General features: G+C 43.3%; 1 protein-coding gene across 1 annotated transcript; it reads left to right on the top strand.

Annotated features, from left to right (window-relative positions):
- The first annotated feature begins 11,750 nt into the window (after window positions 1-11,750).
- Window positions 11,751-117,733, top strand: LOC126203131 (UDP-glucosyltransferase 2-like). The gene is made up of 6 exons (XM_049937378.1): window positions 11,751-11,874; window positions 83,675-83,912; window positions 95,535-96,118; window positions 105,681-105,903; window positions 111,400-111,619; window positions 117,283-117,733. Exons 1-6 carry the CDS (start codon window positions 11,869-11,871, stop codon window positions 117,581-117,583), a joined length of 1,572 nt encoding a protein of 523 aa, XP_049793335.1. The 5' UTR covers window positions 11,751-11,868; the 3' UTR covers window positions 117,584-117,733.
- The last annotated feature ends 26,446 nt before the right edge of the window (window positions 117,734-144,179 follow it).

Consider the following 144,179-nt stretch of genomic DNA (forward strand, 5'->3'; position numbering starts at 1 on the left):
GTGCAATGGCGTGACGGCTACTCATTGACATTTAGATGGGTTTTGATACTCCTATGTTCAATATAAGTAACATAACCCTCTTCTTTGCTGGAGGTAGGGTTTGGACTCTTCGCTTTATGACATCGTAAACTTCAAGGAAGGTTTTTTATACATCTGTGCATGTTCCCCTTTGCCATCAGTACGTGAAAAGAAAACACTTGCCTTCTGAGCTAGTCCACACCACACATGAACCCCTGATGGATTGACCGCTTCATCCACATAAAAATGCGGATTTTCCGGTGCCCAGTACACACTGTTATGTCGATTCACGGTTCCATTAAGTTTAAATTGTGCATCGTCATTCCACGCTACCTTCGTCACAAATTGTTCGTCACCAGCTACCATTTGCTGATATTATTCGAAAATTTACATTCGGCGGTCAGTATCGTCATCATTAATCAGTGTAATGTAAACTTTCCACTTTGCAGCTTTCAGAATTCTTCGTACACTTGTACTGCTAACCCACACTTCATGTGCACAATGCGTAGCAGACTTCTGTGGAGAATTAACGAACGTTTCCAACACGAGAGCTGACGAAGCAGGACTTGTAGCTGTACGCTGTCTTCCTTATCTTCCTTTGTGAATATCACAAATCGTTCCATACAATTCAAACTTGTCAATGATGCGTTAAATTGTTAGGCGGGTTGGCGGTTCTGTTTCAAACTCCCGCCTCCACTATCGTTGCACTTCAAAGGTATTATCAAACGTGAAAAACCACTTCACAATACATTTTCGTTGATCGAATGTTAAGCTTGCTCCAGCCATCGTGTTTTCTCAACACCGAGATGAAAATACTAACATCTGTTGAGGCAAAGAACATACTACAACACACTCGTACCTCAAATCGAAAAACAATATCGATATCTCGATACAGCCTGGCTAAGTGTGCATACATTTTTCTGGCGCAATTTGTATATAAATGATTTAGGAGACAATCTGAGTGGCCATCTTAGATTGTTTGCAGATGATGCTGCCATCTATCGTGTAGTAAGGTTATCAGAAGATCGAAACCAGTTTCAAAATGATTTACACAAGATATCTGTATGGTGCGAAAAGTGGCAGTTGACCCTAAATAATGAAAAGTGTGAGGTCATCCATATGAGTACTGAAAGGAATCCGTTTAATTTCGGTTACACTATAATTCACACAAATATAAAGGCTGTCAGTTCTATTAAATACCTACGAATTACAGTAGATAAAGTTGTGGCGAAGGCAAACCGAAGACTTTGTTTTGTTGGCAGAACACTTAGAAGACGCTTGTCCGCCCTCTGCTGGAGTATTGCTGTGCGGTATGGGATTCTTACCAGATCGGATTGAGACGAAGTACACCGAAAAAGTTCAGAGAAGGGCAACTCGTTTTTTATCATCGCGAAATGCGGGATAGAGTACCACGGATATGATACGCGAATTGGAGTGGCAATCATTCAAACAAAGGCGTTTTTCGTTGCGGCGAGATCTTTTCACGAAGTTTCAATTTCCAGCGTTCTCCTCCGAATGGGAAAATATTTTGTTGACACCCACATAAATGGGGAGAAGTGATCGCTGCAATAAACTATGAGGAATCATAGCTGCCACGGAAAGATTTAAGTGTTCGTTTTTCCCGCGCGCTGTTCGAGAGTGGGATGGTAGAGAAATAGTGTATAAGTGGTTCGATGAACTCCCTACCTGGCAGTTAACTGTGAACTGCAGAGTAGCTTTGCAGATGTAGACAACATCAGAACCGGCAGGGTATACAACCTAAAAGTAAACCAACGAGACATTGAGGCATTACTATTAGTTGCAATAACTACCTTCTTTGCTGTTACTCTGTGCATTAAACAACAAAGAAAAACTACAGTTTTATGCCTATTCGTACTGTCTTGGAATAGAGATAGCCTATGAGGCTGACATTATCGTTTTAGGCCCTCTTCTTTGGATGGGGCTTCTTGTGGAGGAACAGTTTGTGATTTCCATCATAAATCTTCCTCTCCGACCTCCGCTTCTTCTAAAAAAAGGAAATGCTTCCATCTACCTTTTACGGCGTGTAGACCGATTTTGATACACAGCAGATGGCATTTAGACCCAGGCGCAATCTTGCGGCTAGAATTTGAACTATTTTCGGACTGAATAACACAACTTTATCTATTATTTAACGTAATGTCCATATTCTAGCAACGAAATGAAAAACGATTGTTGTGGGACTTAACCGGGTTTTCATTTTCAGTCGTCAATTGCATAGACTGTAGCTGATCGTAGACCGAGTACTTCGAGATCAGCTAATGAATATTCCAGGCTGTATGAGCGTTGAATAAGCAGCGCATGTGAGGTGCCTCGTGCATGTAATCTGTCCGCGTTTTTAAATACACCGGCCTTGGTGGCGTCACCTTGGGAAGCGACACTTCTAAGCCGTCTGCGATGTGTTCACGATGGTGATTCCCCTCTGAGACCGCAGTGGCTGGTGTGTGAAACCACTGCCAAAACAGAAGATGGGTCCGTTTGTAAGGCCATGGCCACCTGTCTCTTCCACAGCAGACAGCAGGGGCATTTGAAAGTGCCGTATGGCAAAAGTTTGTGCACCGTTGTAACCAGTGGATACAGATTGGTGGTCGACACTTTTAACAGCACCTACGCGTTAAGTTTTGCTATGAAGCAGGCCTGGGCAAGCATTAAAGACTTTTTTTCCTTTATTTCGTTTTTTCGTTTCCGCTCGCACCATTTGGGAGTGGTGCGGGTCTGTCAACGGTACAGTTCTCTGCTCTTCAGCCAGGCCAATCAAAAAATGTACAACAAGATACAGAAACAAAAACTGGCGCTGTTCCTCTGATTCACAAACTCGCGGGGCGCCTCGTCATGTAAAGCGACAGCGGCGCTCCTAGCGCATAATCTCAAAACTATTACGTCAGTGACGACAACGTTTTTGTGGTAGTGTGCCGATACCAATGGCACCTCCCTCCCGACATGCCACGCCAACAAATTACGTCTCAAAACATGTACAATGATCTTATGTTCACCCAATCTTCAGATGTTTACATTTATTTACACGTCATGAACACTATTTCTTCAAACGTTTTACAATAGCTGCCTTAAAATCTTTCGTTGCCAAGTTCTGCAACGCCGTTAGTAAAGAAACAATGTACCTTTTAATGACTGTAATGGTAATAATTCACCCGTTATGCAGAAGTTCACATCTAACTGGGCTGCGTGTGACAAATCAGTGCCTTTGTGAAAAGCGTTCACAAATACTTCGATTGTGGCTGCACGAGCACACAAACTATCTTATTTTAAATTTCATCAGCCATCATACCAGATCGGCAAACACCTTTCGTCTCCATAAACTCATTTATTCGATTTTTTTTTCTTTGGGACGTAGTACAATACATCTGCAATCTCCAAGAAGCACGCCTTTACAAATTCTCCTTTAGCAAAATGCTTTCACGATTTCACAATCTTTCTACTCACTGTGAAACCAGCGTTAACTGTACTTTTGCACTATGTCCTCGGTTTGGCAAACATATGCTACTACTTGTCGAAATTTTACATTAATTTTCAATTTTGTCTTTCCGCAGTTGCCCTGTGAGCTGTTGTTGGCGAGTGTCCCGTAGAAAAGTGCCTCTTCATACTGTATTTCTTCACAACGGAAAATGAGTCACCACACAACAAGCAAACAGGTTTAACTTTGTACATGACAAGGAAATAATCCTCCGTCCATTTCTCCTACAACTGACTGCATTCAGCATTTACTCTTATCTTCTTAATTCCACACTTTTTTGCGAATAAACTCAGCAAACATTCTTGGAAAGAGCTGCAAGAAATTAACAGACGACTAGCACAGAAGCTTATGTGCGAACCGACCATAGGTAACTAGGTGTCTAGGGCCCCTGCTGTCGTTGTTCAAATCGGCACGTTTCGCGACAAGTTGGTAATTTTCGTGTCGTTATCGCTCTCTACCAACGTCTGCGAATCAGTCAGTGCCTAACACTGACGTAGGCAGAAAACAGTAAATAACGTGTGTGTGTTGTCAGTACCGATACACAGGCGAAACTACTTAGAAACGTGTTTCTCTTTTTATTCAAATGCTGTGGAATGGCACTGCGCACGCTCAGGTTAAGGAAAACTTTCAGCGGTCTACGGAATGAGTTGCAAACTCCAGGCGAGCATCGGTCGAAATGTCCGACATTAGCATAGTGGGTGCGTTCTCGTTCTCTCCGGCCCGTAGGCCGTTTGCTGCCGACCAGTGCTATAAAGAGATAGTTGTTTACGTCAACAAAAATCCAAATAGGGGGCGAAGCAAGTAAGAGAGCCTACCCAATACCCAATAAAGGAAATATGTGGAGATGTGTCTTTGGCTAGGTAATAGTGGAAAACGTGATGAATTTTCAGAGGTACCAATCAAATATTTAGCTGTCGAAATACGATACCGACTTCTTTTCAGTGGAACTGTATACGTTTTTCTGTACCGCGGGAACGAGTATTCTAAGAAGACCCCAGAGGCATAGCTTGTGTGGAACTTGAACAGTGACCAGATAAAAGCACCGCAGACCACCATCCCGCCTTCAGGAAAAGGCATCCCACAGACGTCTACCGAACTGTAAGCAAATACTTAACACGGATATGGTTTGTGCGGTTATTACGGTACTGCGACTGCTATATCAATAGCCTTAAGTTTGTTTACCTGTGCTCTGTTGTTGAAGCGGTCAAACAATTTGATCGTGAAGCAATTGAAACTTTCGTAATGTACATCACATTCGAGAAAGTGGATACCGTTTACGTTCGTGTGAAATGGGGCAAACAGAGCAGCAATGCGGTTGCATGCTGGAAGGTATACTGAGTGTGACAAGTTCGACGTGTGCGTAGACAGCATCTTATTTCTTTCTTTCCCTATTTTGTTACACGTACAGTAATTTAGGAGTGCTGTAGTGGTAGTAGGGCTGAGCTGATACAACTGCAGTCTCCGTTGTTGCCAGATTTCTTCCCTCCCCCTATGATGTTATTAATAATGGCAGGCATTGTTGCCAGATTTTTCAAAATAGCCCTATTGTCCCACAAGGTTTCGCCCCCCACCCCTCCCTTCGCTGTGGAAGTAGAGCGCTTGGCATAAGTGTAAAATGACAGGAAATTTTTAAAAAGCCAGTACTGGCAATGGTCCCATTGGGGTGAAGTTCAAAAGTCCAAGATGGTGGATCTGGAAATACAGGTGCAGCTTTATGAAGTCAGAACCAGAAGTGGTGGATCCAACGAATATAGTTATCACATTTCGTTTAGAATCCTTTGCTAAGGTTAAATGGTGACGAATTCAGTCTAAGTCCACTTGTGTTGCGCTTAAACAGTTTCCCCCTCACTAGTTGCCAGCTCACTTCTGTTGTGTATTAGGGATAGGCTATGAATGTTTATGTCTTTATTTAAACTAATATCACACAGGAATCCCCCCTCCCCCACCCCCAATGTGCTGCCACTGTGGGTCAATACGCTGCCCGTCACCCGCGTGTATCATACCCCCCCAGGCATCAGCTGAGTTGAGCAGTCACCAAGTCCCTGCAATGATGGGTGAGCGCTTGCTACTGACTCGATTACATGATACCAAGTGCAGGGCAGTAGTTCCGATCTCCACCACTGGTATGGTGCACGCAGCTATCAACCCCACAACTCCTCTGGCATTGCAGCCCACAGGACATAAGTTAAAATGCCGCAGACATCTTGTATGCTTCGCCTAGCCCTGTTTTAAATTCTGAGGTGGCACACCGTTGTGGTTAATCCATACAGCTTCTGATTGCTTATCTCAGGGCTATAGAGTGCATAATGAAACTCAGATCATACAGTAATAGCTTCTCTCTTAGAGACCTGCCCTTCTGTGGAGAGAAAATGCCACGAATTCCTCTCTTGTGTCAATTTCTTCATCTCAGTGTAGCATTTGCAACCTGCATTATCAATTATTTGCAATATATATTCCAGTGTCTGTCTTACTGTAGAGTTTTTACCCTCTACAGTTCCCTCTAGTACAATAGAAGTTAATCCCAGATGTCTTAACAGATGTCCTCCTTCTTGTCAGTGTTTTTTATATACTCCTTTCCTCGCCGATTCTGTCGAGAACCTCCTCATTGCATACCTTATCAATCCACGTAATTTTCAATTCTCCTGTAGCTCCACATCTAACCTGCCTCTATTCTCTTCCGTTCCGGTTTCCTCTCATTCCATGTTTCGCTACCATACAATGCTCTGCTCCAAACGTACATTCTCAGAAATTTCTCCCTCACCTTAAGGTCTGTATCTGACACTAGTGCCCTTTTTACCAGTGCTAGTCTGCTTTTTATGTCCTTGTTACTTCCATTCTGGGTTATTTTGCTGCCTAGGTAGCAGAATTCCATCACTTCATCTACATCGTGATCACCAATCCTGATTTTAATTTTCTCACTGTTCTCATTTCTGCTACTTCTCATTACTTTCGTCTTTGTTCGATTTACTCTCAATCTACACTCTGTACTCATTAGACTATTCATTCCATTCAACAGGTCCTGTAATTCTTCACATTCACTGAGGACAGGAATGTCATCTGTGAATCTTATCACTGATATCCTTTCACCTTGAACTTTAAGTCCACTCTTGGGTCTTTCTTTTATTTCCCTCATTGTTTCTTAGATGCATAATTGTGAATAGTAGGGGCAAAAATCCCTGTCTTACATCCTTCTCAATCTGAGAACTTCGTTCTTGGTCTTCCCCGTATTGTTTCCTGTCGGCCGTTGTACATATTGTACATTATCTGTCTTTCCATAGATTACCGCTATTCTCCTCAGAATTTCGAACATATCCTATGAACGTGCCTTGGTTTCTCTTTAGTCTTGCTCCCATTATCAACTGCAACGTCAGAACTGCCTGTCTGGTGTCTTTACCTTTCCTAAAGCCAAACTGATCGTCTCTAAAAGATCCTCAGTTTTCTTTTCCATTCTTCTCTATGTTATTGTTATCAGCGACTTGGATGCGTGAGTTGTTAAGCCGTTTCTGCGATAACTCTCGCTCTTGTCAGCTCTCGCAATCTTCGGAATTGTGTGGATCATGCTTTTCCGAAAGTCAGATGCTATATGAGACACACACATTCTACACACTAGCGTGAATAGTCGTTTTGTTGCCACCTCTCCCGATTATTTTAGAAACGCTAGCGGAACGTTATGTATCCCTTCTATCTTATTTGATCCTAGGGCTTCCAAAACTCTTTTAAATTCTGACACTGGATCTCCTGTCTCTTCTGTATTGACTCCTGTTTCGTGTTCTGTGACGTCATCAGACGAGTCCTCTCCCTCATAGAGGCCTTCGAGGTCCTCTTTCCACCATCCACTCTCTCCTCCACGTCTGACGTAGCGAGGACTGGCGACCAAGCCGCCGACGAAGACGGTTGGAAACAATCACCTATCGGAATTCAGACCACAAGAGCAGCCAAGGCAGTTCTTATTCCAGAGAGAAAGAGGGATTCCAGTCCTCGAATGCGCCGCCCTGTTTTAATTTATTTGTCTTAAGATCATTGAGCCTTTGTTCTGCGACAGACTCATCCAAGAATTGCGCCCGGCTGGCGCGCCCGCGCCTCGCGGGCGCAATGCAGTGTAGTTCAGCTCCCCGTCCGCGACCGTGTGTCGCTAGTGTCGCCATAGGGGCGAGAGAGAAAGAGGAGAGAGAGAGAGAGAGAGAGAGAGAGAGAGAGAGAGTGAGACTGCACAGCACTGCTCTGCGCTGGACTGTCCCGCGGTCAGATCTAACGTAAACAAATTATTCTATTTTGGAATTAATTTTATGTAACGGATATAGAGTCTCATTCTTACTGTTAGTAGTTACAAGTAAGTATTTTTTGTTATACTTCGTGCTACAATTTTTTGTATCCCTTTTCTGAGTTTATAAATCGGATCCTTAGTTTGCTGTTTTGTACGTAATAATTTTAACTGACCAAGTTTGAGTACTTATTAAAATAAAATTAAGGTTATAAAGCTCTTTAATTCTTACGGTCAACATTGTTAAAGAACAAGAGAGAGAAAGCGCTCATAAATATACGAGGAACCAAACATTGAGAGAACTTCGGCCGCGTGCTTGTGTAAAAGAGGATATTTCTCTCGTGCAAGACAGCTGTAAAGGTCATCCAAAGTTTTACACATAAGAAAGCGGTCTTTCAGGCGGATATGGCAGTGTAGATCAATCCTCTGCCCGGAGGAAAAACGGGCGAACAAATATATGTATCGGCTGACGTTCGGGCGGTCCGCACGGCCAGCTGAGCGGCACGACTCGGTCACTGCAGCAACATTTGAATTCGCCCGGGGCGCTGGCCGCGGGCGATCGCGGGCGCTAGCGCCCCAAGGGCACAGTTTGGACGAGCCTGTTCTACGAGATCCCGCTTGGTTTTACACAGCCTTAAGGAGCTGGGTGCCGATGATTTTAGTCTCTCTAAGAGCTGATGAAACACGCATTTCGGAGCTGCTGGATATCTCCAAACCAAACTTAACGAAAAAGAATACAGTCATGAGAGTGGTTGTAAGCTGTGACGGGAGGCTGTTAGCTGACTTACGGTTTATAGTTGCTGACAGCAGCTGCGAAGACATCAAATTCAGTGCAGTAGCCACAATTATTATCTGAAATGACTCCTAAAATCCACAACGTGATTTATAGTTGCCCGAGGAAATACGAGGTGGTAAAGAAAAACAAAAAAAGTTATTAATTTATTTATGTATGTAGTATAAAAGGTGTCCCCTGTAAATTTAAGAAACTCGTTTCAAATTAGAAGAAGTTAGACTACAAATGGAGATGGCGCACATCAGCTTATAAATACAACAGATACACACGAAGTCAAGCATTTAGCAACTTTTAAAACGGTAAAAATATATATATATATATACTACACTTTGCTCTTCATAGTAGAAGGCGTGACGATAGGCTTAATACTTTTTAACACTTCAAACAATGAAGCAAGTGTGTTTTACAAGTAAAAGTCCATCGGCAGTCTATATTTCGATTTTTAGATGGTATTTCCGATACATATCGGAAATGGAATGCAAAATCTAATCTGTCTGTTTTTTTCCGTTTTCAGATTTCATTTCCGGTAACTCTAAAATCTAACCTATAATAGACACAGACAGTCGACGGACTTTTTTATTCATAAAAATATTTTACTGTATATGCACGACATGAAACCGTAATTGATTCGTTATAAAATTAAACAAATGCTTCAGTTCTTGCATGTCTATTCCTATACACGACATCTCTAGTCATTAATTTCTCCAGAAACCATGTCATCAAAGTTTCGTCTGCGTCACACTCTGTCATGTTATCCTTATTCAAACAGTGAAGGACAGTGGCAGAAGACTAACTTTTGTCGGGCATTTGGATGACGACTCCACGCACGGTACAGTTTGTTGGCTAAACTCTTTTTCTTTGTGAGGGGAGGGGGGGGGCGGGAGGAGGGGATTTGGGAGGGATTTCGGCTGTCGGTTGGTCGAACCCCCGACCGCCCGACAAGAAAAGTCTGTCAGTCAGTGAGCCAAAGCTCAACTACAGAAGTACAATTTGTCCGTCGGTCGGTTGGTGCTTGTGCGGTGCCCTGTAAGGTCACTACACACGCACCAATTTATCGGCCGACCGACAGTCCAATTTCGTGGCAGCCTACAAGCTTGCCGACCGACTGCACTCGATTACAGCGCCACTGTGATGCTCTGATTCGTTTACCTTAAGTTGATTGCGTTTGCGTCATTCAAGATCTCGCTTGCTTTTACACAGATACGAAAACGTGGGTTCGTCTTGGCTGTTTTATAAGGGGCGTTCGGAAAGAAACGAGCCGGAGGCATAATTACAGAAACCAGTTCCTGTATGTTAGAAGTATTGACCCTCACTGTTCAGACACTTGTCCCTCTGTGACACAAGGAGGTGAATGGCTGCCTCATGAAATTCTCAGGGCTCCGATGTTAACCAGTTCCGCACGCACAGCTGGACGTCGTCGTTTGAGGTGAATCGTTTGCCCCTCAGAGCATTTTTGAGGGACAAGAAATGGCGTAATCATATGGAGAGAGGTCCGAACTGTGTGGAGGATGGCCGAGAACCTTCCATTTCGATTTCTGCGGGAGTGCGGCGACTGTGTTGGCTGTATGAGGCTTAGCATTGTCGTGGAGCAGAAAGACCCCAAGGGTGAGATTGCCTGGTCGTTTTGATTTCATAGTTTGGCGAAGGGTGGTCAAGGTTTGCGAGTAGCGCTGGGCATTCGCTATTGTCCCGTGCTGCAGGAAGTGAATCAGAGGGGGCCATCTTGGTGAAAGAAGAACATCAGCATAACCTTTCTTGCACTCGTGTAAACGATGACGTCCAGCTATACGTGGTTACTGGTATACTGGTTAACATCGCAGCCCTGGGAATTTTGTGAGACAGCCATTCACCGCCTTGTGTCACAGTGGGACAAGTGTCTCAACAGCCAGGGTCAATAATACCAACATACAGGTACCGCTTTCTGCAATTATGCCTCCAGATCGTTTCTTTTTGAACGCCCCTTATACAGATGACATGGCCAAAAAAAGCCGAGCGAAAGCTGTGGGCAAAGAAGTGGCTAATGCAAGGAAAGAAATTCACACACGTTATGTTACTTAACAGCTGGAATCTGATGATTTTCGTAATTATCTAAGAATGGATGAATCACTAATTTCTGAGTTGTTGAACGCCATCAAATCATTCTTAATGTCATTATAGAGACTGTTAGCTACTTCACGATTTCTAGCGACTGGCAGAAATTAGGACGGCATGAAGTTCAGTACTGTATAATTATTAACTACATGATTCCTGAAACCTGCAACGTGTTGTATAATTGATAGGAAATACAGCATGCTAAAGCAAAATAAATAAAAGACTTTCACGTAAACGTCATTAATTTATTTGTGTGTGTTGCATAAAAGATGACCTACAAGATTAAGAAATTCATTTCAGATTCGGAGAAGAAAAACTAGACTTGGTGGTGGCGCACATCTAATAAATATAACATATACATAACAAATGAAACATATCGCTACTGTTACAACTGTGAAAAAGATCCCAGACTCTGCTCTCCATAGCAGAAGGCTTGGATATAGGCTGGACTTCTTTAATACTTAGAACAACGAAGCAAGTATATTTTGTAAATTAACGTCAGTTGAATGTCGATTATCGGATTTTAGATTTCATTTCCGATAATTATCTCTGTACGTGCAGCATGAAACAATTACGGATTCGCTAAAAAATAGAAAAGTGTTCCATTTCTTGCATCTACGAGATAATCCTATACTCCTCGGCTACGAATCCCGCAAACTTCTGCAGTCTTCAAATTTCTTTCTCTAGAAACAATGTCCTTGAAATTTCGTCCGTCTCGCACCCTGTAAAGTTTGTTAGAAGAGCATTTAAGTCTGGGCGCCGTGACAAAACACGAACTTTTGTTGGGTAGCGCTACACAGGAGACAATATACCAGGTGAAGTGGTGGGTAGGTTCGGCTGTCGGGTGATCCTGCCCGCCCGACATCCCGATGAGGACTATTCGTCGGTAGGTCGGTTAAAACACAGACACACGCTCAGTTTGTCGGTCGGTTGGCGCGTGTGTATGGCCCTAAACTCATCCGCCGCCGCACAGCCAGCAACGTGGGAAACCAGTTGGGAGCGGAGAGCACACACGTTGACCGTGAGGCGCGCTGGCGAAACGGCGCCGGTGACTGGACACCGAGGTGCCGGCCGTATCCGCCGCAGCGCTGCAGTCTGCCGTGTTTGTGGCCGGCGACACGGAACCGCACGGTGTCGTAGATAGCGCGAGTGCGCGTGGAAGTGGTGTGGTCGCGACTGTCTTGTGCACTACACGCAGCGCGGCGTGCTGGCGAAATGAAGGTGAGTCTCGTACAGGACATCGATAACTCTGGTTGGTAGCACTGGCTGCCAGATTCACTTTTGTTTTTCTGTTACTGCGACGAAAATAATGGCTGTATGTTCCTGGCCACACCGCAACTAGTCAACCAACGTTATTAATCCGTACGGTTTAGCTGCGCAGGATTGTATTACACTAAACAATTTCATTGACAAACTCGCTTCTTCAAATATTTATTTCGCGTAGTGCAACATGAAACTTTTATCACATATTGCCGTTCATTAGATTTACTTGATGAAATCTAGCGCCTCGCCTTGGAGTTGATCAAAGGACGCGATGAAAGATCTTCGTCTGTTTGCTGCCAGGAGAGATCTAACCTCCTTGGTTTAATCAGAGACAATCACTACGTTTACGTGCGACCCTTCTTCCGAAAGACGGAAACCGGATATCGGAAACTGTTTTCCGCTGTCAAGTTTGCATGTTAAGGTCTGAAGCCGATCTGTTAGCCCAGTTAAATACGGCATCTGTAAAACAGCTATTCCAGTTTTTGATTTAGTTAGGACAATCGCCATTTCTCTCACTTAAGTATTAGAGGTAGATTAGACAGTTTCGTACTCAAATATTTCTGATTCTCCTTCACTGGACAATCAGTCATCTCGTCCATATTAGTCGAATATTTTGAAGACAAGGCGTAAACTGACAATCCAAGTAAGTTCAAAAAAGATTGTGCGTTTACACGGGAGCGAAAATAAATTGTGGAAGCGGAGAACCGGCAGCTGGGATAAATAAGGCTTAAGATCAGGGAGATGGGGGGGGGGGGAGGAGGAGGAGGAGGAGGAGGAGGAGGAGATTGACATAAATCCAATTCCCATGCATATTTAGCTATTCCGAAGCATTGTCGGGTATGCTAGTATACTGTAAAATGAAATAAATCCTATGCTTACTTGACGTGTTACAGCAGTCTGTCTGCTGTTGCTGATGTGTGATGTTTGGCTCGTAGATCTAAGTACTTCCCCTCTTGTTTTCCGTCTCCATGATTTTCGTTCTTGCTTTGATTGATGTTTCTGAGGAATACAAGGCCTCTGATAAGTCTACTGTACTATAGTGTCTTAATTTGGCATTGATGGAAATGCTCTTTTGTTGTAATGGATATGTTTAAGTTTGTATGCATTTTGTAAATTTGTGATCCTTTATTCACAGAATGTCACCTTCCTGTTTTCTGTATAATTTCGCCCACGTATTTCAAATTTCCTAGTTGTTATCTTTCCATACTTCGTTAACAGTGGGTGTCTGTGGATTTTGTATCCATGTATTGCGTTTTTTCATATGACATTTGTAGTCCTGTTTTGGCTGCGATTTCGTGTAGTGTATTTAGAGCTTCCTTGGCCTCTGTTCTGTTCTTTGTTATGGTGGCTGTGTCATCAGCAAAGGCTAGGTGTTTTATGTTGACAGTTCTATCCTTGTCTCTCCCCATCTTTACCCCATTGACTCCTTTGTCCCGCCCTGATGGTTTCCTCCAAAACAGAATGAAACATAATGGGCGACAGACCATTTCCATGGCTCACACCTGTCTTAATTTCGAATGCTTGAGCTCTCTCCCATAAACTTTAATTTTGATTTTTCTATTCGTTAATGTGGGTCAACAGAAACATCCGATCTCACGCGTCGGCTTTGACCCGTGACGTAAGGGTGTTGTGGTGTGTGACGTCATTACGGCGCGGAGTTTGGTTTGTGAGTGTGGCGTGTTTGTAGATGTTGCCTCGTTGACGTTACCTTAGTAGGAGTTTTAGGGCCTGTAATATATAGTTTACCTTTTTACTGTACTTTTTGTTTTAACGTCGTCTATGAGGCTTTTATCAGTTTGCCATTAGATTGTTCAATCTTTATGGTCTATATGTTTTGTCGCTACTCGTTATGTCTAATGAATCAATAATTTTTATTTTTTTTTATTTGCTTCTTTTTTTTATCTTTTGATTGACCTACACATTGATCTGTAGCGTAGCCCTGAATACGAGGTTAGGTTGGGAGTTTTTTTTTGGCGGCGGGGGGGGGGGGGGCGCAGCCCCCCCTTGCCTGGCCTTGAGTACCACTTGTTTATTATTATCTTTGTTTGCTATCAATGTTAGCAGATTGTTCTTGTGAAACCTTTGTGTGTGTTGTTTTTCTATGTGTTTGCGTCTTTGTGATACGTATGCAACGTTTCTATATCCGCCATATTGGAATTGTCGTTTCCGCTATATTTGTGACGTCATGGGTCAAAGCCGACGGGTTAGATCGGACGCTTCCGTATTTCCGTTAATGTTTACTGGATTAGCTTTCTGGTTTTGTTGTCCACCTTCAATTCTTACAATGTGTTGAAGAGTCTATGTAGTCATAGCTTGTTGAAGTCGACGAATGTTTTAGTGGGTGTGCTTGGACTTTCCTGTTAATATTATTCTCAGGCACCAGATCTGTTCACTGCATTATCTTCCCTTTCTGAACCCTCTGTGGTCCTATCTGTGGATCTATCTGAAGCTCTACCCAATTTAACTGGGCTTTTAATAGAATTTTGTCTCTCACAGGCAGTAGTGAAATTCGTCTGTAGTAATTAGGATCTGTTTTGTCTCTTGTCTTGTGTAGAGGGTGTATTATCCCTGACTTCTATTCTTCTGGTACATTTGTTTCCCTGATGTTTTCGATGGTTCTGTGTATTTTAGGTTTGTTGTGTTCCTGGTTTGATTTCCAGATTTCCGCAATCAGTCCATCTTTTAAAAGTGCTGTTATTTTTCAGTGATTCTTTATTTTCATAATCTCGTCTGTTCGCCGTTTGGAATCGAGGTTGAGTTCTGGCTTCTCGAACTGTACGATCAGCATTGGTTTATCACATTTTAGTTGTGTGTCGAAGTATTGTGCTAATATTCCACATTTTTTCGGGTTTGTTTTTTGAAGCATAAGCTCGGTGATTGGTATCCTGTAATATTTTCTCTGAATGTTCTGTGAAAATTTCGTATATTTTTGTTGAAGTCTTCTTCTCTCTTTCAATTTGTTGTTTTCATGACATCTTCGAAGTGGTCTTCTGTATCCTGTTGAACTCTTCGCATTTCTCGGTTGTTCTATGACTTAAATTTTCTCGAAGTTTATATTCTGTCTTCCGTTGCTCTGTCGCACGTCACATTCCACCATTTGTTTCCCTTTTTTTCAGCGGCTGCCTCACTTTTATCAGTTCCTTAATTTTCTGACAGTTCTGTCCAGTCATTACTGTCGATTTCCTCAATTTTTCTATTATTCCTTTCTTGTTTCGTTGCAAGTACTCCATCTCTATTCGGAAAAATCTTTTCTCTTGATTTGCCTACTGGGTATAAGTTTCGATTTAATTTGGAGTAGGTGGTGGTCGAATTCGAAAAGTCCTTTCCTTGTTCTTTCATTCATAATTTCTCTAGTGTTTCTCATGGACATTGCAATGTGGTCCGTCTGAAATTCTCCAAGAACGTAGCAGGGGGATTTGAAAGTTCGTATTTTGTGTAGTTTCTGTAATTACGTAGACATGATTTTCGGGTCGAAATTCCTCCAAAAGTTTACCAGGTTCTCCCCATTCTTGTTTGTCCACTTGTCAGCCGTGTGTTGTCTTTGGTTTTTCTTTCCCTGCATAATTGGGAATTAAAATCCCCTAGTAAAACTTCCCTGTGCTTCGTGTGAATTGTTGGTTTCTTCCACATCTTCCCAGAAATTTTCTATCGCATGTGGCTTTTTGTTATTGTAGTTTGTGGGGCATGTGCTTTGATTAGTATATATGCTTTGTTTCCTCATCGTATCGTGAGTGTTGATTTTTTTTTTTTTTTACTAGTTTGAAGTGTATTACTGAGTCCAGTATCGATCTGTGTGCTACAAATTCTGTTCTAGATTTCTTCCCGGGGTAGTTATGACTGGCTTCCACTTGTATATAAGTATTCTGCAGTTTTCAAGGATCAAAGTGGTTCTCGTCTGAGAATCGTGTTACCTGTGTTGCCACAATTTTGATACAGAATTTATCCATGGTGTTTATCAGCTGTTTCAGTTTACCTGGTTTCAGTAGTGTGTTCGTGTTGAGTGTTCCAATGTAAAATATTCTCAGTTTTGTGGGTTTTTAAGTAGCTCCAATTCTCCTGTTCATGACATACCTGATCCCCTGGAATCCAACGAGTGAGGTGGCGCAGTGGTTAGCACACTGGACTCGCATTCGGGAGGACGACGGTTGAAACCCGCGTCCGGCCATCCTGATTTGGGTTTCCTGTGATTTCCCTAAGTCGCTTCAGCAAATGCCGGGGTGGTTCCTCTGAAAGGCCACAGCTCACTTTCTTCCCCATCCTGCCTTAACACGGTGGGACCAGTGACTTAGCTGTTTGGTCCCATCCCCCAAATCAACCAACCCTGGAATCAGGTGATCAGGCCTATTACCCAGTCTTACTGACTGGGACCCAGGGTAGCGGATTCTTCCGCATTGTACTCTCATGATTATTCGCATGTGTTGAAGTTTTGGTGGTGAAATTCCAAAGGATCTCACGTAATTTTGACTGGAGTTCTGAGATCCAGAAGATTTTATTTTCAATTGGAAATACCCAGTTTTATTACGTGTTCGGCTTCTACAGCTAAAATAAGCTAGTGTTTACCTGAAACACTTTTTCCATTCGTGGTGGGTGGCGCTGTATTCGACAAAACTGAATTCTTCCCAGCTTTTACAATTACGAATAGAATCATTTAACTCCACATTGCACTTGCGATAAAAATGTAAACTTTTTGTTCTAATGATTTAATATTCGGTTTGCGCAAGCTTGTTGCATTGATGACAGACGTCTCTCCCAATGACTCACTGTGCTTCTCTTCACTGCCTGGTCTCTGTAGACATACTCCAAGCATCTGTGAATATCTGCGATGCACTGGTTTTCCGCCGAAGGAAACTCAATGGCAGCTCTCTGCTTCGAAAGCGTCTTCGTTACAGACACCATCTTGAAGGCCATGTATAGCCCCGCCACCTATTAGAACTTCATCAAACTGTAGATATTCCACGATGTCCCACAAGAAATTCTACATTTTTTAACTGAAACTGGGTGAGAAAGAAATGTTTAGCATTAATTATCGAACACCCATCGCATTTCATATCACATATAAAATATATTTCTGATGAACAAATATTACTTAGGTCAGATACCCATTCCCATGAACCAATTAAGGAAGCTCCCCCATCGTTCACCCCAGAGGTCTCTCACTTCCGTGCTGCAGGCTTATACATCCACTACCCCTCTTTTCCTCTGCCTTTCCAGTGGATGGTGTTTCTGGTGTAGATCACATGTGGGCCTGGTACATGGTTTAGGACCCTAGTTTTCAGTTTCACTTCTGGCGCTCTATATGGATTTTCATTAATGGATGTATCTTTCCCATTGTTGAGTTTGACCTGCCACCACTTTTCCCAATTTTTCAGAAGTATGGATCGTACAGGAAAGGCTGCCCAATGTGTGTCTGTTCAATCTTTGTGCCTTCCATCTGAGCACCCTTCCTTTCCAGTAAGTTAGTACATCCAAAACCCAGCGTGGTAGTCATACTGTTGTGGGGGGGGGGGGGGGGTGGTAAAGTACCTGCACAGTTGTAGCACACAGAGATCGCTTTATTTGTGGCTGATCTGAAACTTTCCCATGTATGCCAAGGAGTATGTGCCCCAAGTGATGGGGCATGGGGTCTCCAGGCACTGGAATGCTGGCCAGGCAGGGCAGAGTCCATGGGGACAGCCCCAGTCTGGAATGGGTGGCACCATGGTGAACAACTCGCACATGAAGTGGATGAAGCTTTCTCCAGCTCATGGTCATATGGACCCAGCAGTCTCTTCACAAGGAAATAACTTGTTCAATGCAGAGAGATACCACCCCAAAAGGATTCCTGTCCTGGCTATGCTATGGGAAGAATGTCAGGCAAAGCGGCAAGCAGCGAAATATTAACCACAATGCTTGGTTTGCACGAGGACAAATGGGAATTCTTTTTTGGCCACAGTGCCTTTGTTCTTTGTAGAGACTATAGGGGACAAGTTCGGGGAAGTTGAAACCATCTCCAAAATGAAGAGTGGGACAATTTTGATTGAAGCAGCATCCCCTGCCCAGACACACAGTGCTTGCATGTGACAAGCAGGATAACAATCTGGTGATTATCACTCCCTATAATTGTCTAAACATGGTTCAAGACATAATTTTCCATGGTGGCCAAATCTTAGTCTGATAACGAGCTACATGCCAATTTCGAATGATGGGGTGTACACTTTGTTCATGATGTTGGTAAGGGGCCACAGGACAACAGGGTTGCTGCTGCTGGGGCCTTTGTCTTGGCCTTTAAGGGTGACTTGTTGCCTGAAAAGGTCAAGGTGGTGGTACCCGATATGACATGAAACCATGTGTCCGCTCCCACCTCCCCCCCCCCCCCCTCTAAAATGGTGCTTCAAATGCATGAAATTTGGGCACATGCCTCCACCAGCTCTGTCTGTAGGGATTGTGGATGAACCGTTGCAAACGGAGTTTCCTCTTGCCCCCCCCCCCCAGCCCCCCCAGCCCCCCTCGCACCTGTGTCAACTGTGGAGAGCACCATTCAGACTGCTCACTAAACTGCACTGTCTTTCAAGAGAGAGAAAATACAAGACTATGACTCTGAACATACTTACATACTAAGAGGTCAAGAAAAAGAATGAGCATCTACATCCTGCATGCATAAGTGTCATATGCTACAACTATGACAATGTCACTTTTTGCAGACAGTAGCCTGCTATGGTCCCTACAGTGAATCTCCAGGGCCACACAACTCTCCTTATGCTGCTTCCCTCACACCCACTTTGGGAGCAATGGCTCCCCCCTCCACCCCCCAGAGACACTGTTACCCATCTCCCAGCTGGAGGTGTGTCACCATCGCTTGGCTTCTCACGCCAGGAAGGCATCCATCGGTACACTCCCCCCAGTGTGTTTGCTGGTCTGCAAATGGATACCGACCACAGATAGGAGCTCCAGACTACTGGTCAAAGGGCTACAAACTCTTCATCAGTTCCTGAAACTAATCAGAGAAGCCCTCCCAGTCATCCAAACCCCCTAAAACAGAAAGAAAGAAGCCTCCCAAGATGAAGGAAATTCCAGTGGCCCCCACGCCACTAGATCCCACTTATTCCGCTTCTATGGATGTGGCAGCGATCTCAGCGGGCCCTGAAGCTCCAGATCGCACCACACAATTTGTTTCAGAGTCTGAGTGTGTGCATAGTGTATCCTTTCAACCAGCGATGGCAGATGACCATGGGACATAAACTGCCTCCGTCGCTCCATGCCCACACAGTATACTGACAGAATGATTCTCCAGTGGAATTGTATTTTTTTTACACCACTGGCTGAGCTATGACATTGCTTGAGCTGCTCCTCTTCTTTCTGCATTTCTCTTCTGAAAACTTGGTTTCCAGCAACATGGGCACCTGCCCTTCATGACGACTGGGGATATTTTAAGAATCATGCCATTTATGATACGGTATCAGGTGGAGTTTGCACATATGTTTTCAACTGTATATAGTGAACTTTAGCTTCTTGATACAACTTTGGAGGCTGTGGCTGTTGAGGTAAGGACATTTCAGGACTGTACCATCTGTACTTGAGGACAATATTATGGAAATGGAAGAGGATGTAGATGAAGATGAAATGGGAGATAAGATACTGCGTGGACAGTTTGACAGAGCACTGAAAGACCTGAGTCGAAACAAGGCCCCCGGAGTAGACAACATTCCATTGGAACTACTCACGGCCTTGGGAGAGCCAGTCCTGACAAAACTCTACCATCTGGTGAGCAAGATGTATGAAACAGGCGAAATACCCTCAGACTTCAAGAAGAATATAATAATTCCAATCCCAAAGAAAGCAGGTGTTGACAGGTGTGAAAATTACCGAACTATCAGTTTAATAAGTCACAGCTGCAAAATACTAACGCGAATTCTTTACAGACGAATGGAAAAACTAGAAGAAGCCGACCTCGGGGAAGATCAGTTTGAATTCCATAGAAATGTTGGAACACGTGAGGCAATACTGATCCTACGGCGTATCTTAGAAGCTAGATTAAGGAAGGGCAAACCTACGTTTCTAGCATTTGTAGACTTAGAGAAAGCTTTTGACAATGTTGACTGGAATACTCTCTTTCAAATTCTGAAGGTGGCTGGGGTAAAATACAGGGAGCGAAAGGCTATTTACAATTTGTACAGAAACCAGATGGCAGTTATAAGTATCAAGGGGCATGAAAGGGAAGCAGTGGTTGGGAAGAGAGTGAGACAGGGTTGTAGCCTCTCCCCAATGTTATTCAATCTGTATATTGAACAAGCAGTAAAGGAAACAAAAGAAAAATTCGGAGTAGGTATTAAAATGCACGGAGAAGAAATAAAAACTTTGGTTCGCCGATGACATTGTAATTCTGTCAGAGGCAGCAAAGGACTTGGAAGAGCAGTTGAACGGAATGGATAGTGTCTTGAAAGGAGGATATAAGATGAACATCAACAAAAGCAAAACGAGGATAATGGAATGTAGTCGAATTAAGTCGGGTGATGTTGAGGGTATTAGATTAGGAAATGAGACACTTAAAGTAGTAAAGGAGTTTTGCTATTTAGGGAGCAAAATAACTGATGATGGACGAAGTAGAGAGGATATAAAATGTAGACTGGCAATGGCAAGGAAAGCGTTTCTGAAGAAGAGAAATTTGTTAACATCGAGTATAGATTTAAGTGTCAGGAAGTCGTTTCTGAAAGTATTTGTATGGAGTGTAGCCATGTATGGAAGTGAAACATGGACGATAAATAGTTTGGACAAGAAGTGAATAGAAGCGTTCGATATGTGGTGCTACAGAAGAATGCTGAAGATTAGATGGGTAGATCACATAACTAATCAGGAAGTATTGAGTATGATTGGCGAGAAGAGAAGTTTGTGGCACAACTTGACCAGAAGAAGGGATCGGTTGGTAGGACATGTTCTGAGGCATCAAGGGATCACCAATTTAGTATTGGAGGGCATCGTAGAGGGTAAAAATCGTAGAGGGAGACCAAGAGATCAATACACTAAGCAGATTCAGAAGGATGTAGGTTGCAGTAGGTACTGGGAGATGAAGAAGCTTGCACAGGATAGAGTAGCATGGAGAGCTGCCTCAAACCAGTCTCAGGATTGAAGACCACAACAACAACACCACCATCTGTAATGTTTATCTTCCTCCCAGCGGTGGAATGCCTCAGAACCAATTTTCTGCATTGGTTTCTTAACTATTACTTTTTAACTCCTAGGCGACTTCAATGTCCATAATCATTTGTGAGTTAAAATCACGATCACTGGCTGCAGTAAACGCATTGAAAACTTACTTGCACCTCTCGACCTCTATCTTTTGAATATTGGTACCCCCACTCAATTCAGCTGGCACATGAAACTTATTGAGACATTGATCTCCCTATCTGCCGCCCTGGTCTTCTCCCAGACATCCACTGGAGAGTCAATTTTGACCTGTGTGGTAGCGACAATTTCCCCAATATTCCTGCTCCTCCTTCTGCATCACTCCCCTGGGCGCCCACCTATATGCGCTCTCCAACACACAGCCTGGGATACTTTTGCTCCATTGTCATTCTGAGCTCCCCAGTAAATGGAAGCAGTGATGAGTCTGTCCAGAATGCAACAGCAGTCATTGTATTAGCAGCCGACTTAGCGATCCGCCATTCTTTGGGACTCCCCCAGTCAGGAGGTGGTGCTGTCGTGGACCTAGGAAATGGCAGAGGTCATTAAAGACCACAAGCAGGTTCTCAAATGCCATAAGCTCCGTCCATCGATCGAACACCGCACTGCAATAAAAAGCTCCTTGCCTGGGTCTGCCACTTCATAAAACGACAGAAGCAGGAATGCAGGGATTTTTACATTTCAACCATTGGACAACCTACACGACTTTCACAGGTCTGGGCAAAAATCAGACGCCTCTATGGACGCCAGCCCTCTACAGATGTACTTGGTATTTTGTTGAATGGTAGTGTTTTCACTGACCCAAATACGGTAGCCGAACATTTTGTTCTGCATTATGCTCATAACCTGCCTTTGTCCTTAAAGAGCAGAGGGAACGATTGCACTTATCTTTCTCTACATACCACGTGGAGCCTTATAATGCTCCATTCAGTGAGCGGGAATTCTTCAGTGCCCTAGCCCTTTGCCGTGATACAGCCCCAGGAAAGACTGCATCCGCAAGCAAATGCTCAAACACCTATCAATGAACTGTCCATCCCATAGAGATGGACAGCTACCACTCAATTAGTCTCACCAATTTTCTCTGTAAGTTGCTCGAATGCATGGTGAGCTGGCAGCTGTGTTCAGTCCTTGAGTCTCGGGGCTTTCTGGCCTCATCCCAAGGCGATTTTCGCCAAGGTCATTCCATTGCTGACAATTTGGTTTACCTGGAGTCTGCCATCCCAACACCTTTTGACCGACAGCAACGCCCTATTGCTGTCTTCTCCGACCAGCAAAAAGGATTATGCGAGTGGAGTCTCTGGGACCTGCTACAGATTTTTGTCCAAAACTTCTTGTCTCACTATACTTCCTGGGCCCGAGTTGATGGCTACCACAGGACCACTCATATCTAAGAGAATGGGGTCCTGCAGGGCTCTGTGTTCTCTCTTTTTAGTGGCCATCAACGGTCTAGCAGTAGCTGTTGTATCTTCAGTGTCACCCTCCTTCTATGCCGACGATTTTTGCTTTTACTGTTGCTCCGCTAGTGTGGGTGTCGCTGAACGCCGATTGCAGGGCGTCATTTGAAAGATGCAGTTATGGGTGAGGGCCCATGGGTTTGTTTTCTGCTGCAAAGACTACCAACATGCACTTCTGTCAGTCGTAGTGTTCACCCACTACCAGAACTATACCGCGACGACCAATTGCTCTATGTGATGGAGACTTGCCACATTTCAGACTGGTCTTCGATGCCTGGCTAATGTTGCTTCCCCATATCTGCCAGCTTGAGCAAAGGTGCTGGCTTCACCTTCGTACATTTCGCTGCCTCAGTAAAACGATCTGGGGTGCAGACTGCACTACCCCTCTGCAGCTTTACAAAGCCCTCTTCCTGTCCCGTCTCGATTATGGGAGTTCATCATATGGTTCGGCTTAGCCCTCAGCGTTGTGGTCACTGGACCCGGTACACAACTGTGGGGTCCGACTTGCAACGGGAGTCTTTCGAACTAGCCCTGTGAACAACCTACCCACAGGGCTGCAGTCCCTCCATTATGGATCAGGTGCCAACAACAGCTACTCAGTTACGCTATATGCATTCACAGCACCCCTAAGCACCCAAACTTGTTGTTGTTGTTGTTGTCTTCAGTCCTGAGACTGGTTTGATGCAGCTCTTCATGCTACTCTATCCCGTGCAAGCTTCTTCATCTCCCAGTACTTACTGCAACCTACATCTTTCTGAATCTGCTTAGTGTATTCATGACTTGGTCTCCCTCTACGATTTTTACCCTCCACGCTGCCCTCCAATGCTAAATTTGTGATTCCTTGATGCCTCAGAACATGTCCTACCAACCGGTCCCGTCTTCTTGTCAAGTTGTGCCACAAACTCCTCTTCTCCGCAATTGTATTCAATACCTCTTCATTAGTTATGTGATCTACCCATCTAATCTTCAGCATTCTTCTGTAGCACCACATTTCGAAAGCTTCTATTCTCTTCTTGTCCAAATTATTTATCGCCCATGTTTCACTTCCATACATGGCTACACTCCATACAAATACTTTCAGGAACGGCTTCCTGACACTTAAATCTATACTCGATGTTAACAAATTTCTCTTCAGAAACGCTTTCCTTGCCAGTTTACATTTTATATCCTCTCTACTTCGACCATCATCAGTTATTTCGGTCCTCAAATAGCAAAACTCCTTTACTACGTTAAGTGTCTCATTTCCTAATCTAATTCCCTCAGCATCACCCGACTTAATTCGACTACATTCCATGATCCTCGTGTTGCTTTTGTTGATGTTCATCTTATATCCTCCTTCCAAGACACTGTCCATTCCATTCAACTGCGCTTCCAAGTCCTTTGCTGTCTCTGAGACAGAATTACAATGTCATCGGCGAACCTCAAAGTTTTTATTTCTTCTCCATGGATTTTAATACCTACTCCGAATTTTTCTTTTGTTTCCTTTACTGCTTGCTCAATATACAGATTGAATAGCATCGGGGAGAGGCTACAACCCTGTCACACTCCCTTCCCAACAACTGCTTCCTTTACATGCCCCTCGACTCTTATAACTGCCATTTGGTTTCTGTACAAAATGTAAATAGCACCCAAATTATCATGTCCTTTTTCGTAGTAGGTAGGTCCACCTCCCACACCAGAGACCCCAGAACTGGGGTCACAATTGCAGTTCGACTACAGTGTCTCTGCTATGAACTCCAATGATGTCAATGCGAGAAAAATTTCCATTTAGGCGGTGGCTTCTGGTCACTTCGGGTAGGAGGAAAACGTAACAGCGGCGACCGAAACGCCTCTGCGGCGATACAGTAAGTCCTTATAACACTGACCTACTAGGGCAAATAAAGAAAGAGAAGAAAAAGAAAGTAAAAATAAGCAAAAAGGAAAGCAACCGAAGAGAAGAAAGACAGTAAAAGAGTGGGAAAACAGGAAATCCAGTCCTAGACGAGCTTTCTTTGACAACGATGAAGACAGAAAGTGCATGTTAGAGATGTATCAAAAAGTAACCGGATTTTTTTAAGTTTCGGTGACTTTATACATCGGTTTTGCAAATTTGTTGTTGGTTCACGTGTTCCTGATATGCCTTTGCATTTTCAGCTGTTTCGAATATTTAATTTATTGCTGACTATGGAATTGTTATACGTCTTTTCGAGTGCTTGGCGAATATTTAGTTTAGAGAAAGACGGATCAAAGAATTTTCATTAAATTTTTCTTGAAATATGTAATAAGCGCATTCGAAATGTTGACTGGTTTTTGGCTGATCTGTTCTGAGTAAGCCAAGAGTTTACTGGTGGTGTAAACTTTTCAGAGAGTTGCGAATACGTTGAAGACGGCAACCGCCCTGGACGCCACAGCACGTCTATTACTGACGACAATTTGAAAGAAGTATGGAAAATCGCCGAGGTTGCTGAAGATGTCGACATATCGTTTTGCTCATGCCAAGCAATTTTTTCCGAAGTTTGTTCAGAAGCTGTTGAATTTCCGCTAAAAACGACGTCGCGTAATCTCTCACGAATTGCTGAATGAAGTCTACAACGATCCAAAACTTCTTAACTAAGTTATAACAGGTGAGGAAACATGAGTATACGGCCATGACGTCGAAACCAAAGCCCAATCGTCCCAATGGAAACAGCCTGTAGAGCCAAGACCGAAAAAAAATTCAGTTGTGCACTAAACTCTCACTAATACGGCCCTCAATATTCCGGCCTCTCAGTAATCTGGCACACTTCCAGCCTCTAGTCGTTCAACCTGAAATGACGCCTACAATAATTAAATTTCGTCTGCAACAATGTTGTTATGTAGTGTTCAACATTCCCGTACATTTTGAAATTGTGGCTTTCCTTACAGATCGTCATAAAGGTTTCTAAAAGGAAACTCATTATGCTGGACCTCAAGCAGAAACTCGAAGTTAGGTATAAACTGAACTGAGGTTCTTCGCAGAAAACCATTGTTGCTGATAACAGTGTTGGACGAGCAACTATTTATGACCAAACTTCAGCAGAAAAGAGGTAATCGTAAGCTCGCAGGATAGTTACGATGAAACTCAGAAAGAGAACATAGGAGGAGAGGACATGAGGACATCTCAAACTGCACATTATGCTACAATCAGAAACATGGCAGGACGTATGAAATGCTTGTAAAGCCGTTGTGTGATAAAGCATACCACCGTCGCGTAACGTCATGGAGACAACTTAAACTTTGGGACATGTTTCATAGTGAATGTCGAGTGATAGTAATATGCGTGTACACACTCAAGGACTAAGTTTTTTGTACAAATGAATGTATCTTTTGATTTGATAGTTTATACTAAATTTTAGACACTCTCAACAATCCGGCACTTCTGCTAATCCGGCAGCGATATGTGCGAGGAATGGCCGGTTTAGCAAGAGTAGTGTATTTGAGGTTCTTCTCATTGTTTTCTTAGATTACAATGGGATAATCTATGTAAGTTGCTGCCTTTACAGTCAATAATATTGCCTGGAAGTTATGCGCCGCTTGCGTGAAGCAGTCCGAAGAAAACAATGAGAATTGTGGCAAAACTATTCGTGGAAATTGCCTCATGATTACGCTCCCGCTAACACTGGGTGCATGTTCGTGATTTTTTTGGCAAAAAAAAAAGAAAAGAAGCCCTTTAGAGTGCCTCAGAGACCGTTTTCGCTGGAAGTAACCCCCCTGCGACGTCTTTCTATTGCTGCGGCTAAAGAGAAACACGAAAGGATGTCGTTTTGCCACCACTGATGGGATAAATAGAATCGCTCAAGGAGCTGAACATCATAACGAAGAGTGGGTTCCAGAAGTGCTTCCAAGATTGGAAAAAGCGCTGGCACAAGTGTGTGATATCTGAGGGGATTACTTTCAACGGGACAGACATGATGTTGATAAAGTTTCTGTAATAAAAACAAATTTCAGTCACTTTTCGATCGAGCCTCGTACTGCGAAGAAAAATATTCAGACTCCGGGCCAGAAGAGCAGGGGATTTAGTGGCCGTTTGGCTCCCTCTGGGCCCATGAACTTGTGTTGACGAGCACAGTTTGACTTTTGCTTGTCAAATTCGAATCACGTTTTACAATAAACAAGCCCATGTCGAGAAAAGTGGCCATTTTGTCACTTTGTGAAAACTGAATTGTTTAAAGTGGCCTACTTAATTTGATCCTAAGGTAATTGAACTATTGTGTATTACACTTCAATTGTTACGGACTATAATCACTCATTTCTATGCATTTCCATGTATTGCCACATAGCTTAAAATATGGGAGTACCTTAACTTGACTACTTTGCCCGGTAATATGTTATAGAAGTAGCAAGCCGTGGTTGATTCTGCCTGTTGACTCCATTCATTCTACATTCCGGAATGCTCTCCTTATCGACGGAACTGAATGAATGAATGAATGAATGAATGAATGAATGAATGAATGAATGAATGAATGAATGAATGAATGAATGAATGAAAATTGCCTTCCACTACGCTTTGGGAACTGGTGTCTGTACAGTGAATACGATGATGCTTACTTGTGCACTGCACACGGGTTACCGAAGCACCGATCGCGTGACAGCTTTTTTACCTCTTATACGAGATAGTCTGAAACGAGCAAAGCAAGGTTTCGTGCCGCCCTTCTTGACTAACGGAAAGCCTTCAGTACAGCTGTATACTAGCCGCCTAGTAAGCAACCTACGTGTTTTTGGAATCTTAGGGAAGGAACGTGAAGGCTCTCGAACTAGCAAAACTTCGTCCGTCTGATTAGAGATAACTGCGTATGGGCTACCTGAAAGTGTGACTGTGCTACTCCCATTTACAACGAATGTAAATGACTTGGCGAACAATGTATTGGCTACTGTAGTCTATTGGCACGCGGTGAGATTAGGTCGTTAGAAAATTTGAACAAAATTGCGAGAAAGACTTGTAGGTGAATAAGTGGCAACTGAACTCTCAGCATCAATAGTGTAATGGTGTGTGGTGGGCGTAAATTGGCGAATCGACCCGAAATCGTCGACTGGATGTGTCTTCGCCGGAACCACCATCTGCCGCCACGTATCTAGGAGTATCAGCACATAGCGGTGTAATATGGAACGACAGCGTAAATCGAGCCACGGGGAGAAATTCGAAGGGACTATAACACCACCAACGAAAGAACGTGCCTACAAAACTCTTTCCAGACTAGTTCTTTGGTGTAGTACGGAAATATGATGTCCTCTCGATGTCCTGTTAATCCGACATTTCAGAGGAGATCTTCGTCGTAGCTGTGTTTATTCGACGCGACGTCATCTACATCTACATCCATACTCCGCAAGCCACCTGACGGTGTGTTGCGGAGGGTACCTTGAGTACCTCTATTAGTTCTCTCTTCTATTCCAGTCTCGTATTGTTCGTGGAAGGAAAGATTGTCGGTATGCCTCTGTGTGGGCTCTAATCTCTCTGATTTTATCCTCATGGTCTCTTCGCGAAATATACGTAGCAGGGAGCAATATACTGCTTGACTCCTCTGTGAAGGTATGTTCTCGAAACTTCTACAAAAGGCCGTACCGAGCTATTGAGCGTCTCTCTTGCAGAGTCTTCCACTTGAGTTTATCTGTCATCTCCGTAACGATTTCGCGATTACTAAATGATCCTGTAACGAAGCGCGCTGCTCTCCATTGGATCTTCTCTATCTCTTCTATCAATCCTATCTGGTACGGATCTCCCACTGCTGAGCAGTATTCAAGCAGTGGTCGAACAAGCGTACTGTAACCTACGTCCTTTGCTTTCGGACTGCATTTCTTTAAGATTCTTCCAATGCATCTGTCTGGCATCTGCTTTACCGACGATCAACTTTATATGATCATTCCATTTTAAATCACTCCTGATGCCTACTCCCAGATAATTTACGGAATTAACTGCTTCCAGTTGCTAACCTGCTATATTGTAGTTAATGGTAAAGGATCTTTCTTTGTATTCGCAGCACATTACACTTGTCTACATTGAGATTCAATTGCCATTCCCTGCACCATGCGTCAATTCGTTGCAGATCCTACTGAATTTCAGTACAATTTTCCATTGTTATAACCTCTCGATATACTACAGCATCATCCGTAAAAAGCCTCGGTGAACTTCCGAAATTATCCACAAGGTCGTTTATACATATTGTGAATAGCAACGGTCCTACGACACTCCCTTGCGGCACACCTGAAATCACTCTTACTTCGGAAGACTTCTCTCCATTGAGAGTGACATGCTGCGTTCTGTTATCTAGGAACTCTTCAATCCAATCATACAATTGGTCTGATAGACCATATGCTCTTACTTACACAGAAATATTAAGTCAACTCTAGTGGTAGACGCTACAAAGTCCTTTCGGTTGGTTGGTCGGGGTAGAAAGGGACCAAACTACAGGGTCATCAGTCGCTTTTCCCTCATGTAAACAAGTCTCAAGGGAAAACAGTTCCCAAAAGGAGTTGGGGAAGATAAAAGGGCGTAAAACTAACGGAGAAGCATAACGAAAGAGAGAACGAAAGAAGCGAACCAAAAGGGGAAACATAAACGTAAAGGAAAAGTAGAGGAAGGTATCTTTGTGCATCGTGGAGAGTATTAGCCTCACAAATCAAAGAGCTCACGTTCCAGTAAGACGAAAAAAAAGCACACTGCCCACTACGTATGTCTCTGGTATTCGGGGAAAATCAGATCAGATCTGCGTACTACGGGAAGGTAGCAAGATTACTTCTTCCATTGTAGCGCCAACGAATGGAACAGAAGATAAGGAGAGAAAGCTTCTGGTGCCACACCCGCCGGCACATTCCGTATTGTGGATTGGGAACGACAGAATTTGACGATTATTAAATGTGGTGCCTGCGCGCAGCTAAGTCCTCTGGAACGGCATCGAGACGACCCCGCTTTCTTGTCTCCTATGCAGGCGGGTAGTGTTAGCGAATTACAGGTAGAGGGGGGGGGGGGGGGGGGCAGGTGTCTACCTAGTCTTAAAAATGCTTTCAAGAGCTTCAGAAGTAAAGCACAGCTGAATCTGCCGTCCGAATGAGGGACAAGGCAAATTACTACTGCAGTTGCGAAAGGTAGTGACAAGTTTCCTTTGGCGGCAAGTGTCTTGTTTGGCGACTGATAAGTATAATACGAGCTGACAATCTGAGGAGTGAAGCGGTTAACACACATACTGGTCAACCTGATAACGCATCAGAGTGGAACTTTCTCTACAACCCTGCTCTTATCTGCAGTTGTAGCAGAGGTCGACTGTGATCATAATGCGTAAGTCGCTTTCAGCACAGTACGAACGTCAGGGGAGGGGACGAAGGGGATGGAGGATGACGTTTCGTTGTTGTTGTTGTTGTTGTTGTTTGGTCTGTAGTAGAACTTGATATTTTTTAAAATATCAGAAATCTGATTCATCGATATTTAAAAAGATACCACTAGCGGCCAACGAGATATCGAAAGAATATTATCGATACATCGACGGATATAAGTGGACTTAACAACAACAAAAAATCGGTTGCACATTGTAAATATACTGCCAGTTTTACAGCTGTGTATGTAAGTATTGATTTATTAATAGATGTTTTGTACATCAGCAAGCTGACAGCCTACTTATCCCCCTCAGAGCAAGAATGGAAAAGGAAACGATGCACGTTCACGTTTGGCGATACAGTAACCACTTTGCTAACAATGGTATCTGCTTGTAAGTGGCACAATGAAAGGTGTCCGATGGGTGCGTCCTTCTGTTCCGTGACATATCGGATTTGTCCGCAACACTTCATGTCGACGTCCGTTTCCTCATTTCTGCAAACGCCAGGCCGGCCGTTGTGGCCGAGCGGTTCTAGGCGCTACAGTCTGGAACCGCGCGACCGCTACGGTCGCAGGTTCGAATCCTGCCTCGGGTATGGATGTATGTGATGTCCTTAGGTTAGTTAGGTTTAAGTAGTTCTAAGTTCTAGGGTACTGATAACCTCAGATGTTAAGTCCCATAGTGCTCAGAGCCATTTGAACCATTTGCAAACGCCAGCGACCTAGCACTTGTAGTGTCAAAATAGCGTGGTGGAGTTAAACGCTGTAGTTTCTGATGGTAGTGCCAAGTCAGTATTTCCCCTCACGCGTCTCCGCCCACCATAAAGACCAATCTTGTCATTTAGATTTTTATAATCAGTTTCAGCAACTGTTTTTGAAGAATGCCGATTTGAAGAAACAGCACATTAGTTGCGTTAAAAATTGTTTTTTAACGAAACTGGTGTGCTGTTTCTTCACATGGGATATCTTGTAGACCAATATTTAAAAATCTCAATATACTGCCTCTTCCTTGCTTATACTGTATATGTTGTTGTTGTTGTGGTCTTCAGTGCTGAGACTGGTTTGATGCAGCTCTCCATGCTACTCTATCATGTGCTAGCTTCTTCATCTCCCAGTACCTACTGCAACCTACATCCTTCTGAATCTGCTTAGTTAATTCATCTCTTGGTCTCCCTCTACGATTTTTACCCTCCACGCTGCCCTCCAGTACTAAATTGGTGATCCCTCGATGTCTCAGAACATGTCCTACCAACCGATCCCTTCTTCTGGTCAAGTTGTGCCACAAACTTCTCTTCTCCCCAATCCTATTCAATACTTCCTCATTAGTTATGTTATCTACCCATCTAATCTTCAGCATTCTTCTGTAGCACCACATTTCGAAAGTTTCTATTCTCTTCTTGTCTAAACTATTTATCGTCCATGTTTCACTTCCATACATGGCTACACTCCATACAAATACTTTCAGAAACGACTTCCTAACACTTAAATCAATACTCGATGTTAACAAATTTCTCTTCTTCAGAAACGCTTTCCTTGCCATTGTCAGTTTACATTTTATATCCTCTCTACTTCGACCATCATCACTTATTTTGCTCCCCAAATAGCAAAACTCCTTTACTACTTTATGTGTCTCATTTCCTAATCTAATTCCCTCAGCATCACCCGACTTAATTCGACTACATTCCATTATCGTCGTTTTGCTTTTGTTGATGTTCATCTTATACCTTCCTTTCAAGACACTGTCCATTCCGTTCAACTGCTCTTCAAAGTCCTTTGCTGTCTCTGACAGAATTACAATGTCATCGGCGAACCTCAAAGTTTTTATTTCTTCTCCATGGATTTTAATACCTACTCCTAACTTTTGTTTCCTTTAGGGCTTGCTCAATATACAGATTGAATAGCATAGGGGAGAGGCTACAACTCTGTCTCACTCCCTTCCCAACCACTGCTTCCCTTTCGTGCCCCTCGACTCTTATAACTGCCATCTGGTTTCTGTACAAATTGTAAATAGCCTTTCGCTCCCTGTATTTTACGCCTGTCACCTTTAGAATTTGAAAGAGAGTATTCCAGTCAACAGTGTCAAATGCTAGAAACGTAGGTTTGCCTTTCCTTAATCTTTCTTCTAAGATAAGTCGTGGGGTCAGTTTTTCCTCGTGTGTTCCAACATTTCTACGGAATCCAAACTGATCTTCCCCGAGGTCGGCTTCTACCAGTTTTTCCATTCGTCTGTAAAGAATTCGTGTTAGTATTTCGCATGTCTCATAGATCTTGCTCACCAGTTGGTAGAGTTTTGTCAGGACTAGCTCTCCCAAGGCTATCAGTAGTTCTAATTGAATGTTGTCTACTCCCGGGGCCTTGTTTCGGCTCAGGTCTTTCAGTGCTCTGTCAAACTCTTTACGCAGTATCGTATCTCCCGTTTCATCTTCATCTAAATTCTCTTCCATTTCTATGTCAGTGAATTAATCACTATACTGCACTGTAGCAACATTAATTTAAGCCAAATGATTGAAAAGCCGCACATGTGCAAAGCAGCAATTGCAACTGAAGTTTGCATCGCACGATACTTGAATATTGATCGTCAGTCTGGGGTCCGTACCAGATACGATTGACAGAGGAAACAGAGAAGATCCAAAGAAAAGCAGCGCGATTCGTTACAGGTTCACTGAGTAAGCGCGAAAGCGTCACGGAGGTGCTTCAGTCAACTCAAGTGGCAGACGCTGCAGGAAAGGCTTCCTGCATCACGGTACGGTCTACTGTTAAAGTCCAGAGGGCGCTCGTTCCTAGAAGAGTCAACCAGTATATCTTGCGTGAAGACCATGTAGGGAAAATTACACAGGTGTCTCCAAAATTATAGCAACAACCGCAAATTTTGCCACAAAACAGTAGAAACAGGTGCTAGTTAAGTAGAAACAATGTAAAGAATACAGAACGTGAGCAACTGCAACATATATAACAGTAGACGACAATGTTCTGCGTTTTGTTTCCAAATTAAGGTATTTGCGCGCACACACATTCAGACAACTGATTAATGTGCTCGGTATGGGGTCTGACCACTCTTCCAGCAATACAGGTCTGACACCGAGGCACGCTGTGAATGATGTCATCAGTCTCATGTTGAGGCAATAACGCCCATTCTTCTTGCAGAGCTGCTCGCAGGTCTTGGAGACTGGTTGGTGGATGCTAAGGTGATGCTCCCTGTCCCCCTAGCGCATCCCAGGTGTGCTGTATGGGATTCAGATCGGAAGAGCGAGCAGGCCACACCATTCATGCAGTATGTTCCAAGAAAACATCAACCAGCCGTGCTCTAAGAGATAGAGCTCCATCAATACGAAGTCTGGGTCCACAGCAAGTCGAAACACCACCACTTGAGGTCCCGAGGTCTCGTCACGATACATGACAGCAGTTCAAGCTTGCTGATTCACCCATACAATTTCGTGGAGAGGTGTTGTAGTGGTCAACATAATCCCTACCCACACCATTAGGGATCCTTCTCGATATTGATCCCTTTCCACAATATATGCGAAGACAGTAACTTGTTCTCGAAAGAACAGTTACTGTTGATGACCGTGCAGCTTTTACCTGGAATAAATGCTAACTGACAACCTCAGCTGCCGACAGGTGTTGCTGTTATACCTCGATGTGGACATCGAGGTATAACAGCAACACCTGTCGGCAGCTGAGGTTGTCAGTTATCACCTTTCCACAATGTTTGGGTCCCAAAACCTTGTCCCACGTCTCCTCCAGAAACGAATACGTCGAGACTCACTCTCGAGACCAATTAGAGACTGCATATACAGTAGGTCTCCGACAATAAAGACCACTTTGCCTAATCATTCTGTACACCGTTTGCCTCGATACAACACGTTCAGTGGATGCCTCGAGATCACATGCCAGTTACCGTGCAGCACTAAGGCGGTACCGTCGTGCCCTTACAGCCAAATAACGGTCTTCTCTTTCTGATGTCACACGTGATTGGCTCTGTCCTGGTCTTTGGGATACAGTTTCGGTCTCTACAAACTGTCGCCACATCCGAGAAACGACACAGATTCACATTAAGTCATCTGTCCACATCAGTTTTGCCACTGTCCTGCTTCTATTCCTGCCAAGCCTCTCCGCTGCAGAGTGTCTGGTAGGCGTCTTCTCTGTGCCGTACTGCACCGTCTGTGACTACTCGACAAATACTCCCACGTTTGATGGGTGCCCTGATGTCATCGCTGGCGTGGTTGTCCGTTGACCGGAACGCCATCTTCCGTGTCGAACACGATCGTACGGACATCTGTCTGACAGTAGGTATGATTATATCGTGAGTTAGACACAGGTCGGGGGAAATAGGGGCTTGCTGCTTTAATTTTGGGCACCAGTGTAGATATGTTTGAGCAAACACGGGGTTTGCAGCAATCGTTCTTCCCGGTATCCACACACGACTGGAACAGGAAAAGAGGCAGCTGACGATGGTACACGGAGTACTCTCCGCCGCACACCGTAAGCTCGCTTGCACAGTACGGATGTAGCTACAGGAATGCGCTTTCTTTGAGAACTACGGAAGCGTCCGTAAATAATACAACGGAAAGATTAGTTGTTAGTGGCTGCTATAGTTGTATAACTAACTGGTATCAGACGAGCAGGACAGCAATTTGGACAAAGCGCTCGCAGAGATATCGGGACTGCATCCGGTCGTCGTAAACTTCACTGCACGATGTTTCAACTGGACACCTGCCAGCCGTCTTCAAGCGAGCCATCGAAGACTGACGAAGACGACCGACTGCAATCCCGAAATCTCTTCGGACATCTAATTCGACGCGAAAATTTTGAATTTCACTTGGACGAAGTGCTCCAAATACGAATGCAGTGCAGCTGGGTCTGTTTTCATACCGGAAAGTTTCACCTCCTTCGGCGGTATGTTTGACGGGCGATAATGTTACGGCTTCTAATCGAGTCACATCATCTGGCACAGTTCAGTATGTCCTGACAAGGGACGGCACGAGATTGGCCTCACGGATTTACTTCAAAGTTTGTACCCCTGTAGTAGGCGATTAAAACAACATAACGTGCAAGTAGTAAAGTGCACTAGTCTGACAATTCAGGGAACATCGCAAGAGAAGATTTACACGTCTATTATGCGGCTTATGTATCTGTGAGTAGGTGTCAAACTTCAGAGTTCATGATGGTTAATTGGTCAGCGTTTGAGCTTCGTAAGACGAACGTGTATGAGGCGACGGTTCGACTCTCGCTCAAGAAATGGTTGAAATGGCTCTGAGCACTATGGTACTTAACATCGGAGGTCATCAGTCCCCTAGAACTTAGAACTACTTAAGCCTAACTAGGACATCACACACATCCATGCTCGAGGCAGGATTCGAACCTGCGACCGTAGCAGCAGCGCGGTTCCGGACTGAAGCGCCTAGAACCGCTGGCCACCTCGGCCGGCTTTCCCACGCAAAACGGTCTTCACTTCACTCCCACGCGTTTTGTGACGTCACCCACGCACATACCGCTGGGTCCTGCCCTCCGTCTTTCTTGACCTCTTGGGATCCAGCAGACAACCTCCTTACTCCCCCTGCGGGTCCGGGGTGAGAATAAGCCCGAGGTATTCCTGCCTGTCGTAACAGGCGACTAAAAGGAGTCCCTCCCCCTCAAGGGGGTAGTTAGCGCCTGCGTCCGGAGACGGACGGTTCCACGACCTCTATTTGCGGTCATTTTGCTTTTTCACTTCTCGTTTCTTCTTTTTTTTTGGTTGGTTCCTTTCTTTGCTCTTCTCCACCTCACTGTCTTCCTTACTCTTTCCCCTGCATAATCTCCTTGCCTTCTCCTTGCCTTCTCATTGCCTTCTTCTCCTTGCCTTCTCATTGCCTTCTTCTCCTTGCCTTCTCATTGCCTTCTTCTCCTTGCCTTCTCATTGCCTTCTTCTCCTTGCCTTCTCATTGCCTTCTTCTCCTTGCCTTCTCATTGCCTTCTTCTCCTTGCCTTCTTCTCCTTGCCTTCTCATTGCCTTCTTCTCCTTGCCTTCTCTGGTCTCCGCCTCGGCGTTTGAGACACTGTCCTCTCTCTCTCTCTCTCTCTCTCTCTCTCTCTCTCTCTCTCTCTCCCTCCTTTTTCCTCTTCTTCCTTCCTCCCTGTGCGCGCCTGAAGGCCGACCCACGCGTTCGCACGCGTAGCCGGTGACGGGGTAACGCGTAATTCCCCGCCCTGGGTAGACATGTAAGGCACGCGCGTACCCCCTGGTAAAGGCCAGGCCCGGGGAGGGGTGATTGCCTGAGCTGATACCTTCTGACCATGCCGATTGGTCCCTCCGTCTGTTTCTCGGGAGGTGTGACCTGAGATGTAAACATTCACCTAAGGCGGGAGTGCCCTCTGAGAGGGTCCCCACAAGGAAGGAGCGCGCCATCGGAGACGCTGGCAATCATGGGGGATTTCTCCGCAATGGATTTCACTCCATCTCTCTCGACTTCTGCCCAAAAACGGAAACGTGACCAGCTACCAGTGACAAAAGTACTACCGCCTGCCCCACAGTTCCTCGTCGTTTCTCGATCTGAGGACGGAAAGGATTTTTCCTCTGTCAACCCTTTCGTTATCCAGAAGGGCGTCGATGCCATAGCCGGATCTGTCAAATCCTGTACCAGGTTGCGTAACGGTACCTTATTACTCGAAACTGAGAGCGCCTTTCAGGCACAAAAACTGCTTCGGGCCACACTCCTGTACACATTCCCTGTCCGGGTGGAGGCTCACCGAACTTTGAATTCGTCTCGTGGTGTGGTCTACACTAGATCCCTCGACGGTTTGACTGACGAGGAGATTCAATCTTTCCTCGCTGAGCAGGGCGTGACGGCTGTCCATAGGGTCATGAAAAAGGTCAACAATGACCTTGTACCGACCCGGACACTTTTTTTGACCTTCGATAGTGTTCAGCTGCCATCGCGCATCAAAGCGGGCTACGAGGTTATTTCTGTTCGCCCCTATGTCCCGACACCTACGCGCTGCTACCAGTGTCAGCGTTTCAATCACACTCGCCAATCTTGTTCCAATGCGGCTAAATGTGTCACTTGTGGCAGGGATGCCCATGAGGGTGACTGTCCACCTCCGTCTCCTCGTTGTGTGAACTGTCAGGGTGACCATGCTGCATCCTCCCGCGACTGTCCTGTCTATAAGGAAGAACGCTGTATCCAAGAAATTCGGGTCAAAGAGAAAGTGTCCACCTCGGCTGCTCGCAAGCTATTGGCTAGTAGGAAGCCCACGCTGCTCCCAGCGGGGAAATACAGTACTGTCCTCGCCTCTCCTCGGACTACCAGGGAGGTGGCAACCCAGACCTGCGATCTGACCTTCAGCACCACGGTCGTCCGTTCGGCCAGTGCTAAGATCGCGCGGTCGACGTCTCCTCTTCGTCCCATCACCCCACAGACACCAGCCCCTTCATCAGCTTCTGCTAAGACGAAGACCCAGAAGTCAGATGCACGGGCCTTCAAGAAGGAACCGTCCCGTGCAGACTTCCTACGTACCTCGACCTCCCAGCCTTCGTCCGGTACTTCCACCAAACGACCATCCAAGAAGGCTAATACGAAGCACAGTTCTCCTTCTCTGCCACGGCGCATTTCTTCTCCTGCGCCACCCAGCGGTTGCCGCCCCAGGCCGTCATCCCTTTCGCCTGCCCGCACCGCTGGTAGCCGAACATCTGGCCGTTCACCGGCGGAGGAAGCTCCCCCTCCCGGCCATCTTGCCAAGATGGCCGATGAACCTATAGAACCAATGGACGATGACTGTCCGCCTACTGATAGCGGCGGCAGTGCTCGCTCGAAGCCAGGCCCTCAGCGGCCTTCGAGGTGACCCCTTCTTTCATCTTCCTTTTTTCTTACGATGGCACTTATTCACTGGAATATTCGCAGCATTCGCTCCAACCGAGAGGACTTGAAGTTGCTGCTTCGCTTGCACCGTCCGCTCGTCGTAGCCCTCCAGGAAACGAAGCTACGCCCATGCGATCAAATTGCCTTGGCACACTACACCTCTGTGCGTTTTGACCTACCCCCTGTGGTAGGTATCCCAGCTCATGGAGGGGTTCTGTTGCTGGTCCGGGATGATATTTACTACGATCCCATCACGTTGCACACCGGCCTGCAAGCAGTTGCCATCCGCATTACTCTCCCCACTTTTACATTTTCCATTTGTACCGTTTACACTCCATCGTCGTCTGCCGTTACCAGGGCAGACATGATGCAACTTATTGCTCAGCTACCTGCACCATTTTTGTTAACTGGAGACTTCAATGCCCACCATCCCCTTTGGGGCTCTCCAGCATCCTGCCCGAGGGGCTCCCTGTTAGCAGACCTTTTCAACCAGCTCAATCTCGTCTGCCTCAATACTGGCGCCCCTACTTTTCTTTCGGATGCATCTCACACCTATTCCCATTTAGATCTCTCTATATGTACTCCCCAACTTGCACGCCGGTTCGAGTGGTATGCTCTTTCTGATACATATTCGAGCGACCACTTCCCGTGTGTTATCCATCTCCTGCAGCATACCCCCTCTCCGTGCTCATCTAGTTGGAACATCTCCAAAGCAGACTGGGGGCTCTTCTCTTCAAGGGCGACCTTTCAGGATCAAACATTCCCAAGCTGCGATAGTCAGGTCGCACACCTCACGGAAGTCATTCTCTCTGCTGCTGAATATTCCATCCCCCACCCTACTTCTTCTCCACGTCGCGTACCGGTCCCCTGGTGGACCGCAGCGTGTAGAGACGCTCTACGTGCTCGTCGACGTGCTTTACGCGCCTTAAACGCCACCCTACAGTGGCGAATTGTGTCAATTATAAACGATTACGTGCACAGTGTCGTCGTATTATTAAAGAAAGCAAGAAAGCCAGCTGGGCTGCTTTCACAAGCACCTTCAACAGTTTTACTCCTTCTGTTGTCTGGGGTAGCCTGCGCCGGCTATCTGGCACTAAGGTCCACTCACCAGTTTCTGGTTTGACGGTCGCGAATGACGTCCTTGTGGCCCCTGAGGCTGTCTCCAATGCCTTCGGCCGCTTTTTCGCAGAGGTTTCGAGCTCCGCTCATTACCACCCTGCCTTCCTCCCCCGCAAACAGGCAGAGGAGGCTAGGCCACCTAACTTCCGCTCCTCGAATCGTGAAAGTTATAATGCCCCATTCACCATGCGGGAACTCGAAAACGCACTTGGCCGATCACGGTCCTCCGCCCCAGGGCCTGATTCTATTCATATTCAGATGCTGAAGAACCTTTCTCCTGCGGGTAAAGGTTTTCTTCTTCGTACTTACAATCGCATCTGGATTGAGGGACATGTTCCCGCATGCTGGCGCGAGTCTATTGTCCCGATTCCTAAGCCGGGGAAGGACAAGCACTTGCCCTCCAGTTATCGACCCATCTCGCTTACCAGCTGTGTCTGTAAAGTGATGGAGCGAATGGTTAACTCTCGATTGGTTTGGCTGCTCGAGTCTCGACGCCTACTTACCAATGTACAATGTGGATTTCGTAGGCGCCGGTCTGCTGTTGACCATCTGGTTACCTTGTCGACCTTCATTATGAATAACTTCTTGCGGAAGCGCCCGACCGCGGCTGTGTTCTTTGATTTGGAGAAGGCTTACGACACCTGTTGGAGGGCGGGCATTCTCCGCACCATGCATACATGGGGTCTTCGCGGTCGCCTCCCTCTTTTTATTCGTTCCTTTTTAATGGATCGACAGTTCAGGGTACGTGTGGGTTCTGTCCTGTCAGACACCTTTCGCCAGGAGAATGGGGTACCACAGGGCTCAGTTTTGAGCGTCGCTCTCTTCGCCATAGCGATCAATCCAATAATGGATTGCCTCCCAGCTGATGTATCAGGCTCCCTTTTCGTGGACGATTTTACCATCTATTGCAGCGCGCAGCGTACGTGTTTCCTGGAGCGCTGTCTTCAGCGTTCTCTTGACCGTCTTTACTCGTGGAGTGTCGCCAATGGCTTCCGTTTTTCTGCCGAGAAGACGGTCTGTATTAACTTCTGGCGCTACAAAGAATTTCTCCCACCGTCTTTACGACTTGGTCCCGTTGCTCTCCCACTCGTGGAGACAACAAAATTTTTAGGTCTTACATTTGACAGGAAACTTAGTTGGTCTCCACATGTGTCTTATTTGGCTGCCCGTTGTACCCGTTCTCTCAATGTCCTCCGTGTTCTCAGTGGTATGTCGTGGGGAGCGGATCGAACCGTCCTCCTTCGCCTATATCGGTCGATCGTCCGCTCCAAGCTGGATTATGGGAGCTTCGTATACTCCTCTGCACGGCCATCCATCTTACGCCGCCTCAACTCCATACAGCATCGGGGTTTCCGACTTGCGATCGGAGCGTTTTATACTAGTCCCGTCGAGAGTCTTCATGCTGACGCTGGTGAGTTGCCACTCACCTACCGGCGCGATATACTGCTTTGTCGGTATGCCTGTCGGCTACTGGCAATGCCTGACCACCCATCTTATCGTTCCTTTTTTGATGACTCTCTCGACAGTCAATACGGGTTGTATGTCTCCGCCCTGCTACCCCCTGGAGTTCGCTTTCGTCGCCTCCTTCAACACCTTCATTTTTCACTCCCTGCCACCTTTCGAGTGGGCGAGAGCCACACGCCACCTTGGCTCCAGGCTCAGGTTCGCGTCCACCTTGACCTCTGCTCGCTCCCGAAGGAGGTTACCCCCGATTCAGTCTACCACTCCCGTTTTGTCGAACTTCGTTCGAAGTTCATTAATACGACCTTCATTTATACAGATGGCTCTAAGACCAATGACGGGGTCGGGTGTTCTTCTATTGTCGGGGCACAAAGTTTCCAATATCGGCTCCATGGCCATTGTTCGGTCTTCACAGCTGAGCTCTTTGCGCTCTACCAGGCTGTCCTTTACATCTGCCGCCACCGACATTCTGCATATGTCATCTGCTCCGATTCCCTGAGCGCTATCCAGAGCCTCGGTGATCCGTACCCGGTTCACCCTTTCGTGCACCGGATCCAACGCTCTCTTCAGCAGCTGGTGGACGTCGGTTCTCCGGTTAGCTTTATGTGGATTCCTGGCCATGTCGGTATCCCTGGGAACGAAGCTGCAGATGCCGCGGCCAAGGCTGCGGTCCTCCAACCTCGGACAGCTTCTTGTGGTGTCCCTTCGTCAGATTGTAGCAGGGTAATTTGTCGGCGCATTGTCTCGCTGTGGCATGCCGATTGGGCTGCACTTTCAGACAACAAGCTTCGGGCCTTGAAAGCTCTACCCGTGGCTTGGACGTCCTCCTCACGCCCTTCTCGGCGGGAGGAGGTAGTTTTGGCCCGGTTGCGAATTGGCCACTGCCGGTTCAGCCATCGCCATCTGCTGACGGCTGCGCCGGCGCCGTTCTGCCCATGTGGGCAATTGCTGACTGTCCGCCACATTTTAACGTCGTGTCCGAATTTTAACACCCTACGTCTCGATATTGGCCTGCCATGTACTGTAGAAGCCATTTTAGCGGATGACCCACGAGCAGCTGCTCGCGTTCTTCATTTGATTATGCTGTTTTCTTTTTTAATCCTATGCCTGTCAGTATGTCTTTCATCGTGTTCTCCGTTTTGTTGCTGTTTTAAACTTGTGACTCGCGGTGCATTCCTAAAGTAGTCTGGGCGCTAATGACCGTTGACGTTGTGCGCCCTAAAACCACAAAAAAAAAAAAAAAAAAAAACCTCCTTACGGCGCATTTCGCTCTCGTTTTAATTTCATTCGCGTTTCTATCATACTCCACTGTACTCCAAACCGTTCCGTACCGTTGTTTTCCTATTTCTCCAAGTAATTCCCACTATAGCATGTCTCCATTGCCGTAAAAGTCCATGCCTCATTGCCATAAATTGCCTTTCCGTAAGTCCCTGCTTCAGTCCCATAAATTGCCTTTCCGTTCAGGACATAACGAACACTCACTTTTGAAACCGTAGTCGGTTCACCGAAAGCATTTGAGGCCATTTTTACCCCAGTGTTCCTTCTGGTGCCGTCAAAACAATGCCTGTGAACTCCTCTAAAACATACAGCACAAACACCAAAAGATAAGAAACCAACATGCAAAACAATTACGAAAAGCAAGAATAGTGATATTACGTGAAGTGCACAGCGAAGTGACATTTAGGAATGTCCACTGAGGTTAGTATGTGGCCTCGTTCATGACGTCACTATCTTAAAGTGCCCTAAGTACAAAAATTCATAAACTGGATTTTGTCTCCATTTTTACCTGGTACAAAATGTTTCTCGAAGTGTTCAGTGGACATTATTTTAGTAAAAAGTTGCAACTCACTCCCCGCCCCCTCACAGATTTTTAAGGAATCAAATTCCTACTACTGGCGGAAGTAAAGCTGTGAGGAGGGGTCGTCAGTCGGGATAGCTCAGTCGGTAGAGCGCTTGCCCGCAAAAGACGAAGGTCCGGAGTTCGAGTCTCATTCCGCCACACAGTTTCAATGTCGGGAGTTTTAACTGATCTTGTGCGTTAGAAAGGAAGCTGATACTTCTGGGCCTTCTATTTGTCCTCTCTATTCTCTCTTTCTTGCCGAATGAATGAATCGGCTCGAGTTTTATGGTCACCGTGTTCGCCTGATTCGATTTCCCTTGACTTTCTTTCTTGGGGGACACTAAACGAGCGCGTTTATTCTACTCCGCCCACGAATGTGGAATAAATGTTAGCGCGCTTGCATGTTTCTCTCCTAACTGTGGATGCACATGATACTCTGTGAAGACTTCACGCAAGCTCGATCCAGCGACTCGCTAAGTTTTTGGAGATCCAGGGAGGTCGCTTTGAGCTTCTGCCCTGAGAACTACGTACGTTTTGTGAAAGACGTGCTGTCACTGTCAGGGTAAATAAAAAATTACAGTTGACTGCTCTTACTAAATGTAGTGCGTGTGTTTAACAGGTCCAAATTTTTAGGCCTGATGTTTCAGCAAATGAAGTGCTTGCCCGGAAACACAGTGGTCGCAGTATCAAATCCCGGCCGGACTAAGGAACTTCTTAGTCTACCTTTAACCCAGGTTTCACCTCTCAACGATGCGCGAGGTCGCCAGGGATAACTTGGGTAGGTTAGGGCCACGCATGTCGCCAAAGCAGCTTCCGATAGAATGTCTTGCACTGGGCTGTTCGCAATTACCTTCATCTCTAAACGGACAAGTTCAGTGGTTATTTCTCGTTAGTGACAAGTAAAGTATTTTTATCTGAGTATTACTCTTCACGAACATTTCTGACATGTCTAAATAGTAATTGTTACATTGGTGTTTAAGAAACTTCTGTTGTAGGATATGTATCGTTTAGAAAACAGCGTTACTGCGCAGCTGAAAAGAACAACATTAAAACAAAATCGAATTCTCGAAATCAAGAATTGTAACACGCAACCCTACTCGCTAAACATGCACTTCTCGTGGATGTGATTAGTGTCGTCAAATCCATTTTCTTTCAAAAATGTGCACTGCACGAAACTTCGGAAAATAGGTTTTTGTACTGTACTGTAGTGTCCTGTGGCGTCAGTGTGTGCAGATTTTGGTTAGAGTGTGAGAGTATACAGGATGATTCTGTGATGATGGTACACAGTTCCAGGAATTATGGAGAACGGTAAATTTACCAGTCTGAGGTAAGGGTTCCTGTACCGGAAACGACCAACTCGAAAGTTATCAGCGAAAGTTGTTCATATACCTCTGACAGTGGAATATATGTACCGGGACCGTTGTTGCTAAGATTGTAAGGCAGGAAACTTTCAAAGGCGGTGGTATGGCCCAAAACGAGAAGTAAAGTCCAGTAAACAAGGGGTCTAAAGTGCATAACTTAGGAGCTAAGAACACTTGCTTAGCTTAGATACTGTGAAACACATCTTTTCTACTGAACAAGTGCCCATACCTCTTAAGGTATGCCCCCCAGGGGGTCCACAACTCTTTTGTGGATACGTGCGTGGCGAGCACGGGGCCCCGAGCCATTGCAGCCTTCTTTCTCTCCCGGGCTGCATTTCCTTTCCCTTCCCCTCCTTTCCCCTCCATACTCCTTTCCCCTCGCCCTCTCCTCTCTCTCTATTGGTGTCCTTGCTTATGTTGGCCCCGCTATCCTCCTGGTTCTGTTGGTTTTACTCTGGCTTTGTTGCGTCCTTATCTCCTCTTTTTGGCATTCCTTGGTCCCCCTCTGGGGTTTGACCTCCATTCCAAAATTTCTCTTCCGTAGTGTGAGCCATTTGGGGAAGAGCACCTTACCTAGTGTCTCCGACGTGCGCCCTCCTAGTACATTCCACCTTTTCTTTCACGTCGTGGTCTGATGCTAGGGTGCATAGCCAGCACGGTAGCCAGCCCGTGTGGTGGGGTCGCTATGTACCCTTTTGGTTGAGCCCCCTGAACACACAGGGATCACACTTCTGATACCTGAGCTGTGACCTCCTCATGCATGCCTTGGAGTGGTTGCTCGTCATCCTGGAGCATCGGAACTCCCGGCAATGGCCGCCGTGCCAGACGGCCCTTGCTGTGGCTGGGTGGCGCCCGTGAGGAGAGCCCCTGATCGGAGTGGGTGGTATCAGGGCGGACGCTATGCAGATGAAACGCATAAGGGTCCAAAACTCTGGCCGTTCTGCGGCCGTCTCTCTGCGTGGTACTGATTCCTCAAGTGCTGCTTCTCTTGCCCCTTCGGCCTTCCCTTCCATGGCTACCCCCTGGGAAGAGGGTCAGGCCCGTCGTCTAGGGGCAAAACCTTTCCCCCGTTATCTAGTTTGCACCAGGACTGATAGAGATACTTTCACCAGTGTCAAGCCTTTATTCTTTGTGGAACACATTGAAGACAAGTTTGGCGACGTGGACTCCCTGAGCAAGATGCGGTCGGGTTCGTTGCTGATTAAAACTACTTCAGCTGCCCAATCTGCGGCCCTTCGTGCCTGTACCCATCTTGGCACAATTCCTGTGTCTATTACCCCTCACCAGTCTCTAAATATGGTCCAAGGTGTGATTTTCCACAGGGACCTCATCCTTCAAACTGATGAGGAACTTCGGGACAATCTCGCACGGCGGGGTGTTCACTTTGTTCGGCGTGTTCAGAAGGGTCCTAAAGATAACCGTATTGATACTGGTGCCTTTATCCTGGCCTTTGAAAGGGATACCCTTCCTGAGAAAGTTAAGATTATGGTCTATCGCTGTGATGTGAAGCCGTACATCCCACCTCCTATGCGGTGTTTTAAGTGCTTGCGTTTTGGCCACATGTCTTCTCGCTGTTCCCAGGACCCTCTCTGTGGTGACTGTGGACGTCCACTCCATGAGGGGAGTCCCTGTGTTCCCCCTCCTGTATGTGTAAATTGTCGTGGTAGTCATTCTCCACGTTCACCAGATTGCCCAGTTTATAAGAAAGAAAAAAAGATCCAAGAGTATAAGTCCCTCGATCGTTTAAGCTACACAGAGGCCCGTAAGAAATATGCACGACTGCACCCTGTGTCTATGACATCAAGTTACGCCTTGGTTACATCTTCCCCCCTTCCCCCCCCCTTCCTTACCCCCATCCCGGACCCCACTCCTCCCCCCCTCCCCTGCGGCTCCCACACCTTCTCCTCTGGGTGCTGCTCCCCCTCCCCAGCCGGAGAAGTGTCCCACTCCTTCGGCGTCTGCCGGTCAAGGGCGCCTCTCCCGGGATGCCCCTTCCCGGCACCTTCCAGGTCAAAGGTCTGCTGCCGCGCGGCGACCGCGAGAGCCGCGGTCTGTCGGCCCCCAGGTCGCCCGGTCTCTTTCTGTTCCTGATCTTGCTGCAGCTGGCTCCTTTATGCCACACAGCCCTCCTCGATCTCAGCCTGAAAAGAAGAAGAAACATAAGTCCCGGGACAAAGAGCCTCTGGTGTCACCGGAGGTCCCTTCCCCGACTTCACAACTGGATTCTGACCTGTCGTTTATGGATGTCGCCCCCTCCTTGTCTGTGACGGGTGGGGACCCGGCAGTATGACTGGATTTAGCGTGTTCAGCCCTCATTTAAACCATCGTTCTGTGGTTCTCCAATGGAATTGTAATGGCTACTATCGACACCTTCCGGAATTGAAATCCCTTCTTTCGTCCTACTCTGCAGCTTGTGTGGTTCTCCAGGAATCACATTTTACTGATGCTCACTCACCGACCCTCCGTGGGTTCCGTGTTTTCTGTCGCAATCGGGTCGGACCCTTGCGGGCTTCTGGTGGCGTTTGTACGTTGGTCCGTACCGACATTGCTTGCACGTGGATTCCTCTCCAAACTACATTGGAAGCGGTTGCTGTTAGGGTCCACTTAGACTCTGCAGTCACCGTTTGCAATTTTTATCTCCCTCCTGACAGGGCTCTTACACCTGTTGCCTTAACCACCCTTCTTCAGCAACTTCCTCCTCCCTTCCTCCTCCTTGGGGATTTTAATGCTCATCATCCTTTGTGGGGCAGTGCCTTTCCATCTAGACGAGGTCTTCTTATAGACCAATTTATTGCAGACCACGACCTGTGCCTTCTTAATGATGGCTCCCCTACTCATTTCAGTGCTGGTCATGGTACCTTTTCTGCCATTGATCTTTCTCTTTCTTCTCCCTCTCTCCTCCCTTCATTACACTGGTCGCCACACGACGACCTTTGTGATAGTGACCATTTCCCGTTGATTCTCACGCTCCCTTCGCGCTCCCCGATGGACAGGTTACCTCGTTGGTCTTTCCACCGCGCCGATTGGCCTCTATACACTGCACAGGTCGAGTTTTCTCCCTCTTTGTCGGGTTGTATTGATGACGTCCTACGTGACGTGTCTGACGCGATTGTTCGCGCTGCTAACGTTGCTGTCCCGCGCTCATCTGGACTATTTCGTCACCGGCAAGTCCCGTGGTGGAGTCCGGCCATTGCCATTGCCATCCGTGATCGCCGTCGAGCTTTGCAACACTTCAAGAGGCACCCATCCGTAGCCAGCCTTACTACTTTTAAACGCCTTCGCGCTAAAGCCCGTTATTTAATCAAACAGAGCAAGCGGATATGTTGGGAACGATTCGTTTCTTCCCTTGGTTCCACTGTCCCTCTGTCGCGGGTATGGGCTACACTTCGTTCTCTCCAAGGTTGCCATCGGCAGTCCACCCTACCAGGCCTTCACCTCCCAGATGGCATTTGTACGGACCCATTAGTTATCGCCGAACATCTTGCGACCCATTTTGCAGTGGCATCGGCGTCAGCCTCCTATCCCGCTGCTTTCCTTCATCACAAACAGCAGGCTGAAGCTCTCACCTTATGTTTCACCACTTGTGAGTCAGAATCTTATAACGCACCTTTTACTGAATGGGAATTTCTTTCTGCTCTATCTTCTTCTCATGATACGGCCCCTGGCCCAGATTCCATTCATAACCAACTGCTTCAACATCTCAGTGCTCCACAACGGCAACATCTTCTTCGGGTGTTTAACCGTATCTGGCTCCAGGGTGACTTCCCTTCTCAGTGGAGGGATAGCATTGTGGTTCCTGTCCTTAAGCCTGGTAAGAACCCCCTATCTGTTGACAGCTATCGGCCAATTAGTTTGACCAATGTTGTTTGTAAGTTACTTGAACGGATGGTAGCCCGTCGGCTCACTTGGGTCCTCGAATCTCGGGATCTATTGTCCCCTTACCAGTGTGGCTTTCGAGAGGGACGATCTCCAATCGATCATTTACTTCGCTTGGAATCCGCAGTTCGGCAGGCTTTTTCCCAGCGCCGCCATTTGGTTGCAGTGTTTTTTGACCTTCGCAAGTCCTATGACACGGCCTGGCGCTATCACATCTTACTAACCCTTCATCAGTGGGGTCTTCGGGGCCCACTCCCGAATTTTATCCGCCAGTTCCTGATCCATCGGTCATTCAGAGTTAGAGTTGGTACTGCTTTTAGTTCTCCACGGACCCAGGAGACGGGCATCCCACAGGGTTCTGTCTTGAGCGTCCTCCTTTTCCTCATTGCTATCAATGGACTTGTGGCCTCTGTCGGTCCCTTGGTCGCCCCTGCCCTGTATGTGGATGATTTCTGCATTTGGGTTAGTTCCTCCTCGATGGCATCTGCAGAACGGCAGCTCCAGGTGGCGATACGGCGTGCCTCTGCATGGACCCTCTCACACGGGTTTCAATTCTCTCCTTTAAAATCGCGGGTGGTCCACTTCTGTCGCCGTACTACGGTCCACCCTGATCCAGAGCTCTATCTCGCTGCACAACGATTGCCTGTGGTTTCACAGTTTCGTTTCCTGGGTCTTCTTTTCGACAACAAGCTCACTTGGTTGCCCCATATCAGACTCCTGAAGGTAGGATGTTTACGTAAACTCAATGTCCTTCGCTTCCTTGCCCACTCCTCTTGGGGTGCGGACCGTTCTCTCCTCCTCCGTCTTTATCGTGCTCTAGTTCTGTCTCGTTTGGACTATGGTTGTCAAGTTTATGGTTCAGCTGCTCCTTCCACACTGCACGTGCTGGATCCAGTCCACCATCGTGGTATCCGTTTGGCCACCGGTGCCTTCCCTACTAGCCCTGTTGATAGTCTCCTGGTTGAAGCTGGGATCCCACCCCTTTCTGTTCGGCGGTCCCAGCTTCTGGTGTCTTATGCCCTCACTATCCGTTCTTCTCCCTCTCATCCTTCCTATTCTATCCTGTTCCCAGACCATGGACGTCGCCCACCCGACTCCCGCCCTCGGGCGGGTTTACCGGTTGGGCTGCGCCTTGCGTCTCTTTACCGTGATTTTCAACTTCCTTCTTTGTCCTGTCTTCCTCGCTCCCTCCCCTCCACCCCTCCTTGGTTAGTTCCACGGCCTCGAATTCGGATGGATCTCCGCCGCGGTCCGAAAGATTCCATCCCCCCGGTGGTGTATCGTTCCTTTTTCCGCAAAATTTTATGGGAGTTTCGGGATGCTGTTGTTTTTTACACTGATGGCTCTAAATCTGCTGATCATGTTGGGTATGCCTTCACGTCCTCTGTTGGAACGGAAAATCATCTGCTGCCACCTACATGTGGGGTGTTTACTGCGGAATTGATGGCAATTTCCCGGGCCCTTACCTTTATTAAACAATCCCAACACAACCGCGTTTGTTATGTACGGACTCGATGAGTGGCCTTCTTGCTATTGACCGGTGTTTTTCGCGCCATCCCTTGGTCTCTGCCATCCATGACCATCTCGCTGATATTCACCGTGCTGCTTGTTCCATTGACTTCCTTTGGGTCCCTGGCCATGTGGGTATCCCGGGAAATGAGCTCGCTGATCGTTTGGCTGGGGGAGCAGTTACTTACCCCCCGTTTCCTGTAACCCCTCCTGCAGCGGATTTACGGCTTCACATCAAATCCCACTTCGCGCAGTCATGGGCCAATTCTTGGGAGGCTACTCCACTGTCTAATAAACTTCGTGCAATTAAGGTGACACCAGGCCCATGGCGTTCTTCCTTTCGCCTCTCCCGAAAGGACTCGACCACACTGTGTCGTCTCCGCATTGGTCATACCAGGCTGACCCATGGTTTTCTTTTGCGTGATGAGCCACCCCCGCTATGTGGTTGTGGAGCCTTCCAGTCAGTGGCCCACATTTTGGTTGAATGCCCCCTTCTTTTGGCTCTGCGTACTAAGTACAGACTCCCCCACACTTTACCTTTGATGTTGGCTGACGATTCCCGGATGGTCTCTCTGGTTCTCGGTTTCCTCCGGGAGAGTGGTTTTTATTCTCAGTTTTAAGGTTTTTAATCTCTCTCTGGTGTTGGGGCAGGGCGGTGAGTGTTTGGGTGTCTCCCACTGTAGGCAGTGTTTAGAGATTCCCGATTCACCTCCCTGACCAAGATCCTCTTTTCTTCCCCTTTTACTCTTTTTACCCTTTTTTTTAAGGCTTGGTTAGTCTTTTTATTCCCATACGTATTTTCTGCATTATAGCAGTTGTACCTTTTAAGTCACAGGTGGTCTTGCCTATGCTGCTTCAGCATAGTGTTGGGTTCGTTCTCTTGCCGACTTCCCTCATTTGTTTTTACCAATGACAACGTGACTGCCCTTTACGTTTTTTCCCTTTTTCCGTTTTATTGTTCTGACTTTTCTGAGATGTCCCGTTAGCAGAATGGAGTATATTTGAAACAAGGGACTGATGACCTCGCTGTTTGGTCCCTTAAACCTCAAACAACCAACCAACCAACCATCTTAAGGTATGCATATTGCACCTGTTGTTTACTGGACATTTTTTCCTTGTTTTGGTGCGTGCTAGCACTTCTGAAAGTTGCCTACCCTACAGTCTTAGCAACAACATTACCTGTACATGTTTTCCCCCGCTTCAGAGGTATAAGAACAATTTCCCCTGATAACTTACTACTTCCGAAGTGCCCTTACCTCTGACTGAAACATTTATCCTTCATCATCATCCCTGAAAGCGTGTATCGTCACGAAATTACCCTGCTTGAGAGTGAGAGAGTGAGAGAGTGAGAGGTGTTACTTCCCAACAAAACAGCGTTCACCAGAGTGCAGTGAATAACCAGAAACACGAGCGCCGCTATCTTTCCTTGCAGACGATTAGATAACATTCCTCATTTGCTGTCGTCCCGCTTGTGTCCACACGGTTACGAGACACGGACCGAAGTTCGAACCGCTTGAACAGGAGGGGAACAACCTGCCAGATGGGAGCCAAAGTCGCCGCACACAGTCGTAAACTCCGACGTAAAACTTTACGATCAGCTAGGTGGAATGGACAGTTGCACAGGTACGGGAACGTCACGGTGGTGGTGGTGGTGGTGGTGGTGGTGGTGGTGGTGGTGCTGGTGCCGCCGTCGTTAATGCTCCTGACTCTCGAGCTTGGGGACACTGATTAGATTCCCGGCCGGGTCGGAGATTTTCTCCGTTCGGGACTGGATGTGTGTGTTGTCCTCGTCATCGAGGCGCAAGTCGTCGAGGCGGCGACAAATAAAGACTCAATTAGAATTATATATTAACACCTTCAGCTGCTGACAGGCGTTGATATATATCAACGGCGACAGGAAAAATGTGTGCCCCGACCGGGACTCGAACCCGGGATCTCCCGCATACACGGCAGACGCTCTATCCATCTGAGCCACCGAGGGCACATAGGATAGTGCGGATGCAGGGACCATCTCGCCCACGCCTCCCGCGAGACCCACATTCTCACCATACATATGTCCACACACTACACGTTCATGTAAGTATAGAGTTCTGGCAATACCGGCCATGACCTTCCTCTTCTGCGCGGATGCACACATATTGCCCGAACTCTTACGGGATATAGTAATAATGTCTTCCACGAGCAATGAGTATGTTGGGTAGGGACACTACGAATGTAGTGTGTGGACATTTGTATGGTGGGGGGCGTGCGCGAGATGGTCCCTGCAGTCGCACTATCCTCTGTGCCTCGGTGTCTCAGATGGATAGAGCGTCTACCATGTAAGCAGGAGATCCCGGGATCTAGTCCAGGTCGGGGCACACATTTTCACCTGTCCCCGTTGATATATATCAAAGCTCGTCAGCAGCAGAAGGTATTAATATATAATTCCAATTTCGTTCTAGACCGCTGCAGGTCATCAATGGTATCTGTTCTTTCGCACATGTCCGAAAGAACACACTTTATCCATAAAAGTATATAATGAATAAAGACTTGTCCTAGGCGGCTGAACAACCCGAAATATAGGGTATCGCGGCCCGTAGAGCCATGCGATCATTTCACCAGCGCGAATAGACATCTGCGATGTGTCACCGAATGGGTAGGTGGTTACAGGTGACCTACTGCCGCATTTATGGAGGAGCAAATGCCATTCTAAACGATGCCGTCGTGTTCCGACAAGCTCTTAAAAACAGTGGTAAGCGGCTTGCTATGGAATGGAGACGGCGATTATTGCTGGAACATCCAGTTTTCAGTTATATCATTCGGTTTAACGTGACTGTTAAAACCACTCAAAATAATCGGTTTCCGAAATAAGATTTTCGTTTTTTATTCCTATTGCTTCCTGTGATTAACGTAGAATAGAAGAAAAATTGAAAAAATTTTATTCTGTTTCCAAATATACAGAACCGTGATAGTAAATTAAATAAGCAAATAAAAGAAAACCTAGATCATCTACCGTTCGCTGCTTTTCTCGAGAAGTGATAGTTGATGAATATTACAAAAAAAAAATCACTAGTATTCTGCTACGGATTCTATTTTTTTTTTTTAACTCTGCTCAAAAGTCGGGCTACACTCGGGAATCGTGTCACTATTTGGGCATTACGAATAGCCAGTGCTAAAGTATGAAAACTGAGGTGTGAGAACTCTAATTTTCATGGCAGTTTGCCCGTTTTGAAGAGTTTCTAGCAGATAAAGGCATATTACGTACACTCAGGCAGCAGATCATTTACTTTCTATTCTTATATTATGAATGAGTTGTAGCGTAATTTTTTCAATTTATTACTGTTACAGTAATTTCTTTCATTATTTCATAGAAATGGGAGACAAATCTTTAATCTTTTAAAGCAAATCAAGCAATAAGACACAAGAAATTACATACCTTGGCTGCGAAAGGACGTTGATGACAATCAGTGGCAAAGTTGAAAATTTGTGCCGGACCGGAATTCGAACCCAAGTCTCCTGCTTACCAGGCAGATGGTCTGACCGCTGAGCCATCCGGACACAGTGGTCATCGCAACTTGCTCGTGCTCGCCGAGCACGCCTCATGTCAGACCAAAATTCTCAACTTATCCACACACTACTGATGTAGCGCCCCATGTCCATTATCGTCATTACTCCTGGCATTTCGCTGATTCCCATAAGGGTTCGAGCATGGTGTGTGCATCTGCACTGGCCATCTCCTCTTAATTATATATCCTCGTATATACAGGGTGGAGCAAATAAAACTGGCTCGGAGAACAAGTTCCAGGGTACAAAGAGATACTGCAGAGCAAATGAATACAGTACTAACGTGATAACAGGAAGTGTTCAAAGTGACCACCAATAATCTCTTGGCACTTCTGTGACGTGGTCAGCAACTTGCTGAATGCAGATCGAATGGGCTGCTGGAATTGCTGCAACATCAGCCGAAATGTTCTGCTGCAGTTCTTGAAAACTGTGAGGGTGGTTCCGACACGTCTTAGACCTGAGGGCTCCCCACAAAAAGTTATCGCACACTGACACATCAGATGACGCGGGTGATCTGCTAGGTCCCAACCAGACTGACCTCTGCTACAAACTCTGTGAGGCGTGAAGACTGTGTAAATGTGCTCCAACGTTTGGCTGGCTAGTTGCTCCATCGTGTTGGAAGTAACTGTAGGTGTCTCCCTCCTCCGTCGGTGCTGCCGCAAATGGTTACAAAAATTGTGACAATTTAACTCGCCAAAGTTAGCGTCGGAGGAAAGAACATGGGATCAACAATGCAGCGTGGAGACGTGCACACCAAACCCCAAACTTCTGATTATGCTGTGGTGTTTGATGGTAGTTATGCAGATTCTCCACCGCCCACAACCTGTGATTCTGAGATGACATATCTATTCAGGCGAAACCAAGGCTTGATCAGAGATAAAGAACAGTTCCATGTCCAAGCCATTCATTGTTATCTCAGTGAACAGCTACTCACAAAACTGGAGGCGCTGAGGAGCATAAGGTGGCTTTAATGCACGTGCAACAGAGACTCGGTAGGGATGCATCTGCAGGTGAAGTATTCGTATGCATGATCGATGTGATCTGCTCGTCATTTCCTATAGGTGCCATGTTTTGTTTAGTAGGACTCTGAAGCATTTTCTGGTGAACTGTAGCCACGCTTTCTGGTGTGCGGGCACGTTTCGGAATGTTTTTGACTTGTTCAAAACAGATCCCGCCTGACTGTGGGTTGCATGGCACCCTTTGCTGGCACTTTGACACCATGAAACTTCTCAGCAAACAAGTGACCACACAGTTTCCACGACTTAGTTGTCACGTAACTCTCCACAGCGAACACCCTCTGCTCCACTGTGATCACCATCGTCTCCTTTGCACTGCTCCACTCACACTGACACAGCCCACACTACCCTCTGAACTGGCGTGGATCATGTGGCAGGCATACAAGTCGTGTGCGCGTCACGGGGTGTGGTTATATGCATACATTCACGTCCAGTCGTACTCACTTGTCTGGGTCACTTTTATTTGCCCCACCCTCCATGCGGCATATGCTCTTTCGGACATGCTCGATTAGACACCTTTTTTGATCCAGCAGCCATTATGAAGTATATATTGCTACGTCGCTCCGTTAAAGTGTTGCTACACTAGGGTTGGTGCCATTTGGCACGGTGAAGACAGCGAGAAACTACCGTATAGACCGAATGGAGTGACGTGTTGCACGCTGCAGGTATACGAGAACCTTCAGGCACGACACACGGCAACAGGTACAGCACTGCTTTGCCAATGTTGTAGCCATTCTTATGTCGTGTATTTGTTGCTCGTTTCTGTTAATATTGTTATTTTAATAACACTGATCGCTTTACACAATATTACAAACCAAGGCAAATTTTACGAATAAAAATTACTCCTCCTTGTAAAGGAACATCCTTCTCTAGCGTTTCTTTTCCTCAACAGTAGTTGCCGATACCAGTATTTTCCGAATTTTGGAGAGGTGAGTATTATCTCAGTAGCTTTTCTGAAAACTTTCATATAATTTTATACACAGTATGCCATATTTATAGCTAAAATGTATGAAAACTAATTACGTTATAAAATATTTTAGTCTCGAAGTTACAATCGATAAGTACTAGTTCTGAATGTACAGTTTAATTTTTTAGAAACATTTCAAATTACGAATTATTTGCACACTTAAAATTTCTGTTATTAATTGCGCAGTCCTGTATTGTTTACTATGTTTATTTCTGGATTCATTTATGAGATAATAATCGAAATTAATAATGTGACGAAAACTAGTAGGAATTCATTAGTTAAGAAAAATTGTGAATCCTTTGGAATATGGTTATTTCCGCATGGTGTGTGAGTCGTAAGCTTGCCTCTGGTGTAATCCGACGTATTTTTGTGTAATAGATGCGATCGATGTAATTTCGGCCTTGTTAATGTGAAAAATCAAAATACATGTTTGATGATGTACTAAAATGTGAGAGAATCAGTGGAAAATATATTTACGTAAAAAATTCTGCAACAACAGTCTTCCAGTTTATTTAGTTCAAACCAATGGTGAGGACCTGGCCGTAAGATTTTCAGCTTCAAGAATCAGACTGCTAGACAAGAACTGGAGCCCTAACAACGTGACAAGCTACGTAAACTTGAGTTTATTGTAGTCTTCACTCCTCTCAAAATCTTCATAAAAGAATTTGCTTATTAATCGCTTGGACTGGTCATTGTTTAATGTGAACAATAGGTGGAAGGAGGGGGGGAGATTACATTCTGTAAAACAGATTTATTTAAAAACGGGAAATCTTTGTGCTTGTGCTATGGACTAATTGATATTTCGGTTGTTTACTTGGTTATTAGAGAACATAAACACACACTACAGAGACCAAACAAATACCAAATAATACCGCTATCGGTTTTAACCGGTCGGTTTTGCCGCCAGCCTACAGACTCCGATCGCTGTCACTGGTGATGGTTACCGCGAGTGAGTGTAGCGCATCAGCAGAACAGCGGCAACACGTGTGACGACGGGGAAGCTTGGATCGAAGTGTGGCGAGCAGTATTGCTTGGATTGTGAGGTGCTGCGGCCGCGACGTGTGAGGTGTGCGGGGGAGGGAGGGGGGTTGTGTGTATAGGTATAGAACCAAACACCTTCCACCTATCTAGTTTCCAACCTTATTTTATTTAGCAATCAGTTTGTAACACCTCCGATTTATGTATCCCGCTCGATCGGGATCAGATAGCAGCCCAAATAATAATTAATTGATGTGACCGTGTACCTAATGGGGCTGGCAATCGGATTTGACTGCTACGGAGTTGTTACATTCCATTTTGTCTTCTCAAATGCTGTAATAATGAAATGTCTGGTGACAAGAAGAACGCCAACACAGCTTCACTAATCAAGAACCTATATTCGTCTCAAAAACACAAGAAAAAGGAGACAGCCACTGCCTTCGTCATACATATTTAATAACGGCTAATCTCAGCACAGGCTTCTTCGTTATTCATAATCGTCACACGCTAATACAATCACTGCAATCCAACACTGCAATCCAAATGATGCCGGCGCGGTAGACGCGAAACCAAAAAATATCGGCACAGAATATCACTGATCACTCTAGTAATTATACTTTTCACTTTCTCGTATTATTCTAACACAAAGGGGTTAAACCGCGGCGATGGCCACTCCCTTTGTCGGTAAGCCTTGCATTATATCAACAGGCCTCCACCCGCTCGGCCCGCAACCAGGGAACTGACTCAACTCTACACTCGCTCTCGCAACCCGACACTATCGATTGTTTGCCCTATCGACCTGTGCCGAGTGCAAACTTATAGTAAGGGCCTACGGACCCCTTACAAGTTTCAGCGTGCTACTACGCCATCTTCAGGTACCTGAGAGACATGTAGGAAGACTACCTCGGTTGTGATCAAAACAGGGACCAGCAATAGTGGCATTAGTAGATTTTTGCTATAACTATCACTTCAACCATCATCTCCCGACCAATCATCGGAAGATGATGGTTGAAGTGGTCGCTATAGCAAGCAGAAAGCGACTAATAGCAGTATTGCTGGTCCCTGTTTTGATCACGACGGAGGTAGTCTTCCTACATGTCGGTCAGGTGCCTGAAGATGGCGTAGTAGCAGGCTGAAACTGGCTGCCAAGTAAGGTTGGAAACTAGATAGGTGGAAGGTGTTTAATTTGACTTCCTCTGTCGAACAGCCGAGTCCCGCAACCATCTCTAAAAAGACGGACATACAGACACTTTCGGAAGACTATTGTAAGTAATGTTTAATCGCTATTCAGCTTAGAGGCCATCTGATCGTGACAGTCGTACTAAGTCACGACTAGCACGCTTCAGGGAGAGAGAACCAGCTGGCGAGTAAGAAGCGACCGCAGCGGCAACCTTCTCAGACTCGTCATACTCTCTCACAAGTAGCCTGGGAAGCAAGGGAGGAAGGAAGCCGTAATAGCAGTGACGTAACACCGCTGCCTTGGTTTCTAACGTATGCAACCCACATCAGACTGGTACTCGCTCAGTTTCTGATCTGTGCTAGCCACGCGTCACCAGCTACCACAGCTGCGACTGTTCCAAGCAGGCGACCACGAGGAGCCGAGGCAAACGGCCAGGAACAGCACTTACTGGACCGGCAGACATTCGGCGTGGGCGTGAGTTCTGTGCAGAGCAGCAGCACCAGACACCGTGGTGCAGCCTGCGACCGCCAGCTCAACCGTAGGGGCAGAGCTGGCCGGACCAAACAGCTTACGGCTGCAAGTCCACAAGGAGGCTCGCGGCAGCTGGAACACCGCACTCTAGCACGACGTGAGAGAGTGGGCGTAGACGTGCGAGCCAGCAGTGCCCGAGGACCACGGCAAGCTACGCGAACAGCGCTAGCTCCGGCTCCCGCATGAACGCCATAAGCGTTAAGCCGTCGCCACACGGACCGTGCTGTCGAACGTTAACGCTGAGCGTGCCAAGTTCAACGTGCTGCTGAACGCTCAGGAACGATGCGACTTGTGCATACGGTACGTGGGACCCAACGTGGTATACGCGATCGCAACGCACTCCAGCGGCAGTTGAGGGATGTTTCTAGTTCGTAAATCACACTGTTTACTCAACGGGCGCGCGTAAAATTCCCACGTTAGCCCTATGAAAACGCACAAATCCTCCATCTTCCACGAAAAGGAAAGTACCCTGTCCAATCAATAAGGACACAGACTTACAGAAGTTCCGTTACAAACAGTGCGGTACTAATTTGGAATACTTCTCCGCATAAGATAAACATTATTTCATCATTCCCACATTTTAGTAGAAGCCCCAAGATTAGTCTTACCTGATCACTGTTCCTGCCCAGTAGCAGAATCTTTGCAACATGTGAATTACGAAGCGTAAAAGAAAAATGAGCAAAATATCTTTATACAAGTAGCGCAAGTTGTCCGAAAGATAAAGCCAATCGAACGAAGTCACCCCTCAAAAAAAGGTGAATTTATATTTACATAACATCAAATATTATAGCATATACTTTTATTAAACTAAGTATCAGAACCTACTAAAAACGCAAATGTTAGGAAAAAAAATTGGAAGTGTCAAGAGGCGAACCACCGCCCCAACAAAATCTCATGAATAGACAGAGACGCTACTCATTACACTTTTTTTTAATCTTATTTTGTTCGTTTTCGTTCGTTGTATCTGCTCTGGGTGGACGTCGAAAGGCACCCGTTTCAGTTCGTTGTTGATCCATTAACTCAGTTTTTTTATTACACAAGGCAGCTAGCCCTCTGACCGAACACCTGAGCTACCGTGCCGGCTACTAAACTAACAATAATTCCCGTTTACTTTATCATATTATATTACGCTTTGTTAAGAATGTTAATTGCAGATAATTGTTACTAATTGAAATTCAATTAAAACAAATTGTACCAGGAACCATGCGTTTTGGGTGGATCTTCAGTGTGTCGCTGCCTTCAAATAGCCTACTCTGATAATACGCAAGTTACAATAATTCTTTTGCCACGAATATGATGTTTCTCCCCCCCCCCCCCCCACCCGAACCATGGACCTCGCCGTTGGTGGGGAGGCTTGCGTGCCTCAGCGATACAGATGGCCGTACCGTAGGTGCAACCACAACAGAGGGTTATCTGTTGAGAGGCCAGACAAACGCGTGGTTCCTGAAGAGGGGCAGTAGCCTTTTCAGTAGTTGCAGGGGCGACAGTCTGGATGACTGACTGATCTGGCCTTGTAACACTAACCAAAACGGCCTTGCTGTGCTCATACTGCGAACGGTTGAAAGCAAAGGGAAACTACAGCCGTAATTTTTCCCGAGGGCATGCAGCTTTACTGTATGGTTAATGATGATGGCGTCCTCTTGGGTAAAATATTCTGGAGGTAAAATAGTCCCCCATTCGGATCTCCTGGCGGGGACTACTCAAGAGGACGTCGTTATCAGGAGAAAGAAAACTGGCGTTCTACGGATCGGAGCGTGGAATGCCCGATCCCTTAATCGGGCAGGTAGGTTAGAAAATTTAAAAAGGGAAATGGATAGGTTATAGTTAGATATAGTGGGAATTAGTGAAGTTCGGTGGCAGGAGGAACAAGACTTTTGGTCAGGCGAATACAGGGTTATAAATAAGAGGTGCATTCAAGTTCTAAGGCCTCCGATTTTTTTTCTCTGGACTGAAAAGAGATAGTAACATGCGCATTGTTTTAAAATGAGGCCACGTTCATTGTCAATACGTCCCAGAGATGGCAGCACCGTATGGCAGATGGAATTTTACCGCCAGCGGCGAGAATGAGAACTGTTTTAAATACTTAAAATGGCGACGTTTTCCTTACTTGAACAGCGTGCAATCATTAGTTTTCTGAATTTGCGTGGTGTGAAACCAATTAAAATTCGTCGACAGTTGAAAGAGACATGTGGTGATGGAGTTATGGAGAGAATTGTTTTGGGGGATCACCGAATGACTGTTGAACAGATCGCCTCCAGAGTTGGCATTTCTGTTGGTTCTTTGGACACAATCCTGCATGACGACCTGAAAATGCGAAAAGTGTCATCCAGATGGGTGCCACGAATGCTGACGGACGACCACATGGCTGCCCGTGTGGCGTGTTGCCAAGCAATGTTGACACGCAACGACAGCATGAATGGGACTTTATTTCCGTAGGTTGTGACAATGGATGAGACGTGGATGCCATTTTTCAATCCAGAAACAAAGCGCCAGTCAGCTCAATGGAAGCACAGATTCACCGCCACCAAAAAAAATTTCGGGTAACCGCCAGTGCTGAAAAAATGGTGTCCATGTTCTGGGACAGCGAGGGCGTAATCCTTACCCATTGCGTTCCAAAGGGCACTACTGTAACAGGTGCATCCTACGAAAACGTTTTGAAGAACAAATTCCTTCCTGCACTGGAACAAAAACGTCCGGGAAGGGCTGCACGTGTGCTGTTTCACAGAGACAACGCACCCGCACATCGAGCTAACGTTACGCAACAGTTTCTTCGTGATAACGACTTTGAAGTGATTCCTCATGCTCCCTACTCACCTGACCTGGCTCCTAGTGACTTTTGGCTTTTTCCAACAATGAAAGACACTCTCCGTGGCCGCACATTCACCAGCCGTGCTGCTATTGCCTCAGCGATTTTCCAGTGGTCAAAACAGACTCCTAAAGAAGCCTTCACCGCTGCCATGGAATCATGGCGTCAGCGTTGTGAAAAATGTGTACGTCTGTCGGGCGATTACGTCGAGAAGTAACGCCAGTTTCATCGATTTCGGGTGAGTAGTTAATTAGAAAAAAAATCGGAGGCCTTAGAACTTGAATGCACCTCGTACAAAGTCAAATAGGGGTAATGCAGGAGTAGGTTTAATAATGAATAAAAAAAATAGGAATGCGGGTAAGCTACTACAAACATCATAGTGAACGCATTATTGTGGCCAAGATAGACACGAAGCCCACGCCTACTACAGTAGTAAAAGTTTATATGCCAACTAGCTCTGCAGATGATGAAGAAATTGAAGAAATGTATGATGAAATAAAAGAAATTATTCAGATAGTGAAAGGAGACGAAAATTTAATAGTCATGGGTAACTGGAATTCGGTAGTAGGAAAAGGGAGAGAAGGAAACGTAGTAGGTGAATATGGATTGGGGCTAAGAAATGAAAGAGAAAGCCGCCTGGTAGAATTTTGCACGGAGCATAACTTAATCATAGCTAACACTTGGTTCAAGAATCATAAAAGAAGGTTGTATACCTGGAAGAATCCTGGAGATACTAAAAGCTATCAGATAGATTATATAATGGTAAGACAGAGATTTAGGAACCAGGTTTTAAATTGTAAGACATTTCCAGGGGCAGATTTGGACTCTGACCACAATCTATTGGTTACGACCTGTAGATTAAAACTGAAGAAACTGCAAAAAGGTGGGAATTTAAGGAGGTGGGACCTGGATAAACTGAAAGAACCAGAGGTTGTAGAGAGTTTCAGGGAGGGCATAAGGGAACAATTGACAGGAATGGGGGAAAGAAATACAGTAGAAGAAGAATGGGTAGCTTTGAGGGATGAAATAGTGAAGGCAGCAGAGGATCAAATAGGTAAAAAGATGAGGGCTAATAGAAACCCTTGGGTAACAGAAGAAATATTGAATTTAATTGATGAAAGGAGAAAATATAAAAATGCGGTAAATGAAGCAGGCAAAAAGGAATACAAACGTCTCAAAAATGAGATCGACAGGAAGTGCAAAATGGCTAAGCAGGGATGGCTAGAGGATAAATGTAAGGATGTAGAGGCTTATCTCACTAGGGGTAAGATAGATACTGCCTACAGGAAAATTAGAGAGACCTTTGGGGAAAAGAGAACTACTTGTATGAATATCAAGAGCTCAGATGGAAACGCAGTTCTAAGCAAAGAAGGGAAAGCAGAAAGGTGGAAGGAGTATATTGAGAGTTCATACATGGGAAATGTGCTTGAGGACAATATTAAGGAAATGGAAGAGGATGTAGATGAAGATGAAATAGCAGATATGATACTGCGTGAAGAGTTTGAAAGAGCACTGAATGACCTGAGTCGAAACAAGGCCCCGGGAGTAGCCTACATTCCATTAGAACTACTGACTGCCTTGGGAGAACCAATCCTGACAAAACTCTACCATCTGGTGAGCAAGATGTATGAGACAGGCGAAATTCCCTCAGACTTCAAGAAGAAGAATATAATAATTCCAATCCCAAAGAAAGCAGGTGTTGACAGATGTGAAAATTACCGAACTATCAGTTTAATAAGTCACGGCTGCAAAATACTAACGCGGATTCTTTACAGACGAATGGAAAAACTAGTAGAAGCTGACCTTGGGGAAGATCAGTTTGGATTCTGTAGAAATATTGGAACACGTGAGGCAATACTGACCCTATGGATTATCTTAGAAGCTAGATTAAGGAAAGGCAAACCGACGTTTCTAGCATTTGTAGACTTATAGAAAGCTTTTGACAATGTTGACTGGAATACTCTCTTTCAAATTCTAAAGGTGGCAGGGGTAAAATACAGGGAGCGAAATGCTATTCAAAATTTGTATAGAAACCAAATGGCAGTTATAAGAGTTGAGGGGCATGAAGAGGAAGCAGTCGTTGGGGAGTGAGACAGGGTTGTAGCCTCTGCCCGATGTTATTCAATATGTATGTTGAGCAAGCAGTGAAGGAAACAAAAGAAAAATTCGGAGTAGGTATTACAATCCATGGAGAAGAAATAAAAACTTTGAGGTTCGCCGATGACATTGTAATTGTCAGAGACAGCAAAGGACTTGGAAGAGCTGTCGAACGGAATGGATAGTGTCTTGAAGGGAGGATATAAGATGATCAACAAGAGCAAAACGAGGATAATGGGATGTAGTCGAATTAAGTCGCGTGATGTTGAGGGTATTAGATTAGGAAATGAGACACTTAAAGTAGTAAAGGAGTTTTGCTATTTAGGGAGTAAAATAACTGATGATGGTCGAAGTAGAGAGGATATAAAATGTAAACTGGCAATGGCAAGGGAAGCATTTCTGAAGAAGAGAAATTTGTTAACATCGAGTATAGATTTAAGTGTCAGGAAGTCATTTCTGAAAGTATTTGTATGGAGTGTAGCCATGTATGGAAGTGAAACATGGACGATAAATAGTTTGGACAAGAAGAGAATAGAAGCTTTCGAAATGTGGTGCTACAGAAGAATGCTGAAGATTACATGGTTAGATCATATAACTAATGAGATATTGAATAGTACTGGGGAGAAGAGGAGCTTGTGGCACAACTTGACTAGAAGAAGGGATCGATTGGTAGGACATGTTCTGAGACATCGAGGAATCACCAATTTAGTATTGTAGGGCAGCGTGGAGGGTAAAAATCGTAGAGGGAGACCAAGAGATGAATACGCTAAGCAGATTCAGAAGGATGTAGGATGCAGTAGGTACTGGGAGATGAAGAAGCTTGCGCAGGGTAGAGTAGCATGGAGAGCTGCCTCAAACCAGTCTCAGGACTGAAGACCACAAAAACAAACATGTTTCTCATTTTTTATTGGTACGAATCACACAACTAACAACGGGTTTTCCAGTGATTCTCAATTTGTTGGTGCTCAGAAACGGCATATATACATATAGGCTTGAAATGAATGCCAATTTGCCGTCTCACAACTCTGTACTGAAGGGAGACGGTGTGCGTGTGACGTAGGTGGCGTTGTGCCATCTCATTGGTCAACGCTCAGACGCACGCTCAGAATATCTGACATGCCAGATATTGCTCTGCAGGTTCGGAAAGACTCCCGAACGTGCTATTCCACGCTATGTCAGAAACTCGGCACGCTCAACGTTCGGATGCACGGTCTGTGTGCCGACGGCTTTAGCGAGGTGCGAGCAGCCCCGCAAGACGCCTTCTGTCTCACCACGCGGCCATCTCTAGCGCGGCCTTGCTGAAAGAGCAGCCCCGTCCTGTGGCAAGTTGCAGCTGCAGCTACAGCGGCTTTGAGGCATAATTTCGAAATCGAATACCGATTTTTGAAGTAAAATGGATCGTGACACCTAGCAACACACACACTTTGACATCTACGTCAGTTGATATTACGTAAATTCTACTTAAGACATCGTAAGGGATCCACAGTCCCTTACGCAAAGATGGCGAGTGATATTGTTGTCACTCGCAGTTGAATCACTGAGTGAGTAGATGTAATGGCGAGTGGGAGGAAGAACATCGTACCAGCCGAGTGTGTGCCCGCATCGCTGAGGGTTGACACCCTTCCCCCTCTCCTCCTCTCCACCCCCAGAAAACCGATTATATAGAATAGTGTACCGAAAAGTAATTATCAGGTGTAGAAGTCATAATCAGCCAATTCAATCATTAACTCTAGGCCTCCGGTGCTCTCACGGACTCCACTCCAGTACTAGCTTCGTCCATTTGTTGTCTTTTCTTCTTGCGACGTGGCCAGCCCACTGCCATTTCAAGGAACCTACTCTCTCTAAGATGTCGTTAACCTTCGTCACAGACCGGATGTCATCTGCCCTTTTCCTATCCTTTCTTGTATAGCCCAGCATTGATCTCTCCATGGCTCTCTGTGCTGTTTCCCTTTTGTAAATGAGTTCAGTGTCCATGTCTCGCAGCCATACGTCATCACAGGAAGAATGCATTGATTAAATGCTGCTTTCTTCAGATTTACTGGCATTTTTTATCTGAATACTGTTGAATTCTTCCCAAATGCTTGCCAGCCAAGCTTGATGCGTCGATAGATTTCTGGCCTTATGTCTCCCTTCATATTTATAATCTGGCCAAGGTAGACATATTCACTGACCTCTTCTAATAGACTGTCCTTGACTTTCACATCTCCAGCTGGGACCCATTTGTTGGACATTACTTTTGTTTTGGAAAGGTTCATGTTCAAGCCCACCAGCTGACATTCCGATGCAAGATCTGTAACTCAGTTTTGGAGCTCTGCGAAGTCTTTGGCCAGTAAGGCAATATCATCAGCAAATCTCAAGTTGGTAAGCCTTCTTCCATTAATTCTACTTCCCTTACCTTCCCAGCTCGGCTTTGACATAGCCATTTCCAATACAGCAGGGAACAGTTTTGGGGAGATGGGATCGCCTTGCTTGACACCCCTCATGATGCGGAATTCTTGAGTTGATTCGCCGATGTTAACATAAGCTGAAGAATTCTCGTAGATTTTCCTGAGCACTTCAATGTATGCTGCTCCCACTCCTTGCTCACTCAAAGCTTGGAGGACAGCTACATCGCTAACGGAGTCAAATGCCTTTTCGAAGTCAACAAATGCAATGCACAGAGGCAGTTGGTATTCATTCGCTCTGCTTATCACTAACGGTCAAAAAACGGTTCAAATGGCTCTGAGCACTATGGGACTTCACTTCTGAGGTCATCAGTCGCCTAGAACTTAGAACTAATCAAACCTAACTAACCTAAGGACATCACACACATCCATGCCCGAGGCAGGATTCGAACCTGCGACCGTAGCGGTCGCTCGGCTCCAGACTGTAGCGCCCAGAACCGCACGGTCATCCGGCCGGCGGGTCAAAATGTGGTCAATAGTGCTAAAATTGCTTCGGAATCCTGCTTGTTCGATAGGTTGGGCTGAGTCTAGGGTGGAACTAATTCGGTTTAACAAGATCTTTGTGAAAATTTTGTACAAAATTGAGAGCAAGCTGATAGGACGGTAGTTTTTAATAATGTGAATACTTCCTTTCTTGTGTATCAAAATAATCTTAGCCTTGTTCCACGACAGTGGGACTGAAGGTGTAGAAGTGTGAAACCAGGATTTGGTTGCTATAATCGCACGTCTGTTGTTTCAAACTTATAAACGATATTTTATTCAAAATAATCTCCATTGCTGTTTATACATTTCTCCAACCTCTCCGGCAGGTTATGCATGCCATGCCAAAAAAACAGTTCTTCTTTTGAAGCGAACCAGTCAGCGAGCCATTTTCGCACATTTTCATACGAATTGATACGTTGTTCAACGAGAGCGTGTCCCAGTGATGGAAATAGGTAACAATTGGACGGAACCAAGTCTGGAGAATAAACATGCCCTAGTATTTCCCAACTGAACGCTTAGATCGTTTCCCTGACCCGTTTTGCTGTGTGTGATGGGGCGTTGTCATGGAGTAATATGACTGTGTGTTGCCTTTGTCCATATTTCGGTCGTTTTTCGCGTAATGCTCGATTTTAATCGATCATTTGCTGTTGCTAGCGACCAGTGTTAACGGTTTCACTAGATTTTAACAGCTCATAATAGATGACACCCTTCTGATCCCACCAAACACAGAGCATTGTCTTGTTTCCAACGCGATTTGGTGTTGCAGTGGAGGTCGTTGGTTTGCCTGGATTCAGCCTAGATTTACGACGCTTGCTATTCTCAAAATATATCCATTTTTCATCACCTGCCAATATTCGATGGAGAAACTACTTTCTTTTGCATCTGGCGAGCAGCATTTGACAAGTGGTCTTTCGATTTACTTGCTGTCTTTCATTCAGTTCGTGAGGAACCCATTTTCCCACTCTCTGCACCTTTCCAATAGCTTTCATAGCAGAGAAACGGCTTTCTGCGTCACATTCAATTGGTCCGCTTCTTCCTTTTTGAGTATCATCTTCATGCAATAAGACCTGCAATTCGTTCTCTTGGAACTTTTCGGAGGGTATCCGCGCTCGTCGTTTCTCACGTCAAAATCACCACTTTAGAATTTTTTGAGCCACTCGAAACACTGTGCTTTTCCAAGAGCATGTTCGCTGAAGGCTTTGACAAGCATTCGATGCGATTCTGCAGCAGTTTTCTTCAAATGATAACTGGATACCAGTACTGTCCGCAAATCGTAGTTCGCGTGCAAAAAACTCGACATGTTTAGGGGTTTGAAACAGATACCGATGTACGGAACTCTGGTTACAGTGTGTCGCCATTCGGCGTCAGCCGTTACAGGAAGCAGATGGCGCTGCAGACGCGGTCCCACGGGGCGTAGACTGACGGCTAGCACCAGCTGCAGGGAAATCCGGTTTCATACTTCTACACCTGGTAGAAGCAGAGTGCCAATATTACGATTGTAGTGAAGATGTTGGACACAGATAATCACAACAGCGTGTGACGACGGTATTTCAATGCATTTGACCTGTGTCGAGATTAAACGCGAACAGAAATGTACGACAATGGTAGTGACTGTTTCCGTGCTTAATGAGAATATACAAATTTAGTTAATACAAACTTACGTGACCTTCGTTAACACGAAACTCCTATTATTTGGATACAACATTACTGAGCAGCCAAAATGCGACTGAAACAAATTCCGTCACAGTCAAAATCGATTAACTCATATCAGTTATGTCACGCTCATTTAAAATAAAGGTTAGGCTGCTACATTTTTCGACTGCTAGCAATACTATTTTTTTAACTCAGGTGTTTGACTATATATGTTACAAAAGGACAACGTTGTTGATGGCTTGCTGATTCCATAGATGCCACACGATCCTTCTGAAATTTAGAAAATGTCGTTCTTGTGAAACGCAACTAGCTGTTTACTCATATAAAGTGTTGAGTGCTATTGATAGGGGATTTCAATTTGACACTGTACCACACAAGCGGCTTGTAGTCAAATTGCGTGCTTATGGAATATTGTCTGTTATTTGACTGGATTCCTGATTTTCTGTCATAGAGGTCACAGTTAGTACTAACTGACGGAAAGTCATAGAGTAAAACGGAAGAACGAAAATCCCCAAGACTGGCAAAGTTTCACGAAAGCTCGAAATTTAGTGTGGACGTCAATGCGAGATGCTTTTAATAGTTTCCACAATTAAATATTGTCTCAAAATATGGCAGAAAACCCTTAGAGTTTCTGGTCGTATGTAAAGTACACCTGTGGAAAAAAAAGTCGATACCGCCACTGCGCGAGAGCGATGTGAATGTTACCGATGATGGTGTCACTAAAGCGGAGTTACTGAATACAGTTTTCCGTAATTCCCTCACGAAAGAAGACGAAGTAAATATTCCAGAATTCGAAACCAGAACATCTGTTAGCCTGAGTGACATAAAGCTAGTTGTTGCGAAACAACTCAAATCACTTAAGAATGGTCCAGATGGTATACCAATCAGATTCATTTCAGAGTACGCAGACACAATAGCGCCTTTCTTAGCAATCATATACAACTGCTCACTTGACGAAAGGTCTGTTCCTAAAGACCGGAAAGTAGCACAGGTCACACCAATATTCAAGAAAGGAAATAGGAGTACCCCATTGAATTACAGACCCATGTAACTGTCCTCAATTTGCATTAGGATTTTGGAGCATATACTCTACTCGAACATTATGAATCACCTTGAAGAAAATGATTTATTGATACATAACCAACACGGATTCAAAAAATATCGTTCTTGTGCTACGCAGCTAGCTCTCTATTCCCATGAAGTAATGACTGCTGTCGACAAGGGATCTCAGATCGATTCTATATTCCTGGATTTGCAGAAGGCTTTTGATACGGTTCCTCACAAATGACTATTAATCAAATTGCGTGCATTTGGAGTATCGTCTCAGTTGTGTGACTGGATTTGTGATTACCTCTCAGAGAGGTCACAGTTCGTAGTGATAGAGGTAAATGATGCAGTAGAACAGAAGAGATATCTGGCGTTCCGCAAGGTAGTGTCATAGGCCCTCTGCTGTTCATGATTTATATAAATGATCTAGGTGATAATCTGAGCAGCCCCCTTAGACTCTTTGCAGATGCCGCTGTAATTTACCGTCTAGTAAAATCATCAGACGATCAATTCCAATCACAAAATGATCTAGAGAGAATTTCTGTATGGTGCGAAAAGTGGCAGTTGGCACTAAACAAAGAAGAGTGCGAGTCATCCACATGGGTACTAAAAGAAATCAGATAATTTTTGGGTATACGATAAATCGCACAAATCTAAGGGCTGTCAATTCAACTAAATACCTAGGAATTACAATTATGAGCAACTTAAACTGGAAAGACCACATAGATAGTATTGTGGGGAAGGCAAACAAAGACTGCACTTTGTTGGCAGAACACTTAGAAGATGCGACAAACCCACCAAAGAGACAGCCGTCCTCTGTTGGAATTTTGCTCCGCGATGTGGGATCTTCACCAGGTGGAATTGACGGAGGACATCGAAAAAGTGCAAAGAAGGGCAGCCCGTTTCGTGTTATCGCGCAATTGGGGTGAGAGTGTCACTGATATGATACGCGAGTTGGTGTGGCAGTCACTGAAACAAAGGCGATTTTCTTTGCGGCGAGATCTATTTACGAAATTTCAATCAACAACTTTCTCTTCCGAATGCGAAAGTATTTTGTTGACACCCACCCACCTACGTAGGGAGAAATGATCATCATAATAAAATAAATCAGAGCTCGAACGGAAAGATTTAGGTAATCCTTTTTCCCACGCGCCATTCGAGAGTGGAATGGTAGAGAAGTCGTATGAAAATGGTTCGATGAACCCTCTGCCAGGCACTTAAGTGTGAATTACAGAGTAACCATGTATATGTAGAAGTCATTTCTGGCGTTCCCCAAAGTAGTGTTATATGCTCTCTGCTATTCCTTATCTATATAAACCATTTAAGAGACAATCTGACCAGCCGTCTTAGGTTGTTTTCGGAGATGTTGTCGTTTATTGTCTAGTGAAGTCATCAGAAGATCAAAACCAAGTGCAAAACAATTTAGATGAGATATCCGTACGGTGCGAAATTTGGAAATTGACTCTAAATAGTGAAAAGTGTGAGGTCATCAACATGAGTCCTAAAAGGAATCCGTTAAACTTCGATTAGACCATGAAGCAGTCAAACAGAAAGGCAGTAAATTCAACTAAATACCTGGAAATTACAATTACGATCAACTTAAATTGGATGAAACACACAGAAAATGTTGTTGGGAAGACTAACCAAAGACTGCGTTTTATTGGTAGCGCACTTAGAAAATGTAACAGACCTACTAAAGAGACTGCCTACACTTGGATTATTTGTCCACTTTTAGAATACTGCTGCGCAATGTGGGATCCTTACCAGACAGGGTTGACGGAGTACATCGAGAAAGTTCAAAGAAGGGCAGCACGTTTTGTATTATCGCGAAATAGGGGAGAGAGTATCACTGAAATGGTACAGGATTTGGGGTGGACATCATTAAAGGCGTTTTTCGTTGCGGCAGATTCTTCTCACGGAATTCTAATCACCAATTTTCTCCTCCTCCGAAGAAGAAGAAAACAGAAATTGTTGACGCCGAGCTATATAGGGAGAAACGATCATCATAATCAAATAAGAGAAATCAGAGCTCGCGCGGAAATATATAATAGGTTTTAGTTTTTCCCGCGCGGTGTCCGAAATTGGAATAGTAGAGAAGAGTAGGTGGTTCGATAAACCCTCTGCCAGGCACTTAAATGTGATTTGCAGAGCATCCATGTAGATGCAGAAATTGTACTTTTCGATTACTGTAAGATATTTATATTTTCAATGTTGAAACCACTTAAAATCATCAGCCCGTATTTTGCTACCATGAAATGATCTAGAACAGCTAAAGACCATAATAGGATAATAGGTTTTATGGGGAGCTACTCTTTTGGCTAATCCCATAATTAACTCTCATGTTGACAAAAGAATATGTTAGATAATATTGACATTGAATTACACCACTGTTTTCAAAAGCAACGTTCATTCGCATAATGGTAGAGGACAAAAGGTGTTTCACGTATGCAACTGTAACCCAAATGCACCAGGTGAGTTAATATTAATAAAATATTAATTGTAATCTTAATTGTACCACATTATTATACAGTCCAACTATGTTAATGTACAAAGGAAGAACTCTTGAGTTGAAACAAATATCAATTAAAATAGCATTGCCCATCAGGCACCTTAATTCCACCATGAAGTATATATTTACATTTCATTTTTTTGACTTCGACCCTAATGTGATGGGGTGAGGCATGATTATACATCAGTTTTTAAGAGACATAGTCCAGAGTGAGTTGATGCGGCGGTAGGTCATTGAGATCTCAAAAGCTTTTAATTTTGTGAACGTCTTTCAAAATTAGGTTTTCAGCAGTGGGAAAACGTGGCCGATGGCTGTTATTGGGAACTTCAGTTGCAAACGGTGTTGACCGAACTATATCTTAGTATGAACATACAGTCCGGGACCGAGCAGTGGTTAGCACACTGGACTCGCATTCTGGAGGACCACGGTTCAAACCCGCGTCCTGCCATCCTGTTTCAGGTTTTCCGTGATTTTCCTAAATTGTTTCAGGCAAATGCCGGGACGGTTCCTTTGAAAGGGCATGGCAGACTTCCTTCCCTAGACTTCCCTAATGCGATGGGACCAATGATCTCGCTGTTTGGTCCCCTTACCCAACCCAATCAATCAACCGACTTGCCGCAACTTACCACAACGCCCATGCGAATTCTGTCTATAGTTTCAGTTGCGTTGTGGGTTGCCTCTGCACATTCTGAACGGATCCTACAGCTCTCCATTTCTTGTACAAAGCTTTAGTTCTGGTCGTGGGGAGTTTCCTACCAAGATATTTCGCTTGAAACAGAACAGCCCTTGATGGAGCCTGTCGTCATCAATTCATTATTCTAAGGCAAGCTGCCCCCATTTTAGTAACAACTCAGCCATACGAGCTTCTTACAACAACTAATGCACTTACACGCAGCTGCACTCAACTTTTCGATAAAATTCAGTGTAGCCAACTTTCGAGACAATGTTGCCACTTAACAAGCAGTTCGACAAGATATGATTAACCGGTGCATGAGGCGTACCGATCTTCTGTGGTACACCCTGTATGAGAGACGTCGTATTAGGCACATGGTCATGTTTATTTCATAACGAAGTGTAGTACACACTTGAAATTTCGTAAGAGGGAAAGGAAGGGATCAGCAGACCACCTCCACTAGGGCGTTGCCAAAAGTAGCGATGTAGTATTCCTGCATCTGCCCCCCCCCTTTCCCTCTCCCCCACGCTCATTTCCTGAGTATGGAACCACTTTCATTCTTTGACTGCACGCACAGTTACCACGCAGCATTTAATCTCGCGGTGGGCATGTTTTAGATAATCAGTACAGACGTCATACACTGTCCAGTGTGTACCGAAACACACAATATTGTAGAGTTGCAAGAGCGGAAGCGGATCATTTTCTTTGTCCCTGCACTCACCACATTTAAACTTACTTGATTTATTTCTGGTGAGTCATGTCAGTTAGTGTTTATGAAACACCTACCATTTATGAACCTTTTTGTTCCACGAGGTACAGATCTACGTTAGAGAAAATGCTCGTGTCGCATGTACTAAACTTCATCGGGATTCATTCCGACTGCAAGTTGTAATCCGGTATTCGCGAGTAATTAGGGAACTTGGAGCGATTTCTGTGAGGAGCAGCGAAGCATTCGTAAAATGCAGTTTCGCCAAGTGTTTTGGCCAGCTGCTGAGGCTACCGTACGGCGTTTGGTACTTCACATCATGGAACCTACACACAATAATTTCCAATATTCGAGCCCGGTAATCACAAAAATAAATATAAAATTAACGGAAAAGGCATTACAAGGAGTTTTACAAACTTCACTGGGCCAGTACTGCATCTCTTATGAGACTAGCGAATTTTTCAAGAGAGTTCTACAGACAGCTCAAAAAGTACTTCAAATCTGCTTTTGTTATTGGAAAGAGGATCACGAATTGACCTTAGTTTGCAAGTACTACTTTCTTGATACGTGTTTGATGCCCCCAAGTTATTTCTGCGCAGCGTCCACTTCCAAATCGCACTACTATGCTTGCTTCTCTTCTTATTCGATTCTTGGCTCACTTCTAACGCATTACCTGAATGACAACCTCAATATCCGTCCGAATAATCTCAATTTACGCCATATTGAAGAAAGCGCCACTAGAATTTTGGCAGGAGCGATTGGAAACTGCAGCGGACGGCACTGTTGCTGTATCAGCCGCCAAGCCAGTTCCCGTGGCGTCACTTTTAGTTGGTTCGTGGAAACCCTGCTTTATGCTCGCTGTGTGCACTGCACGGTCAGTGGTCTGACATTAACCCAGTCACGTGTGACGTCTGTTCCAAGTTACGACCGGGGCGTTCTCACTTCATTCGTGTTAAAGCAGGATATGCAGTGCGAAGGTAAAAAGTACACACGCAACCAAATCTCATGTCTGACAAGAACACAGTCGTTAGCGAGGTTTTTTTTTCCTTTTGTCAAATGTTCATCAATATTGTCTGTTCACACCATCCCGTCCACTGCGGATGTTCACCTGTCTCTATTGAGCCAGTTTCATCCCATATTTTTAGTAAAATTTCACACAGTAGCTGCTCTTCAATGCATTAGGGAACTGCCTGACTTGGGAGAATACAGGGTCTATTAAAGAGTCGTTCGATTTTAAAAAGAAAATGTAACTTACGTTATTTGAGATGTACGTAAACAACATACTGTTGGAAAGAGCAAACTCTCGAGTTTTACATGGTTCCCGCTAAGTAGCAGCCGTGTGTGTGCGCCCACTTCCATTCTAGTAAAAGTGGTGTCGGGACAACAGAAAGCGTTTTGTGTACGTTTTGCGCAGTGTGGGTCAGTAATAACTGTTGAGCGTGGCCACAGAGCATTAGACGATGGCATGAACAGGTGGTTCGTGTAAAGTAAATCGCTGGACCATCCCCGAGTGCCCGACACAGACATCGAACGCATCTGCCATAGTTTCACAGTGTGTCTGTAGGAATCTGTTCGCCGTGCAGCTCGACAATGCATTATACTCCCAGTGTCCGTCTGGCGTGTGTTGCGTTGACGTTTACGGATGAAACCATACAAAATTCAGCTACTGCAAGCTTTTCGTGAAGGTGACAACGAACAACGTGCTGGGTTCTGTAGTTTCGTTCTTGGCAACATGGAGGATGACAGTTTCCTTCCTCGCTTAGTGTTTCGTGACGAGGTAACGTTCCATTTAATTGGAAACGTGAACTGTCACAATGTGAGAATGTGAGTACGGAACAACCGCACGAAGTCGTAAAACATGAGACGGACTCTCCACAATTTAATGTGTTTTGTGCAGTTTCACGGGAAAAGGGGTGCGATCAATTTTTCTTTGCCGAGAACACTGTTACAGGAAGCACATATTTCGACATGCTTGAGAACCTTCTTTTCTCGCAGTTAGAGACTGATTCGAAGGACTTAATTTACCAACAAGATGGGGCACCACCACACTGGCATCTCGAAGTGCGGCAGTTTTAAAATCAAAGGATTACTGAGCGTTGGGTCGGTCGCACCGAACCAAATGATTCAGCCTTACATAGTCACTGGACCTCATTGTTTGTGAGTAGTTCTTGTGGAGGATTATAAATGACTCTGTTTATGTGCCTTCGTTACCATCAACAACGAATGAACTGAGACATCGCATAACAGCAACTGTGGAGGCTGTAACTCAAGACATGCTCGCTGCAGTGTGGGAACAATCTGAATACCGCATTGACATATGCCGTGCGTCTCAAGGGGGGCATACTGAACACCTACGAAAAGGTGTTTCCCGTTCATCAAAAACCAAATTCATTGCCCATGTTTACTAGTTTCATAAATATAGACGTGTCAAATCTGCTGATTCTTTTTTATATACCCTGTGTAATAGTAGTAGTTTAATATATTATAGCTCAGGACATGAAAAATTGATTAAAACTGTACTTAAGGAAATAAATGATGTGGGATATAATGACAGTATACGAGGTGTGGCTAGAAAAAAACCGGACTAGTACTGGTGAAACAATAAAACGAATGCAATAAGGCTGAAAGTCGCGTGGCCTGTCACATGACTCTCGCTCCGCCTACTGCTCGAGTTTCATCTGCCTCCTGCACTCAGTCTGCCCGTGGCGTCTGTTTTAAGTAGTTGACGTTTTGTCTGCACGTCGGAAAATGTTGAGTGTACAGAAAGAACAGCGTGTTAACATCAAATGTTGTTTCAAACTAGGAAAATCTGCAAGTGAAACGTTTGTAATGTTACAACAAGTGTACGGCGATGATTGTTTATCGCGAACACAAGTGTTTGAGTGGTTTAAACGATTTAAAGATGGCCGCGAAGACACCAGTGATGACACTCGCACTGGCAGACCATTGTCAGCAAAAACTGATGCAAACATTGAAAAAATCGGTAAACTTGTTCGACACTTTCCTTGTCAACTCCTGTTAATTCAGACACTGCTCTGATTGTTAAACGGCGATCTTGTCGAACAAGTTTACAGATTTTTTCAATGTTTGCATCAGTTTTTGCTGACAATGGTCTGCCAGTGCGAGTGTCATCACTGGTGTCTTCGCGGCCATCTTTAAATCGTTTAAACCACTCAAACACTTGTGTTCGCGATAAACAATCATCGCCGTACACTGGTTGTAACATTACAAACGTTTCACTTGCAGATTTTCCTAGTTTGAAACAAAATTTGATGTTAACACGCTGTTCTTTCTGTACACTCAACATTTTCCGACGCACAGACAAAACGTCAACTACTTAAAACAGACGCCACGGGCAGACTGAGTGCAGGAGGCAGATGAAACTCGAGCAGTAGGCGGAGCGAGAGTCACGTGACAGGCCACGCGACTTTCAGCCTTATTGCATTCGTTTTATTGTTTCACCAGTACTAGTCCGGTTTTTTTCTAGCCACACCTCGTATGCAAGGTGTAGCTTTCTAAATTACATAGGTATACATTACTCATAAAAACTGTGTGTCGTCTGTAGGGAGGGTTTGAAGCACAAAGAACAAACCATCGTCGTTCTCGGTAGCCTCATACCTCCTCTGCTATCTAAGAAGTTCGATGCTGAGGGTACACTAAACCCCAGTTTATTGAACTCGTTGCTGTGAAGGCTAATCCCCTGCCACAACTGGTCAGTCCATAGCCAGCCCGCTCCCGCTTAACTTTCCGTAGGCTCCTTTGCAGGCGAATCTGCACTCCATGGCTTGCCCTCTGTTGGCCGCACCACAAAACCGAGAGCACTATTCGGGCACCGGCGGGTGACTGCTGTGCGAAATATAGAAGGGAGTCCTCCACAGTGTAGGTTAGATAGACGTAGTTTAATGACCCCAGAGCTTACATTCACGGCAATGGTGCGAATAGTCTACACTCCAGTCGACAGCTGTATTTGCCGGAGACAAGACGCCAACTTGCCTTCGATAGCGGCAGGGCGCTACCATCAGAGACCTTGGGTAGGAAGCTGTGCAGAACTGAGAGAAACCTACTCCACTGAAACTTTGCTCGTGGTACTAGGTATCTTTGAGTGTGAAACTAATGAAGTGAAAGTTGTTATACTCATCAGGCGAAACTCTGTAAGCTAACCTTGGCCTGAACATGTTGTAAGTAGACTGTTTATGTTTTTATGTTGGTAACGCCACGTTGCGCTCTGTATGAAAATCACTGGCTTTGCTGTGTGAAGTCTGTGGCTGGTTTCCATTGTTGGAATATTTTCTATTGTAGTGTTGGGCAGTTGAATGTGAACAGCGCGTAGCGTTGCGCAGTTGGAGGTGAGCCGCCAGCAGCGGTGGATATGGGGAGATGGCAGAGTTTTGAGAGCGGACGATCTGGATGTGTGTCCATCAGAAAGAGTAAATTTGTAATAATGGATATCATGAACTCATATTATATATATATATATATATATATATATATATATATATATATATATATATATATATATATGATGACTTTTCATCATTATTAAGGTAAATACATTGTTTGTTCTCTATCAAAATCTTTCACTTGCTAACTCTGCCTATCAGTAGTTAGTGCCTTCAGTAGTTTGAATCTTTTATTTAGCTGGCAGTCTTGGCGCTCGCTGTATGCAGTAGTTTGAGTAACGAAGATTTTTGTGAGGTAAGTGATTCATGAAAGGTATACGTTATTGTTAGTCAGGCCCATTCTTTTGTAGGGATTATTCAAAGTCAGATAGCGTTGCGCTAAAAATATTGTGTGTCAGTTTAGTGATGATCAGAATAAGTAAAGAGAGAAATGTCTGAGTACGTTCAGTTTTGCTCAGCTGTTTGAAAATCAAATAACACAAGGGGTTTATCAGCACAGTAATTCACAAATTTTTCTACGGGGAGGTTTCAATGTGAAACTGTAATCTCTCGAACGCTGGACTGTCTCCTCCAGCATTTAATGGTTCCACCTTGGAACTTATGTAGAAGTGGCTGTGCTTTTTGTTGCCCTAAAAACACACGGAAGACATGCTCGTCACGGGCTCCGCTTTGCAATGGGACGTGAACTATAATTTTCTACATCACCATCGTTGCTGTGCAATACGAGTGTGGTTATTTGTGCCAGACTGTTTTCCGATAGTAAACGTGAAGTATGAGTCGTAAGGTAAAGTGAGTCAAGAAATCTATTTCAGTGTAATTTTTGTATTGAAATGCTTCAAATCGCTCTGAGCACTATGGGACTTAACATCGGAGGTCATCAGTCCCCTAGAACTTAAAACTACTTAAACCTAACTAGCCTAAGGACATCACACACATCCATGCCCGAGGTAAGATTCGAACCTGCGACCTTAGCAGTCGCGCTGTTCCGGACTGAAGCGCCTAGAACCGCTCGGCCACCGCGGTCGGCTTTTGTATTGAAGCTAAGTAAGCAATGGTTAAAGGGCTCCATTTTCATATAAGTATAATCCTCTTTTAAATAAATTTCATTTTGGCGACGTGGGGGCCGGCATGAAATGCAGAAATCGTACTATTACAGCATCACACACATTCGCCAGATTTCTTTACAGTAAAAGTGTTTAAGACTTCCTGAACACATCCATGGCGAGAAATCGCAGGCAGTCTGTTAACACTGAACTTGTTTAACTCGACAGCGTGTAGCCACTATTTAAATGCACCAAATCACATCGGGGAACGCCCAGGATGAAAGTCTGACTCTCTGTAATTATCACACGTTTTCTTACGTGTAGAGTCTTGTACTGCAAGGAACAGGATGTAGTTATGGATGGCCGGTATCCTCTTTCTACAACACAGATCCACATATGGATTAATACAGTTCTTTATTACATGAACTGGAAACTTTACATAGCTTGAATATAATCCATGTGGTGTGGTACAACCTCATCAGTAATAATCCTCTTGCAGACTGATGTAATGTAGCTATTAAAAACTGCAGTTTCTCACTGCTAGTACAGTACAATTCTGGTTGAGGTAAACTTTTCCCACGATAGTCACTAAACTGGTGGCTATGTACTGTCGTAGCCCGTGATAAATTAAACGCGCTCTGTCAGTAATCTCACAGACGCCAAACTTTGAGTGAGGCCCGCCAGTTAGCGGTGGCGGCCTAAATACAGGCTGTGCAGAAGGCGTTGGCGGCGTGTTGCTTGTGGGCGTGTCTCTGGCCTCTCGTGATAGGCGCACTTCATCCAGCGCCTACCAATCGATCTTCGCGCTTCATCTTTGCCAACCAGTGTGCTGGCGACAGCTTACGCTAGCACAGTATGAAATCAATCTATGCGCTAAGAAGTACTCATGTGTACTTAATGCTAGCATCCACGTGACTACCGTGAAGTGGTTACAAATCATGAATGAATGAGAATAACTCACTACATTATTATTGAACAGTAAATGTATTACGAAATATTGATGGCTGAGGCATGTGTAACAGTATTTGCACATGTCAACACATTCAGCATACAGAGGTGGGGGGCAAAGCAGTGGCTGTTGGTTAGTCCACACCACACCTGGTTTCCAGGGAACAGGAATCCCATGTGCCTTCCACAGGTTCTATCTACCTGCTGGTTAACTTGGCCAGACGACCCCTGGCATCACCTAATACCATCCTAACAAATATTGCCCTAGAGATCAATTGCATGTGTGTGTTCAGGTACAAGACTCATTGATTGAGGTAGTAGATGGTACTGTAGTCTTAGTTGGACCAGCTGGCTGTATGTGGTCCAGTCGCATTAAGTCTGAACAACCACCTTTTGCAGTGTGGACATGCAGGAAGTGTGTCAGTGAGGTTGTGGAAGGTGGGATGTGGGGCCTTGCTACCTCAGCCTACCATGGTCAGCTGCTGTATGTTTCTTAGTCGACGGTCCTTTGTGCGAACAGCTCCGTCGAGGTCCTCCCACAGATTCTCGACTGGGTTTTAATCTGGGGAGTTTGGTGACCAAGGGAGTATGGTAAACTCATCGTGCTGCTCTTTGAACCACACACATACCTGTCAGCTGTGTGAAGCATTGTGCTCTTGCTGATACATGGAATTTTGCTGAGGAAGAAACAAACTGTGTGTAGGGGTGGACATTGTCACCAATGATAAAAACGAAAAATGAAATGATTGTATGGCATGATTGGCTGGGATCGTCTGCACCCGGTAGCTGTGTGGTCAGCGCGACAGAATGTCAATCCTAAGGGCCTGGGTTAGAATCCTGGCTGGGTCGGAGATTTTCTCCGCTCAGGGACTGGGTGTTGTGTTGTCCTAATCATCATCATTTCATCCCCATCGACGCGCAAGTCGCTGAAGTGCCGTCAAATCGAAAGACTTGCACCAGGCGAACGGTCTATCCGATGGGAGGACCTCGTCACACGAATATTTTTTTTTTATTTTTATTTTTTTTTTTATATTGGCTGGTATGTCCCATTTGGGTTCGGCTCCCAAGTGTAAGTCTTATTTCATTTGGCGCCACATTGGGCGACTTGCGTCCGATGATGAGGATGAAGTGATGATAACTCAACACCCAGTACTCAAGTGGAGAAAATCTCCGACCAGCCTGGGAATCGAACTTGGGCCCAGTGCCTGGGGGGTAATTATGGTAGCACCCAGCTAACCAGGCGGCAGGATAGAAATACATTTGGGTTGATCTGCTGTGCCATCCACAATGGCGATAGCACAAAAGGAATGCCATGAAAACATTCACCAGATCATAATTCTCCATCTGGCTTGCAACATTCCAATGACTGTTGCAGGTCCATACTAGCCAAAAACTGTCAGATGGAGCATAAAACGTGATTCCTCTGAAATGGCCACCAGTCTCCACTTAGTGGACGTCCAGTTGCAATATTGCCATACAAATTCGAGTCCTTATCGTCAATGAACACCAATCAGCATTGGTGCATGAACCAGGCACCTCCTGTGGAGGCCCATAGACAGCAAAGTTTGCTGAACAGTCGCTGAGGAGAGACTGTTGGTAGCCTTTTGGTTCATCTGAGTGGTCAATTGGTCAACAGTTGCACGTCTGTACACATCACTGTAGTCTTCTTTCACCTCTGTCATGTATGGCCTATGGTGCACCATAGTTGCCTCAGTACTGGTTTTGGTTAGTCATTATGCTATAAACAGCATTATGCCATAAACAGTGGACTTTAACCATGGCGGCATGTTAAGTTTACAAACTAAGCAATTTCGGAAATAGTTCCACCCTTGGTCTTGAAAGCCAGTGATCAAGCCCTTTTGGATTTCAGATAAATCACTCCATTTCCACATTACAGAAACTACACTGTTTTCTGGATCGCCAACCCACATTATATCCAGTCCGCTGTCAGTGCTTCCACCTACTGTCTGAATGGCTCTTGCATGTTGATCTCGAACATAAGCTGTGGTCACAAAAATGTTACTGGAGACTGTATAAAAGACCTATGTAACAAACACAGGAGAATAGTTGTAATAAATTCTTCGTCACAAAATTATTAAATATTTATGTGATACTTGCCAGTCCAGTAAAGACTATAGAACAAACAATGCACTAAGGTGTAAAAGCTGGAGTGGTTGGCCACTATGGTGGGTGGTGGAAATGAGCTATCAGAGGTCAGGTAGCCAGCTGTGCACAACCCTGGGTGGGCTGGCAGTGGAGTGGCGAGTGGATTCCTGGTTGTTGTCAAACATTTCGTCATGAAAACAGCATTGTTAAAACATCCACCTATTGCTCAGCAAAACTAAAACGTCATGATGCTCGGAGGAGCCAATGCCCCAACGTACACCATTGGCGAGAAGGCACTGAGGTTTGCGAGTGTCTTGTCTCTGGCCACCCCTGACATCAGTCGGCCAGTGAAGTGGAAATGGCAGCCACTCTGCAAGTATGCTGAATCCAACAGTAGGTGGCAGTTCATGGTGGTGGCTGCACAGTGTAGGGGCAGTCACACGAGTTGGGGCAGGATGCAGTGGTGCGCACAGAACCGTGCTACGGATCCATTGTGTAGGAGGCGGCTCTCAGTAACAGTGGCAGTCCACACAAGAGGAGGCAGTGAGGAGTTCGTCCACACAGGTGATGGCGGACAATGGCTGCACGGCCTTGTGCTTGGACTGTAGATCACAAGGATAGGAAGTCAGTGCTGACTTGCGTGGGCCCTCAGGGGCCCCAGCTGTTGGTGGGCACTGAGTCATCAGCATTGGACTCCACGAGAAGAGAAGGATCGCAGCTAGCAGTTGTAGAGTCCAGGAGTGGCAGGAAGTGTATCCGAGTGGACTTGTAAACCAGCTTAACCCCCTCCCTCCCCTGCCCACAGAGATGGAGGATGTCTAGAAATGAGCAGTATTTATATGGGCCTGGCCCTTGTTTTGTCAAAGCATTGGTTCCCGCCATGTAAACCGCAACAGAGCCACAGCTGAGATGTGAAGCCATCAGGTCACCCACACTGCACACTGTCTTTCTGCTGGTCCCTTTGTTGGCCAGGCTATGTGGTAACCTCTCGATGCCATGCTGCCATCAGCAGGTCGCCCCAGACGTGTGTACCTGGCAGGCCCCCATCTGACGGATCTTCACGAGACTCTCGCGTTTCCCCTGACGGCGTCTTTGGTATGCAACTGTGCCAATTAAATTAGTTGCGGCGCAACAACCATAAGCGATGACTTTAAACATAACACAGACAACTGTGAGGGCATAACAACACTGCTAGACTTCAGCAAAGCATTTGACACTGTCAGCTGTGATATACTGCTGGGAAACAGCAAATGGCAGGTAGTGCCTTGAAGTGGGCCAAAAGCGAATTGAGAAATAGACAGCAGGGTGGTGTCTGGGGGGAAATCTTCAGAACTATAGGTCTCGAAGATACATGTGTCAAATTTCAACACAGTCATCTGTAATGGTGAATAGTGCTCTTTGAGGTGCTAATCATTGCAGTTAAGTCTAAGGTTTACATGGTGAATAGAATCTTCTGCACTGGCTGGTGAAATACTATTAGTACAGTTAGCACTGGTTACCCATCAATATAGGTGCACCCTCACGTTCAAAATGGTTCAAATGGCTCTGAGCACTATGGGACTCAACATCTTAGGTCATAAGTCCCCTAGAACTTAGAACTACTTAAACCTAACTAACCTAAGGACATCACACACACCCATGCCCGAGGCAGGATTCGAACCTGCGACCGTAGCAGTCCCGCGGTTCCGGACTGCAGCGCCAGAACCGCTAGACCACCGCGGCCGGCACACCCTCAGGTGATAGGTGTTTTAAACAGTCGTGGCGCGGCAAAACGATTGCTTAGAGAAAACTCCCATCATTCGTTGTCAGCCGGCCGCTGTGGCCGAGCGGTTCTAGGCGCTTCAGTCCGGAACCGCGCTGCTGCTATGGTCGCAGGCTCGAATCCTGCCTCGGGCATGGATGTGTGTGCTGTCCTTAGGTTAGTTACGTTTAAGTAGTTCTAAGTTCTAGGGGACTGATGACCTCAGAAGTAGAGTCCCATAGTGCTTAGAGCCATTTGAATCATTCGTTGTCAAAATAGAAACAGATAGCGCGCTAAAAGCAAGAATCCATGACTAAACTGATTGGGACCATGGAGCATCATGCTTTAGCTTAGAAGTGTTTGGCGCCAGCGTGAGCTGTACTGATGAGTCAGTATTACGAGCCACGTGAGCAACGTACTGCTAGAACGAGTCTCCAACTGAAGTAAGGATTACAGTCATTCTGTGCGTGTCTAAATTTACACCCTACATTAATATCGGTTTCGAGCAGAAAAGATGCTATTAAACCTAGTGGCAGGTTAAAACTGTGTGCTGGACCAAGACTCGAGCCCAGAATATCAAATTTCGTTTTAGATAAGCTAAATCATTATGGGGGCAGTGCACAAATGGTTTAATTCATACTTAATTGGAAGAATGAAGAAAGTTGAAATAAGTGGTTCATGTAATGTTAAAACAACAGCTGATTCCTCAAACTGGGGGCTATCAAGTACGGGGTCCCACAGGGTTCGGTCTTAGGTCCTTTACTGTTCTTGTTATACATTAATGACTTACCATTCCACATTGATGAAGATGCAAAGTTAGTTCTTTTTGCTGATCATACAAGTATAGTAATAACATCCAAAAACCAAGAACTAAGTGATGTAATTGTAAATGATGTTTTTCACAAAATTATTAAGTGGTTCTCAGCTAAAGGACGCTCTTTAAATTTCGATAAAACATAGTATATACAGTTCCGTACAGTAAATGGCACAACTCCAGTAATAAATATAGACTTTGAACAGAAGTCTGTAGCTAAGGTACAATTTTCAAAATTTTTAGGTGTGTCCATTGATGAGAGGCTAAACTGGAAGCAACAAATTGATGGTCTGCTGAAATGTCTGAGTTCAACTACGTATGCTATTAGGGTTATTGCAAATTTTGGTGATAAGAATCTCAGTAAATTAGCTTACTATGCCTACTTTCATTCACTGCTTTCGTATGGCATCATATTCTGGGGTAATTCGTCGTTGAGTAGAAAAGTATTCATTGCTCAAAAACGTGTAATCAGAATAATCGCTGGAGCCCACCCACGGTCATCCTGCAGACATGTATTTAAGAATCCAGGGATCCTCACAGTATATATATTTACTTATGAAATTTGTTGTTAATAATCCAATCCAGTTCAAAAGTAATAGCAGTGTGCATAGCTATAACACCGGGAGAAAGGATGATCTTCACTATGCAGGGTTAAATGTGACTTTGGCACAGAAAGGGGTAAATTATTCTGCCACAAGTCTTTGGTCACCTATCAAACAACATCAAAAGCCTGACAGACAGCCAACTAACATTTAAAAATAAATTAAAAGAATTTCTAGATGACAACTCCTTCTACTCATTAACTGAATTTTTAGATAAAAATTAAGGGGGAAAAAAAACTTAAACATTAGTGTCATGAAATATTTTGTGTAATGTTATATCTTGTACATACATCTTTTATTAACCTGACACGTTCCACATCGTTACGAATACCGCGAATTGATGGCTTAGCCTCAGCCTAGGGGACTGTTCCCAAATAAATCCTTCACATCGTGCGGTGTCCACTGGTTTGAAACCACTTCGCAGAATAATACTGTGCCAAGCTGGGATTAGTACCTGGGACTCTGTCTCGTGGGCAACGCTCTTACCGACTGGCGTATCCAGGAAGGCAGGAGAGAGACCTAGACTGGGGTTGAAGTTGACCCGTGTTTTGCTTTTGCAGATATCAGAACTGGCCGTCGCTGCGGTCGTGGCGCTGTGCTGCGCCCAGACGTGTGCGGGAGCCAACATCCTGGCCGTGTTCCCGCACGACGGCAAGAGCCACTGGATAGTCTTCCGCGAGCTGCTGGCCGAGCTCTCCAAGAAGGGTCACCGCGTCACCGTGCTGACGCGCTTCGTGGAAGAGGGACACCAGGGCTGGGATGTCATACCCCTCAAGGCTCGCATGGGAAGCGACGACGGTAAATGCACAGTTCCTTTCTCCACGAGAATTACACAGTGTCTTCCCTGCATGTCGAACACTCTCTCGTCCTGCAATCGAGTGACGAACAACCCATCAAAGGTCCAAGCAATATTGGCTGGACGAACCAGCCACACCTCCCACAACTATGACCTCTCCACGTTTTAAAACTGGCCTACACATTCAGCTAACACATTAAAAGTATCTTGTATCAACCTGGCTGTAAAGTAACATCATAATCCCAACTACTAGCCATACTTCAGAAAGATTACAACACGCTCAGGCTTCTAACTAACGCAACATGGCAGTTTCATCTCTCACCCATCCTCCAAACCATCAAAGTCTTGACTGGACCAATCCTTTCCTATACAAATCCCCCAAACCTGCAACGCCTTCTACTGGCCAGTCATTCCACCACAATTGTATCAGTAGAATTACTTTTATTTGTCTAGATCGCAAAATTATAGAATGATATGGCCATATTCGACTGTGATTGGAATAATCTTCAGATCCTAAATAGACAGAAAAAATATTTTTCATAAAAAGTTCTACCAACTTATAACTAAAATGAAAGAATAAAAATGACAGAAAATACCAGAAAAATATCGTTTATCATGTGCACTAGTCATCAGTTGTACAGTCAAGTACTGAAACATTAAAATTATTAAATTATCTATGATTCTGCCATTTAAGGTAGAGACATAGATATGTCTGCTAGAGATCACCACTGTATGCACACTAACATAATTTAATTATTGTATGAAAACACGCTAGAAAAGCAATGTTGGCAATTTAACTGACGGTTGTGGCTGTGCATGCAAAACTTCTCTGTACCATATGTATGTTTGTCTCTCTCTTAAACAGCAGCAGAATTATAGAACCCACAGTACTGTTAATGTGTCACTACTTGATGGTACAACTTGCGATAAGTTACACATGGTCATAATAGTAATGTAATACTCCTCTATCATTTCTCCTTTTTGTTGTCTTCATTGTAAGTTGATAGAACTTTCTATGAACACAAATGAAGATTCTATATTGATAATTAAGATAGCTTTTCCAATTGCTTGACCATACCAGGTCTTATACAATTACATCACACACTCCAAACCCTTGAACACCAAGCACTCTGACTCACTTTCCGTATCTACCCACCCCCACTCGGATCCTGTATTAACATAAAAATCTGCCCCCACCTCACCCATGTCTAACACTCTGATTTCCTACACTTTCCAAATCACACCAATACCACTGTATCTTACACACTTAGGCCAGCACATCTCCACACTCTTGGAGGCACACTTTTTCCACATCCTACCCCAATGAAACTTTAACTACCTCTCCGTATCAGAGCCTTCCAGATGTGTCGCAATATATCGTTTTCTTCCACATAGTGTTCGGAAATTCCTGTTATAAACTTCAAGGACTTGTAGAGGTCAGTGAGTACATAATATTTTTAATAGCAACCAGTGCCCGGAAACGGACTGTTTCTGCTCTACGACGGTTTCAATTTAGAGGTTTAATTGCTGACTGGGAACTGAATTAGGCGTGATGCAGTACAGTTATTAGATAGAAATTCCAAAGGATCATAATCATACATCCATCTGTCAATCAAGCACATTTGTTTGTATTAACACTTACGTGTGTATATTATTCGAAAACAAAAAGAACCCAGCATACTGTACGTACAGTACATTACTGATGGATTACAACAGCGGCCCGATTTGGCGACCGCAGCATGTTCTGGTAGGTACATTCCATCCCGCCTGGTGTCTCTTCAGTTTCTAGTGCAGCAGGCAGACGTCGTGCCAGCAGATCTTCCTCTCTCTGTACAGAAGTCTTGTATATTAAACTTCACGTATGACCCTACAAGAAGTCGTCCATAGGAGCTAAATCCGGCGATCGCGGCGGCCACGCGGTTGGACTACCTCGGCCTATCCGTCTTTCACATATCCTCTTTCAGCTGTCTGTGAACAGCACGCGAGAACTGTGGTGCACCATCATACTGAAACCACATATCCTACGGACATTCAGTGGCACAGCTTCCAAGAACGGAAGGAAGACCAAGGAGCAACTCCGGCACTTTTCTCTTTCCCTCAGCAGGCGCGGGCGCGTACACACTTGCAGTGAGACCGTCGTAGAACGGAAACGGTGCTTTTCCGGTCAGGGCTTTCTGCTCAACATATTATGTACTCATTCCCCTCTACAAGTGCTAGAAGATCGTAAGGGGAATTTGTCTCCTTTCTTTCCCAACCGCTAGCTTCGGGGACCTATTTCCCATAATTTCCATTCCACATTCAATGGGGAGTGTTCCGTTACTTTTCGTTGCTCGTTCTACTCATACAACCACGCACGGGGGCCACTCTAGGTCACGGTTATCAGGGAATGATATCCTGACTTATTGAATCGTGTAGGAAAAATACTTTAAGACGACAAAAGACGCGCCACGAAGGAATTATGCGAATGGGACGGAAATCGGCAGATGTACAGACAAACAAATGATTATAGTTTCAGAAAAATTGTATGTTGAATTCAGGAGAAGAAGCTTCACAAATTGAGCAAGTCGATAACACATTGGCCCACCTCTGGCCCTTATACAACCAGTTAATCGGCTTGGCATTGATTGATAGTTGTTGAATGTCCTCCTGAGAGATATGACAGATTCTGTCCAATTGGCACGTTAGTTCGTTTAAGTCCCGACCTGGTTGGAGCGCCCTGTCCATAATACTCCAGACGTTTTCAGTTGGGGAGAGAGCAAACGGACTTGTTGCCCAAGGTGAGGTCTAGGAAGCACGAAGGCAAGCAACAGAAAATCTCGCCGTTTGGGGGCGGACATAATCTTGCCCAGGATGGCATGCCGTGAAGGGGAACAAAATGGGCGTAGAATACCGTCGACGTACCTCTGTGCTGTGGATGTCAACCAGAGGAGAGGTTCCGGGTCGTATGGCGGAAGACAGTCAGGTTGGTATCTCGCCGCCTCCTGGGGCGTCTCGAAAAACATCTTCGACTTGGAATCTTCTTGACTGAAGAAGAACAGTCTTCAGTGATGAACCCGCTTCGAAATGAGCTCCTATGACCAGCACATCGGTGCATGGAGGATATTCTACGTCCGTTTTGTTGCTCTTCATGGTAAGCCATCCTGACCTTACATTTCAGTAATATAATGGCCGCCCTCAAACGGCGAGAGTATCTGCTGCTTGTCTTCGCGCTCTCCAAACCCTACCTTGGCCAATAACGTCACCAGGTCTCTGCCCTATTGAGAACGTTTGGATCATTATGGGCAGGGCCCTCCAACCAGCTCTGGTGTAACTGGGTTTTCTCTTTTGATGCTAGTCAATTGTCAGGATGAGCATTACTGCAAAGAGCATTTGATTCTAAAGCATTATGTCAGGGTGAAAAACACTAAATAAATTACTTTTTCTCTCTCAACATGTGGGCAGGGTGGGTTCTTCCTTGGCTTCATGCTGCGTGAGCGGCGGCGTCTGATTACGCGTGGCGGTGTGTGTCTCGTGTCGCCGTCTCGCCCAGTTGACTGGAGACGCGCCTCGTGAGGTGGCCCGTTTAATTATTGAGAGCGAAGTCGTGAATCGGATGGTGATACCTTGGACGTGGCGTCCCAGAGTTTCTCTTCTCTCTGCGGCCGCGTATGTCGGTGTTGTGCGTCGGCCAGCGGAGCGGCGCGGCGGGGGAAGGCCAGTGTCCTGGACTCGAACAACGGACTCCAGCTTGCCAGTCTTCAGCTGTCAGATCTTCATCCCAGCTCACAGGTGACTGCTGATGTGAGGCCGTCTCCTTCCCGTCCTCACGAGTCACCCGGGGACGTAAAAATCATACTTCAAGTACCTTCCAACTTGTGTCTTCTGGCGGCGAGGCTGTTGCTTGGTGCTTCTGTGTACGATGTATTCTCTTCCTGCATGATGGTCTTCAGCTCCGAACTGAACTGAAAACTACTACTCCTCTTGTCGGGCCCACTGCGTCTCGCGTATTTATTCACTTCAGTTCACTGGAGGTGAACGACTTCACTGTCATTGCCTCTTCTGTCATGTTGAAAAGCTTCTCGAAGAATCTTCTTAACGTCGGTCATTGGCTCTTGGAATGTAGGCCAGGGCCTTTGATTACATGTGACAATTAAGAAACACGTGAGCTGGTCGGGCGATGCCCTGACGACTGAATCGACAGCTTCCGCTTATGTGGGGAGGGCGATGGCTTCTCCTGGATGTGCTGACTTCATGGTCATTGGCTCTTCAGTCACTGCTGCTCTGCCCGCTGTTTGCCAGTGTGTAATTCTTCTAAACTAAACTAAGTTTTTCATTTCTTTTCTAATTTCTACTTCACTTCACATTGATTTCACTGGATTCTGATGATCGAACACGCCAATATGACAAAATGTGACATTACATCACATCACTCAGGACATCCGACAACTCTGTCAATGAATGCAAAGCCGAATAACTGCCTACATGAGGGACAGAAGTGGACCAATGCGTTATTGACTTGGTCATTTTGTGAAGCTCTTTCTCTTCAATAAATCATCCAATTTTTCTGGAGCTGTAACCACTTGTGACTGCGCATATACATCACATCTAGCCGATTTCCGTCCCATTGGGATAATTCCTCTCTGGTGCTCATTTCTTTTTTCTTCTTTTTTCTCTTCTTCTTAGGGTGTACTTAGCTGTCTCCATAAACATCACGGACCAGCATACACAGCAATCGTTAATATGGTTTGGTATACACGAACTGGCCTATAAATTGTTAAGTAATTATTTCTCGCAATGGATAACGCCAATGGTAAGGATTAATTTCTCTACTGGCATTTGAAGAGATGGAGGCTGATCTACACATGGTTTGCGACTAAGGAATATGCTATCTTGATCTTTTAATTTCTTTCTTGATACTGGCAAGTTGCAAAGTGTCACATACATTCAAGACATCTAAACACTATATGAGTTCGATGGCCATTTAAAAGGTGCAGTTCGGGGATGCATAAGAATACCACTAGTTTCAGAAACTAACTATGGATTTATTACTTGACAAAGATGATTCACTGTTATACATATCTCCACAAGGGATTCATAGGGGTTGAGAAAGTACACCATTTTTATAAGTATCAGTACTTTATAACCAAACTTTTCATGTACAGTTCTGATCACGAATCATCACGTACACTGAAGGTGTTATAACTATGTAAATTAAGGTAGCCTGGCTTTCTGAATTATGGAAGACTACAGTAAGGAAGGTGCCAAGAAGCAACCATATCACGAATGTATCTCTTCATGCAACAAATTTAGAGTAGTTACTTCACAGTCCATTTGTATTAGAGATTCAGAGAGCAATTGACAATGCTAGGGATGTGCATCAGGCTTGTAGGGGTAGCTCCACAGTCAGCACCCCAATCAGAACAGAAATCGCAGTTGGCTGCGAAGAGAATTTTCCCGTAGATACAGATAATCATTTTACTCTATAGAATACACAGATCCGAAATGTTGCTACTCAGGGCTTGTGGGGCAGGAGGGGGGGTCACAAACGAAAAATGCACCATCTCAAATAACATGAAAATTTGAAAGCTGTATAAAATCCAACATGCATGCAGGTACTCATTCAACTTGGCATTTCGTGATCTATACTTTGAGCAATGTGGTTTCATTCTAGCATTACATTGGGGGGGGGGGGGGGGGGGGAGGAGAGAGGAGGCAGCATGTGGTGGGCTAAAGATCAAATTTGCTGTCACTCAGAGTAACCCCAGAATATGGAAAATCAGCGAGTTTCTATCTCTTGGAGGTACTTATCTGACTCTGTACATCAGAGTCTTTCTTTTGTACACAGTTTTGCTCCAGCAACGTATCTAGGGATGAATGCTAGGCTGAAGCCCAATTTACTCTAACTACAGAAAAGCCCAAAAACAGGAAGTTCAATGGAAATTCCTGCCACATATAGGTGTTCGGCTGAATCTCCACACAGTATTTCTTTTGAAAACACAGCTTTATTATAGCAAACGAATCTTGAAATGTGGTAAAGTGGCACTGCAATGAACAGACAACTCCTTAAAATTGTCGGAAAATAGCGATTCTCAAATTAGTAACTGGGGTTTAGGGGAGAGGGAATGCACGAAAAACTAATTCACTATGACCACTACAACATTCCATAACAAGACACACACATCGGGTGGAGCTGCTACTGAAACACATTGTCGCATCTCAAGGTCGTACAACTGCACAAAATCAAGCACGTGTGTAGTGTGTTTCAAAAAAGACTTTACAACTTTAAAAATTCATATAAATTTATTGAAAGGAGATATAGAGCTGGGTTTAGTGTCATTTTATAGGGAAACACATCAATTTTTTTTTTTACCTTAAACTTAAGATGTTGTATGTGGCTTCTGTTGGGTATCCTGCACACATTCCATCAGAAGTCAATTTCTTTCCAAAGTCTCTATAGCATTGCAGGTGTAACTTGCTCAGTGGTGGCGAAAATTCTTGCTCTAAGTTCAGGTAGAGAAGCCGGCACAGGAGGTACGAACATGATATCCTTGATGAATCCTCATACAAAATATAGATTGGTGTCTGATCTGGAGAATGAGGGGGCCTTGCAATTGGCGCATCACAGCCAATCCATTGACCTGGAAGGCTGTCACTGAGAAAATCCCGGATGTCAGCCAGGTAGTGGGGTGGTGCACCATTTTGCATCTTTCATTCTTGGGTCATCCTCGTTGATCTGTGGTATCAAAAACTGTTGTAAGATATCCAGGTACACTATCACGTTGATGGTTCTCTCGCGGAAGAAAACGGACCTTACACTTTGTTCTTGCTCAATGCACAAAAAACGTTCAATTTAGGGGTGTCACGAAAACGTTGCAATGTTTGATGTGGATTTCCACTGCCCCAAATCCTACAATTATGTGTGTTAACCTTGTCACTTAAGTGAAAAGTCGACTCGTCAGAAAAATGATTCTGTCCAAGAAATGTTCACCCTCACGTTATCGATTTAATATATCTGCACAGAAGTTTTTGCGTGCAATTTTATCGTCAATCTGTACAGTTTTAAATGCAAACCGCTTCTCAACACAGGCCAGGGATTTGCAGTTCGTGAGATGCACGCCAGGTAGAGTTCATAAGGCTGGTGACAAAACGTTACGTTGTCAGACTCGTTCAACGACGTAGTCAGATGTTCTTGGATGACCTGATGATTTCCCATGTCTTAACGAGCACCCTGTTTTTACAAAACATTTATGCCACTTGTAAATTGTAGGCCTACTAGGAGGACCTTCAGCGTACTTGGTACGGAAATTACGCTGAATTGTTGTCGCCGACTTCGATTCTGCAAACCAAAACACACAGCTAGCACACTCGGGCATAGTGAAGGCAACCATCTTTAACGCAACTACCGCTAGCGCTCCTTACGGTGCGATTCGGCACTAGCAAACTACGTGGGGATGTATTTCCCTACTAATTGACACTAGTCACCTCTGTAGATACTATGAATTAATGTGTATGAATTTTCAAAGTTGTAAAGTCATTTTTGAAAGACACTTTATTAGATAAAAAAATAAGAAGTCACGCAATGTCTACTCTAACATTATGCCTGAAAGGAAAAAAAAAATTGAGATTCTCTAGGATCAGCTTAATGTAACAGCAGCTTTGGTTCTCTCTATTGGTCGATTGCAGAAGCAAGCCACTAATCCGTACATTCTGCGTCAGATTGCCAGATGGTGGGCAAGCTCAGACCTTTCGTCCAGTGACCCGGGGAGGGGAACTTCCCATTAGCCAAGGGTCGGAGTACCGACGACTTCCCAGGGGCGCACTGAACTCTTGATTGTGCAACTTCCTATTACCAGGTTACATTAGCAATGCAAACCCTCTATTCTACAAACTCTGACCAGGTAGACGCAACTTCAAAACGTCTTCTCACATGTGTTCATGCAGACACACACCTACAAGGAAAAGCAGGTCCAATGTGGGCTGTATACGGGTAAACAATCAACCAGCTAATTCTTACCTTCTCTGGACGCTCTGTGTGGTTGAGGCAGTGCGAAAATGACAGACAACCAGACACTGTATGCGTGTTAAGGCGCAGAGGGCTCCTATCACTTACAGATAATATCCAACTGACCCATTTTAACATCAGTTTCAAAACACTCTCCCATATAAATCCTCATCACATCATTTTCAAATTCCAATAAACACTATTTCACACTATTCTATCGCTAGTTCCTTATTCCGCAGTCGAATACCCCCACTGACTGGTCGATCGGTCATGATGGTCACTATGACTGACCCTAAAATTTCCTGGATCTTGAACCATTAAAATTTCGTGTACGGATATGTGAAATAGGCTATACATAGAGAAGAAAACACATTCGCAGCAGAAACTTCGCAAGACACACAAAACGCCAAAAGAGAGTGAACATAAAGCTAGGTGCACTGCACGTGTCAACAAAGTTATCAGCTTTACTATCAAACATATACATTTTTATTGTTGGCGTTTTGCTTACACCTTATAGCCAGCTTGATCTTAAACAAATTGTACAGTTGTTGATGGTTCATTGTTGTTGAATGTCTGTTCCTTTGTTTGCATGCACATACACGCATGTGCAAGCGGGTGGGCACACACAGAAACAGGCACACACAGTAGGCAGCACAAACATAATTACCAACAGGCTCATACAGGATAGTTGTTGTTGTGGTCTTCAGTCCTGAGACTGGTTTGATGCAGCTCTCCATGCTACTCTATCCTGTGCAAGCTTCTTCATCTCCCAGTACCTACTGCAACCTACATCCTTCTGAATCTGCTTAGTGTATTCATCTCTTGGTCTCCCTCTACGATTTTTACCCTCCACGCTGCGCTCCAATGCTAAATTTGTGATCCCTTGATGCCTCAAAACATGTCCTACCAACCGATCCCTTCTTCTAGTCAAGTTGTGCCACAAACTTCTCTTCTCCCCAATCCTATTCAATACCTCCTCATTGGTTACGTGATCTACCCACCTTATCTTCAGCATTCTTCTGTAGCACCACATTTCGAAAGCTTCTATTCTCTTCTTGTCCAAACTGGTTATCGTCCATGTTTCACTTCCATACATGGCTACACTCCTTACAAATACTTTCAGAAACGCCTTCCTGACACTTAAATCTATACTCGATGTTAACAAATTTCTCTTCTTCAGAAACGATTTCCTTGCCATTGCGTCTACATTTTATATCCTCTCTACTTCGACCATCATCAGTTATTTTACTCCTTAAATAGCAAAACTCCTTTACTACTTTAAGTGTTTCATTTCCTAATCTAATCCACTCAGCATCACACGATTTAATTTGACTACATTCCATTATCCTCGTTTTGCTTTTGTTGATGTTCATCTTATATCCTCCTTTCAAGACACTGTCCATTCCGTTCAACTGCTCTTCCAAGTCCTTTGCTGTCTCTGACAGAATTACAATGTCATCGGCGAACCTCAAAGTTTTTATTTCTCCATGAATTTTAATACCTACTCCGAATTTTTCTTTTGTTTCCTTTACTGCTTGCTCAATATACAGATTGAATAACATCGGGGAGAGACTATAACCCTGTCTCACTCCTTTTCCAACCACTGCTTCCCTTTCATGCCCCTCGACTCTTATAACTGCCATCTGGTTTCTGTACAAATTGTAAATAGCCTTTCGCTCCATGTATTTTACCCCTGTAAACTTCAGAATTTGAAAGAGAGTATTCCAGTTAACGTTGTCAAAAGCTTTCTCTAAGTCTACAAATGCTAGAAACGTAGGTTTGCCTTTCCTTAATCTTTCTTCTAAGATAAGTCGTAAGGTTAGTATTGCCTCACGTGTTCCAACATTTCTACGGAATCCAAACTGATCTTCCCCGAGGTCCGCTTCTACCAGTTTTTCCATTCGTCTGTAAAGAATTCGTGTTAGTATTTTGCAGCTGTGACTTATTAAACTGATAGTTCGGTAATTTTCACATCTGTCAACACCTGCTTTCTTTGTAATTGGAATTATTATATTCTTCTTGAAGTCTGTGGGTATTTCGCCTGTCTCATACATCTTGCTCACCAGATGGTAGAGTTTTGTCATGACTGGCTCTCCCAAGGCCATCAGTAGTTCTAATGGAATGTTGTCTACTCCCGGGGCCTTGGATATCTATTGTAAAATGAAATTCTGTAGAACACATTTGTACAGACCACTGTCTATGATATGTTGCTCTTAGATGCGGGTAGTTGAGGCAAGAGTGAATCTGTGCATCATATTGAACAGTCTGTGATCCTGTGTTGCTAACAAAGCTGTCATGGAGGTTGGCAGCGGATGAGCAAGTGTGACAACATTTTGTATAAGGATTGTAGTACTCGTACTTCCACGTACTCTGGGGGCAGCCAAAGAAAAGATAATTGCGTCTTCTTCTTCTCGACAAGAGCAGAAAGGTGCCTCTACAGTGTGCAAACTGAGAAGATGTTTATGGAAAAAGCTGTGGTTAAATTGGCGTTTGGCTATTAGAGAGGCGAGGTACCTAGGTATCGAATGTGATGTGTACAATTGCAAAGAAGTATTAGGTCTTTCTTAATTTTGTCTGGGATTTATTGTCCCGAAAATAAAATAAAAATTGGTTTCATCTAGTGGGTCGACCATGATCAACGCACTACACATGTGCAGTATCTCATCCTCTTTGCTCCGTCACTCATAAACAAATACACTTACACATCCTGCTCTAGACTTTCAATTTTTGCCTCGAATATATTGCCCCAGAATTACATTCAAAATTAACATTCGGGAGGACGACGGTTCAAACCTACGTCTGGCATTCTGCAATTTCCCTAAATCACTTCAGGCAAATGTTCATCTGGAAGGGCACAGCCGATTTTCTTCCCTAATCTGATTGGACCAATGACCTCGCTGTTTGGTTCGCTCCCGTCAGACGAACCAACCAACATTAGAAACAGTCCAACCCCCAGCTGTGGACAAGGTTTTTGGAAGGTCTCCCTTGGTTGAAAAGCAAATGTCATAACTGGATATTTCCTTCCAAATATTCCAAATTTTAAATGTCGCACTCTCACCACCTCTTCGTTCAGTATTCGGCTGAAAAGCCCAAGAGTCTACTTTGGGTCGTTACCCCCAAGAGACTGCTCTCCCTAGAGAATGAAAAAAATAATTGGCCAATTCTGACCAAGGTGTTAGAGAGACCTGATTTCGTTATATGGTAAATTTCGGAGTTGGTAATTCTCTTCCAAATATTCCTAGCTGGAAACCTCTCTGGCCGGCCGGTTCTAGGCGCTACAGTCTGGAACCGAGCGACCGCTACAGTTGCAGGTTCGAATGCTGCCTCGGGCACGGATATGTGTGATGTCCTTAGGTTAGTTAGGTTTAATTAGTTTTAAGTTCTAGGCGACTGATGACCTCAGAAGTTAAGTCGCATAGTGATCAGAGCCATTTGACCCAAACCCCTCTGCCCCATTATTAGATGCCTGTGATTTGGTTCAGAGGAATCGAGCTCTCCAACGAGCTGGAAGTGGAAATTATAAAATCAGAAACACTGAGGCTTCAGTGTGAGGTTCAATGTGTTAATCAAAATGTTGAAAACAACTGCGTTATTTTGGTGAGATTAATGTACGAAAGCGTTACTGGAGCTCTTTACTTTTCAGATTTTGACTTTATCCAGTTCGGCGCGCTTTCGTCCCGCGAGGAATTCATGATACTGTTCCACGTCGGGACGATATTCTGCCACAAGCTGATGGAAGACGAGGGCGTCCAGAAGCTGATCAACATGCAAGAGGACAAGTTCGACCTGCTGATAATAGAGGCGTTCTTCCACGATTGCCTGATGGCCCTGGCGCACAAGTTCAAGACGCCCGTGGTGGCGGCGAGCGCCCTCGGGGGCGGCGCCTCGTGGGTGAACGACATGGTCGGTAACCCTTACCCCCTCTCCTACTTCCCCGAGAAGACGTTCCCCTACACCAGCCACATGGACTTCCTGGAACGCGCTCACAACGCCTTCAGCTCGCTGATGTTGAGGCTGCACCGTCAGTACGTATACCTCCCGGCTCTGGACGAGATCGTCCGGAAGCACTTCAGAGACCCCAGCATGCCGCCGCTGGCCGACCTGGAGCGCAACACGTCCCTCCTGCTCCTCAACTCACACTTCAGCTTCGACTACCCGCGGCCGCTCGTCCCGAACGCTGTGGAAGTGGCGGGGATGCACATCAAACCGCCCAAGAAGCTTCCACAGGTACGCAACATGTAGTATACGACAAATACCATGCTAAGTCTACAAAATAGCGGGAGGTGAATAGAAACTGTTTAACAAGGGTACTTCCAGAAATGATTATTGTCTAATTTTTTAGAACTTTCTTCACAAACTTGCCGATGACCCCCAGGGAAACACTGTTCGTCGCTGCTAGTAAGTATCACTGCACCGCCTCCATGGTGTCATAGTAACCTACCAATCTCTCATCATGCAGCTGTCGTTTCAAAGGTACAAACAAGTGAGACCGTAAAATAGGATAATTTTCTGTCTGTAAATCACTGTTTTAATTGCAAAGTGACCAGTTTCAGCCAATGGAGCCCTTCTTCACATCTGTTAAACGAGAGAATAAATACAACTGGGTTCCAGTCCTATGTCTGCATAGCTTAAAATCTTTTTTTAAAGATCTGTTTACAGTACAAAACTTGTATGTCATAGCTACAGAGTAACCTGTGTTAATAAAACTATCAGTTCACTGTAATGTATAAAAACAATACTTGCACCCTGTCGCTTTATATCAAAATCTTAAAAGAAATAAGATTGGTGCAAAGGCCTGTGGTGTTAAACATCCTCTTTATCCGCACTAACGGATTTAAAATACGATACTGAAATAATAGATGTACAAAACGTTCCTAAGCTTTATGCACGGATGGTTATAATCGGACTTTTGCTACGTGAGTAAGTATAGGTGGAAAACTTATGGGTACCCAACTTTATAGGAATGATGTTCAGATTGTGCGCCGCAGGAGTTGCGTTGTTAGTAGTGTCATGACTTGCCATTAGGCGCCGGTACTGATACGGTAATGTAGGATTGAACCAAAAGCTGCTACGGTCGCAGGTTCGAATCCTGCCTCGGGCATGGGTGTGTGTGATGTCCTTAGGTTAGTTAGGTTTAAGTAGTTCTAAGTTCTAGGGGACTTATGACCTAAGATGTTGAGTCCCATAGTGCTCAGAGCCATTTGAACCAAAAGCTGCAGTGTGCATTACAGAACACCATAATATCAGAACTGCAAGGCACATGTTACGATAGAGACAAGAGTGCTCCAAGCGGCCTGGTAGTGAACTTCGAATTCGGTACAATAGGAGGCGATAATCTGTATTCTCGCTTTGCAAAATAAGAGTTCTAGATGACAATTATCTGTAATTTATGGGTGGGTCTGGTGCTGAAGTGTATTTGTTTGCAAGACTCCATTTTGACCGTTTAGCTGTTATCAAGCAAAATTATGTTCCTGATTATGACCTTCTTTTGTGTATTGAACTTTTTCAATTGCTTAGTAAATATGTCGCTTGTATTCTGCTTAAATTTTGCTCTCGTCCATAATATTGGGTGGGGTAAATTATACCATATTTGTTTTTGTTCCATATGAAACTGAACCTGGTTTCGTCGCATGGTATTCTGTGTGGACTCGCATCTATTTGTCACTGCTTAAGAGTCTGTATGTGAAGTATGCCATTGAAATTCATTCAAGTGTATTCTTCATACTCTAAGTTATTTTTGTTTGCATCTGTTTCTCTCACTCTCTCACTTAATGTAAGCCACCGAGATCTACGTTGACATCTCCTGAAATGTGTTCTTTGTAAAACTTATTGACGTGTGAAAACATTTACGCAACATTTGCGTAACGACTGTCACATTTTTAGCATTTGCAGGGAAGGATGCTCTTCTCGCTAAGACTAACGAAGTAAACGCATTGGCAAGAAGCAACACCGTTTTAAACAGAATTACATACTCATTTTTAGACAAAATGTAATGAAATTAAATAGCAATTCTGTCAAAAGCTGTTAACACGCAGTTCTCTACTAAATGTAAGAAGAAACTGAAAATGGATGGAAACAATAAAAGCAACGTACTTACAATGTATTCAAATCGATCAGTTCACACAGATTCGCAAGCAGTAACAAATGCCGGTACTCGCATGCAATAACAAAAGCACGTCGACAGAACAAAATGTAATGAAAGCAGCTTCTGATTTTTATATGAATCAGAAACTAATATGGAACCATTTTCCCCAAGCAATACCAGTATTTTTCCAAAGAAAGAATAAAATTTTACAGTACTGATGTATCTATGTACTCCTCAGAAGTAGATTGGGAGTTTAGCCGGCCGAGGTGGCCGAGCGGTTCTAGGCGCTACAGTCTGAAACCGCGCGACCGCTAAGGTCGCAGGTTCGAATCCTGCCTCGGGCATGGATGTGTGTGATGTCCTTAGGGTAGTTAGGTTTAAGCAGATCTAAGTTCTAGGGGACTGATGACCACAGATGTTAAGTCCCATAGTGCTCAGAGCCATTTTTAGATGGGGAGTTTAGTTGTGTAAAACTATTGAATGAAAATATAGTGGCAGTTCGACAGTATAGATCGCCAGATGGTGATGTACATTTGTTTATTGAAAAATGTGAATTAATAGTTAAAGATATTGAAGAGTAAGACAAGAATTGGTGTCTGTGGTGATTTCAACATAGAAATGGCATACACAGACAGGAAACTCACAAGGACGCTATTGAATATGCTAAGATCATTAGACCTCTATTGAACAAATAACCGCACCACACGTAAGAATGCCTGAATAGACAGTATTGTTGTGAATTTCCACAGGGAAGATTTTACAGACAGACTTGCAGGAAGTGGACTTGCATATTATGAGCTGTTACTCCTCATACACTGTAAGAGGCAACCAGTTAAAATTGAAGAACCTAAAGTAGTAATAGTACGAGGGCAAAAGGAAGAGCACATAAGTATGTATGTTGATAGATTAAGAAGTGCAGATTGGGACTTCATATATAAATTGTCAATCTGGGAAAAGGGAAGCTGAAATTACCTTCGTATCTTCTTTAAAAAGTACACAGACTTATGGTATTCCTGCTCACAACTAAAAAAAAAAGATATCCAAGTGAAATGAAAAAGACTTAACTGGTTTATAGAAGAGCTAGCAGAAATTAGAGGAAACATGCATATGCTGTACCAGATGCATAAGCAAGCCGCTACCCAAGGAGCAGAAGTGTGTGAACATTCATAGGTCATATCTGAAATGCAAAAAAATTCTACAAAGCTTAACTTCTTCTGACAAAAAAAAAAAAAAAAAAAAAAAAAAGCTGTGGAAAACTATAGAAAGAGATCCCAATAAAAGTGCAAGGCGGCATAGCAAATAATAAAACAAAAGAATACACCAAAATGCACAGAAACAGCTCTGCTGGAACTTGAGGAATCAGACCAGTACTTTTTAAGCTCAGTTAAAGAAATAGGTAACAGTATTAAAGCAACAAATTCATCAGCAATGGACCTTGTTGGGACACCACTGCCTGTTAACCTGGTATTTCAACAGAGGGCTGTCACACCTGCTGATGTTATAAAAGCTGTATCCAAATTTTCAGGTTCTGAAAGTATGGACTGTTATTGGTTATCGAATAACATCATTAAAAAGACAATACACTCAATCATCAAACCATTACCTTTTATTTTCAATAAATGTGTGTAATTTGGAGTTTTTCCAGATGCACTTAAGGTATCAAAAGTTGTCCCAGTTTTTAAAAAAAATGGGACAAACCTCTTCCCCAAAGCTACAGACCAGCCACCATTGTTCCAATATTCTAAAAGATATTTGACACACTGGTACACACAGAAATAAGCAGCTTCTTTGAGAAACACAATATCCTATGTAGCAATCAGTTTGTGTTCCACAAGGTGAAAAACACAACAGGGGCCATCTTGGAAATCATAACAGCTTTTGAAATTCTAACAGCTTTTGAAAAGAATAACATGGTATCACTGGTATTATGTGACCTAAGCAATGCTTTCAATTGCATTCCTGTTAACATACTACTGAAGAAACTAGAGATTTATGGGGTGAGAGGGAGCACTTTAGCTGTGATAAGTTTTTATTTAAGCAACAGAAAAAAAATTGTCTGTCAGAAATGTTAATTCTTTCATAATGGAAATCAGTACAGGTGTACCAGAAGGATCTATCCTTGGACCCTTGTGCTTCATTGTAGCTATTAGTGATTTACCTAATAACATAGCCCACCCTGTTGTGTGTTATGCTAATGATAAAACACTACTTATCACCACATTTCAGACCTGAACAGCATAACAAAAGAAACACTTGAGAAGACCCTGGACTGGTTTGCAACCAATAAGCTCCTGAGCGATCCTGATAAAACCCAACAGCTTTCAATGGGAATATAAAATGAAGTAGGCAATAAGTCAGTAAAACTCTTAGGTATTTACACTGACTCAAAATTCTATTGGGAGGAACATGTCAATCACGTATGTGAAAAAATATCCCGGCTGGCATACCTTATCTCGTAACTAAGGGAGGTAGTGAGCTTAGCGTACCTTAGGGTGACATAGTTTGGGCTATTCCAGTCACATACTTCATGTGGTCTGATTATATGGGGACACTCCCCTCACATCAAGAACATCTTGAAATTACAAAAAAAGTAAAAGAGGTCATAGGGAGCACTTTCCCCTTTTTTCCAGACTCGGAATGCTCAAAATTATAAATTTATACATTTGTGTGTCTGTACTCTATATTAAAAATACTATTCAGAATTTATTGCCAGAGGGGAAATACATGAACACAGCACCAGAGCTAAGGGTAATTTAGACATACCACACCACAGATTAGCAAGAACAGGAAATTCCCACAAAGTAAACCCACTCAAAATGTTCTATAAACTGTCAATTCATGTTCAGTCTATGGATATAATTTTTTTAAAATAAGTGTTACAGCTGGCTGTTGGATCATTCATTTTATGACATTAAAGAATTGTTTGAAATGCCTGAGCAGGATATTTGCATTTAAAAGTTTTCTGTTAAACATACTATTGTGTGCTGTGTTAGTCGCATGTAATTGCATAGTGTATACAATACTCTATATACAGGGTCTACTATAATACACATACTATATTAAATTATAGTATAGCTTATTGCATTATCTTTTAGAAACTATCCTGGTGTAATTTGGTACACTGTCATGCTTAAAATGTATACTGTAACGTATTGACACTAGTTTATTTTATTGTTATTATGTATGTACTTCTACATCTTTGTAAAATTATCTATGGTGAATAAAATTCTTGATGTGAGCAGAACACAATCAAAATATGGGCAACACATTTACAATACAGCTCAAAGAGCGCAGTAGACGTAAGCCATAATTGGAAGCACAATGTGATGGAACCAACTTCAGTTAACTGAGAGATAAAAAAACATTAAAGACGAAAAAAAACAGACAATAAAAAAGCAAGATACTGTACTGATAAACTTATAGTGCTCCATGTGGCCTGGCAGTGAACCAAGGTCATGTTACCGGAAGTCCTAAGAGTTTCACCACCATTGTGTGCATTGCACTTAGTCAGCATGGATCTGCACAAAGTGAGCAAGGCTTTGCTCATAGAGCTGTTTTGATAAATCAGCAGCAGCAGTAGTGCTGCTGCTCTTTAGGAGTATCAACACGGCACAGGAATATGGAGAGGTCATCATTCCACACACGGGTTGAAGAACAAGATTCGGGAAGTGGTCCCTAGACGGTCAATAATACTGCACAATAATATTGTGCTTTGGGACGATGCTATAAAGGCACTGCTACTGTGATAATTGTTCAACTTTGCCGCAACAGAAAGAAAAGTGCATGAAAAACTGGGTCAAGGAGTGTCAAAGATCATTCCAAAAAGTTGTTGAGAGAGAATTCAGGTTGAACAAAAAAAAAGATTATGATAACTTTTTATACATTGATGGTCCAACATCTTACATTGGCACTTGACCCCCCCCCCCCCCCTTGGAATATGGAGTATGATGTTTTTATCCATTGTAGTATTCTTATGTTCTTGAGATGACCTCTGAAAATATCATGGGCTGAAAGGTCAGGTGATCTCGCCAGCCATAGGACACAACCACATCTTGAGAGTAATCGATATGGGAAGAGGCACTTCAGTGTAGTCTCTGAGTTACGGGCTGCAGACTGCAGACCCATCTTATAGAAACCATACCCCGTTTGGATTTCAATGTTACAGCAGTTGTGGAATGAAGAAATTGTTAATCATGACCTCATAATGGACATGGATTCTAGTAGTACAACAGACTATGACCTTTGGGATACCATGGACCTTTCCATGATTAAACTGCAGTTTTGTGCCAGAGTAATATAGGAAGTTTTGTTTATACAAATGAAAGTTTTCCCCATCAGACATCACAAGATTTTTTATTTATGGAATATTCTGTTGGTACGTGGAGGAACATTGACATATTAAAAACTTGAATACCTAGTAATGATGTTCTGCAATAATATTTATTTAATGGTTCATTATTAACTGGCTTTCAGCTTTCTAGGCCACTCTCAGATAACTTAATACTAAATGGATAGTCAACACATCATCAGAAAGAGTTCATATAGCTGTAAAAAAATTATTTCAAAGATATGTGATATTTTACAGCTGTGTATTAATACAAAAACAAGCATAATGTAATTCAAACAAAGGTCAGAACAAATAAATCTTAAATTACCTTATACTTAAAGGTTAAAAGTATATGAATGTATAAGCAAGAAACACAGTATAAGTGAGTAATGGCACTGAACACTGTTATGTGGACAATCTGGTGAATGTTATTAACAGGCTGGAAAGGGTAAAGGGGCAGAGGGGGAAAGGAGTCTATAACTTACTAGATGGGCTGAGTAAGAAAGGAGTTGGAGATTGAAGAAGAATGAGTCTGCCTTTGCTGGACACTCTCTGAATGAAAGTCATTCATGTGATAAGAGTATTAAATGTGAAGTCCCCCATACATTAACTAAAGGTATCAAACTGACAGTACTCAAATTCTACCTATTAATAAATACCAACCAAAGAATCGTGACCTGGTCCTTGATGACCAAACACAGTTTCATTGTACACCCTTACTAAAGTAGCAATGGGCATCTAATACTTTTGTCGCCATTTGGTAATATGCTTGTTAAAACTGTGCCACACCAACATCATTCCATACCAGTGCTTTCTCCCCTCTGGCCCTCCCCCTTCCCCACTTCTCCCTCTTTTAATTTTTTCCACCAGCCTATTTACCCCAATCGCCAGGTAGTCCATATAATACAGTTGTCTGCACCATTACCCAATTAGGCAATGCTTTTTGCTTATACATTCATGTAATTTTAACCTTGAGTATAAAGCAGTATAAAATTTATTTGTACAGAGCTTCTTTGTGAATTATATCCTGCTTGTATTTTCATATTGATATATAGTCATAAAATGTCACATATCTCTGAAAAAAGATTTTTATGCAGCTGTGAACTCTCACCGATGTTGTGTGAATTATCTGTTTAGTAATAAGTTATCTGACAGTGACCTAGAAAGCAGATAGCTTTAAATAAATATTGATGTGGAACATCAATACTGGCTATTAGAGTTCTTAATAGCGCAAGAGTTGTCAGAAATGAATCATTCAGGTCAATTCTGTACACTAAAGTTGAGCAGAAATTATGCCTACTCACTTTTTCACAGCTGTAATTACTGAATTACTTGCAGCTTATAAGGATGAAACTTTAGATCCTACTCGACAATAAAGATGTCTGAGGAATTTTTAATGTTCTGGAATGGCGATGGTCTGATGAGTGTGGGCTTTGTTGCAGAACTGCATGAGCTTGTCAAATATTTTCTGTCATTAGAGACATCATTTCAGATCCCTTTATGTACATTACAGAATTTGTCTCATGGCATGATTTATCCAGTTGGATATCGTTCTTCTGCCTGGAACATGGAAATGGCAGTCTCTACCATGGGGCATTGCACTTTGGACAGCTGCAATGCTCTTCACATTACAGAATTCCTCCACTGCTGCAGTAGGCACCTACACTGGACAATGAACCATACTGAAATGAATGGCATACTATGTGGCTCCAATTAGATATGGTAGTTGGCGAACACACATCTACATCTTAGCAGTGTGACCAATTGAAAATCCAGTATTTCGTGTGGGTCAGCCCATATGATGTACAACTGATTTTCCAAGTCCTTTGATGTCAAAGGTGGAGTTACAGTGTCATGTGCAAACCTCAAAGTTTTCTTTTAAAATTTCGCTTTGGTTTCTTGTACTGCTTGCCCAATTTACAGATTTATTTACATCAGGTGTGGGTTACAACCCAGTCCCACTCTGTTCTCAACTACTGCTTCCCTTTCATGCCCATCAACTCTTTTCACTGCAGTCCAGTTTCTATGCAAGTTACCCTTGTGTCTCCTGTATTTTTTCCTTGCTACCTGCACATTTAGATCCACATATAACTGGTTTGGTAATTGGTTAAAGGTGGGAGGAAGGCAAGGGCATAACACCCCGCCCTCCTCCCCCTCATAGGACTGCACCTTGTAAAACCAGCAGCCTGGATGAGGACATGGTTCCCCTCATGTCCGCATCTAATGAGGACTGTAGTGTGGTATAGCAGGAGATCCCAAGTTGAAAATTTTACCTGCAGTTTGGTAGTGTGTACCATAGATTGCTGTCGTTAGTGCTAATCACAATTTGAACTTTCTTGCCGAAAGTGCCCTTCACATCATAAAATATTGTCAGTAGGGTTTTACAAACAGATGTGTGTGATGGATTTTATTCTGGACCACAGGCTATTGGTGCATTCACTCTATGAACTGTCAATTATTCATTGGTTCAGGATTGTGCACACAGGTCTTGTCTCCTGTCATATTTAGACAGAGAAAAACATGCACCTTCAGGCTTGTAAAGGTGCAATTGTTCATGATATATTCTCTGCTGCATACTGCCACAATCACTGGACAGCTGATGAGACTCATTCATTACACATACTATTAGTTAGCTGCAAGCTACTAAGTGCTTGCATTCCGAAATACTGGAAGAATAAAGTCCAGGTATTTGCATGTCATCAACTGTGGTGCCTCAAGACACACACAAGTTTTTGACTGTGGTACTTGTCTTATTGTATTAAACCTGTAACATAAGATTGTCCCTCTTAACAAGTAAGCTATGGCAGCAATTTACATTTTTAAATTCAGCCAGTAATAAGGCAAAATATTGAAAATAAAATTTTTGTTGCACCTGAAAATGTTAAATAGGCAGCCTTCAACTCGGAGGGTGAACCATGAACAGTGATAGCTATTCAGCTGTATAGTAGTAACCTTACAGTATTAATTATGCTTTTCCCTGCATATTGATTATTCTGTACATTTTTGGTAAAACTGTCAGAAGTTAATTTGCTTGGCTGTGCAGAATAACGTTTTGGAAATGCCCATTGTGCATGCCAGGTATTGATTATTGGCGACCTGTAAATACTTGCCAACATAAGTGGGCTTATATTGCTTTCTTGCAGTTGTAAACCTTGCAGCATGAACTTTCAATAAAAGTGCCAAGTTCGATCCACCACAGTTGTTACACAGGCTACCCTTTATTTGAAGATAAACATCATCAACCTTTCAAATGATTCAATACTTGACTGAGATTTGTTACTACATCCTCTATGATACTTCCTAAGACTGTTCTAGTGGTAATCAACAGTCATAGTCTAGGTTTACGCATTTATCAATTAATAAAACATTTTTTGTAGGATCTGCAAACATTCATGGATGGTGCGACAAATGGTGTGGTATTCTTCAGCATGGGCAGTGGCATCAAAAGTGCCAACCTTCCAAAAGACATGCAGAGTGCCTTTCTCAGTGTATTCTCCAGGCTGAAGCAGAAGGTGCTCTGGAAGTATGAGAAGGACTCACTGCCAAACCAGCCAGCTAATGTGAGGATTGGAAAATGGTTTCCACAAAGCGACATACTTGGTAAGTATGAATACCGTTTAATTGTAAATTTTAATCTGTATGTTCATTAGTTTCCATAACGGATCACCCTAAATTTTATTCACAAATTAATAAGACGTCAGTTCCTCACCAAGAGCGGGCCTGCTCATTCAACAGTGCTATACTCCCGTATCTTCATCATATCTTTTGTTCTGATCTGCTGCCATTTCCCTTAATATCCTTTCTCATTGTGCATGCTCATTATTCATTCAGAGATCTTCTACTTCCATTAGATACAGCTCTGGACCCACATTTTCCTCAACCTTTCTGGTGCTGGAAGAGAATGAAACACCACTCGAATGGTGGTCACAATCAATTAGTTACTTATTTAGTTACACCCTTAGTAGCTCCAGAGATCACATTCATGATAAAGATTATGATGTGGAATAGGTCAACAAAAATATATCATAAAAACGTGGTAATATGCTTTCCTTTACAGATGTTTTCTGTAAAAATTACTAATTACTTCTACTCAAGAATTCCTCTGTGGTATGGAAGGAGTTGTTAAGGAGAAACATCGTTAGCTGACATTTGAGATCACGTCTATCTACAATACATTTCATTTTCATGGATATATTGTCAGAGTTTTATAGCTGCCTATTTAACCCCCTCCTGTGTGAAGGGGCCGTTCGCTCTGTGGCAGGTTAGTGTTTGGCTGCCACAGGGACCCAGCATTTGCAGCATCTTTTCCCTTCCTGCTGCATGTCTATCCTCTTGCTATTCTTTTTCCCTCCCTTTGGAACATGTCTGGGATGTTTTTGGAAATGTGTTCTGCATATTCACTATGTGATATCAGAACAATATCTCTATTGCTTTTTGTTCCTCTTTTCTTTCTTCATTTCTTTCTTCATTCCTTTTCTCTTCCCCTTCCTCCTCTTTGACAGGCAGGGTCTGCACATACCCCCTGGTACAGGCCAGTCCCAGGGAAGGGTGATTGCCTGAGCTGATACCTTCCCAAGTTGCTTATTGGTCCCTCTGTTAGGTATTCAGGAGGTGTCACCTGAAATGTCAACAATCAGCTGAAGTGGGTGTCCCCCATCTAAGACAGGCCCCCCAGTTGGAAGGAGCACACCATCACAGATGATGACAATCATGGGGGATTTTCTCACTGTGAGCCAATCATCTTCTCCACAATCAACATCTATCAAACATAAATGGAATGAAGCTAATTATTCAAAGACCCTCCCACCTGCACCAGAGTTCCTTGTGATTTCATGTACTGAAGACAGTCAGTCATTCACTTTAGTAAATCCGTTTATTATTCAGAAGTGTGATGATGCAATTGCTGGCCCTGTGAAATCCTGCTCTGATTCACGAAATAGCACTTTGATTTTGGAGACTACTTCTGATTCTCAAGCCAATTTGCTTGCAGCTTTGCTCCTCCATAACTATCCTGTTCATGTTGAGATCCATCGAATGCTGGATTCTTCCTGTGGTGCTATTTACACTAGGCTGCTTCATGGTCTGACCAAGGCAGAAATCCAAACAAACCTCTCTGATCAGGGTATCATTGTAGTCCATCGGCGATGAAAAAGTTGGAGGCATCCTTAGTTCCCACAAATGTACTCTTTTTCTCACTTTTGATAGAGTGGTGCTTCCTTCAAAGATCAAAGCAGGCTATGAAGCTATCGTAGTCTGGCGGTACATTCTGAACCCAATACGCTGCTACCAGTGTCATCGTTACAATCACACTGGAATGTCCTATTGACACCTGGCCAAATGTGTAACCTGTGGTAGGGATGCTCACAAGGGTGACTGTGCACCTCCTTCTCCCCGTTGTATCAACTGCAATGGTGACCGTGCCACCTCCTCCCAAGATTGTCCCTTGTATGTCAAAGAGTGAGCTGTCCAGGAGATCCAGGTGAAGTAAAAAGTGTCTTACCTGGTCACTCGCAAGTTATTGGATAGTCAAAAACCCTGCGTTCTACCATCCAGCACTTACGGTACTGTTCTTGCTACATCTCGCTCCATGAAGGACATGGCTGTGCAGACGTGCGACCTCAAATTCAGCACCATGGTCACCCAGTGTCATCGTAGCAATCAGTCTCATCCTCCAGTTGTGCAACAATCCACCAAACTTTCGCCTCATGGGGTGAAGTCACCTGTTACACAATCAGCAGGCTGGAAAGGACAGAAGGAATACTCCTATGAAGACTTCCTTTTTTCTGGGAGCTGTTTGAGAGTAGAATAGTAGAGAATTATTGTGAAGGTGGTTCGATGTACCCTCTGCCAGGCAGTTAAGTTTGATTTGTGGAGTATCAATGTATGTGTAGGTGTAGATGTAGCTATAGAAGTTCCCCCACTCTCACCTTTTATCAGGGAGCAATCACATGTGCACCCTGACCTCAGATCTGTCTAGATTAATCCTTTGGACCTAAAGGTTCAGTTGACCCCAATGGTGTTTCACCACCCGTTCATTGCTGTTCTCGATACATTTCCAGGTCTGATAATGGTATGCACTGATGGCTCAATGATCTACGGATGAACCAGTTTTGCATACACACATGAAAGGTGCAGTGAACTACACTCCTTGATGAATGGATGCAGCATCTTCACTGCTGAATTGGTGGCCATCAAACAAGGCCTTAGCCATGCTCATTCTTGTGCTGGTAGGGTGCTTCTAAGATGCAGCAAATCTCTGAGCAGCCTTTGGGCTATAGACCAGTGCTACCCTCATCATCCATTAGTCAAGACTATCCATGATCTTCTTTCTGACCTCCATCAAGCTGAATGGCCAGCCATCTCTGTTTGGACCCCTGGACATCTTGGGATCTCAGAGAATGAACATTCCTACAACTTGGCAAAGATGGCTGCCAGGACAATGAATTTGGAAATGGGGAGGGGTCTCCCAGAACTGGACCTTCGGTCAACTCCATGCCATCAGTTGTTGGATGTCTGGAACTGAGAATGGTTCACCCTGGATGCCCCAATTAAACTGAGGACAATAAAGGAGATCACATCCCCATGACATTTTTCCCCTTCATGTTTCTCACAGGGAATCCACTGTCCTTTGTCGGCTTGCAGTGGCCACACTTGGCTGATGCACTACCACCTTCTGTGATGTGAGGACCCATGAACGTGGTGCCCACATGACATTGGCCCACATCCTACTAGACTGCCCAAATTTCGCTTTTTGGTGATCTCTTAACCTCTGACACACTGCCTCTGGTGCTAGCAGATGACAGCAAGTGGCTGACCTGGTTTTACATCTCACCCACAAATGTGGTTTCTACTCATTTGTGTAAGGTGGGGCACTTTGACCTCGTTGACTGCATGAGGGGTTTGAGGGGTACCCCTCTCCTACTCTCGCCCAGCTGTACAACTGCTGTCCTCGCTCAACAGTCTGGCCTGGCTTCTACCCTTGGACCTTTTTATTCTCTTTGTTCTTTTATGTTTGCCATTTTATCATGTTGTCTGTGCTGCTCCTTTTCTTGGGGGTAACAGACTGTGAGGTGGTGCTAGTGGGAAGCAGGAAGTGTGTCTACAATGGCATACGATCTCCAGGGACCTCCAACTGTGTTCTGGACAGAGTAGGTCACCTGCCTTATCCTCGCTCATTCCCCTCGTCCCCTCTGTCTCATTGTATCTTGCTTACAGTTGGGCTCCCCAGTCTTTGTCTTCTGTATCCTTCTTGTGAGGATTATTCCTGGTTCGATATGTATAGGATGAAGGGATTGATGACCTCGGTCTCTTTAAAACCAACAACCAACCAACCAATCAACCAGCCAACCAGTATTTTCCATGTGTCCATTAATAATTGACAAGACAGGTTCATTTTTGAAAAATCATTTCTCTTTTCCGGACACAAAATTTCAGTGATGTTCTCCAAGCATGTTTTCATTTTTTTGGCAGTATCATAGCTAATGCATAACTCACTTTTACATGGCATACTGACTCTGAATTCTCTCTTGTTGACTAGAAAGTTTTCTTTTTAAGTTGTTTCCCTGGTTTTGCCGAAATAGTCCTCTGTACTTACAAAACATAGCTGCATGTTTAGTCTCATAATGCCATTTGGTGTCACAAGACGACGACGACGTAGCAAGCATATTAGTTTAAAACAAAACTCCACCAAAAAAAAATAAAAAATAAAAAATTCAATGTCCTTAGTAGCAGACTCCATTCCAAGTTTTCTTCTTGACCTGAGAGAGAGACACAACATGTTTTTACCATTAATAAGTAACTGAGAATTCAAAGGAAATGGGAAACTATTTTAGAATGTGCAACTGAGTTTCTTCCACAAGATGCTTCACTTGACCTAGCAGCCTTACTTCAAAATTCTGACCCACATTTAGACTTCTTTTGGTATGAACGTTTCTTAAAACTATTTCAAATTTAAATTCAGTAGCATTATTAGTTGCTGAATATGGTGGGTGGATGAAACTGCAGTAAGAGGTATTTTTTCTATGTTTTTAATGTGGAACACTTACATGTCACCAGTGAAATATTTTATTACAATTAAGTATTTATTTATTTTAAATTTAAAAATTAGTACTGAGACAAAAAACTAGTACTAATATCGGTTGCCATAACTAATCAGCGTTAACTGAATGCATAAAATAAAGGCAAGCCTACTAAAATTAAAGTGAGCATCAGAGATTAATTGAAAAAAATCTGGCTTTACTTACCTCAGATGGAAGTTCAACTGTGATAGAATGTTCACCATGTATACAAGCAGAGGTATGTAGATTTGCAGCTGGTAGCATTGCAAGTTTGCAGTGAATATATTTGCTGTGTCTGACGTTCGACTCACTTGCGCAGTGTGACAGACGTATCCTGCTTTGCAATTCATGTGTACTCTTGCTGTTAGCTGGCTGCATTTTGCCAAGATGGGCTGTGTATCTTCAAGAAGACATGTGGACATCTCAAAATAAATCCAACTTTTTGAATTTTTTCAAACAAAAATTGAGAAGAAAATCTAATGATAGTTGAGTCAATTAACTGATATATTCTTATTGGTATAAGAGGTGATACCAATGATGCTTCCTGGAATTCTCTTTTGGGGTTTTACATGAAATAAGTTAAATTTTTTGTTCATATGAAACAACAGCTCTATGGGCCAAAAATCAGCACCATGTGGGTTGGCCACCCCTGCTGTATACTATGTGTCTGACGGCTGCCATTATCTGTGAATGTGGGTGGCTTGATATGGTACAGATACGTGAAAACATCTTATGTCTCACAAATGAACCACAAGAATACATAAGCAGTTTAGACAGGCAGATAAATAATGTATGCCAAAACTTAAATTCACTGTGGAAACTGAAACACTGATATCTTTTGTCTTGTGCTCTCTCTCTCTCTCTCTCTCTCTCTCTCTCTCTCTCTCTCTCTCTCTCTCTCTCTCTCTCTCTCTGCTAACTCAATACGTTTACTACAACTGGAAGTACATTACATCACCAGAACAGACATTGCATGGAAATATTTGATGCCTCAAATGTACAAAGTTCTATGTGCTTATTTTCTTTTTTTCTTTCACAGCTCACAAGAATTTAAAGCTCTTCATCACCCATGGGGGAGTGATGAGTATGCAGGAGGCACTGTATTCCGGAGTTCCACTTCTTGGGTTTCCAATATTTGGTGACCAGGAGTCCAACCTCCTGAGGGCACAAAGTGCTGGCTACGCAATTATGCTGGCACTGAACAATATCACTGAGGAGTCCATTGGTTGGGCTGTAAATGAGCTGCTCACAAATCCTAGGTAACTCTGCATAGATCTTTTCTATTAAGTACTGTATACTTGTTCAGTTTCAAAAATTTAAAAACAACTGAGGAAATGTAGATACTCACAAAGCACTTTCAGAGGGTACTATTCACCATGTCCATCATGAATTAAGTGATTAGCTGATTCAATGACTTCAGGTGATTCTCATTACCACCATAAGCTGCTTTTAATGAATAATGCTTTGACAATCTCTATCATTAGGAACTTCCATTTTCAAGTTGATGTAAAGACATAATAAAATCATTTTTGTAGCATGTTTCACGTACAATGTCCTATCCAAGTTAAAAGTTGACTTGGTCAAGAAAATGTACAGTTCATCAAAACCTTCTTTACTGTTGTCACATGTTCTCCAAATCACAGTTCTGTCACAGTTCTATGACCTACATCAGTAAGTTAGTTGACGCGATGGTGAGAGCACATATCAGCAGTGCAGAAGGCTTTGATGTAAATTTTCTGGAGCAAGACTGCTGTTAACTTGTATATGGCATTATACTTGTTAATTTACCCTACTAAAGTGTATCCATTAAAATGTATTTTTCATCAGCTTCAAAGTGGTACCCCCTACCAAAACTAAATGCAATACTGCACTATTCATGAGAAGCAGCTTATGGTAATATGATTTCTTGAAATAAAGCTGTGGAGCAAGTTTTACGTAAAGAATTTATTTTATTTTTTTTATTTTTTATTTTGGTAATATTCTCTTATCACTTTGACTGTGCTGTTATCCTGTACTTAAGTCACTATCACACCTGTTTACCAAATGGCCTTGTGAGTCTTGCACAATGAGCAATGTAAACTTCCAATTGTCTTCCAAACAGGTGTGAACAACAGATGACACTATTCTAATGCACAAAAAAATATTTTATTTTCAGATAATGTTAGCTAAATAAGTTTTGTATGCTTTTATTATTGAATGTAATATCAAGAAACAAAACACAAGTTGATGAGGCATTGGTCTGTTAATGTTCAGATTGTATGAGACTGTCCACAAGCCAGATGGCTTCAGTGCTCGTTAGTATAAATACACAGTTTTGTATCTCTTGAGCATTAGCTCGGTTTGTTTATTCACCCAAGCTCCACACGTTGCTTGATTGTGTGACATGTGTGGAATTACTAGAATGTTTCTACTGGGATGAAACTGCAGCTCTTCAACTGACCTCCACACAAAACCAGTAACTTACTGAACATGCTAGTAATTCCACACATTCCACACATTTCACACAGTCGAACATAGAATTTCACATCGCAGATGTATAGAACCATGGACAACATCATTAGGCATGTTGTATCTTCTCAACATGTGGCAAAATGTGACAAAAGATCACTTTTCTATGTCACAGGCCAAACCAAGCTGATGCCTTGTTGGAATACAAATTTCTAAAGCTTCATTTCCGTATTTAGTGGTATGGGGTAGTGTACCACCATAGAAATACACCATTTCAAGCGAAAGGCGTTTTGAAGATCTATCAAAAATGCTTAGTTTTTGGCACTATTTATTACAATTGAATAGTCTGAAAGTGACACATTAGTGGTTAAAACTGGTACATCTATACTCCACAAGCAATCTTATGGTGTGGGACGAGAGTGTATTTCTGGTAAAACTGTCTTCTACCATGCCCAACCCTCTTTTCCTGTTCCATTCAAGATTAGTGTGGGAAGAATGGTTGTCGGTAAAGCTCCATATGAGACCTAGCTTCTCCTGTTTTATCCTTATGGTCATATCACAACATGTATGCAAAAGGAAGTGATATACCACCTCAAAATTTAAACATTAACCCTCTGTGTGAGCCACACCACCTCTTGTAGCATCTGCCAGTGGACTTTGAGTCCCTAATGCTGTCATGACAGTTAAAGGATCCCATGATCAAACATGCCACTCTTTTTAGCAGTTTGTGTATTTTTATATAAGCCAATGTGGTAAATCTCCAGGCTAATGAGCAGTGCTCAAGAATAGATCAAATAAGTGTTTTCTAAGTAACTTCTTTGATGGATGAAACAAATTTCCTTTAGATACTTCATATGAAATGAGCCTGGCATCTGCTTTTCCAACTTTTTGTTTGATTCAGTCATTTCACTTTAGATTTGCAGTCTCTTTTTTTTCTGGTTTGGGCCAGTACTGGTTCCTTTAAGAACATGGGACACTTTTAACTGGTCTATAGTTTTTAAAGGTTTCCAATGGTAAATGCTGACAGAAGATCACAGTGTTTCCACCTCCCTCTATAACAACACTTTTTCATGTTGTTTATCACTATAATGGTCTTTGAATGATTTGTTGACTAGTTGAACAATTTTGACAGACCATATCAGTGTGTTTAGAATTAGATTGTGAAGAATGCACTTCATTCATACCATCTCATAACATACTTGTTTCAACGAGTCTATGGAGGCTCTGTGGGCATCGTAAGTTGGCTGATTATGTACTGCCCTCTGCAGCAAGTTTATCACTTCAGAAGTCTGTAGGAGCCTCACGGTCCATTTTTGAGTTTGTGGGTGATGCCCACAGGGCCGCCCAGCTATTGCAACCCGTTATTCCTTCCCGGGCAGCATTTCCATCCCCATACTCCTTCCTCCCCATCCTTTCTCCTTCCCTGATGTATCCTACTTCCCTTCTTTTGGTGTTCTTCCTTATGTCAACCAGGTTATCCACCTGTTTTCCTGTATTCCTTGTGATTTTGTTCCCCTTGCCTTTTCTTTTTCGTCCTTCCTTACTAGCATTTTTGGTCTCCCTTTGGGTTTTGACCTCCTCTTCTAAATTTTCTCTCCATAGTGTGAACCATTTGGAAAGAACTCCCTTCCTAGCATTTATGACATGGATACCTCTTCCCCCTTCCTTTCTCGTTTCCTTCGCTGATATGGCCCCCCCTCTGCCCCCACTAAGTCACCAGCACATATAGCTGATCCATGTGGTGGGCCTGTTATGTACCTGTCTGGCTGAGCCCCCTGACGACAAAGGGATCACACTTCTGATAACTGAGCTGTTGCCTCCTCACCTGTACCTAGGAGTGGTTGCTTATCTTCTTGAAACATCAGAGCTCCTGGCAACAGCTGGCATGTTAGGCAGCCCTTGCTGTGGTTAGCTACCAGAAACACGCTATTTATAGCCGACACCTAGAATCCCCTACCATACAACTATACAAGAAAGTATAAAGTCAGTATATATAACCCTTAATGTAATCATGATAATGATTAGAGTTCTTAAAAAGCAAAGCAATGATGAACAATTATTCGTACTTTATTTTTGAAATGTATGTTTCGAAGATGATTTTACACAAATAGATCAATATACGATAGTATTTTCTTTGCTACAAGTTGTTAGAGGTAAATCTTTGTCCTGGGGCAGTTAGTAGTAAGAGTCTGAAGTGCACCGGCTTCCACAACATTGACCCACAGGATTGTCAGTACCAGAAAAAGTAAAATCAAAACGACCTCCTCAAAACACAGTCTGACCTTGCAAAACATCAATTGAAACAGACAAACTAATGTTCATATTATATTCAGTATCCACATCCAAAATAGACTTGTAAACTGTAGGCCTCCATCGGAAGGCACGATGTATCCTGTGATGAGGCATGCTGCCGACTGTGCGCCAGCTACTTGAAACACGCTACTTAGAGCTGACATGTAATCCAAGATCACGGACTGGGAAAAATTTACAGCTGGCTGGAGAGCACTCACGCGAGAGCTCACCAGGAGGTATCTGCTCCAATGATGTAGCAAGACTTTTGATGGTAGTATCAATACGTATCAGAGCAACAGTCAACCAACATTGACCTACAGGATTGTCACTAAGAGAAAAAGTAAAATGAAAACGACCTCCTCGAAACACAATTTGACCTTTCAAAACATCAATTAAAACAGGCAAACCAATGTTCATATTACACTTTTTCACCTCAACTGGGCATTATATCTGTCTCATCTGAACCATGGTTGTCAAGTTTATAGATCAGCTGTCCCTTCCACACAGCTCCTCTTGGAACCTGTTCACCATCGTGGTATCAGTTCAGCAACTGGTCTCTTCCACACTAGCCCTGTTTGACACTGGGATTCCTCCCCTTTCAGATCAGCAGTCCCAACTCCTGGTTTCCTATGCCAATACTGTCTGCTGCTCCCTTGTTCACCCTTCCTATTCTATTCTTTTCATGGCTTTGGGCCATCACCTGCCCACTGACCACTCTTGGATGGGTTTATTGGTTGGGCTCCAGCTTGCTTCTCTTCACCATAACTTCCATCTACCCTCCTTGCCCTCTTCCCCAAATTCTCTCCCAAGCATTCCTTTGGGCCGGATTCAGGTGGATGTCTCCCATGACTCAAAAGCCTCGGAGTTTCAGGATGCCTTACACCAATGGCTCTAAATCCACCGATCACATGGGATATGCTTTCATGTCTTCTGTTGGCCCAGAACACCGTCTCTTGCTTGGCATGTGGGGGTGTTGACTGTGGAATTGAGGGGCGTCTATCAGGTCCTTTGCTGCATTAAATGGTCCTCACTCACCCAGGTTTCATTATGAACGGACTCAATGAGCAGCCTTCAGGCTATTGCTCAGTTTTTCCTGCCACTCCTTGCTCTCTGCCATCCACAACCTTCTTGGTGATGCTGCTTGTTCAGTTGATTTCCTCTGGAATTGTGGCCATGAAGGAGTTTCGCGTAATGAACTTGCTGATCATCTGGCTGGTGGGTGGAGGGCGGCTGCCTACTCCAAAGCTGAGGCTTTTATTTCATGACTGTTGAATTTGGTTTTGCACTGTTGCTGCTGAATCTGGAAAGCTACAAGCACAGTCTGCATATTTTGCTGAAAAAAATAGGTGTGATGACAATTACAGACAGTCCTATGGAACATCAAATAGTGAAATCCAAATCTCTGTTTCCTTTTGCAGGTACGTATTGATGCACATTACCAAACACAAATGCTACTCGTGAATTATATTCATTTCTAAAACTTTTCCCAGTGCGTAACGGGGTTGGTACAGTAGCCAGTATGTGAGATATGAAGAAACAAGCAGTGTTGGTTGCGATGTTAAAGTTTTTTATTATATCCCAGTGACGTGTTTCACATTCATTTAGGCATCTTCAGATTGGCTGATATTTGGCAGCAATGAGTAAATGTGATACTGCTCATAAAATACCCCAGCAGCAGCCTCTTGTCAAAGCTTTTAAAAACATTGTGTGGTGTCATTATTACGGCATGTGATACAGTCCAATGCACACTGAATGGGATTGTGGCTACAGTAAAGCTCTAAATCATAAATGTGCTGGAGGTATAGTGCATGTCGTGTGTGATGTGTGCAACCAGAATATGCACAACTCTTGTGGCATGTTTGTGAGGTAAAGCTTTACTGTAGGCCTGATCCATTTGGTTTGCATTGGACTGCACTGTATGCTGTAATACGGACACCACACAGTGTTTTTAAAACTTTAACAAGGGGCATTTACCTCCTGGGATATTTTATGTGAGACATCACATTTACTTACCGCTTCCAAATGTCAACCAGTCCAAAGGTGCCTAGATAAAGGTGAAAAGAGTCATTGGGAAACAGTAAAAAATTTTAACGCTGCAATCGAGACTGTTTTTCTTTCTTCATGCTATTAATCTCTATTCTAATACAGAGCTGCTTTATTTGGATGTTTTGTAATGTTACAGCTATATGCAGAATGCGAGGAAGTATTCGCAGCTGTTCCACGACCGGCCAGAGAAACCCCTGGACAGGGCTGTGTACTGGGTAGAGTACGTCCTACGTCACAGGGGGGCCTACCACCTGAGGTCGGCGGCACTGGACCTCGCCTGGTACCAGTACCTGCTGCTGGATGTCATCGCCTTCGTCCTGCTGTGCGCCTTAAGTGTTTTGGTAATAGTAGTTATAGCAGTAAAATTATTAATAAGGACCTTCTTCCGGAAAAGTGACAAAGTAACAAAGAAAAAGAAAAACACTAAAAATGAATGAATGTTTTTTTCTGTTGATAAAACAGAATGCTATATGCATTATACAAAATATCTCAGGAAATCATAGTAATTACTTATTAACAGTGTTTAACTTAAGCTACTGGATCATACTGTAAGGGAGGAGAAATAAATTTTTTACTGTTCATATGAATATATGTGTGTGTTCTTTTTACAAATTAAATAAGGAAGCCTTGTGGTGATCTTGTGGTTGATTATAACACAGAGAGACCAACATTATGAAACATGTTTATTATTAATTCTCAAAGAAAACATCTGATTAAGGCTAACTGGTAAACCTCAATGTGATAGTATCAGAAGTTCCATGCGGCTTTTCGTGGATTATGCTGTAGTATACAGAGAAGTTGCACCATTGGAAAATTGTAGCGAAATGCAGGAAGATCTGCAGCGGATAGGCACTTGGTGCAGGGAGTGGCAACTGACCCTTAACATAGACAAATGTAATGTATTGCGAATACATAGAAAGAAGGATCCTTTATTGTAAGATTATATGATAGCGGAACAAACACTGGTAGCAGTTACTTCCATAAAATATCTGAAAGTATAGCTACGGAACGATTTGAAGTGGAATGATCATATAAAATTAATTGTTGGTAAGGCGGGTGCCAGGTTGAGATTCATTGGGAGAGTCCTTAGAAAATGTAGTCCATCAACAAAAAGGTGGCTTACAAAATATTCGTTCGACCTATACTTGAGTATTGCTCATCAGTGTGGTATCCGTACCAGATCGGGTTGACGGAGGAGATAGAGAAGATCCAAAGAAGAGCGGTGTGTTTCGTCAGTGGGTTATTTGGTAAGCGTGATAGCGCTACGGAGATGTTTAGCGAACTCAAGTGGCAGACTGCAAGAGAGGCGCTCTGCATTGCGGTGTAGCTTACTCGCCAGGTTTCAAGAGGGTGCATTTCTGGATGAGGTATCGAATATATTGCTTCCCCCTAGTTATACCTCCCGAGGAGATCACTAATGTAAAATTAGAGAGATTTGAGCACGCACGGAGGCTTTCAGACAGTTGTTCTTCCTGCAAACCATACGCGACTGGAACAGAAAAGGGAGGTAATGACAGTGGCACATAAAGTGCCCTCCACCACACACTGTTGGGTGGCTTGTGGAGTATAAATGTAGATGCAGATGTAGATGTGATGTGTAGCAAAGGAAGCAAAGTGTATCAGTCCTGTTGTTCCTTGAACTCGATTCAGTGTCAGCATGGAGTGCCCCTGCCCGTTGTAACATGCCATTCCTGGCCACACCCACGGGCTTGTCTGTTGTTCGCTGTGGATGCCAGAGCTGAATCCTGGGGAAGTGGGCTTTGTTCAGCATGGACATACTGAGCCACTAATCCTCCTATATGGATGGTGGCAGAGGCCTGCTGTGTCGGCTGAAGTGACAGTGATCTTCTGATAATGGCACATGATCTCCAGCAATTGTTGGTATAATCTTCAGTCCAAAGACCAGTTTGGTGCAGCTCTAAATGTTAGTACATCCTGTGCAAGCCTGCATAACTGCTTCAAAACACATTAATATGAAGCAGTGTGCAATGCTTGGTCTCCCTCTACAATTTTCTGTCTCTCTCTCTTTTCCACTACAATGATTAATAATAATAATAATAATAATAATAATAATAATAATAATAATAGCTTTATTCAACATCGAATGGTACACTGCACATGTACAAAGAAACAGTAACGATTAAAGTTATTTATACAATACACAAGACACATTCTTCTGAATACGTCATTAATTTACAACAAAATTACAATAAGATGTTTACTGATTTCTATTCACATAATTTCACAAAGCATTTGCTGTTCCTCATATAAGTATGGCACTCTTCTAATGTGTAGAAAGGGTGTTTTACTAAAAATTTCTTAAGCTGATGTTTCAGTTTAATTGTAGGAAGAGCCATGACTGCACCAGGCAGTGCATTAGCTAATTTTATACCTGCGTACTGAGGCCCCTTTTCGTAAAGTGCTGTTCTGTGGCTGCCAATGTAAAATCTTTCTTTGTTTCTAGTATTGTACTGGTGGAAATCTGAATAAGTGTTTGGGTGCAGTCTTTTCACAAGCAATATGGCTTTTAGAATGTATGTGTTTATAACAATTAACACCTCTGTTTTTGGAAACAAGTTCCGACAAGATTCCCCTTGATGTCTCAAGATGTGTTCTATCAACTGATCCCTTCTTTTAATCAAATAATGCCATAGATTTCACCTATTCCAATACAGTTCAGTATGTCCTGATTGCTCTACTTACATAATTTCCAGCATTATTTGTACCAGCACATTTCAAAACCTACTACTCTCTTCTTATCTGTACTGTGTATTGTCCATATTTCACTTCTGTACAAGGCTACACACCATTAAAATACCTTCAGAAGAGACTTCCTAACACTTAAATATACAGGTTGGCTATAATTAAACTTTCACTACTTGACACAACCACCATGAAAACAATTGATCACAGGACAATGAAACTGTTGAGACAATTGTAAAGTCATTCAGAAGAGAAATAATGAATAAACTATTGCAAGTAACATTTTAATTTCCAGATGAGAGGGTAACTTTTGTTACCAGCACACCACATTTATGTTCCAGGTTACAAACACTGCTCATTGTGATGACCATCTCCATCCACAATAGCCTGTAACCATACTAGAGATAAGATTCTGCAGCACTTTTCAAACCGTGGGTCACTGAATGTTCAGCTGTTGTGACATAGCTGATGCATTTCTTGAAGATCACACGTGCATCAATCAGTCTCAGCAATGGCAACAGTAATTTCAACAATATGTGGCACAAGTGGCTGTCGACCTCTGCCAGGAGTCCCAAATCATCAGTTAATTAAAGCTCTTAATCGTGTTCTTCAACCCTAGTGCAGATGAGGACATCCCTTTATTCCTTTAAAGCACTGATACTGACAAAAAGAGCAGCAGCAATGTTGCTGTTGTTTGATAAAACCGCTTTACGACTAAATCCCTGCTCACCTTGCTCGCACTGATTTTTGACACTCTGCAACTGTAATACACACTGATAGTTGGGTTTCAGCCCTATGTTGCCATACCAGTACCAGTACCAGTACCAGTACCAGTGCCTAACAGCAAGTTGTGACAGTAACACGACTAACAATGCAAATCCTGCAGTGCACTGTCTGAACATCATTCCTATGAAGTTTCGTACCCATATGGTAAATAGTTTTCTATCTACACAAGCTAAGTAAAAGTTTAATTATGACCACCCTGTATATTAGACATTAGGAAATTCTTTCTCAGAACTGCTTTTCTTGCTGTTGCTAGTCTGCATTTTATATCCTCTCTACTTCAGTCATAGTCAGTTATTTTACTGCCCAAGAGCAAACCACATAGACCACTTTTAAGTGTCTCATCTTCTAATTTAACTGTATCAGCATTTATTACTTAATTTAACTGCATTCCATTACATGTGTTTTACTTTTGTTGGTACTCATCTTGGAAATTCTCTTAAAGACACTATCCATTCTCTTCAACTGCTCTTCCAAGTCCCTTTCTGCATCAGACAGGAAGTGCAGTATTATCAGCAGACTGCAAAGCTTTTATTTCTTCACCCCGAGTTTAATCCTCTTTCCAAATTTATACAGTTTCCTGTAGGGAAATGGCACTAAGGGATAGGAAATGACAGCAGGTGTCCTCAGTATGTATGCCTGGGGGCCTCATTCAACATGTTGAAGAGGTTATTCCAGCAGCCACTGAGGAACAGGATGCAACCAAATGCAGATTGTGGCACATGTTGGAACAAATGATGCCTGTTGTCTGAGCTCAGAGGTCATTCTTGGGTCATTCCAGCAACTGTCAGAGAAGGTTGAGAAGACTGTCCTTGTGCATTAAGTTTCAATGAAGCTCACAATTTGGCAGCATTGCCCCCAGATCTGATTGTGGCCCTTTGATTCTGAGTTGAGTGGAAGGACTGAACCAGAGACTTCCTAGGTTCTGTGAGAATCTAGGCTGCAGCTTCTTAGACTTGCACAAAAGGGTTGAGAACTGTAGGGTTTCTCTAAAAAGGACAGGTGTGCACTACACATTATAGGCTGCTACTCAGGTAGCTGAGTGTGTGTGGAGTACGCAGAAAGGTTTTTTTAGATTATGCAACTCTCCATCCCATCCGGATAATGATAGCTGTAGGAAAACCAGAAGCATCAGTGTAAGATACAAAGAAATGCCTCCCACAGGAGAGAGTCAACATAGAGCCAGAGTTTGAAGTGCTTATGAAAAACGGGGAAGCTCACACAATATTAGGTACAGAAAGCTGGTTGAAACCTGGAACTGATGTTGTGGTCTTCATTCCAAAGACTGGTTTGATGCAGCTCTCCTTCACCTGATTTAATCTGGCTTCCTTCTCTTATCCTCATTTTGCTTTTGTTGATGTTCACTTTATATCCTCCTCTCATGACACTGCCTCATTCCATTCAGCTGTTCTTCCAAGTTCTTTGCAGTCTCTGACAGAATTAGAATGCTACTGATAAATATCAAAGTTTTTATTTCTTCTTCCTGGATTTTAATTCCTACTTCAAATCTTTCTCTTGTTTCCTTTATTGCTTGCTCAATATAAAAGTTGAATAACATCAGGCATAGGCTACATCTGTGTCTCACTCCCTTCTCAACCACTGCTTCCCTTTCATGCCCCTCACCTCTTACAACTGCCATTTGGTTTCTGTACAAATTGTAAATAGCCTTTCACTCCCTGTATTTTACCCCTGCCACCTCCCGAATTTGAAGGAGAGTATTCCAGTCAACATTGTCAAAAGCCTTTCCTTAACCTAGCTTCTATGATAGGTTGTAGGACCAGTACTGCCTCCTGTATTCCAAAAATTCTACAGAATCCAAACTGATCTTCCCCGAGGTTGGCTTCTATCAGATTTTCCATTTGTAGTAAAGAATTAGTGTTAATATTTTGCAACCATAACTTATTAAATTGATAGTTTGGTAATTTTCACACCTGTCAACACCTACTTTCTTTGGGATTGGAATTATTACATTCTTTCTGAAGGCTGAGGGTACTTCACCTATCTCATATATCTTGCTCACCAGAAGGAAGAATTTTGTTATGGCTGACTCTCTCAAGGCTATCAGTAGTTCTAACAGTATGTTATCTACTCGTGGGACCTTGTTTTGTTTTAAGTCTTTCAGGGTTCTGTCAAATTCTTCACATAGTATCACATTTCCCATCTCACCTTCCCCTGACATCCTCACTGATTTCCATACTATTGCTCTCAAGTACAACACCCTTGTGTAGACCCTCTAGATACTCCTTCCACCTTTCTGCTTTCCCTTCTTTGCTTAGGACTGGTTTTCCAGCTGAGCTCTTAATATTCATACATGTGGTTCTCTTTTCTACAAAGATCTCTTTAATTTTCCTGTAGTTGGTATCTATCTTACCCCTAGTGATACATGCTTCTACGTCCTTAAATTTGCCCTCTAGCCATTCCTGCTTAGCCATTTCTCACTTCCTGGCAGTCTAATTTTTTAGACGTTTGTATTCCTAATCAAAATATCCACGGGTGTACTGCCGGTCTACAGTGTCCAACGGGCACAATATTTAGGCGACCATACATGTCACCATCATCAGGTGAACTGACAGACTGATGATGGTGACATGTTGTTGTTGTTGTTGTGGTCTTCAGTCCAGAGACTGGTTTGATGCAGCTCTCCATGCTACTCTATCCTGTGCAAGCTTCTTCATCTCCCAGTACCTACTGCAGCCTACATCCTTCTGAATCTGTTTAGTGTATTCGTCTCTTGGTCTCCCTCTACGATTTTTACCCTCCACGCTGCCCTGCAATGCTAAATTTGTGACCCCTTGATGCCTCAAAACATGTCCTACCAACTCATCCCTTCTTCTAGTCAAGTTGTGCCACAAACTTCTCTTCTCCCCAATCCTATTCAATACCTCCTCATTAGTTACGTGATCTACCCACCTTATCCTCAGCATTCTTCTGTAGCACCACATTTTGAAAGCTTCTATTCTCTTCTTGTCCAAACTGGTTATCGTCCATGTTTCACTTCCATACATGGCTACACTCCATACAAATACTTTCAGAAACGACTTCCTGACACTTAAATCTATACTCGATGTTAACAAATTTCTCTTCTTCAGAAACGATTTCCTTGCCATTGCCAGTCTACATTTTATATCCTCTCTACTTCGACCATCATCAGTTATTTTGCTCCCTAAATAGCAAAACTCCTTTACTACTTTAAGTGTCTCATTTCCTAATCTAATCCCCTCAGCATCACCCGATTTAATTTGACTACATTCCATTATCCTCGTTTTGCTTTTGTTGATGTTCATCTTATATCCTCCTTTCAAGACACTGTCCATTCTGTTCAACTGCTCTTCCAAGTCCTTTGCTGTCTCTGACAGAATTACAATGTCATCGGCGAACCTCAAAGTTTTTATTTCTCCATGAATTTTAATACCTACTCCGAATTTTTCTTTTGTTTCCTTTAATGCTTGCTCAATATACAGATTGAATAACATCGGGGAGAGGCTACAACCCTGTCTCACTCCTTTCCCAACCACTGCTTCCCTTTCATGCCCCTCGACTCTTATAACTGCCATCTGGTTTCTGTACAAATTGTAAATAGCGTTTCGCTCCCTGTATTTTACCCCTGCCACCTTCAGAATTTGAAAGAGAGTATTCCAGTTAATGTTGTCAAAAGCTTTCTCTAAGTCTACAAATGCTAGAAACATAGGTTTGCCTTTTCTTAATCTTTCTTCTAAGATAAGTCGTAAGGTTAGTATTGCCTCACGTGTTCCAACATTTCTACGGAATCCAAACTGATCTTCCCTGAGGTCCGCTTCTACCAGTTTTTCCATTCGTCTGTAAAGAATTTGTGTTAGTATTTTGCAGCTGTGACTTATTAAACTGATAGTTCGGTAATTTTCACATCTGTCAACACCTGCTTTCTTTGGTATTGGAATTATTATATTCTTCTTGAAGTCTGTGGGTATTTCGCCTGTCTCATACATCTTGCTCACCAGATGGTAGAGTTTTGTCAGGACTGGCTCTCCCAAGGCCATAAGTAGTTCTAATGGAATGTTGTCTACTCCCGGGGCCTTGTTTCGACTCTGGTCTTTCAGTGCTCTGTCAAACTCTTCACGCAGTATCTTATCTCCCATTTCTTCTTCATCTACATCCTCTTCCATTTCCATAATACTGTCCTCAGTACATCGCCCTTGTATAAACCCTCTATATACTCCTTCCACCTTTCTGCCTTCCCTTCTTTGCTTAGAACTGGGTTGCCATCTGAGCTCGTGATATTCATACAAGTGGTTCTCTTCTCTCCAAAGGTCTCTTTAATTTTCCTGTAGGCAGTATCTATCTTAACCCTAGTGAGACAAGCATCTACATCCTTACATTTCTCCTCTAGCCATCCCTGCTTAACCATTTTGCACTTCCTGTCGATCTCATTTTTGAGACTTTTGTATTCCTTTTTGCCTGCTTCATTTACTGCATTTTTATATTTTCTCCTTTCATCAATTAAATTCAATATTTCTTCTGTTACCCAAGGATTTCTACTAGCCCTCATCTTTTTACCTACTTGATCCTCTGCTGCCTTCACTACTTCATCCCTCAGAGCTACCCATTCTTCTTCTACTGTATTTCTTTCCCCCATTCCTGTCAATTGTTCCCTTATGCTCTCCCTGAAACTCTCTACAACATCTGGTTCTTTCAGTTTATCTAGGTCCCATCTCCTTAAATTCCCACCTTTTTGCAGTCTCTTCAGTTTCAATCTACAGGTCATAACCAATAGATTGTGGTCAGAATCCACATCTGCCCCTGGAAATGTTTTACAATTTAAAACCTGGTTCCTAAATCTCTGTCTTACCATTATATAATCTATCTGATACCTTTTAGTATGTCCAGGATTCTTCCAGGTATACAACCTTCTTTTATGATTCTTGAACCAAGTGTTAGCTATGAGTAAGTATGCTCTGTGCAAAATTCTACAAGGCGGCTTCCGCTTTCATTTCTTCCCCCCAATCCATATTCACCTACTATGTTTCCTTCTCTCCCTTTTCCTACTGACGAATTCCAGTCACCCATGACTATTAAATTTTCGTCTCCTTTCACTACCTGAATAATTTCTTTTATCTCGTCATACATTTCATCAATTTCTTCACCATCTGCAGAGCTAGTTGGCATATATACTTGTACTACTGTAGTAGGCATGGGCTTTGTCTATCTTGGCCACAATAATGCGTTCACTATGCTGTTTGTAATAGTTAACCCGCACTCCTATTTTTTTATTCATTATTAAACCTACTCCTGCATTACCCCTATTTGATTTTATATTTATAACCCTGTAATCACCTGACCAAAAGTCTTGTTCCTCCTGCCACCGAACTTCACTAATTCCCGCTATATCTAACTTTAACCTATCCATTTCCCTTTTTAAATTTTCTGACCTACCTGCCCGATTAAGGGATCTGACATTCCATGCTCCGATCCGTAGAATGCCAGTTTTCTTTCTCCTGATAACGACGTCCTCTTGAGTAGTCCCCGCCCAGAGATCCGAATGGGGGACTATTTTACCTCCAGAATATCTTACCCAAGAGGACGCCATCATCATTTAATCATACAGTAAAGCTGCATGTCCTCGGGAAAAATTACGGCTGTAGTTTCCCCTTGCTTTCAGCCGTTCGCAGTACCAGCACAGCAAGGCCGTTTTGGTTAATGTTACAAGGCCAGATCAGTCAATCATCCAGACTGTTGCCCCTGCAACTACTGAAAAGGTTGCTGCCCCTCTTCAGGAACCACATGTTTGTCTGGCATCTCAACAGATACCCCTCCGTTGTGGTTGCACCTACAGCATGGCCATCTGTATCGCTGAGGCACGCAAGCCTCCCCACCAACGGCAAGGTCCATGGTTCATGGGGGGGGGGGGGATGGTGACATGTATGATCGCCTAAATATTGTGCCCGTTGGACACTGTAGACCGGCAGTACACCCGTGGATATTTTGATTATCAAATACACCAGGAGAAACTCAAGAATCACATTTGTATTCCTTTCACCTGTTTCATTTGCTGCAAATTTATATTTTTTCCTTTCATTAGTTGAATTCAGTATCTCTTGTCTTTTTACCTGTTTGATCCTCTGCTGCCTTCACTATTTCACCTCTCAGAGCTACACATTCTTCTTTCTGTTTCCTTCCCCCTGGTCTTGTCAATTGTTCCCTAATACTCCCCCTGAAACTCTGTAAAACCTCTGGTTCTTTCAGTTTTGCTGGTTGCATCTCCTTAAATTCCTACTGTTTGGCAGTTTCTTCAGTTTTACTCTACCATTCATAACCAATAAGATGTGGTCAGAGTCCACATCTGCACCTGGAAATGTATTACAATTTAAAACATGGTTCAGAAATCTGTCTTACCATTATATAATCACTCTGAAACCATCTGATGTCTCCAGGCCTCTTCCACATATACAACCTTCTTTCGTGATTCTTAAACTAAGTGTTAGCTATGATTAAGTTATGCTCTGTACAAAATTCCACAAAGCAGCTTCCTCATTGATTTCTTACCCCCAGTCCATATTCACATACTACTTTTCCTTTTCTTCCTTTTCTTACTGTCAAATTCCAGTCCCCCATAACTATTACATTTTTGTCACCCTTAACTATCTGAATAATTTCTTTTATCTTGTCATACATTTCTCCATCTCTTCATATCTTGATCTGTTTAGCATGCAAACTTGTACTACTGTTGTAGGCATGGGCTTCATGTCTATCTTGGCTACAATTGTGCTTTCACTATGCTGTTTGTATTAGCTTATCCATGTTAGTATTTTTTGTTCATTATTAAATCTACTCCTATGTTACCCCCATTTGATTTTGTATTTATAATCCTGTATTCACCTGACCAGAAGTCCCGTTCCTCCTGCCACCAAACATCACACATTTTCACTACATTTAACTTTAACCTAACCATTTCTCTTTTTAAATTTTTTAAAATCTGCCAGATTAAGGGATCTGACATTCCATGCTCCAATCTGTAGGATTCCAGTATCCTTTCTCCTCATAATGACATCTTCCTGAGTGGTCTCTGCCCAGAGATCCAAATGGGGATCTATTTTACCACTGGAACATTTTACCCAAGATGATGCCATAATCATTTAAACATACAGTAAAGCTGCATTCCCTCGGGAAAAATTGTGGCTGTTGTTCCCCCTTGCTTTCAGCCATTCACAGTGCCAGTACAGTAATGCTGTTTTGGTTGATGTTATAAGGCCAGATCAGTCAGTCATCCAGACTGTTGCCACTGCAATTACTGAAAAGGCTGCTGCCCCTCTTCAGGAACCACAAGTTTGTCTGGCTTCAACAGATACCCCTCCATTGTGGTTGCACCTACAGTGTGGCTATCTGTCTTACTGAGCCACCAATACTCCCCACCAACAGCAAGGTCCATGGTTCATGGAGGTGGGAATTGATAGCAGTGAAATTTTTGGGGAAAATCATTACAGTATCCTTCTACTGCCCTCCAGACTTGTATCCTGATGCAACCAAAAATTTTAGAGAGAACCTCAGTTCACTTGTCTGTAAGTTCCCTAGTCATATTGTAATCATCAGTGGAGACTTTATTCATCCAATAATTAATTCAGGAAATTGCAGCTTTTTTAGGGGTGTGCAAGCTAAGACATCCTGTGAAACTTTACTAAATGCCTTCTCTGAAAACCATCTGGAACAAATAGTTAGAAACACCACTCATGATGGAAGTATATTGTATCTAATGGCGACAAATAGACCTGACCTCTTTGAGGATGTCCATATCAAAACTGGTATCAGTGATCATCACATGGTTGCGGCCATGATGATGACCAAAGAACTACTAAAACAAGCAGAAGGATATATATGTTCAGTAAAATAGATAAAAAAGCTGTAGTGTCTTGTCTCAATGAGGAACTTGATACTTTCAGAAAAGGCAGGGGAATGCAGAGTTACTCTGGCTCAAGTTTGAAAGAATAGTTGACCATGCACTGGATAGATATGTACACAGTAGAACGGTTCGTAGTGGAAGGCACACTCCATGGTATACAGTCACTGTAAAGATACATCTAAAGAAGCAGAAATTACTGCATAATATGTGTAAAGCAAAGTATAGGGCTATGGGTAGAGAAATTCTGAATGAAACGCATTTGGCTCTTAAGAGAGCAATGTGTAATGCCTTCTATGACTACCATAGTAGAACATATTACATGATCTTTCACAGAATCCAAAGAAATTCTGGTCATATGTAAAGTCATTGGTGGCACCAAAGTTAGTGTTCAGTCCCTAGCAAATAAGACAGGAGTTGAAATTGAGGCTAGCAAAACAAAAGCTGAAATGCTTAAATCTCTCTTCAAATGTTCCTTTACAGAGGAATACCCAGGAGAATTGCCCCAGTTTAATCCTTGTAACACTAAAAAGATGAATGAAATAAGTATTAATGTCAGTGGTGTTGAGAAACAGCTAAAATTGTCAACAATGAGCAAAATTCCATGCCCTGATGAAATCTGTGTCAAAATCTATATTGAATTTGCAATTGAGTTAGCCCCCTCTTCTAACTATAATCTATCATATAACCCTTGAGCAAAAAACTGTGCCCAGTTCTTGAAAAAAGGCACAGGTCACACCTGTCAACAAGAAGTGTAGTAGAAGTGATCCACAGAACTGCCACCAAAGATCCTAGACATCGGTTTGTTGTAGAGTCTTAGGACTTATTCTGAGTTGAAACATAGAGATATCTTGAGCAGAATGGCCTTCTCAGTGCCAACCAGCATGGATTTCAATAACATCAGTCATGTCAAACCCAACTCACAATTTTCTCACATGACATACTGAAAGCTTTGGATCAAGGCAATGAGGTAGATGCACTATTTCTTGAATTTCTAAAATGCATTTTACTTAGTAACTCATCTGCAATTATTATCAGAAGTACAATCAAGTGAAATTTGTGACTGGATTGAGGACATTTTGGTAGGAAGGACACAGCATGTTATGTTGGATGGAGAGTCATTATCAGATGTAGAAGTAACTTCAGATGTATTGCAGGGAAGTGTGTTGGTACACTTGCTGTTCCTATTGTATATTAATGACCTTGCAGGCAATATTAATAGTAAAATCAGGCTTTTTGCAGGTGATGCAGCTATCTATAATGAAGTACTAGCCAAAAGAATCAGCATAAATATTCAATCAGATCTCAAGAAGATTTCAAAGAGGTACAGATATTGGCAACTTGCTCTAAATGTTCAGAAATGTAGAACTGTGTACTTCACTAAATAAAAAAAATAAAAACCATGGTATCAATGAGTCACTGCTGGAATCGGCCAACTCGTACAAATACCCGGGTGTAACATTTTTTAGGTATGTGAAATGGAATGATCACATAGGTTCAGTTGTGGGTAAAGCAGGTGGTAGGCTCCGGCTTATTGGCAGAATACTGTGGGTGCATTCAGTCTACAAAAGAGATCACTTACAGGGGATATTGAAGACATACAGAGAAGGACAGCACAAAAGGTTTGCTTAATCCATGGGAGAGTGTCACATTGGCCCTGAAAGAGCTGAAATGGCGGACACTTGAAGACAGATGTAAACTATCTTGAGAAAGTCTACTAATAAAATTTCAATAAATTGCTTTAAATGGTGACACTAGGAATATACTACAACCCTTATGCAACACTCAACATTCACATAGGGACCATGAGGACAAGATTATTCTAATTACTTCACTCCCAGATGCATTCAAACAATCCTTCTTTCTTCACTCCATACGTGAATGGAACAGGAAGAAACCATAATAACTGGAACAATGTGATGTACCCTCTGCCATGCACCTCATGGTGATTTGCAGATGATAGATGGAGATACTTCCAACCATCCCACTTAGTCTGATATACGCTATAACTGGTACTGATTGTGTACCTAATTTGTCAGAAAGGCATAGAATCCAAAGAAAATTGACCAAAATGATGTGAAAAAGTTGATCACCAGTAAGCTAACAGAATAACTCATTGCAAAGAACTGTAGTTATAAAGATCGATTTTGATTGGTTCCTCTGTCATTAATTAAAAACCTATATTTTTTATTTTAACAGAATCTTCCATAGGTTCTTGGTAGAACAACATTATAATAAATGAAAAGCACCAGTTTACTAATTGGTGCTTTTCATGTACTATATTTTTTTAGTGAAATTCGAATCATGGAAAGAAATAATTTAATCTCTAGTCCTAATGCGGAAAATTTATTTCTGGAACATACTGGATATAATCAGACTTAGAAGTAGTAGTTCACAAAACAATTAGACAAAAGTACTTTGAAGTCTGTACATACATCAGAGTAATTTCTCCTATCCACACAATCGAAAAGATAAGTTATGCTGAAGCTAATTCTGAAAACCTAAGTTTTTTCAAAGTGATGATAAACAAAATAAAAAGTGAGTTGTTCACAGTAATAAGTGACAGAATAATGATTGTGTAGTGCAACTGAACTATATTATGAATTTTGAAAGACAAACTTTTGGAAGTTGTTAACTTTCACTGTGTGTTACTTTGAAGGAGGTATCAAGGTGGTAAGGTAATGACCACAGTTCCCTCTTCTAATCATCAATACTTTTATTACACAACGAATGTACAGGATGAAGACGAGGCAGGAACTGAGGTCCCGGAAGTATACAAAACAAAGATCAACTCGAAGACATAATACACATATGACATTCTGGCCTATCAATCCGTGGATCAATGCCACAACTTCATTTAAACATCAGTCACTACAGAGCAACAGCAAAACACCCTGGCAATGCTGGAATGAGATATGACATCAATACTGAAAATACTAGAAAATCACAGAAAACTTGTTACTATAGTTACATAAAAAGTATAAATTACATGAGTTGCTAAATTAGTAGATGATGCCTTTTAAATGTTAACTCTATACATGAAATTTCACAGTGATGACATGATACTCAGAACACGGAATAGATGACAAGAATCCTGTTATAGGTATTACATCTTTGTTACATATCTAATTGATTGTTATTGGGTGAATGTTACAAACCAATGAAAAAAAAAGGAGAAATACCCACCACTTGGTGGGGCTCTGCCCAAATTCTGTGAGATGCCTGCCTTCTGGACTGTCAGGTGCAAAAAGTCACACCAGCCATCACATTCATTCTCTCAAGGTGTTGGACGAACAACATGCGGTTCACTAGGAAAAGGGACCAACCCGGGGAATGTGAAGTTTTGAATCAATCTGTGAGCCTTGCTCAGATCACATACTATTAATTCTTATTCTCAGAAGTTGGTCTACTGATAAGAGCAGCTGAACTGATAGTGAAAGAAATTGACCAATGTCATATAGTAGACAACACAGTATTCAGTGTGTCTAAGACTACGAAAACAGAATAGACACCAGGAGATACTGAATGCTGAGACTATAAGTGAAACTGTATTCGAATTCATCTTATTTATTGTCATCCTAGATGCATTAAACATGGTATTTTCTTCTACTTAAAGTTAGTAGAAAGGAGAAAGCATCCCATTTCCATCAGTGTATTTTGTTTGATTTAGCTACAGATTTAGCTACTTTCAGCAGTCTGTTTGTGGAGTGGGGTTTGTGTTCCACTGCAACACATTATTTTAACTTATCACATTTAGTCAGCATCACAAGCCAATGACATTTTGTGTACTGAATACTCACAGCAGCCATACGACTCATCTGTTGAAACTACGTAGTCTCCACTCTTGAATAATGACCGTGTGACATACACTTCCTGGCAGAAAAATTGAAGCATCCAGTGGGCAAGGCTGAATGTCAATGTAACTACATACACATACACACCATCTGCGGGTATGTAATTTATTAGAGTAGCAACTCTCTGTGACAGACTGACCACAAGAGTGCATTAGTGGTGTTTGTGTTTAGGGTTGTTAGCTAGCCAGGTAGGTTATGCAACAGGTGTAAAAAGTGTCAGATGAGATGGATTGAATGTGAAGGACAAAGAGATGCTGTGTACTCAGATGAGACGGCTTTATCAGCACCCGACAGATCTCGGTAATGGCCTAGTTGTGAACATCCATTTAAACAGCTAGTCAAAAACTTTGCAGTATAAAATGTGTAGTGCATTCAGATGTGACAGTGGTCCCACATTGGACTGCTTGGGAATGTGAGGGCAGGCATACTCATTGTCAAGGTTCCAGTGAACAAAGTCTGACCATAATAAGGAAGGAGCACTGTACTGTGCACAAAACACATCGTAACCCTTTCACTTCTGCACCTGCCATCTTGAGAAAAAGTGTTGGACTCCCTGTAACACCATCATCTCTCACTATTGGTTGGAGACTAGCAGTGGTTCAACAAGGCAGTTAGCCCATGTGTATGGTGCTGTTGACACCACAACAGAAATGACAGCATTTGTAGTGATGCCACGACTGGGAAGCATGAACTACTGATGAATGGTGTCTCATTGTGTTCAGGAATGAATCACAGTTCTGTGCCACCACAGATGACGGCCATCAGTGAGGATGGTGGCAATCTTGGGAGAGGCCTCATTTTTCTGATGTTTTACAGAGGCACAATATTGTTGCTCCTGGTGTCGAGGTTTGGGAAGCCATTGGGTATGATTATAGGTCTCAGCTGGTGATGATTGATGGAACTCTGATGACACAATGATATGTAACAAACTTCCTGTGTCCTCATGTGTTACCTCCTGTGCAACAATATGATGGTGTCATTTCTCAACACGAGAATGTGTATCGACTGCAGCACATATGTATGCACTGTCTGTGTGGTGTTGAGGTACTGCTGTGGTCAGCAAGATCCCCAGATCTGTCTCAGATAGAACATGTGTGGAAACAGCTTTGATGTCAACTCAGTCCTACTACCAGTATCCAAGATATAAACATTTAAAGGACCAGCTACAACAGGGCCTCCGCAGGAGAGGATACGACAGCACCAAGTCAAACCGTGAACTTCGTTTCCTCTTCCCCTCCAGGGTGCTTCACTTTTTGTCATGCAGCATATACAGCAACCTAGTGGATAGTGTGGAATGCAGAGCATCATAAATGTAAAGTTCAACAAATATGATACACCAAATGCTTTGCATTAGACAAAAGTAGACATCAGTTCACATACCAGCTCAAGTGAAAAACTGCTCCCTAGGTGTGAGTGTATACCAGGAAGTGAAAATGCAAGTTAAATGGGACAACTAATACCTAAATGGCAATCTATTATTGTGCATTGAGATTCACATGAAGAGAGTCCTTGAGAACCTCCAAATGGTGTGTAACAGACATAACTGTAGCAAGTATGCTGCGATGAATTGCACATATCAGACATGCCCATTCTTGACAATGAATACCTGCATACCCCATCATTCATTCCTGTCCATAGAGATAAATAAGAAGGGAAGCCTCAATGGATAGGGAACGAGTCATAGTACAATTAACATACGAGAATTGACACTTAGAAGCACTATCTGTACACTACATTAACTATCCCTATACTGTGTCTTACAACTACTGGTGCTTGACAGCTAAATGTACAGGTGTACTATGCATGCTGCTACTTGTAATGCAGCTAACTGAAGCCATCAGTTTTTGAACTTACATAATCACACACTGTATAGAAGAGATAAACACTATTTCTTAAATTCTCATTTGAATTCGTAAAGATTCCTAGTTCCTTGCTCTATTTTAGACTAGTTGTACCTGATCACACTTTGCTGTAGCTCAGTCTGCTTAATATTGCAGATCGAGATTCTCTAGTAGTATTCTGATCATAAACCAGTAAGCCATAAATACAATTTCACTGTTTGCTAACATTATTTCACTACTGTACATTTCACAAGTCTATTTATTTATTAAAAAGCACATAGTCCATGTGTGTCTAAACATATTATTATTATTATTATTATTATTATTATTATTATTATTATTATTATACCTTTTTGTCTCCAGAACAGTGGTAAACTTGAATGTTACATAATTATTCACTTTTCCTTGTTTCCTCCTTCTTTTTCTCTCCCCAAAAACCTCTTCATTCTTTGGCTGTGCTCCTGTTTCCTTTGTTCTGTTCATATTTTGCTATTCTTCTTCCTTTCTTTTACTTCAAATTTCATCCGCAGCTCGTGGTCTTGTTGTAGCGTTCTCGCTTCCCGCACACGGGCTCCCGGGTTAGATTCCCGGTGGGGTCAGGGATATTCTCTGCCTCGAGATGACTGGGTGTTGTGTGTCTTTCATCATCATTGACTCGCAAGTCGCTGAAGTGGCGTCAGCTAAAAAGGACTTGCAATACAGCAGCCGAACAACCCCGCATGGAGTCTCCCGGCCAACAATCCCATACAATAATTTCATTTTTCACTTCAAATTTCGTCTTCATAATTTTGTTTCTAAATCTCTCTCTTTCATTTATCATTTTGGTACTGATCCCTGCTTGTATTAGGTCTTCTATTACTTCAAATCACTTGGTCTTTTTGACTGAACTGTTTACTGTGTCAGAAATCCTCTTTGTGAGTCTGTTGTTGTTCATTCTATGTCTGTGTCCATAGAATTTTAGTCAGCATTTTCTAATGATGTCTGCGAGTCATCTGTATACCATCTCTGTCTACATCTCCAAAATATTTTCTAAGGATTTTAAATTCTATTTTTTCCGTCTCTGTGCATACGCTGCTATGTCTCATTGTGTGGGCATGGCTGAGGGCAAAGTAGCATTGACATCAACACATTAGGACAGTGAGGCGGCTGGGGTGTGTATACTGTCAGCAGCATAGTCAGGAGGGGTGCAAGTGAGCTTGTTTGAATGCAGTAATGATACAAGGTGAAAGGCCTATAGGAAATCAGCACTCTGAATGCTCTGTAAAGTCAGTGATGACGAACAACTTGAAGGGTGTAGCAAAGCTGAGGTCTGGATTCAGTGTCTGGATACCCCTAACAGTGATAGGAGAGCTGTAAGCAGCTGTCAAGCAAATGAAATTTGTCATTTCAGGGCATTATAAGAGGCAGTAAAAAACCTTGATGGGGAATGTAAATCAGTTTCTCCAGTCCTGGGTGGTACTGAGTTACAAGGGGAATGCTCCTCTGTGGCCGGACGGTGAGATTTTGGGAGGTTGTAGGAGACCTTAAAGATAAAGCCCAGGACATTTGTTTTTGTACAAGATTGGGAGGCCTCAGTGAGACCCTCATTATATTTCAAGAGGGATCACTCTTCACTGCAGATGTGATGTCCATGGGTGGCTAGGCTGTATGGAAGGGACTTTTGGGTCGTAGCTGCCGAAGTGGAGCTATTCCATGAGGTTAATAGGTTTGATATGGACAGAGGTACCAATGTAGCCATCTTTGAGGTTGAGGTCAACATCTAGGAAGGTGGTCTGTTGGGCTGAGTAGGAGCAGGTGAAGAAAATGATGGAGGTGGTGTTGAGGTTCTGGAGGAATGTGGACAGCGTGTCCTCATCCTCGATCCAAATCACAAAGATGTCATCAATGAATGTGAATCAGGTGAGAGGTTTAGAATCCTGGGTGTTTATGAAGGATTCCTCTAGATGGCCCCTGAATAGGTTGGCATAGGATGGTGCCATGTGGGTGTCCATAGTTGTGTACTCTGTGCCACTGTGTTGTCTGTCGTTTGCTATCACTATTGTGAGCGTGCAAGCCGTGGGGGAAGATTGGAGCAGCAGTTTCCAGCTGCAGAGCACGTGGCTGGCAGTTGCTATGCGGCCATGGCAAGTGGCTAGCATTTATGTGGCCTCGGAAAAACCTGAGTGGACGTTTGGCAGGGGCTCGTGTGGCCATGTTTGTGCACTTGGAGAAATTTCTCTGCCACAGAATAATTGATAAAAACAAAACTAAGAGTGATACGGAGGTGTGAGTTGGCGTTCATGAACAGAAAAATATGTAAAACTGAATTATCTAGACACGCCACAAAAATATATAATACTTTAAAACCTATTGTCGTCTTAAAAATTGTAAATTTGTGAAAGTTCAAAAGCTAATATCTTGGCAATGCTTTGGCCGATTAATATGAACAAAGTGTGTACGGATGCGGCTAGTAGAGTTGCATCGAGCAATCATAGCCAGTTTAGCAGAATCTATACCATTTTTAAATGACATGTCGGAATATGGGATTCGACTGAGAGAAACTGTGTTTCTGGTAATAAATAAATCTAGAGAGACAAAACTAGTAGCAGCATTCTAAAGTTTAAAGAGGTAAATGAGTAATTATGTGTTTTTATTTGTTTATTTAGGTTTAGTATCAAAAATCCTGGAAAAGCAATGGCACGCCTCAAGAAAATTATTATTATTTTTTATTTTATTTACATTTTCTTTGCGTGGAGCCATCGTAATGATGGCTTTTGCAAACATCAGACTTAATACTATGGTTATATTTACACTTATAAAATACACTATATTCTGTAGCTGTTGCTTCTTATGTCATTTATCACATTGCAACTGATTTCCTAATGCCTCATGTTACAATCACTATCTTTAAAATTCGTTGAAAGAATATAAACATTTTTCTGTTAGAAAAGATTTTAATTTTGTTTTAAAAACATTTCCCATGTATGTTCTTAGAGCGTTTGGAAGCATTTTATACCAAATCAAACCACTGATATATGGACTTCTATCAGTCATTTTTAACATTGTTCTGTTACGGAAATAGTTACACTTTGTTCTAGTGTTGTGATCATGTACATCACTGCCCTCGATACCTTCTGTTGGTAGACTTATAAAAAATACAACTATTTTGAAGATGTACAGAGAATATATTGTCAGATATTTGTGCTGCACAAACACTTCACGACGTGAATCTCTATGTCCCATCCCATGTATATGTCTTACTGCTCTTTTCTGAAGTAGTAGTAGTAGTAGTAGTAGTAGTAGTAGTAGTAGTAGTAGTAGTAGTAGTAGTACTAGTACTATTTTGAAATGTACATCAGCTGCACAGCCCCATAGTTCAATTCTGTAATTGAGAAAGGGGTAAAGCGTTCTATAATATACTAATTTAAGTGCTTGGGTGCTTGGCTGGGAACTATCTTTGCGAGCTGGCTGAGGAGATACATGGCAATACTGACTTTTCCGCATATGAAATTAATGTGGAATGTCCACAGCAAATTTTCATCAACTCACACCCAGGGATTTACAGTTACCATTTTCTGTTGCAGAGATATTACACACACTATTCATATTGCTGTAGTGAGAACTGCCTGTTTTAAATGCCAGTAGTTGAGATTTGGTGACATTCACCTTGAGTCCCTGATCATTGAAGTATTTTGTTACACCACTAGTAGCAAGGGATTCTAGCTCATTAGATTCTCTCCCACAGAATAAGATTGACATGTCATCTGCATAGCTTACAATATAGGAGTTAATAGATTGTGCCATGTCGTTAATATACACTCCTGGAAATTGAAATAAGAACACCGTGAATTCATTGTCCCAGGAAGGGGAAACTTTATTGACACATTCCTGGGGTCAGATACATCACATGATCACACTGACAGAACCACAGGCACATAGACACAGGCAACAGAGCATGCACAATGTCGGCACTAGTACAGTGTATATCCACCTTTCGCAGCAATGCAGGCTGCTATTCTCCCATGGAGACGATCGTAGAGATGCTGGATGTAGTCCTGTGGAACGGCTTGCCATGCCATTTCCACCTGGCGCCTCAGTTGGACCAGCGTTCGTGCTGGACGTGCAGACCGCGTGAGACGACGCTTCATCCAGTCCAAAACATGCTCAATGGGGGACAGATCCGGAGATCTTGCTGGCCAGGGTAGTTGACTTACACCTTCTAGAGCACGTTGGGTGGCACGGGATACATGCGGACGTGCATTGTCCTGTTGGAACAGCAAGTTCCCTTGCCGGTCTAGGAATGGTAGAACGATGGGTTCGATGACGGTTTGGATGTACCGTGCACTATTCAGTGTCCCCTCGACGATCACCAGTGGTGTACGGCCAGTGTAGGAGATCGCTCCCCACACCATGATGCCGGGTGTTGGCCCTGTGTGCCTCGGTCGTATGCAGTCCTGATTGTGGCGCTCACCTGCACGGCGCCAAACACGCATACGACCATCATTGGCACCAAGGCAGAAGCGACTCTCATCGCTGAAGACGACACGTCTCCATTCGTCCCTCCATTCACGCCTGTCGCGACACCACTGGAGGCGGGCTGCACGATGTTGGGGCGTGAGCGGAAGACGGCCTAACGGTGTGCGGGACCGTAGCCCAGCTTCATAGAGACGGTTGCGAATGGCCCTCGCCGATACCCCAGGAGCAACAGTGTCCCTAATTTGCTGGGAAGTGGCGGTGCGGTCCCCTACGGCACTGCGTAGGATCCTACGGTCTTGGCGTGCATCCGTGCGTCGCTGCGGTCCGGTCCCAGGTCGACGGGTATGTGCACCTTCCGCCGACCACTGGCGACAACATCGATGTATTGTGGAGACCTCACGCCCCCACGTGTTGAGCAATTCGGCGGTACGTCCACCCGGCCTCCCGCATGCCCACTATACGCCCTCGCTCAAAGTCCGTCAACTGCACATACGGGTCACGTCCACGCTGTCGCGGCATGCTACCAGTGTTAAAGACTGCGATGGAGCTCCGTATGCCACGGCAAACTGGCTGACACTGACGGCGGCAGTGCACAAATGCTGCGCAGCTAGCGCCATTCGCCGGCCAACACCGCGGTTCCTGGTGTGTCCGCTGTGGCGTGCGTGTGATCATTGCTTGTACAGCCCTCTCGCAGTGTCCGGAGCAAGTATGGTGGGTCTGACACACCGGTGTCAATGTGTTCTTTTTTCCATTTCCAGGAGTGTATATAAGGAAGAAGGGTTGAAGGATTGAGCCCTGTGGTACACCTTGTAACACAGGTTCACTTGTGGACTTGGAGTTCATGATTTTATTATCTAGTTTGTATGACAATTTAGTGCTTTTTTACGATTCAGCAGGTATGTGGTTAGAAGATTCGTGGCTTGATCCCCAATACTATAAGATTTTAGCTTTTTAAGAAGTACCAAATGGCTCTTGTCAGATCCAAAAATATACCTGCAGTCTGCATCTTCTGGTCCAACAGACAGTAAACTTCATGGATGAACTGTGTAACTGCTGTGGTTGTACTTAGCTCTTTTCTGAAGCCATGCTGCGAATCTACAAGCAGTTTGTTTTGTGAAAAGGCACTTAGCTGAGAAAGGATAATGCTTTTGAATATCTTACTAAAAGTGGGAATTAATGATTTTGGTCTATAGTTGGAGACGTCTTCCTTACTTCCCTTTTTATACACTGGTTTCACTACACTCATTTTTAGAACCGTTGGATACATGGTTTCTCTAATGCTGCAGTTAATCAGGTTGTAGTGTTTAATAAAAAAAAAAAAAAAGAAAATGAGAAGAAAAGAAAAGGAAAAGGTTGAAAATGTGGGAAGAAATCGTGAATAAAAAGGGGGTTTTAAAATCGTAAATGACCGTGAAAAAAGGGAAAGAATGAAAAGCAAATCGGACTTCGTATTACAGAAAAGCTATTGTTGGGGTGGTCCTTGTGGCGTTTTTGAGCAAAAGTTAAACCAATTTCCACTACAAAAAGTATTGAAGAAGAACAGAGAATAACAAAATGTAACTGACAGGGGGAAGTGGCGTAGATGGTTGGTTGGTTTGGGGGAAGAGACCAAACAGCGAGGTCATCAGTCTCATCGGATTAGGGAAGGACGGGGAAGGAAGTCGGCCGTGCCCTTTCAGAGGAACCATCCCGGCATTTGCCTGCAGCGATTTAGGAAAATCACGGAAAACCTAAATCAGGATGGCCGGACGCGGGATTGAACCGTCGTCCTCCCGAATGCGAGTCCAGTGTGAAGTGGCGTAGATAAGAGTTCATCCTTTACCAGGTTAACATGTCTTCTTTCGTGCGGCGTCCAGGTCTTCAAAAATCTCCTTCATTTCTGCGTGAAAAGTCTGCTCCGAAATCTTGCAATCGTCCAGGAATCACTAATTTATACCAATTAAAATCATCTTGATACTGTATGCAATTTAATTTACTTTGCTACTTCCATCCTCAGAATTTCTTAACAACTTCTACAATATGTCTACACATTAAAATCAGATCAAGACTAGCTAATAAGTATTTTTTTTTACGTCTTCATCAGATCACGTCTGCCTTAAGCTTCGGCTATCAAGAGACAATTAAGAAACGAATAGAAAACAAAAAAAAACAGCTACAATATTAGTAGTTTCTCTGCCATCGAGCGCTCATACCGCTGCGACGGGATATTTTTTATCTGAGGGAACGAGTGTAGCGCGGCGAAATTCGAAATCCCGCTACATCGCCCCCTCGACTGTCACGCTAAAACATTTAGCGTGGCAGACTAGCAAACCTAAAAGTCATATATGCATATTTTCATTGGAAAGGCCACGTGCATCCATAGGGGATAATCTTTCCCAACACTTACTTTCTAAACCTATATACTAAATACAATTATTACAGTTTGGATCCTTTGTACACAATTAATATATATATTTACATATAATTTGTTTGAACAAGCTGCTCGCCAGCGCAGTTAATGTTGTGTGCTCCCAGCGTTGGTTTCCCAATGCATCTCTGGCCGCACGTAGTCTTTGCGCATGCGCAATAGCATCACTGAATTTCGCGTGCGGCAGTTTCAAAATCGCTGTGTTGTAACAATCTTGCACAGTATTCACTTTCACATAGTGTTCATTACAAGTTGTTATTCCAGCATAAATGGCGTGTTAAGTTCGGTGACACCATAAGATTGAGCGTGTGCGTGGTCTGAAGCAACGTCCATGTCTTCTGTTTTGACACAACACTCCAGGTCCTTGTGCGTTTTCATGACTATTGTTCACGGGGCATATATGGTCGATGTAGTTTTTAGCCTCCACATCGCCTACGACAGGTGCTGAGTTTATTGTCTCCAAAGCATCTGAAGGCCGGCCAGGAACAACGGCGTCGATGTTCGCAAAGGTAGGTGTATCATCACGTTGTTTACACTCGCCAACAAACGTTCAATTGCAGTGTGAAAATCCTCATTATCGTCGAAGTAAATTGCAGTTTATATCGATTTACAAACAGTTATTTGGTTTATGCACCATAAGTTTCACAAATAATACAAAATTCATCGTGTATAACGTACACAGTTTGCAACACTTTTTTGCCATATTTACATTTTAACAGTTCACTTTGTCCAAGCATGTTTACATCGTTAATTATGAAAGCTTACATTTCGTGGTCACATTTCGAAATATGTTGACAATATGCAAAGTTTTTATACACATACAAATACATATAAATTTACAAGAATATGCATGTGAAATATTAACACTAAAAAAAATTATACTAAGTCCCATTGGCTTTCTTTTATTGGGGTATTAGTTTTTTTATTCAGGTTTGGACGTGCCAAGGGATATGACTTAATGTTTAAAAGCACGGGCTTTCCTTCATTTATTATTTATCTCTTTCTTTTGATTCCATTTCTTGGCTAGTGGTTGACCAGGCTTGTAATGCCATACTGTTTTCTTCATGTCTTTTTATTCATACCTGAAAGTTTACTGTCACACAATATATTCTTACATTCCATAAACAAACAATACCCAGCTGCAGGAAGTGGTAGGATAATGGAGAAAGAAAGAAAGATAGACTGGAAGAAACTATTCACTACCTAAAAAGTGCCAAATCCTACAGCTAATACATAAAAAAAGAGAACATAATACATTATAACGTTTGCATCACCTTCAAGGGGTGTGTGAAAGGAGGTGCTTACAATTTACCAAATCATGGGTAAATGTAAGTGTCCTTACGTCAAGTCTGTGTAGTGTAACATCATGACAGATTCTCTGTTTGTGTTGTGATTGTTCATATGACTTAGTATATTATACCTTAACAAATCCTTGCATGAGTGAATCGCATATCTGCTCAGTACTTCCTCAATATCTCCACTTCTTGTGGATACCGTCTATACAAATGGAAAATGTATCTCAGAGATTGTCTCTCTCATAACGTGTATTATATAATGACATATCAAATTTCCTCTCAAGAGTTCAACCATGAACTTTCTTCTACTTTAATGAAGGTTAAACATTATGTATGTTGTGTGTGTATATATATATATATATATATAATCATTTCTTTCTATAAAACATAAATAAAGAACGTAGTCTTATAATTGACAGTAAAATGTCTCTTTCTCAGTGTCCGTTGCTCGACGTCGGCTGCACGGATGGTCACTGCTCCTTTGCACTTACCTTGCATAGCCTGAAAAGTCTAATGTCTTCAACGTAGATGTAATTTTGTCATCTGTTCGCTTAAGTGGAGGTGTTGTACGAATCGCAAAACGGCCTTAATAACTCTCCAATCTTTTGTTTCCTCATGGTTTTCTGTGGTGTGTAAGTATAATAAAGGCTAACATGGCACTAATTTCACTTTCGTAAAAAAAAAAATTATACAAATGTATTCAGATGAGGGCTGTGTAAAAGCTATATTTCAACTTAAGTTCCTTAAAATATCATTCTCCTGTCTGAACACGAAATATAAATGTTTTCTTCCACACAATGGCTTAACAAAACTTAACGAAAGGTTACTAAGTTACACTTCGAAAATTAAGGCTAATGTGTTTCCATGTTACATTCTTATTACACTTCTTTCCACAGCTGTAATCATCATTATGTTCACTCTGCTTTTCTTGCATTCGTTCATCTTCAAGGGCACTGTAAATAGATTCACCTTTAACGCCTTGTACTCACGTGTTTTAACTCATCACAAATGTTTTCTCTCAAACTGAAATTCTTATGTAATCTTAAAGATGTAGACTGTTTACTCACTTCTCTACGTAGCACAATATTACCAAACATTCTCACTCATTCCTTACTCACATATTCATCATAATATATATATCCTTATACATTAAACATATTCCTCATCAAACATTAATATATCACATACGTTGGGCACTTCCATTCTCATGAACTTCCAATAATATTTTCCTCAAATAATCTCTTGTCTCCAACTACTTCACAGTAACTTACCTTCTCATATTAACCTAAATATTAACTCATTCATACTGATCATTCATTCTTACGTCCTCATTCATTCTGCTACATACATATGTCATTACTGATCTCAATAGCTATTATTTCCTCTCATTGTAGTGCCTTGAAATAACTAACTAGTTGTTGATTCACCTTATAATTTACAATTACCAACCAATGTAACCTGCGTAGGTCTCATTCCTATATGAATATCTTTTCTCATTCAGTAAGTGTACTCACCTGGGTTTACCTTCTCTTCATAATTATGTGTACAAGTGTAACTGCATTATATAATTTCCATAAATGAATGTTTGTGTTCTTAGGCTGTATAACTTAATGTTCGTGTATTCAATACAAATATTTATGATCTCGTTTTCACAGCAACTTGCTCATGTTCAAATTAGTTGTCATTATATTATGTTGTTTTAGTGCACAAAGGGTTTCAAATGTCTGTGGGGATGCAGCCCCCTCGGCTTGTGAGATAACGGGTATTCTAGGGAGTAACAACCTGGGTGAGGTATGCTTGCTATTCTGAAAGGACCTGAATATAATAG

Source organism: Schistocerca nitens, chromosome 9 (genome assembly GCF_023898315.1).
Source record: "Schistocerca nitens isolate TAMUIC-IGC-003100 chromosome 9, iqSchNite1.1, whole genome shotgun sequence".
NCBI classification, from domain to species: Eukaryota; Metazoa; Arthropoda; class Insecta; order Orthoptera; family Acrididae; genus Schistocerca; species Schistocerca nitens.

Excerpts from the sequence above, each read along its gene's own strand:
- LOC126203131 (XM_049937378.1), top strand. Across the intron at positions 105,904-111,399 it reads TCCACAAAGCGACATACTTG|CTCACAAGAATTTAAAGCTC; the intron begins GTAAGTATGAAT and ends TTTCTTTCACAG. Across the intron at positions 111,620-117,282 it reads GAGCTGCTCACAAATCCTAG|CTATATGCAGAATGCGAGGA; the intron begins GTAACTCTGCAT and ends GTAATGTTACAG.